Source organism: Erythranthe guttata, chromosome 11 (assembly GCF_056151865.1).
Source record: "Erythranthe guttata isolate IM_541 chromosome 11, IM_541, whole genome shotgun sequence".
Lineage (NCBI taxonomy): Eukaryota > Viridiplantae > Streptophyta > Magnoliopsida > Lamiales > Phrymaceae > Erythranthe > Erythranthe guttata.
Genome location: NC_142543.1, coordinates 4,074,735 through 4,205,523, shown reverse-complemented (window position 1 = coordinate 4,205,523; position 130,789 = coordinate 4,074,735). Strand labels below are relative to the sequence as shown.

At 33.1% G+C, this 130,789-nt stretch overlaps 13 protein-coding genes, 3 non-coding genes and 1 pseudogene across 18 annotated transcripts; 8 read left to right on the top strand and 9 right to left on the bottom strand.

Moving 5' to 3' along the window:
* Window positions 1-19,084: 19,084 nt before the first annotated feature.
* LOC148766817 (uncharacterized) lies at window positions 19,085-19,927 on the bottom strand. The gene has a single exon (XM_088825557.1). The coding sequence runs from the start codon at window positions 19,925-19,927 to the stop codon at window positions 19,085-19,087; it is 843 nt and encodes a 280-aa protein (XP_088681683.1).
* Window positions 19,928-21,699: 1,772 nt separating this feature from the next.
* On the bottom strand, window positions 21,700-23,062 carry LOC148766816 (uncharacterized; annotated as a pseudogene).
* Window positions 23,063-35,362: 12,300 nt separating this feature from the next.
* LOC105971007 (flavonoid 3',5'-methyltransferase-like) lies at window positions 35,363-38,533 on the bottom strand. Its single transcript, XM_088825269.1, has 5 exons — window positions 38,206-38,533; window positions 37,403-37,488; window positions 37,143-37,287; window positions 36,905-37,036; window positions 35,363-35,890 (listed from the first exon to the last, which is right to left on the bottom strand). Exons 1-5 carry the CDS (start codon window positions 38,254-38,256, stop codon window positions 35,591-35,593), a joined length of 714 nt encoding a protein of 237 aa, XP_088681395.1. The 5' UTR covers window positions 38,257-38,533; the 3' UTR covers window positions 35,363-35,590.
* A 10,367-nt stretch (window positions 38,534-48,900) lies between these two features.
* Window positions 48,901-52,450, bottom strand: LOC105970842 (Exostosin family protein). Its single transcript, XM_088825500.1, has 4 exons — window positions 51,739-52,450; window positions 49,856-50,155; window positions 49,628-49,723; window positions 48,901-49,524 (listed from the first exon to the last, which is right to left on the bottom strand). Exons 1-4 carry the CDS (start codon window positions 52,222-52,224, stop codon window positions 49,108-49,110), a joined length of 1,299 nt encoding a protein of 432 aa, XP_088681626.1. The 5' UTR covers window positions 52,225-52,450; the 3' UTR covers window positions 48,901-49,107.
* Window positions 52,451-59,943: 7,493 nt separating this feature from the next.
* LOC105970843 (non-specific lipid transfer protein GPI-anchored 14) lies at window positions 59,944-61,372 on the top strand. Its single transcript, XM_012995666.2, has 2 exons — window positions 59,944-60,381; window positions 61,044-61,372. The coding sequence occupies exons 1-2, from the start codon at window positions 60,039-60,041 to the stop codon at window positions 61,304-61,306; spliced, it is 606 nt and encodes a 201-aa protein (XP_012851120.2). The 5' UTR covers window positions 59,944-60,038; the 3' UTR covers window positions 61,307-61,372.
* A 5,483-nt stretch (window positions 61,373-66,855) lies between these two features.
* LOC105970893 (large ribosomal subunit protein uL22y) lies at window positions 66,856-69,191 on the top strand. The gene is made up of 7 exons (XM_088825037.1): window positions 66,856-66,985; window positions 67,113-67,149; window positions 67,239-67,279; window positions 68,271-68,501; window positions 68,595-68,697; window positions 68,804-68,871; window positions 68,965-69,191. Exons 1-7 carry the CDS (start codon window positions 66,983-66,985, stop codon window positions 69,013-69,015), a joined length of 534 nt encoding a protein of 177 aa, XP_088681163.1. The 5' UTR covers window positions 66,856-66,982; the 3' UTR covers window positions 69,016-69,191.
* LOC148766815 (small nucleolar RNA snoR74) lies at window positions 67,503-67,634 on the top strand. The gene has a single exon (XR_016034591.1). It is a non-coding gene; the product is annotated as a small nucleolar RNA snoR74 (small nucleolar RNA).
* Window positions 69,192-71,013: 1,822 nt separating the features above from the next.
* On the top strand, window positions 71,014-73,111 carry LOC105970892 (signal peptidase complex subunit 1). Its single transcript, XM_012995709.2, has 2 exons — window positions 71,014-71,154; window positions 72,596-73,111. The coding sequence occupies exon 2, from the start codon at window positions 72,624-72,626 to the stop codon at window positions 72,903-72,905; it is 282 nt and encodes a 93-aa protein (XP_012851163.1). The 5' UTR covers window positions 71,014-71,154; window positions 72,596-72,623; the 3' UTR covers window positions 72,906-73,111.
* A 6,922-nt stretch (window positions 73,112-80,033) lies between these two features.
* Window positions 80,034-83,383, top strand: LOC105970890 (Galactose oxidase/kelch repeat superfamily protein). Its single transcript, XM_088825314.1, has 4 exons — window positions 80,034-80,258; window positions 81,079-81,142; window positions 81,252-82,121; window positions 82,438-83,383. Exons 3-4 carry the CDS (start codon window positions 81,544-81,546, stop codon window positions 83,066-83,068), a joined length of 1,209 nt encoding a protein of 402 aa, XP_088681440.1. The 5' UTR covers window positions 80,034-80,258; window positions 81,079-81,142; window positions 81,252-81,543; the 3' UTR covers window positions 83,069-83,383.
* Window positions 83,384-85,550: 2,167 nt separating this feature from the next.
* LOC105970891 (nuclear pore complex protein) lies at window positions 85,551-89,178 on the top strand. The gene is made up of 7 exons (XM_012995708.2): window positions 85,551-86,119; window positions 86,220-86,273; window positions 87,011-87,070; window positions 87,191-87,301; window positions 88,298-88,552; window positions 88,646-88,789; window positions 88,943-89,178. Exons 1-7 carry the CDS (start codon window positions 85,766-85,768, stop codon window positions 89,051-89,053), a joined length of 1,089 nt encoding a protein of 362 aa, XP_012851162.2. The 5' UTR covers window positions 85,551-85,765; the 3' UTR covers window positions 89,054-89,178.
* A 217-nt stretch (window positions 89,179-89,395) lies between these two features.
* GCS1 (glucosidase 1) lies at window positions 89,396-97,605 on the bottom strand. 2 transcript variants are annotated; one of them, XM_088825312.1, is made up of 22 exons: window positions 97,075-97,605; window positions 96,887-96,960; window positions 96,290-96,541; window positions 95,829-95,997; window positions 95,435-95,521; window positions 95,226-95,294; window positions 95,020-95,116; window positions 94,172-94,254; window positions 93,665-93,772; window positions 92,832-92,953; window positions 92,605-92,712; window positions 92,444-92,517; window positions 91,842-91,967; window positions 91,568-91,635; window positions 91,203-91,349; window positions 91,071-91,121; window positions 90,845-90,901; window positions 90,379-90,528; window positions 90,190-90,281; window positions 89,966-90,075; window positions 89,813-89,876; window positions 89,396-89,732 (listed from the first exon to the last, which is right to left on the bottom strand). In XM_088825312.1, the coding sequence occupies exons 1-22, from the start codon at window positions 97,348-97,350 to the stop codon at window positions 89,588-89,590; spliced, it is 2,529 nt and encodes an 842-aa protein (XP_088681438.1). In that variant the 5' UTR covers window positions 97,351-97,605; the 3' UTR covers window positions 89,396-89,587. The 2 variants fall into 2 exon arrangements, with proteins under 2 accessions (XP_088681438.1, XP_088681439.1); XM_088825313.1 differs by having other exon boundaries at window positions 95,829-95,926; window positions 97,075-97,510.
* Window positions 97,606-98,983: 1,378 nt separating this feature from the next.
* Window positions 98,984-101,166, bottom strand: LOC105970844 (small ribosomal subunit protein uS2-like). The gene is made up of 5 exons (XM_088825311.1): window positions 100,798-101,166; window positions 99,983-100,245; window positions 99,689-99,886; window positions 99,385-99,586; window positions 98,984-99,264 (listed from the first exon to the last, which is right to left on the bottom strand). The coding sequence occupies exons 1-5, from the start codon at window positions 100,925-100,927 to the stop codon at window positions 99,164-99,166; spliced, it is 894 nt and encodes a 297-aa protein (XP_088681437.1). The 5' UTR covers window positions 100,928-101,166; the 3' UTR covers window positions 98,984-99,163.
* A 7,193-nt stretch (window positions 101,167-108,359) lies between these two features.
* Window positions 108,360-108,442, bottom strand: TRNAL-UAA (transfer RNA leucine (anticodon UAA)). The gene has a single exon. It is a non-coding gene; the product is annotated as a tRNA-Leu (tRNA).
* Window positions 108,443-116,620: 8,178 nt separating this feature from the next.
* On the top strand, window positions 116,621-121,413 carry LOC105970955 (U-box domain-containing protein 6). The gene is made up of 6 exons (XM_012995792.2): window positions 116,621-116,897; window positions 117,529-117,629; window positions 117,724-117,909; window positions 118,307-118,414; window positions 118,835-120,024; window positions 120,392-121,413. Exons 2-6 carry the CDS (start codon window positions 117,579-117,581, stop codon window positions 121,191-121,193), a joined length of 2,337 nt encoding a protein of 778 aa, XP_012851246.2. The 5' UTR covers window positions 116,621-116,897; window positions 117,529-117,578; the 3' UTR covers window positions 121,194-121,413.
* Window positions 121,414-121,767: 354 nt separating this feature from the next.
* On the top strand, window positions 121,768-121,840 carry TRNAK-CUU (transfer RNA lysine (anticodon CUU)). Its single transcript has one exon. It is a non-coding gene; the product is annotated as a tRNA-Lys (tRNA).
* Window positions 121,841-122,425: 585 nt separating this feature from the next.
* On the bottom strand, window positions 122,426-123,690 carry LOC105970885 (uncharacterized). Its single transcript, XM_088825317.1, has 2 exons — window positions 123,459-123,690; window positions 122,426-123,363 (listed from the first exon to the last, which is right to left on the bottom strand). The coding sequence occupies exons 1-2, from the start codon at window positions 123,528-123,530 to the stop codon at window positions 122,476-122,478; spliced, it is 960 nt and encodes a 319-aa protein (XP_088681443.1). The 5' UTR covers window positions 123,531-123,690; the 3' UTR covers window positions 122,426-122,475.
* Window positions 123,691-125,215: 1,525 nt separating this feature from the next.
* Window positions 125,216-129,499, bottom strand: LOC105970845 (uncharacterized). Of its 2 annotated transcripts, XM_088825648.1 has the most exons (9): window positions 129,380-129,499; window positions 128,404-129,057; window positions 127,263-128,248; window positions 126,967-127,174; window positions 126,632-126,859; window positions 126,372-126,545; window positions 126,099-126,293; window positions 125,894-126,007; window positions 125,216-125,816 (listed from the first exon to the last, which is right to left on the bottom strand). In XM_088825648.1, exons 2-9 carry the CDS (start codon window positions 129,049-129,051, stop codon window positions 125,484-125,486), a joined length of 2,886 nt encoding a protein of 961 aa, XP_088681774.1. In that variant the 5' UTR covers window positions 129,052-129,057; window positions 129,380-129,499; the 3' UTR covers window positions 125,216-125,483. The 2 variants fall into 2 exon arrangements, with proteins under 2 accessions (XP_088681774.1, XP_088681775.1); XM_088825649.1 differs by lacking the exon at window positions 129,380-129,499 and having other exon boundaries at window positions 128,404-129,164.
* Between the last annotated feature and the right edge of the window lie 1,290 nt (window positions 129,500-130,789).

Genomic DNA, 130,789 nt, shown 5'->3' with positions numbered 1-130,789 from the left:
GTCATGTTTAACAACTTAGTTATATTTGTTTTTTTTTTTTTTTGTGGTGCTGCATATGTTCAACAGTGTAGTCATATTTAACAGAGAAGATCAAACGGAAGATTAAGTGCAGTCGGTGCAACCGAGTTGGATACCGCAACAAAAAAACATGTTCGATGGCCATTGTTGAAGGATCACATTAGTTATTTTCGTTTTTTCATAGTCATTTTTTTTCTTTTTGCAATGTATTTTGCTGTTAATATTGCAAGTTTTTTCAAGGGCTGATTACTTGTAGTCACATTACGCAGTTGCTAGTCACATAATAGTCATATTCCCACTATCATGTTCAGTATGTTATACAAACTGTAGTCACATAATAGTCATATTCATGTTTCTACTGTCTGTTAATTATAATGTTTTACAAAGCACAGTCACATTCACATAGTAGTCATATTCTTACTGTTATATTAATAATTATGCTTCTACAATATGTTAATTACAATATTATACACAACGTAGTCACATAATAGCCATATTCAACTATAGTCATATTCGGAGTTGTAAATCTGTCGAGAAAAAAAAAAATCAAATTTTTGTTTAAAAAAAATTAAAAAAATATTAAAAAATAATAAATAATAAAAAAGTGGCTATAAAATCCGAAAATAATACAAAAAAAAAAATCCTATTTTTTGATAATTGGTAGCAAATTTTTTGAAATTTGGAAGTAGATTTTTAGGAATTAGATTATTGTTATGGAAAGAGTGAAAAAAGGAATAATTGAGACTAATTATGTTAATTGACATAAGGGTAGAATTGGAAATACAAATTCTAGGGGGTTATCACAAAGAAAGATTTAAGGGTTGGAAATATCACCATTTATTATCTATACGAGGGGTTTATTGCTAATGACCCCTAAATTAAAATTGCAGTATAAATTAGTAATTGAAGATCATGACATTTTTTTTTAATTTGCAAAACGGACCTTTTTGGCCGGTCAGATTTTGGTCACCGAGCTTTTTCCGTAATAGTTAGGTGGTGTTTGTAATAGTTTTTTGAAAGTGATTATGAGTTTTTTTTTGCTCATAATTTGTTTTCAGGTGTTTGCAAAATAAACTTTTGTTTTTGCTTCTCTTAAAATAATCTGCTTTAAACTATTTTTTTTAAAGCACCTATAACCCTGCTTTTTCTATTTAAGTTCATTTTCCGAAATAATTGCAAACACGCCAAACTTTTAGAAATAAGCACTTAAAATTAACTTAACTCACAATTACTAACTTCTGCTTTTAAATAATCATTTGCAAACACCACCTTAAGCTTCGTGTTATCTTACTAATGAATGATCGGACATCATACCAAGAAAACGGATGCTAAGCTTGCATGGGTATAACTCAACTGGTTTCGGAGATGGTAAGTTGGTGAAATGTCCTATGATCGAATCCTGGCAGCCGCAGTCTGAGAATTTCAACTCTAATGAAGATTGGTTACTTGTGGGCACCAGGTCCGAGTTCGCACCAAGGAATAGAGGACCTTGGGTCGATGGATTTCACATTTAAGATAACAGATGCTAATCTTTATGACACGTGCAAAAGTTTAATAAATATAACATTTATAAAGCTATTTGTTTCGCGGGTCCCATTGTATCATATGGCTTACGTATGTGGCGCCAACTATTTTTTTTCCCACCAACTACTATTTCATTTTACCAAAATAAAACGCATCCAGTAATTTTAAATCATAAATCTGTACAAATGGTAAAATGCACGAGTAATTTTAAATCATAGATCTGTACAAAATAATCGTGTGTGTGTGTATATATATATATAAAGGTGACTAATTATATTGATATACGTTTAAAATCACCCAACATACTTTATGCATGTAAGTACTTGATAGACCCTTTTTTTCGTTTCTAATTATTTCGTTGCCACCAACTATTACTCTCGTTTACATTGAATGCTTATACCCAACTACCCAAACCCTCCATTTTATTAATTATTTTTTTTTTTTCATTTTTATATTATTATCTGATTACATTATTAATTTCGAATATTGGTGGAGATACGTTGCGGCGCCACAATTACATCGTGGAATTAATGAATAATATGGAGTTATATATATATATATATATATATATATATATATATATATATATATATATATATATATATATATATATATATATATATATATATATATATATATATATATATATATACACTGTAACTGTGCTGAGTTGGATATTCTCAACTCTCAATATATTATTACAGGTTCTAAATTGGAAAACTTAATGTAGAAAATTTAAACATATCCATTCTTATAAGCTCAACCACAATTTATTATTACATATATAAAATTCTACAATCAATTCGGGAATACAATCCTATGACCTCCAACCCAAACAATTTCAATTATTAACGAAGGTTTTTTCTCACGGACGCATTCTGTCACAACTCCGTCACAATAGCCGCTGAGGCGGAAATTTTTTTTCTTTTTAATTTAGTGGCATAATGTCCGTCCCAAAAGGCCTTTTTTTTTTTTTTAATCACCGTGTCTTTATACTATTACATATATATTAAGTTTATAACTTAATTAACGTCGGCGGCTTTATAATTATCTTAAGTTTAATTTCTCAAGTCGACATCAATCACGTTTAATAAACTGCTTCTATTGATATATCTACTAATATTTATTTTACAATAAAGTTAAAAGGATGATAATATAAATTAGTAATAATGGTGCTGTCCATTTAGAAATTATATATATATATATATATATATATATATATATATATATATATATATATATATATATATATATATATATATATATATATATATATATATATATATTGCACAAGGGAAGCAAGATTGCCCTTATCTCTATACGGAGGGTTTTGAGGTCATTATGAAGTTCAATGCATTATTTCTTAATTTTCATCGATAATTATAAGCGGAGTCAGATTTTAAGTTCAAGGGGTCCAAATACATTAAAACAAATTCTACGAACACCGATAATGCTATTATATACAATTTTCTTTATATATCTAAATAAAATAATAAAAAATTGAGAAATGTTGGAAGGGCGGTGACCCCCTTAATCCTATACTGGTTCCGTCATCGCAGTATAAAGTTTAAACCATATGTCATGTTTGGTGAGTTTGATTAACACTCACATTTTTTAACCCAACTTTTGCCTTAGTATATTTAGTTGCACAATGTTTATGTAATAAAATAGCATGATTGATTAATATTTGGATCAAAGTGGGAATATATGAGTGGGGACGAATATTTAAGACAATAATAAATAAATAAAAGAAAGTGAAAAATGACACTTCTTAATTTGTGGATAAGCCTTATCATTCAAGACATTTGAGTTGCTAGCCTAAAAGTATGATTAAGAATGTTTGTTGGCCAAATTGTGGAGAAAACAAATTGATTATGGGTGGCTATAATTTTCATTTTAATTGAAAATTCATGACCATACACTTTAGTGGATATTGATTGTATCTTAAGGAAATAAATATTTAAAATATATTAATTAAGATGAACTTTAGGGGTAGGTGGTTATAAGAATGCCAAAATGGTCAACGTTAGCTTGACTTTTAGTGGAAGTTGTTGGTATAATTATAAATAAAAATCTCCGTAAACGGAAAATACTTGCTTGTTTGTCGAAAAGAGGAGTTGTTAAGAAATACAGAACGATCGAGTCTTGCCAAAGCAATTCCCTTAAGACAATATTTCCGGGCTGTCAACGGTGCACAGTCTCCGGTAGTCTTCCAAGGTACAACGATCGGTTGTCAAATATTTGCATGAATATTCGACCCACAGCGAACTTGAACAACGAACGAAACTTTGACGAAGAAAATGAAGAACTATCTCTTAATTGCCGATTAAATTCAGTACAGAATTGACCAGATCCCGCCTTTATTTATAGGTGGTAGAGATCTATTCATGGAGGGTTGCAATGGTTGGAAGAAGAAGCAGAAAGTTGTGTCTGTTCTTTTCACCGAGTTCAAGCATAGGAAAATTAATTGGTCATGGGCCAATTAATTAATTAAATTGGTTTGGGCCAAATATTTTATTATTTGGATTTTGGGTCAAATAATTTGACTAACTACTAAATGTCCCCAAAAGTAATATTTGGGGACTCCTAAACCCAAACTAGTCCTATCACTCGATCACATCGAGTGCACATCTTTTGAACTCTAACCATTTACTCAAGACAATTTTCATTCACTTTACTTCATGATTATGATCAAGTAAACAAATGAACTTAATCTTTTCATAATTTAATTATATTACTCAATATTAATTATTGGAAATCATAAAAATTCCAACATAAGTTAGGTCATCCTGCGAAAACTTTAAGAATTATGCTAAAATTTGATGATGAATGTATACTTTAATTTTTATTCATTTTTTTAATAGATTTCATGAAACAAATAAGCATCGTCGTTTCATTAGTTATTTTTTCTTTTTCGAAATAAATTTTGTGATATGTATAATAACTCCTTTTTTTTACAAGATTAAGATACGAAGAAGGAGATGCATACTCCTCAATTACTTAATTAAAATAGAGAGATCGGTGTTAAAATTTAAATGTATATGCAAATGAAATTGATTACATGTTAGTTGGATAATTCCTGATTTATGCAAAAAAAAAAAAAAAAAAAAAAGAGTGAGATTTGAAATTACATATAACATTTACAGTTACACATTCATTATCATTCATGATTTAGGATTTGCTTATACAACAAGTTAGGGATATATGTAACTGCAGGTGAAATTGCTTATTATTCATGTTTGATGGGAAAATAGAAAATAAAGAAATTATAAGGATATTTGCAATTGCAAGTAAAATTGATTATATATTATAGTTAGATAATTCTTGATTTATGCCAAAAACAAAAGGAGTGAGATTTGCTTAATTAGTACAACAATATGAGGATATTTTACAAGTACAAGTAACATTTATTATCATGCATTTTAGTTCCTTATTTATGCCAAAAAAATGTACTAGGGTTTGCTTATACAACAAGTTAGGCATATTTGCAATTGCAATGAAATTGCTAATTATGCATATTTGATGAGAACATAAAAAATAAAGATATTATAAAGATATTTGCAATTGCAAGTGAAATTGATTATATGTTAGTTGGATAGTTTCTGAATTATGCCAAAAACAAAAGGAATGAGAAGATATGTACACGGTTTGTTTGATACTACACCGGTTGAAATAGTTTGGGTGATTATTAAACGTAGATCTGCACACAATTATCCACACTCATGCGTATATGTGTTTATTGGAAAGTTATTTCACCATATCAACAATTAGTAATTGTCCAATGTATTTCATCAAATATAGCATCTCAAAGACCGTATGCATAATTGTACAACTATATAATTTGGTGTGTGTGTGTGTTTGTTTTTTGGGGGTTGGTTGGGTTATTGACAATTGCAATTTACAAGTAACAATTACTATCATGCATGTTAGTGGGACCTTCTTTATTTATCCAAAATATATTTATTAAAAAAGGACTATGATTTGCTTATGCAAAAAGTTAGGGATATTTGCAATAGAAGATGAAATTGCTTATTATGCATGTTTGTTGGGAAATTAGTAAAGAAAGAAAAAATAATAATAATTTTATTTATTTAAAAATATATATAAATCAATATAGATTAGTCACTTAATAAAATATAAAATATAAAAATAAAAAATAACTCTTTTAAATTTTATTCAAATTATTTTAATTTTAAATAAACAAAATGGAAAAGAAAAAAATATATTAAAAGATTTTTTTCCATATCATCCACTCACAAGGTGAAGAATGTTTTTTCCTTATTCGGACCATATCTTTGTTGGGGATCGGGCACGTGTGCGCAGCTGAAAATAAAAATTTTATGCGAATTAAATGAGTTTAAATCATATGCCCGATATATATTAAACAATTAATTGCATACCTTTGCGCTTTCAGGGAAATTTAAGAACAAACATACATGCGAATTATTTAATCGAAATTAAATCAACTAGCATGCTCACATTAAATCAAATAATCATGCTCGCAGTAAATAATGAATTTCGTGTAATCACATAATATACATAAAATCATACAACATACTTACTAAACAAACATGCATATTTAATTTAAATAAAAACTAATCGAATAAATACGGATTCGAATCTTTACCTCTTGAAGCGTGAGGTAAGCGCACGAGTCAAAGCAAGATTTCCACGGAAACCAATCCGTGTAATCCGAGAGCGGCGGCGGCGAGCGGCGGCGTGAGCAACGACGGCGGCGGCAGCAACGGCGTGGGGCAGCTCCTCGATTCTTTGATCTTTCTCCTCTCGAATTTCACCTCGTATACCTCGATCTACTAAAACGTGGCACTAGACACGCAGTAGTTAGAATAAACAAAGAAAAGAACTACCACGATTAATCGGCCAAGGAAGGCCGATTTCCAGCGAGTGGACGGCGGCGGCGGCGGCGACGGGAGCCGGGGGAGAGTTCGGCCGAGAGAGAGAGGGGGAGCGGCTAGGGTTTTTTCGATTAGGGTTATGTTCTCTTGTCTTGTGTGCAAGACCTATAAATCAAGTTTTATAGTGTCTTGCATAAAAGCCCTAACGGGCTTAAGTTGCATCGGGCCCAACAACTTAAGTTCGTTAGTTCTTTTACTCGTTCGTCTCTCTCAATTCGATGATCGAAAAATTGTAACAATTACATTTTCGGAATCATTATAATATCCTCATCATCACGAGTGCCAATTCTCAATTTCTAACTTTCCAAAAGTGGAAACCCTAATTCACTGCACTTTCTAAATTTGGAAACTTCCCGATTCAGAAAGTACACTAAGATGTTCGCCTATTCTTTTCCTTTTCTTATTCTCATTCATAATTCCAAATTACGAATGTTGGACTCAATCATATTGACTTCCAATTATGCAAGGATAAAACACTTTTACCTTTGACTGTTCATTCAAAGATCTCATGTGCACGAACAGTGTGACCCTCGATGGTTCAGGTGTAAGCTAGCCGTGGGCCCACAACCCTTTGTGGTCAAAACTCGTGCCTTAGAGTTACGATTAAGATGAAGCTCATTTCACCTTAATCACCCAACGAATCAAGATTGGTGTCTAGCAACTACGCGTCATGATTCCCTAGATACGAATGAAGTGTCTGCAAGAACCTTTTGATATAGTTAGCGTACAAATCCATTCGATTCATATGTCCCGATTGAACTAGAGGCATTGGTTCATCGAGACCTCCTTAGTAGTTCAATGACTGTGCGATCATTCTAAGTGTTGTAATCGTTACGTGCATGACTTAGAGAATCGAATTCTCTAATCATCACTTAGTCAGCTCTGGCCAGAGACTTAGAGATTACAAACTATGAGAACACACAGGACATCCAAGACTATTCTAGCGATCGAATCCCCGACTACAATGCACATACCTCCCACTAGGTTTTGGACTGCACGAAAACTGGCCCTTGGGGTGGTCCTCGGTGGAACTCAGGGACATGTCACGATACAGCTGGTCCTCTAGTGAAGTCACGGTGATATCTAGGTCATAAGTACTAATGGTGTACAACTATACCATATATATCTCTACTCGATTATTGAGAACCACTTAGAGATTTCTAGGGTGAGGGAGTTCAGTGAACTCGTCAACTTACGAGCACCCACTTATGCATGCCGATATCACAATACCGTTTACTGATGAGATGCAGTACACATACACTAAGTGCTAGTCTCTTAATGGGAAAGGCCGATATCCTCATTGGTGGCGTAACCTTTTGACTTGGAACACGTTTAACAGTTATAATACTAGTACTTGTAATAAATGTAAGGACTATATCTATGCTTGTGACAAAGGGACACAGATATAAAATGTCAATGTGTTTTATCATTAATACGAAAAAGGTTTGTTTATTACAATAATAAATGGAAAGACCACAGCCACAAGTTGGCTTGTTGGTCACCTACTCTAACAATCTTGGGGCGTTATTTGCATTGAAGACATTTTATTTTGAATGTTAATTTAACTCTGTGATGGACATTATATTAGTCCACTTGTTTGCTACCTAGATAAATTTTGTGTATTATGGCCGATTATATGTCGTAAATTTTCTGTTAGTTTGGAGCTACTATGCCTAAATGGAAATCTGAAAAAATATTATGTTATTTTGGAGCTACCTGTCAATTTTAAACAGGTTAATGGGTTGTGTAATATTCCAAAAAATTTTGTCAATATGCATGTATTGTTATATTCACACTACAATAAATAAGAGTTGCACGTTTTTTTTTTGTTTTTGTTTTTATCTTTCACGTCACTTTTGAAGTTAACAATTCAATGGTACAAAAGAAATATGTGTAGGGGTGCGTGAGCTGTATGTTACCAATATTGTTGGTGGTGGGCCGATGAAATAATGTAGCTTTGGGTTTTTTGTGTTCAGTGCCGTTCCTGAAAATTCGGGAGCCCTAGTCGAGATTTAAAGAATAATTTATATTGGGGGTTCTATTTGACAAAATAATTTGTTTATAATGATGTTCGAAATTAAATATACTAAAAGAATATAAATAATATTTCATGAAAATGATGAACTAAGAGATTATGGGGGTTCGGGGGCAGTACCCCCGTTTTTTTCTTTTGAAATGTATAAATATAAAATAACTAAAAATAAGATTTTTTTTTTAAATTAACCGAATGGTTTGCTGGTTCACTTCCTACTGTAACATATAATCTTTATAGCAAATAAACTTCATAAATATTTTATAAAAAGAAACTTGAATAAACAAATGAATATTGATTCAAATTTTAGGAATAAAATTAAGTAATTAAGACATTATAAATTTAATATTTAGGGGCCCCAAGGTTAAGAAAATTATAAAAATATCTAGTTGATCATTAATTTTAAATGTATTTTAGAATTGATGTTCCAAAATATTATATATAATAAATTTAAAAAATAAGTACCGATATATAAAGTGTATATTAAAATATTTGGGGGCCCTAAATTTTCGTAAAAATTCGAGGGCCCTAGGCGACCGCCTACTTCGCCTCCCCTCAGAACCGGCTGCTGTTTGTGTTTTCCTTATGTTGCATGTGCAGCTTTGAATTGGTTATGGCAATAATTTTTCAAGGTGTGGTCAATTATGTAAATAAATTTTAATTTGTACAAGACAAACTAGTGGAAGACAAAATTGTATCTTGACCCAACAAACTATGTTTTACAATTACGGTGGTATATAACTGTATTTACAAAATGACCCAAAAAATATAACACTTTGTATTTGTTGCATGGACCGTTGTACAATTCTTGGAAAAAAAAAAAGAGAGATGTAATAACCATCTCATGCAACTAACACAAATATTTGTCTATAAAATTTACTATATTACTCATTAGTAGAAGCAAGTACACTTCAAACAGGCATAGTTGTTTTTTTATTGTCACTTTCACGTGTGTGTAGGGGTGGAAATCGGAGCGAATTTTCCGATTTCCGCCGATTCCGATCCGAATATTTTCGATTTTGGAGCAATTTTTTGTGGTCCGATTTCCGAATCGAATATTTCCGATTTTTTCCAAAATTTTCCAATTTTTTATATTAAAAAATTATTATATATATATATTGGGTCACTACAATTTCTATTTTGGGTTGGGCCATATTGTTTTTAATTTAAAAATATTATTTAGACCCATGTAGTATTGAGCCCATTTTACATACACAAATACACAACTACACGTTTAAACCTATTATTTTATTGGGGAAATTTGCTATAGGTCCCTCTATATTATAATTTATGTGTGTAAATCCAAGTCAAAATTTAATATTTTAATAAATTAATAATATTTATTATAGCAAAAATACCCAATTAAATCAAATCAAATCCCAAAAAATCTCTCTATCAAAACAAATTCCCAAACATATCTCTTTCAAATATTAACTAAAATAAATAAATTAATTCATAATAAAAATATACAATTTATTTTACAAACTCATACTCTAAAAACGCCACCGCAGCCCCACCACCGCCTATGATTCGGGAACTGCGACGTCTCTGACTCCGCGAACTGCAAATAGCAAACTGAAAATTATATTGTATATTATTGAATTACAAACAACAAAGTACTTATGATTTCGCCAAATGCAAACAGCAAACCGAAAAAACAAAATCCATAATTTGTATTACTTAATATACAAACAAAAAATTACCTATGACTTCGCCAAATGCAAAACAACAAACTGAATAAAAACATTCAGCAAAACTTGCATTATGGAATTGCAAGCAATAAACTACCTATATGACTTGGTCAAATGCAAACAGCAAAATGAAAAAATATAAAAAACAAAATCAGCATCATTAAAAACAGTAACCAAAAAATTGTTTATGAAACGATTTGCAAACATCAAAAACATTAAACAAAATGTTTGTAAAATGTAACTTAAGATATACCTTTCAAATTGTAAACCAGAGAAATCGAATCTCAACATCAAACGCAAATCTTAAAACAACAACGAAGTTAAACCAACTTGGAAACGGAAATTGCTAACAACAAAACGATAGGAAGGTTCTACGTACGGGAGACACAGTGTGAATTTCGGCTATGATTTTGGATTTCTGATTTTTTCTTTGGGAGGGGATGTTTGCTGTCCTCTTTAATTATTTCACCAAGAAATCATCTCATAATCTAAAAAGATCCTTGTTTTTTCCTTCTCTAGAATATTTCTTCATTAAAAAAAGAAAAAGAAAAAAAAGAAAAAAGAGAAGCACGAGACACATAGAGAGGCGTGAGAATGGAGATGCAGAAGAATAGATAGATGATGCATTAAATATATGGGAGATTAACGTGAGATTGGAGAGAGAGGATATATAAGATTTGTTTTCTTATTAATTGAGGGTATTTATGTATATATACTAATTATTTTAATTTATTTATATTAATTTATTGGGTCAAAGGATCTATGCCTATATTCATCTGACGAGTAGGATCTCTACCTATATATGTACAAAATAAGGGGTGTTTAGCAAATTTCCCCTATTTTATTTCTGTTGCTTGCCTTCTTCTTTCTTCTTTCTTTCAAAATTAGTATTTTTTTGATGAGAATGGAAATCATTGATTGTCTTGCACTTTGTGGAGAATCGTTTGTTGCTGAGTATAGCTTGTTTATACGGTGTTCTTGATTTTTTTTCTTTTTCTTCCTTTTTTTCCGAAAATTTCCGAACTTCCGAAAAATCGGAATCGGAATCAGTTTAAGATTCCGAAAAAATCGGAATTGGAATCAGAACTGATTTTGCACTTTCGAAAAAATCGGAAAGTTTCCGAAAAGCTTATATCCGATCCGATCCGTCCGATTTCTACCCCTTCGTGTGTGTAAAGCCGGAAAGGTTTGAATTATAATTACGACAAAATATTTCCTACAATGTATTTTATTGGGTTTAATATTTTTATTCTATTAACTAGCCATATTTTTTATTTGTCAAAAGCCAATAATGCCGAAGACTCGCAATCAATTAATGGCGAATTTGCTCAACGGTAATTTATGGCTCATTGAGTACGACGATTTTATTATGGCGCAATTGGATCGACGCACCAACCCCGTCACGTTACACTCAACGATCCAATGGTCTTTAACTCTATCCTCGATGAAATTGCCGCCGAAATGCGAACTCGCTACTGTGAAACGTGCTCCAATTATAATTTACACATTTCTTCCTTTACTCCTCTCTTTACTCCTCTCTGCAAGCTCTGTTAGAGGGAAAAGTGTTGCAATTATATTATTCTTATTTTGAATGAAGACAAGCTTCAAGGCCTTCCAAGGGGTGGTGCAAGCAGTATTTTAAATTTGGTCATGTGTATAATATAATAATAAAAAGGGCTTGCAAGGGGTGGAATTGTAATTATCAAAAAATGTTAGGGTTGATTTTATAATTAAAAAAAATGGGAGGAAAGAATGAGTGCAACAAATTAATATTTTACAAAGTGTGAGGTGTATAATATAATAATAAGAAGGGGTTGCAAGGGTTGTAAATGTAATTATCCGAAAATGTTAGCGCTGATTTTGTAATTAAAGGAAAATGGGAGGAAAGAATGGGTGCAACAAAGCAATATCTTACAAAGTGTCAGGTGTATATTATAATAAAAAGGGCTTGCAAGGGGGTGGAAATGTAACTATCTGAAAATGTGAGGCTGATTTTATAATTACAGTAAAATTGGAGGTAAGAATGGGTGGTGCAAACAGTATTTTTAATATTGCCAGGTGTATAATATAATAATAAAAAGGGCTTGCAAGGGGTGAAAATGTAATTATACGAAAATGTTAGGGTTGATTTTGTAATTAAAAGAGAATGGGAGGAAAAGAATGGGTGCAATAAGCAATATTTTAAAAAATACTTGGGTAATATAATAATAAAAAAGGATTATGAGGGGTGGAAATGTAATTACTGAAAATGTTAAGGCTGATTTTATAATTACAGGAAAATGACAGGAAAGAATGGTTGCAGTTCGCAATAATTTAAAAATTCACAGATGTATAAACTAATAATAAAAATGCCTTCCAATGGTGGTAATGTAATTAACAAAATTATCCCACCCAATCCCCTCAACCATTCATGAGTTTGGCTCATTCGGATTTAATCCCACAGATCCGTATCCAACCAGCCAAACCTAAGATATCATCCATAATAAAATACATAACATTAAAACATTAATCAAACATTGCATCAAAGAAAAGAGAAAAAGAACAACAAAAAAACAAACTCAAACAACCATCCCAATATCCCATGGGGAATTGCTTTTTGCGGTTTGAAAATTGTTATTTGCGTTTCTAACAAAACCCCCCAAAAAAACACTTTATTTCACTAAAACCCCAAAACTTTCCAAAAAAACCCAAAACCACCCCCCAAAACGCGTAAACGCTCAACTTGGGCGTGCAAGCTGCATTTGGGCGCCCGAGTTGGGCGTCCAATGCAAAAACTTTTTTTTTTTTTTTTAAATGTTCGAACGCCCAAGATGGGCGCCCAAGGCGTGTACGAACGCCCGGAACGGGCGTTCGTACACGCCTTGGGCGCCCATCTTGGGCGTTCGAACATTTTTTTGCGAAAAAGAAAAGCCCTACAAATTGATTTGTAGAGCTTTTTAACATGAAATTGGTTCCGTAATCGACCTACCCAATGCATGTTACACATAAAAGAGTCAAAATTACATCAAAAAATCGAAGCCCAACCCTTCTTCAAGCTTGATTTCGAATTTTCGATTTTTTTTTTTTTTTGCTATTTGCAGTTTTGGGGGGTTTTGTTATAAACCGCGAATAGCAATTTTGTGACCGCAAATAGCATTTTTGTATCCCATGATAGCACGCTTAGTTAGAAACACAAATATAAATAGTATAATAAAAGAAAAAAAACAATTTGTATAATATTAATTAATGATTAATATTAATTTATTTAATGCGCCGGCCAACAGAGTGTGAGCCCATCGCTGATGGAAAGGTGAGCCAACTTAATACGAGAATCGGCGGCTAAGAAAGTGTTCAAATTCCTGAGATTTATCCGATGTTCCCCTATACGATCGATCCACTCCTGGCTCAACTCTTCGTCGACCAATGCCACGGTGCCGGACCACAGGGTGTTGTCGTAGGCTATAATTCCTCCAACCTTGACCAGCTTCAAGAGTTGCTCGTGGTAGTTGACGTAGTTCTCTTTGTCAGCATCCACGAATGCAAAATCAAATGTCCCTTCTTCTCCCTATTTATATATTTATAAGATGAACTTTAGGGGTAGGTGGTTATAAGATGCCAAAATGGTCAATGTTGATTGACTTTAGTGGAAGTTAGGTCTCGTGTGAAAACTTTTAGAATTATGCTAAAATTTGATGATGAATGTATACTTTAATTTTTATTCATTTTTTAATAGATTTCATGAAACAAATAAGCATCATTTCATTAGTTATCTCTTCTTTTTCAAAATAAATTTTGTGATACGTATAATAACTCCTTTTTTTTACAAGATTAAGATACGAAGCAGGAGATGCGTACTCCTCGATTAGTTAATTAAAATAGAGAGTTCCGTGTTAAAATTTAAATTTATATGCAAATGAAATTGATTACATGTTAGTTGGATAGTTCCTGATTTATGCAAAAACAAAAAAAGTAGTGCGATTTGAAATTACATATAACATTTACAATTACAAGTAACATTCATTATCATTCATGATTTAGGATTTGCTTATACAACAAGTTAGGGATATATGTTCCTGTTTGAGGCGGGTTTTTTTTTTTTTTTTTTTAATAATTCAGTGACATAATTGTCCGTCACAAAATGCCATTTTGTTATGTTAATCACCATATCATTATACTATTACATATATTAAGTTTACAACTTAATTAACGTCGGCGGATTTATTATCTTAAGTTTAATTTCTCAAGTCGATATCAATCACGTTTAATGAATTGCTTCTATTGATATATCTAGTAATATTAAGTTTACAATAAAGTTAAAAGGATGATAAGATAAATTAATAATAATGGTGCTAAGCTATCTGAAGGAGTCGAAAGTTCGCACCTTCAAGATTCCAACCGGAACCCTAGTTATGGATCCTCTAGTGGAAATTCTAGTGTATTGATAATGATAACTTAGTTTTTAATATATTACTACTTTTTATTTTATTATTGTGTTGATGTCCTTCAAGATGGTTGTTACAAAGGTTTTTATAGGCTAATTGTTTCCCGACAATCAAGGGAACAAATTACGTCCATCATTCCCGCCCTTTAATTTCGCATGATTTGCCCGATCTTGATCTCAGATCGTATATAGAAGATCTGATTTCCTCTTAATCTTAATCTCATGCAGAGATCGCGCAGTCCCCCTAATGTCCGCGATTCTTCCAATCCTAATTATGATAACTTTAGTCACTCATTAGTTCGCTTGGGCCGTTGTTTCTTGCCGACGTCCAATTCTACTAGGCCTCGTTTGAGTGTATTGGAGGAAAACCCAATAAAGGATATATGTTATTCTCTGGGCCGAGCTTTGTTCGATAGGTCCGTTGGGCTTAGTTACCATAAAATCCGGCCCGCTTGGCCCAATCTCACTGTGGAGTGTTCCCTTTGCTTCCTGGCCCATCTCAAATGGCCGGGTTGACAAACTGGACCCTATCATCTAGCCCCCCCTATTCTCAGGTGAACCTGTAAAATTGGTTCGCTGGAGAATACGCTTCGTGTGGGGGGGCATCGAAGAAAGAGAAAAACATGGAAAACCGGGAAAAATGAGGTGAATTTTACACCTTTAATGTGCGAGCTTTTCTCCACCACGTCTTTATTTCTGAATATATGCGCCCCTTCCCAATACTTCATCATCATTGCCCGGCGCCTCGAGTCCCGCGCACGTGGGAGACCTATCATCTTCTCATGATCTCTTCAGCAGTTGTCACCGCACCCCTCCCCTATATCCAATCGTGATAGGACACCTGCTTAGGATTTCTGCCCGTTACACCTATCCGGGCCTCGTGTCTCAATCTCCGCCTTCCATCAACGTTTGATCCGACGGTCTTTTTTATGGGGTCGCTTCATCTTACTTTTTCATTCTCCTATATATACCTTCTCCTTCATTTCATTTGTTTCTTTTACCAAACTTATTATTCCGTCTCGCCCTTTCACTTCTCGCTCTTTTATTCAAGTTCGCACACCTCTCGTCCGCGCATACCATCATTGCGCGTCTCCTTAGCCTCATTTTTTAATATATCAGGTACTTCTCTTTTCTCTGCCTCATTTTCTTTGTTCTTTAATACGTCTATAAAACCCCCTTTTTGTTTTGTAATTCTCGAATCATTGTATTATGACTTTCGACCCTTCATCTTCGTCCCTTCATCCTCTTCTTTCTGCCGAGCGTTTGCGAGTTAACCCGCCTACTTGCGATCCTACCTCTTCCTCGCCCGCTAGGGCTTCCGTCGCGCGTAAATTGCCTCTGAATGAGGACCCTTCCTCAGCTATAAGGTCATCCTCGTCTTCTAGTTCATCCTCTTCTGACTCTTCCTCCTCTTCTGACACGCTCTCTGACACATCTCGTCCCATTATAAACCTTGGACCTCGGCCGGTGACCCAAAAGGTTAGAAAAAGCGCTAAGTCAGGGGAAGTGGGGATTTCAGAAAGTTCCCTTGTAACACTCCGCCATATAGAGCTATTTATGCGCGATGTGGGCCTTCCTTCGGGTTTGTAACTCTTCCCGTTTCCAAATTTTTCTGGTCGGAAGGGATTCGGGTCGCACAGGCTGAGATTGATGCTTCGGGGTTCTCGCTGAAGCTAGATGAAAAGGAGATGTCCAAAAAGGCCAGCCAGAACATTCCTGGGGGGGGGGGGGGGGGGGGGGGGGGGGATCCATCCGAGCCTGCGAACTTAACATGGTGGACATCCATTTTTTCTTCGGTTGCCAACCGGATATGCCCTCGTCCTCCCGAACAAGTCGGTCCTTCGATTGCGGCGATTGTCGGAGGAGAGGTTGAAGAAGATGCTCTGGGGGATGCCGCCCATAATCCTGCCGATGATGATGGTGATGCGACTCCTGATGATCTCGCTGAAGGATCTCATGCGTAGACTCTGGGTTGTATTCCCTAAAATCTGTTGAAGTTAAACATAGGATGTTTTCTCTCTTTTTTTTTTTTTTTTTTTTTCGACTCGCTGTTCTGGACTATTATTCTATTTATGTTATTTTTACCGACTTGTAGAGTGTGTTTTCATACCTTGTGATTAATTTTGCTTTGTTAATATTGCTCGCCATTTTGCTTGCTTTTGGGCTAGCTCGTACGAAATGGTTGGTTTCTCCGGTTCCTGGGGGATCTCTTTGCGAGCTCTTAGTCTTAGCTTTCCCCACCGAGGTCTTGGGGATGTTCCCTGTCATCCTACGACCTTGCGATTTGATTTTTGAGCTGCAGCCTTAGGGATTTTCCAACCCCTTTTTCATTTTCATGACTACCTTTTGGGCCGAAGCCACGGGATCTTCCAACCCTTTCTATATGTTCGTTACTACCTTTTGGGCAAAAAGTCACGAGGATTTTCCAATCCTTTTTGCACGTTAGCGACTACCTTTTGGGCCACAGCCACGGGGATCTTCCAACTCTTTCTATATGTTCGCAACTACCTTTTGTGCTATAAGCCACGGGGATCTTCCAACCCTTTCTATATGTTCGCAATTACCTTTTGGGCTATAAGCCACGGGGATCTTCCAACCCTTTTTCAAATACCTGCGACCATTCCTGCGACTACCCCTTTCTCTCTGTTTTTTTTTTTTACGATAAATAAAGAGGATACACATAGGGGTGGAGATTGGAACGGAATTTCTGATTTCCGCCGAATCCGATCCGATTATTTCCGATTTTGGAATTATTTTTTATAGTCCGATTTTCGAAATTCCGATTTTCGAATTTTCCGAAAAAAAATCGGATCGGAATCGGAATTTGATATAGAACCTCCGGAATATCCGAATTCCGATCCGAAAATAATTCCGAAAATTTCCGAATTATTCCGAAATTTTAATACATTTAAAATGTATTACATAATTATATATTTTCATACTAATAAAACTGAGGTTTTGTTTGGGCTGGACTATAAATTGATTGTTTTATTCTTATTTTTTATTCTTGCCCATGTACTAGTGGCCCAATTTAGAAACCAAAATACCTAACATATCTCCTCTCAAACCTAATCCAACTTTCACTTTGTCTGCGCCGTCTTGCTCTTCTCCTCACCTTCATACCTAATCGTCCGATTCTTCTTTCTTCTTCGCAGAGAGCTGCTTTGGCTATTCTTCATTTTCGTTACATTATTGAGTTAATCTTTATACTTGTTACTTCTTCGAGTTGCTCGCTTCATCAATGCACCGATCAATTTCAATCATGTATTGATAACATTATTCTTTTTTTCTTTGTTTTGTAGCTTCAGTAGTTGGTTGGTTGTTTTAGGAATTATTAATGTGTAATACTTGATTTGTTCATGTAATATGAAGAAAATAGAATTTCTGTTTGTTTTACACTCGCCATTGATTTTGCTGCTGAGTTTTGGGTTTTTTTTTTTTTTTTTTTTAATGTTGTTTTCGATTTGTTTTTCCTATTTCTCTACTCTTTCTGAAATTTTCCGAAATTCCGAAATTTCCGATTTTTTCGGAATCGGAATCCATTTAAGAATCCGAAATAATCGGAATCGGAATCGGAAGGCTATAATGATTTCCGAAAAAAATCAGAAATTTTCCGAAAGGCCCAGGTCCGATCCGATCTGTCCGATTTTCACCCCTAGATACACACGAAAGATTTTTTTTACGTGGAAACCTCCCGAAATGAGAGGAAAAACCACAGGGCCGGGGGCCATGTGCGAAAAGAATTCACTTATTCAGGGGAATTACAATTCTTTTTTTTTTTTTTTTACTAACCTCTCGTAGCGATCTACTATGCATAGAATTTTCTAAGATGGCACACATTCCATGTTCTTGGTATTTTCCTCCCTTTCTGGTCTTGTAGCTCGTAGGCGCCCCTCGCTGCGACCTTTGTCACTGTGTAAGGACCTTCCCAATTAGCCTCCAGTTTGCCTGTGGATTTCAATGCATCGGCTCGCCGTAATACGAGATCGCCTACTTGAAAACTTGTCGGATTGATTTTTCGATCGTAGCTGGCTTTGATGCGATTTTTGCTATCTCTCATCTTTAGATCTGCTGCTTCTCTCTTTTCGTAGCAAAGGTCTAAATGTTCTCACATCATTTCTTCATTCTCTCTATCGTCATATTCGCGAATTCTTAATGATTCCATGCCTATCTCTGCAGGCACGATCGCTTCCATCCCACAAACTAAACTGAAAGGTGTTTCTCCGGTAGCCCTTTTAGGTGATGTTCGATAAGACCATAGGACTGAATCTAATTCTTCTACCCAGCCACCGCCCGCGCTTTCCATGTGTTTTCTTATACCATCCACCAAGATCCTGTTGATTACTTCGACTTGCCCGTTTGCCTGTGGGTGTGCTACGGATGTGAAACGTTGGGTGACCTTCATTTCTGTACACCATGCTGTTATTTTTTTACCATTGAATTACATGCCGTTATCTGATATAATAATTATCGGGATTCCAAATCAGCAGCAAATATTTTTCCAAATAAATTTCATCACCTCATCTTCAGTAATTCGTGATAACGCCTCAGCTTCCACCCATTTTGTAAAATAATCTACGGCTACGATTAGATACCTCTTTCTACGAACCGCCATGGTAAATGGGCCTACTAGATCGATCCCCCACTGCGCGAAAGGGCATGGTGATGATATGATCTTCATGGGCTCTCCTGGCTGACGTGCTATGATGGCGTGTGCTTGACAATTAGGGCATCGTCTTACATATTGCGTGGCTTCTGCCTTCATCGTGGGCCTGTAATACCCTGCCCTTAATAGCTTTCGTACTATCGTGCGCGCTCCTTCTTGATTGCTACACCATCCTTCATGTACTTCTTTCAGCACATATTCAGCCTCACTACTTCCCAAACATCTCGCGTCTACATGCGAATACAACTTTTTAAACAAAGTTTCCCCTATTAAGTAGAAATGTTGAGCCTTGTATTCCACTCGTTCTCGAATGCGACGGTCCAAGATTTTGTTGCCTTTGAGATAATTAATGATTGGCGTTCGCCAATCCTCCTGGTCCTCCACACTCGATACAAGTCTCTCGCCATTAATTTCCAAGAACCGACCGTCCGTAGATAATATTGTTATCTTCTGCTCGCTGCAATCCACAGATGAACTTCCGATTTTGGATAAGAAATCGGCTTGTGTGTTCGATTCTCGCGGGATCTGGATGATTTCGCATTTCTCAAAACTCTCGACCAACGTTTTGATAGCATTCACATATACCTCCATTCGCTCTTCTTTAACTTCATACTCTCCTGCTAATTGTTGCACGACCAATTGAGAATCTGAGTGAACCATGGCCCTTTTTATTCCAATTTTTTGTGCTATCTACAGTCCCTGTGCCAAGGCTTCATACTCGACTTCATTATTTGATGCTTTCATCCTAAATCTTATAGCGAAGTGGAACTCTTCCTTGTTAGGTTTTATAAGTAATACACCTGCTCCCGCGCCTTGATTCATGGAAGATCCGTCGACGTATATTTCCCACGGTTGCGAATTCTCAATGCGCGTAGTTTCTTGTAGAAAATCCACCAATGCTTGTCCTTTTATTGCGGTTCGAGGCTCGTATTCGACATTGTACTGGCCTAATCCCACAGCCCATTTGACCATGCGCCCGGATGCTTCGGCGTTCCCTAATGTCTGTCGTAGGGGATAGCTAGTCCTTACTATTATGGTATGTGATAGGAAGTACGGCCTTAATCACCTCGCCGTTGTGATGAGGGCAAGACCAATTTTTTCGACTTCGGGATAGCGAAGCTCTGCACCCTCTAGGATTTTACTCACATAGTACACAGGCAGCTGCTTTTTATCCTTCTCTCTGAACAACACTGAACTGATGGACTCGTTCCTGGCAGCTAAATACATGCAGAGAGTCTCTCTTTCTTCTGGGGGAGACAATGAAGGGAGTCTTGAAATGACCTGTTTTAGATTCTCGAAAGAGGTTTGGCACTCCTCTGTCCATGCGAACTCTTTTCCCTTTCGCAATGCTCGGAAAATTGGAAAGCTATGTTCGGCAAGCCGTGACACGAACCGACTGAGTGCCACAACTTTCCCTGCCAACGTTTGTACTTCTTTGATTGTCCTTGGGGCGGTCATTGCGGTGATCGCCTTCACCTTCTCCGGGTTAACTTCTATGCCTTGTTTGGTGACTATATATCCCAGGAATTTTCCCGTGCGGACACCGAAAGAGCATTTAGCCGGGTTCAACTTCATGCCATATCGCCGAAGAGTTAATAATGTCTCCGTGAGGTCGGCTATATGGGATGTGGCCTTGCGGCTTTTCACTAACATGTCATCCACGTACACCTCAAGATTTCGACCTAACTGCCCGGCGAATACCTTGTCTACTAGCCGTTGATATGTCGCACCCGCATTTTTTAAGCCAAACGGCATAACTTGATAACAGTAAGTGCCTCCGAGGTGATGAAACTAACCTTAGGTTGATCTATGACGTCCAGTCTGACTTGGTGATATCCTTGTGATGCATCCATCATGCTTAATAGTTCGCATCCTGTTGTCACGTCTACCAGCTGGTCTATTCTGGGAAGTGGATAATGATCTTTAGGACATGCGGCGTTGAGATCGCGAAAGTCTATGCACATGCGCCATTTATTGCCTGGCTTGGATACCAGCACAGCGTTTGAGAGCCATTCGGGAAACTGGATCTCTCGTATGTGTCCAATTTGTAGGAGCTTGTCCACTTCTTCCTTAATGATGGCGTCTTTGATCGCTCCAAAATGCCTTTTCTTTTGCTTCACCGGTCGCACCTTTGTATTAATGTGCAGCTTATGAACCATGACACTTGGGTCTATCCCGGTGAGGTCTTCCGATCTCCATGCGAATACATCTGAATTGTCTCGCAACAAACCGATTAATTGTTCCTTCATTTCTCCCTCCAGATTTGACCCTATAAGTTCTTCGCTGGTACTAGTGCGAGCAAAAGTTGCTTCTGTTGTGTCGATTCGCGTTCTCTTCCCATCTATGGTTCCGCCTTGTGGTTCCATGCCCCTTTTTCTCTTCTCACCCTGACGAACTGATTCCACATAACACGATCGAGAGCTCGGTTGGTCTCATATGACTTCCCCAACTTCATTCCCTACGGGAAACTTCAGCTTCATGTGATACGTTGAGGGTATCGCTCGGAAGGTATTGATCATAGGCCTTCCGAAAATCATATTATATGAAGACTCAGGTGCATCTACTATCATAAAATTCATTGTTTTAATTTTCACGAGCGGGGCCGTTCCTAGGGACACTATGAGCTTCACTTGGCCCATTGGACGAACTGATCCTCCATTGAAACCGTATAACATGGTGGATACCGGTACAATGTCCACTTCAAGGTCCATGCACTGTAGACAATCATAGAATAGAACATTTACCGAACTGCCGTTATCCACAAAGATCCTTGAGACGTCGTAACTGGCGACGTTAGATGTTATCACTAGGGCATCTGCGTGTGGCGTGTCTAGGGCGCAGCAATCTTGAGGTCCAAAGGAGATAACGGGGGGCCTTGACGCTAATCTGATTTACTTCGACTTTCCGGATGGTTTGAAGGTGGTAACGCCGTGCTCGGTTTGAGTCTCCGTCCGTGGGGCCGCCAATGATCATACTGATGAACCCCCTTTTTCTATAGGTTCCGCCTCCTCTTCTTCGCTTCTTCGCCTTTTCTCGCTATCTCTTCCTCTTTTAGAATTCTCTTCCATGACGTATTCTGACAGGGCTCCTAACCGCACCAATCTTTCCAACTCATCCCGTAATGTGAAGCACTCATTGGTCTCATGACCATAATCATTGTGGAAATGACAATACCCGCTTGCGATTGCAGTTCCCCGTGGTGGTTCACCATGTCCTCTTGGCCACCGTAGCTTGGGATGCTTAGCTATACGTTCGAGAATAGTAGATTTGGGTAAATTGAGCTCCGTATACCTATCAAACCGAGGATCTCTTATTTTAAATTTGGGACCTCCTGATGTATGGAACTGGTTGCTTCTCCTCGTACTAGGGGAGCAATGTGTCTCTGGCTGCTCTTTTTGTATCTCCATCAATGAGCGGGCATTAGATCGATATTGTTCGCAACTTCTATGCAGAAATCAGACGATATTTCCTGCACGCTTCTCGATATTTCCCATATCTCTAGAACATTCTCCTTCTTTTATCTTGCGACATTCTTCTAAATTGATGTATTTTTCTGCGCGTTCTAACAGTTCCGCGAAGGTTGATGCGTTTCTCTTGGCCAATGATCGGAAGAAATCACCATCTTGTAGTCCTTGGAAGAAGGCGCTAACTAGGATTTCGGGAGGTGTCACAGGGATCTCCAATTTTTCCGCTGAAAAACGCTTCACATATTCGCGCAAATCTTCTCCTTCCTTTTGCCTTAGTCTAAATAAGACCATCGCGGTTTTCTGCTGTTTCCTTGAACTTGAAAAGTTGCGCAGAAATTTCGTGCTAAAATCTTAGAAAGACGTGATGGATTCTCTGGGCAAACTGTTGAACCAGAGTTGAGCATTCTTCACAAGCGTGGTAGTAAATACGCGGCATTTTATTCCATCTGTATACAGGTGCAGCGTTGCTATGCTTTTGAATCGATACAAGTGGTCCAAGGGATCACCTATTCCATCATAGAAAAAACCTACAGGGCTGAATGTAGATGGCAACGGGTCTTGTAAAATGTTCCACGCAAACGGTCCGACTTCCACGGTATTAGTCGATCGACCAACATGGGGCTGCCTCACTTCTCTAGCATTTCTTGCTTCCTTAACTGCATCATCCTGATCCATGGAACTAAACTATCTCCTCTTCCTTCCGAATGATATGCATGTATTCGCACATCTCTCGGCATAATAGATGGATGTTCCCCCGGGCAAGTGTTTTCCGTTCTCGCAATTGAGCGAGTTCTTTTTTCATATCTTCCATTCGTAGAACGCCATTTTCGCGTTCTTGTTCGAGCTTCCGGATATTCTCTTTTTGGGCGGCGATATGGATCAAATATTCTTCTTCCCTTATGTTTTTTTCCGCGGCTGACGCTTCTTTCTTCTCGTATTCTCGAGCTTCTTTTAATTCGCCTTCGAGTTTATGAGCTTCTTCTTTGTGCATTGCCAGTCTCCGTTGTTCTATACCCAGAGCGATCTGCTGATCTAGCAGATCCATGAGACCTTGAGCAGTCTCTTTGGTTTTATCCCCGTGAACCTCCTTGTTATTTAGCTTATTCCGATCGGGCATCTCGCTCAAAGGTGCATTGTTCGGGAGGATCTCTTGCGGGGATATGTCCATTATTTCTCTCGATTTTTTTGTGGGAGGGGTTTTTGTTCCCAATTCGATTTCCAATCGCTTTGTGATGCCTTCTCCCTTCATGGTGTTACTCAACGCCTTAACTCTGACTCGTGTTTCCCACAGACGGCGCCACTTGAAGGAGTCGAAAGTTCGCACCTTCAAGATTCCCACCGGAACCCTAGTTATGGGTCCTCTAGTGGAAATTCTAGTGTATTGATAATGATAACTTACTTTTTAATATGTTACTGCTTTTTATTTTATTATTGTGTTGATCTCCTTCAAGATGGTTGTTACAAAGGTTTTTATAGGCTAATTGTTTCCCGGCAATCAAGGGAACAGATTACGTCCATCATTCCCGCCCTTTTCGCATGATTTGCCCGATCTTGATCTCAGGCCGTATATAGAAGATCTGATTTCCTCTTAATCTTAATCTCATGCAGAGATCGCGCAGTCCCCCTAATGTCCGCGATTCTTCCAATCCTAATTATGATAACTTTAGTCACTCATTAGTTCGCTTGGGCCGTTGTTTCTTGCCGACGTCCAATTCTACTGGGCCTCGTTTGAGTGTATTGGAAGAAAACCCAATAAAGGATATATGTTATTCTCTGGGCCGAGCTTTGTTCGATGTCCGTTGGGCTTAGTTACCATAAAATCCGGCCCGCTTGGCCCATTCTCACTGTGGAGTGTTCCCTTTGCTTCCTGGCCCATCTCAAATGGTCGGGTTGACAAACTGGACCCTATCACTATCTATTTAGAAATTAAATATATATAGTGCAAAGATTGCCCTTATCTCTTTACGTAGGGTTTTGATGTCACTATGAAGTTCAATGAATTATTTCCTAGTTTTCATCGATACTTATACGCGAAGTCAGAATTTTAAGTTTGGGGTCCGATTGTATTAAAAATAATTCTACGAACACCATAAATGCTATTATATATGATTTTTTTATATATATTTCTAAATAAAATAATAAAATTTTGAGAAATATTGGAGGGGCGGAGACCCCCTTAGTCCTATACTGATTCCGTCATCGCAGCATAAAGTTTAAACTATGTGTTAAGTTTGGTGCGTTTGATAACACTCGTATTCATTTTTAACCAAACTTTTTCCTTAGTATATTTAGTTGCTCAATGTTTATGTAATAAAATAACATGATTGATTAATATTTGGATCAAAGTGGGAATATATGAGTGGGGAAGAAAATTTAAAACAATAAATAAATAAGTGAAAAAGGACAGTTCTTAATTTGTGGATAAGCCTTATCATTCAAGACATTTGAGTTGCTAAAAGTATGATTAAGAATGTTTGTTGGCCAAATTGTGGAGAAAACAAATTGATTATGGGTGGTTATAATTTTCTTTTTAATTGAAAATTCATGACCATACCATACACTTTGGGTGGATATTGATTGTATTTTTAAGGAAATAAATATTAAAAAATATTTATTAGATGAACTTTAGGGGTAGGTGGTTATATATAAGAATGCCAAAATGGTCAATGTTGATTGACTTCAGTGGAAGTTAGGTCATCATGTGAAAACTTTTAGAATTATGCTAAAATTTGATGATGACTGTATACTTTAATTTTTATTCTTTTTTTTAATAGATTTCATGAAATTAAACAAATAAGCATCATTTCATTAGTTATCTCTTCTTTTTCAAAATAAGTTTTGTGATATGTATAATAACTCCTTTTTTTTACAAGATTAAGATACGAAGAAGGAGATGCGTACTCCTCGATTACTTAATTAAAATAAAGAGTTCCGTGTTAAAATTTAAATGTATATGCAAATGAAATTGATTGCATGTTAGTTAGATAGTTCCTGATTTATGCAAAAACAAAATAAGTGTTCGATTTGAAATTACATATAACATTTACAATTACAAGTAACATTCATTATCATTCAGGTGAAATTGCTTATTATTCATGTTTGATGGGAAAAATAGAAAATAAAGAAATTATAAGGATATTTGCAATTGCAAGTAAAATTGATTATATATGTTATAGTTGGATAATTCTTGATTTATGCCAAAAACAAAAGGAGTGAGATTTGCTTAATTAGTACAACAATATGAGGATATTTTACAAGTACAAGTAACATTTATTATCAGCATTTTAGTTCCTTATTTATGCCAAAAAAAAATGTACCAGGGTTTGCTTATACAACAAGTTAGGCATATTTGCAATTGCAATGAAATTGCTAATTATGCATATTTGATGGGAACATAAAAAATAATGATACTATAAAGATATTTGCAATTGCAAGTGAAATTGGTTATATGTTAGTTCGATAGTTTCTGAATTATGCCAAAAACATAAGGAATGAGAAGACATGTACATGGTTTATTTGATGCTACATCAGGTGAAATATTTCGGGTGATTAGTAATCGTAGATTTGCATATAAATGCACACACTCATGTGTATGTGTGTTTACTGGAAAATTATTTCACCACATCAACGATTAATAATTGTCCGATACATTTCATTAGGTGTAGCATCTCAAATACCATATATATAATTATACAACAATATAATGTGGTGTGTGCGTGTTGCGGGTTGGGTGGGTCATTGACAATTACAATTTACAAGTAACAATTACTATCATGCATGTTAGTGGGACATTCTTTATTTATGCCAAAATATATTTATTAAAAAAGGACTATGATTTGCTTATGCAACAAGTTGGGGATATTTGCAATTGTAGATGAAATTGCTTATTATGCATGTTTGTTTGGAAATTAGAAAAGAAGGAAAGAATAATAATAATAATAATTTTATTTATTTAAAAATATATATAAATCAATATAGATTAGTCACTTAATAAAATATAAAAATATAAAAAAAAAATAACTCTTTTAACTTTTATTATTCAAATCATTTTAATTTTAAATAAACAAAATGGAAAAGAAAAAATATGTTAAAAGATTTTTTTTACACAAGAGTGGTTGTTGAAAAAGCCTTATGTGTCTACATATCACATCAATTAGAACATGTTTTTTTTTGTAGAGAAATCACATCACTTAGTTGCCCCTCTAGAATATGTAATCCACAAAATAGGACTTACTTAGCAATTAGCCAATTACTTATCTATTATTGGGACAAGTCATGAATTAAAAATTAAGTTTGCTACTTGTCTTTTTTCTTTTCTTTTCTTTTTTTTTTCTTTTTTCTTTTAATTAAAAGAAAGGTTTGTTACTTGTCTTAATCAATGATGATATATGAACCAAAACAAATGAAAGTATTCCTCTAAAAATGATTAATTTAGTTAATATATATTGAAATTTATAACATTATTCCTTGAACACTCCAACAACTTTGTCCAAAGACAAAACAAGACGAAAAAAAAAATTATTCGTTATTAGAAATTCGAAGAAAACACATTAAATTAATCTTGACCATGTCTATAATTGATTGGGGGTCGATTTGGCAAACTATCGGCTCGTATAAACATTTGGGTTTGAGTCCATTGGTAGACCGGGGTCTAAAAATATCTTATATATTAAAGAAAGAAACGCTAGGACAACCCTAAGAAACCCTAATGTCATATTTGTAATTAATATTATTTTAAATATTATTTTCGAATTTTATCATATTTATATCCCCTAAATATTATTTTAAATATTATTTTTTATTTTTATCAGATTTTTGTCTCCTAAATATTATTTTTTATTTTTATCAAATTTTTATCTCCTAAATATTATTATAAATAATATTTTTTTTTATTTTATCAAATTTATATCTCCTAACTATAATTTTAAATATAATTTTCAACTTTTAGCAGATTTTTATCTCCTAAATATTATTTTCGAATTTTATCAAATATATATATCTCCTAAATAATATTTTAAATATTTTTTTCGAGTTTTATCATGTTTTTATAAGTTTTTTATCTCCTAAATATTAATTTTGTTTTTTATCAGATTATTTTCTCCTAAATATTATTTTCGATTTTTATCAAATTTTTATCTTCTAAATATTATTTTAAATAATAGTTTTGATTTTAATCATATTTTATGTCCTAAATATTATTCTAATTATTATTTTTGTATTTTATCAACTTTTATCTCATTAACATTATTTGAAATATTATTTTCGATTTTTATCAAATTTTTATTTCCTAATTATTATTTTAAATTTTATTTTCGATTTTTATCAGATTTTTATCTCATAAATATTTTTTTTTTATTTTTTATCAAATTTTTATCTCCTAAATATTATTTTCGTTTTTTATCAAATTATTGTCTCCTAAATATTATTTTCGATTTTTATCAAATTTTTATCTCCAAAATATTATTTTAAATAATAATTTTGATTTTAATAATATTTTATCTCCTAAATATTATTCTAATTATTATTTTCATATTTTATCAACTTTTTATTTCCTAACTATTATTTTAAATTTTATTTTCGATTTTTATCAGATTTTTATCTCCTAAATATTATTTTTTGATTTTTTATCAAATTTTTATCTCCTAAATATTATTTTAAATATTATTATCGATTTTCATCAATTTTTTATCTCCTAGATATCTTATATATCTTATATATAAAAGAAAGAAACGCTAGCGCAACCCTAAGAAAACCTAATGTCATATTTGTAATTTTTTTTTAATTTTTATCAAATTTTTATCTCCTTAATATTATTTTAAATATTATTTTCGAATTTTATCGTATTTGTATCCCCTAAATATTATTTTAAATATTATTTTTTTATTTTTATCAGATTTTTGTCTCCTAAATATTATTTTTATTTTTATCAAATTTTTATCTCCTAAATATTATTATAAATAGTATTTTTTTTAATTTTATCAAATTTATATCTCCTAACTATAATTTTAAATATAATTTTCAACTTTTAGCAGATTTTTATCTCCTAAATATTATTTTCGAATTTTATCAAATTTATATCTCCTAAATAATATTTTAAATATTTTTTTCGAGTTTTATCATGTTTTTATTAGTTTTTTATCTCCTAAATATTAATTTTGTTTTTTATCAGATTATTGTCTCCTAAATATTATTTTCGATTTTTATCAAATTTTTATCTCCTAAATATTATTTTAAATAATAATTTTGATTTTAATCATATTTTATCTCCTAAATATTATTCTAATTATTATTTTCGTATTTTTATCAACTTTTATCTCATTAACATTATTTGAAATATTATTTTCGATTTTTATCAAATTTTTATTTCCTAACTATTATTTTAAGTTTTATTTTCGATTTTTATCAGATTTTTATCTCCTAAATATTATTTTTTGATTTTTTATCAAATTTTTATCTCCTAAATATTATTTTAAATATTATTATCGATTTTCATCAATTTTTTATCTCCTAGATATCTTATATATAGAAGAAAGAAACGCTAGGGCAACACTAAGAAACCCTAATGTCATATTTCTAATTTTTTTTCAATTTTTATCAAATTTTTATCTCCTTAATATTATTTTAAATATTATTTTCGAATTTTATCATATTTGTATCCACTAAATATTTTTTTAAATATTATTTTTTATTTTTATCAGATTTTTATTTCCTTAATATTATTTTTTATTTTTATCAAATTTTTATCTCCTAAATATTATTATAAATCATATTTTCTTTAATTTTATCAAATTTATATCTCCTAACTATAATTTTAAATATAATTTTCAACTTTTTTCTGAGACACCTAACTTAATCAAACTATTAATTGGAAAGGATCTTATATGCGCTAAAGATTATTTATGTAGAAACATACCTAAACATCTTTATAATACAATTCATCAGTTTGGTCAATATACGCTTGAAGCAATCAAGGAAACCTATATGGTTCAATATAATACCGAGGAGTGGTATGAATGTGGAATTGGAGTTATTACGGAATGATTTTAATCATATTTTATCTCCTAAATATTATTCTAATTATTATTTTCATATTTTATCAACTTTTATCTCATTAACATTATTTGAAATATTATTTTCGATTTTTTATCAAATTTTTATCTCCTAACTATTATTTTAAATTTTATTTTCGATTTTTATCAGATTTTTATTATTTTAAATATTATTATCGATTTTCATCAATTTCTCCTAGATATTATTTATAATAATCTGATTTTCAATTTTTACAGAAAATGGTAAATAAATCTAATTTTCATCCCTAGCGGATTTTGTGACATCGTTTTACAGAATGTCTGCAACATTTGAATTTTATTTCTTCCCTACCTAAGGCATCTTCTTTTGGTAACCCGAGTTTAGATTTTGTTTCTTATCTTCTTCTTCATCCTATTGACTGTCTGGCAATTAGTTTACATCTTTTTCCATCATGGCTTATAGGTAATTTCATTTTGTTAAAGTATGTGTTTCATTAATTTATACCAAAGTTTTCAAATTTTATGTATAAATTATTTCATTTTATATGTTATTGGACATGTTATTAAAAGGGATGATTTGAGAAAATTAACCAAAAATGGGCGGAGCCACAAGCTATTGGAAGTCGACCTTCAAGACTTATTGTTTGTATGTGATATTTAATTTATTGTTTGAATTTATTTTTGTTTCTTAATTTTCCAATTGTTAATTCCAGTGGCAAAACAGCCTTAAAATGAGGCAGTGGAGAAGGGCTTAGTTCCGATGCAAGATGTATAGATGGCCTTTTACGATGGTATGTTGTCGATAGTTCAGTTTTGATTATGTTAACTTAGTTCTTAAATCTAATTACTTTTAAGCTCAACATGAAAGACATAATTGATGATTTTTTTCCTGGTTTAAATTTTCAATCTACTGGTATTAGCTGATTCAATTCATTTAGAAAATTATTCAACAGTAAAGTTATGTCCTTTTTTTTGTGTGTAGTATACTTAATAATGTTCCAGTATAATAGAATTTTGATCATATTCTTACAACATCAAAACAATGCAATTTGTTGTCCCGTGCATCGCACGGGTACAATTACTAGTTATGCTTAATGGGTACATAATTAGGTCAACCCTTAAAGATATGTATGACTTATAAATACATCACATTCTCCTCCATAAGAGGTACGTTTTATTTACACACAATACACACTCCTACACACTGAATCACGTGATCAAATCACAAATCTCACATCATTTTTCTTATTATTTTACTCTTTCTTGAGCTATTTCCCCAATTAACTTGAGCGTCGGAGAGTCTCCCCGGGACTCAAGCTCCAGAATTTCAGGTGAACGGAGCAATTTGCCGACGAGATTGGGGAAGGTGTTCGAGAAGAGCCGATGTTGGTGGTGGTTAATTTTGACCTCCATCGGTCTTTATTTATAGCTTAACCCTTATCAACTTAGTTTTCTTGTAATTTATGCATCAAGTGAGGGAAATTTCGTACTTTCCCGATTGTGCATCAACTATGAATTACACAGTCTCGCCTACGTAAGTGGGACAATTAATATTATGTTATTTTGGAGCTACCGGTCAATTTCAAACAGATTCACGGGTTGTGTAATATTCATAAGATATTTGTCAATATGCATTTGTTGTTATATTCACACTACAACAGATAAGAGTTGCATGGTACAAAAGAAAAATGTGTATTGGTGTTATGTTACCAATATTGTTGGTGGTGGGCCCATTGAATAATGTAGCTTTGGGTTTTTTTGTTTTTTCCTTATGTTGCATGTGCAGCTTTAAATTGGTTATGGCAATAATTTTTTTAAGGTGTGGTCAATTATGTAAATAAATTTTAATATGTACAAGACAAACTAGTGGAAGACAAAATTGTACCTTGACCCAACAAACTATGTTTTACAATTGCGGTGGTATATAATTGTATTTACAAAATGACCCAAAAAATATAACATTTGTATTTGTTGCATGGAATCCCGTCACGTTTCACTCAACGATCCAACAGTCTTTAACTCTATCCTCGATGAAATCGCCGCCAAAATGCCAACTCGCTACGTTGAAAAGTGATGTAATTATAATTTACACATTTCTTCTTTTACTCCTCTCTGCAAGCTCTGTTAGAGGTAAAACTGCTGCAATTATATTATTCTTTTTTTGAATGAAGACACGCTTCAAGGGCTTGAAAGGGGTGGTGCAAGCAGTATTTTAAATATTGTCATGTGTATAATATAATAATAAAAAGGGCTTGCGAGGGGTGGAAATGTAATTATCAAAAAATGTTAAGGCTGGTTTTGTAATTAAAAGAAAATGGGAGGAAAGAATGAGTGCAGCAAAGAAATATTTTACAAAGTGTCAGGTGTATAATATAATAATAAGAAGGGGTTGCAAGGGGTGGAAATGTAATTATTCGAAAATGTTGGCACATATTTTGTAATATGAGGAAAATGGGAGGAAAGAATGGGTGCAGCAAAGCAATATCTTACAAAGTGTCAGGTGTATATTATAATATAAAGGGCTTGCAAGGGGGTGGAAATGTAATTATCTGAAAATGTGAGGGCTGATTTTATAATTACAGTAAAATGGAAGGAAATAATGGGTGGTGCAAGCAGCATGTTAAATATTGTCATGTGTATAATATAATAATAAAAAGGGCTTGTAAGGGGTGGAAATGTAATTATCAAAAACTATTTGGGTTGATTTGTAATTAGAAGTAAATGGGACGAAAGAATGGGTGATGCAAAGAAATATTTTACAAAGTATCAGGTGTATTATATAATAATATAAAGGGGTTGCAATGGATGGAAATGTAATTATCCGAAAATGTTATGGCTGATTTTATAATTACAGTAAAATGGGTGGTGCAGATAGTATTTTTAATATTGTCAGGTGTATAATGTAATAATAAAAAGGGCTTGCAAGGGGTGTAAATGTAATAATACGGAAATGTTAGGGCTGAATTTGTAATTAAAAGAGAATGGGAGGAAAAGAATGAGTGCAACAAGCAATATTTTAAAAAATACAAGGTAATATAATAATAAAAAATGATTATGAGGGGTGGAAATGTGATTATCTGAAAATGTTAAGGCTGATTTTATAATTACAGGAAAATGAGAGAAAAGAATGGGTGCAGTTGGCAATGATTTAAAAATTCACAGATGTCTAGACTAATAAAAAAAATGCCTTCCAAGGGTGGTAATGTAATTTAAAAAACAAAAAAAAAAAAAAAAAAAAAACAAAAAAAAAACCAAATTTATACATGAAAAATCAATTGGGTGTTTCTACCATGAGATCCTGTTTTCTAAAATTTTAAGAGATACCCCTTCAAATTGCGACACGTGTCCCAGCAAAAAAACCTATTTTTTCTTCATTTATGTATTGTAGCAAATACCCTTTGTATAATTATTATTTTAAAAAAATCGGCCATTATACATTATTAATGAAATGTCAATTTTACCCTCTCTATTTTAATGCAATTTTAAAACTATATCATTATTCATAAAAATTAAACCACCCATTCTATATTGCATCAACCTGAATTCGAACTTGTGACCATCTAAAAATATACAAGAATACTTACCATTAAGACACAACACATAATTGACAACAAATTAACAATACGGATATATATCACAAAACTACAATTTATAATAGTTATAAAACTTATATAAATAATGTTAAATAAATTATTAATTCTCATATAATTATTATTATATATTAAAATATTCCATACTAACAAATCTTTATATAATATAATTTAAAAATCTAAGAAAATGTTGATCAACTCGTGTAATTAAAAAATGAAATCGAAATAATTTGAAGTTTGAATTGAATCGTAAATTGTAAGATTTAATTAAATCGTAATATTTGAATCAATTAAACTCATGTGCTTTCAATTCAGAAATAATATTCAAAGATTTGATCGATTAAGCTCAACACATTTCTTCGTAGACAATATTCAAATATTTGAATCGGTTAAACTCAATAATTTATAAACTATGTATAGTTAAAGTTTAGTATCTTTTTTTTATTGAATTTTATCATAAAAAATAATAAAATTTAATTCGTAAAAATCGTAAGATTTAATCGGTTCATGGTTAGATTAAATCTTACGATTTACGATTTGATTCTTTCAATTTTACGAATTAAATTATTATTATTTGGTTAAAATTGAATTAAAAGGATAGTAGACTTTAATGATAAATAGTTAACTCGATTAATACGTTCTTGTCAGTGGTTGAACTTAATCGATTCAAATTTTTGAATAATATTTACAAATTAAAAGGATTTGCGCTTAATTGATTCAAGTCATACGCTTTAATTAATCTTATGATTTGATTCTTACGTAATTTAGGAATTATTTTTTATGATAAAATTGAATTAAAAATGTATTACACTTTAATTAATAATAGTTAATTTGATTAAGACGTTCTTGTCAATAGTTGAGCGCGCTAATTAATCGATTCAAATATTTGAATAATGTTTACGAATTGAAAGGACATGAGCTTAATTGGTTCAAATATTACGCTTTGATAAAATATTACGATTTACGATTAGGTTCTTACATGTGTTAGGAATTAAATTTATTATTTTTTATGACAAAACTGAATTAAAAAGATATTAGACATTACTTATAAATAGTTAAATCAATTATGTAACACGTTATATCAATAGTTAAGCAACCGATTCAAATATTTGAATAATGTTTATTAATTGAAAGGATTTGAACTTAATCGATTCAAATCTTACTATTTGATTAAATTAAATATTAAAAGAAAATTCACAATATATTATTTGTAGTATATAATTTTATTTTAAAGTAAGAAAACTACTAATTGGAATGAGTTAAGATTTTTTCTTCTTCTAATAAACATATTATTTTATTTTTTATTTGGATTTGTCACACTATCGATTTAATAACATAAGTGAGTTTGAATTAAGTTGTGCATTTTTTTATATTTAATTGAGCATTCTTTATATTTTTAAATGGTGGAGTTTATTAATAATTCTAATAATATATAGTTAATGATAGATGTTTGGCGTATTGAACTGCAATTCTTTATATTTTTCAAACTTCATTATATTAAATTTGTTAATAATTTATTTAATATCATTTAATAATAATGAATGTTGCTATTAATATTTTAATTAACATTATTTATACAATTATGGTAAAATATATCATAATAAGATGTCACAAGTTCTATCCCTAATGAATTCATTTTTTTCGATTATTTATCAAATAAAACTCGGTCACAATGAATTTACATTAATTATTTAATTAAAATATAGTAGGGGGTAAATTAGACAATTCAATGTTAATCAATTTTATATTAATTCAATAAAAAAATAATCGAATGATAATTTGGTAAAGTACTTCATTTTTTAGAACATAAGTCATGTTATTTTCATATAATCTTAAAAAGTTAATAGTAATTAATACATATCTCATATAAGTTTAGAACACAGGTGATCTCACCCTAGAAAGACCCAAATCAATTTGCTAAAAAATAATAACAATAGTATATGAGTGTGCATAGCAATATTGTTCTTCAAATAGAGAATGCAATTAATTATGGAGCAAAGAAAAACATAATAACTCAGAAATTAAATTCATTGAATCAAAGTAATCCCATAATAAAATACAGTAACATTAAAACTTTAATCAACATTGCATCAAAGAAAAAAGAAAAAAAAGAACAAAGAAAACTCAAACAACCATCCCAATATCCCATGAGAGCACGCTTATTTAGAAACACAAATATAAATAGTATAATAAAAGAAAAACAATTTTGTATAATATTAATTAATGATTAATATTAATTTATTTAACGCGCCTGCAGAGTGTGAGCCCATCGCCGATGGAAAGGTGAGCCAACTCAATACGAGAATCGGCGGCCAAGAAAGTGTTCAACTTCCTGAGATTTATGCGATGCTCCCCAATACGATCGATCCACTCCTGGCTCAACTCTTCGTCGACCAATGCCACGGTGCCGGACCACAGGGTGTTGTCGTAGGCTATAATTCCTCCAAGCTTGACCAGCTTCAAGAGTTGCTCGTGGTAGTTGACGTAGTTCTCTTTGTCAGCATCCACGAATGCAAAATCAAATGTCCCTTCTTCTCCCTATACATTTATTTATTTCACAATATCAATTTTATATATCATTAAGATTTGCTAGCCTTAAAAATAAGTAATTAAATAATTAATTGCTCGTATTTATTTATTTTCATAAATATCATGTTTAGGGCAAAGCCGATTCTTAATGTAAGCGAATTGGCTAAATAATTACAATTGCCCCTATATAATGTCTATTTACAAAAAAATATATTTTTTTTCATAATTACATTCAATCCTTGAAAATTTTCAATTTCTTACATTAACATCTTTTTTTAGGGTGTTGGGTGCAAAAATATTACAAACTTCAGATGACTCGATGTAATTTCTAAAAAAAAATAATGATTGTTTTCTTGTATTTGACTTGACTTCAGGAAGGTAGTTGTAATTTACATTTTTTTAGTAAAACAGACACGGTACTCATAATTTAAGAAAATAAATTTTTTTTTTCTAAGAGGGAGAAATTGACTAATTATACATCGTAAATAAATATATTTTGATTTGTCAATGTTATTTCTATATTATATATTAACTTAAATAAATATAATAAAACGACTTACGTCTCTAATTAAATAAATAGATACATACATATACATTAACTTTTTTGAATTAAAATTCAACATAGAATGATGGCTCCCTCGATCCTACACCCGATGAAAAATACCGGGTGGGTCTTCTGCTGCCACGTATCCCTTTTTTTATTTTTCTAAAACCCCTCAAGGTAAACCCTAGCGGGGAATGTATTATAAAATACAAAAAAGTGACACATGGCAGCAGAAGACCCACCCGGTGTTTATCACCGGGTGTAGGGTCGAACAAATCATAGAATGATAGTTCTATGTTGAGTAAAAATATGGCAAAGGCGACGTGTCCGCAACCACAACCACAACCTAATGACATCAATAATTTTTATTTATTTATTTATTTAATCAACAACACTAACATCATTGATTATTTTATTATGAACAAAACACGATTAAATATATAATTAAAAAATAAGTAATAAAATAAGAGGGAACTCACATTATCAATGAAACCATTCATAGCTGTTTTGGCATCTGAATCAATGAACTGTATTTTATGTGCCACACCTGCCTTCTCAATGTACGGCAACCCAGTCTCGTATGCCTCTCTGTCTGGGTCAATGGCCACTATCTAAAATAATTAAAAAAATAAATTAAATTAAAATTAAAAAATAAAATTATTTTATTTAAAAATAAATTTAATTAATTAATTAAAATATATAAAAAAAAAATATTACTTTGGCATCATGAGGGAGAGCAAGGGCAGTGACCAAAAGTGAGTAGCCAGTGAAAACTCCAACTTCAATTGTTTTCTTTGCATTCATTACTTTCAATAGTAATGAAATAAATTGGCCTTCATCTGCTGGCACGTTCATCGCACTCCTATAAATATTATAAAAAAAATAATTAATCTTTTTTTATAATATTGAAATTTAATTTTTTTTTATTGAATTTATATATTATTGAATTTTTTTAGTAAATTAAATAGTATACATACAGCTGTTGGTATTTCTCAGCACTGGCGTTCCTGAGTTCTTTGAGTGTTTCATGCTCTCTTGGGTAGGCGCTTGTTTCCAAAAGATACTGCAATTTACAATTCATTATTATTAATCAATAAAAATAAAATTATGTTAATAAAATACCCGTAATTAAACAAGAAAATAAATTTTTGATTTATAATTTGGCGAGATAATAAAAACATAAAAAATTAGGTTTTGATAGTTTAATTTTATATTTTTTATTTTTATTTGGTAATGAAGAAATTTGCAACCAGGAGGAATATTCAGAATAGAAGGAAAATATTATCAATTTTTCTTCTTTTAAGTCTTTTCAAAAAAGGTCACACTGCATTCAAATGTATAAAGTGCGGTTCCAAGTCAACTCTCCACTAGTTAACTATAATTCAAAAATATGAATAATTACAAACACCTTTTTGGATGGTTTTTTTTTTTTTTTTTTTTTTTTGGTGAAATTCAATTTATAAATTTAATTAATTAATTAAATTAATTTATCCTTTATTTGTGAAACAAATAATTCAAGTCCAACAAAATCCTTAAAAAACACAATACTTTAAAAAAAATATAATTTGTAAAAAAAAATTAAAGAAACTATTTGGTGGTGGCTGAACAAATAGTTTCTTTAAAAAAAATCCGGCAGCCGTAGGCGGCCGCGGTAATCTCCTCCCTACAACCCCTAATCAAACTTTTTTCGTGTTCATGTATATATATATATATATATATAAATGAAATGAATTTATGAAAAAAATAAAAATAATTAAGCAAACAAGAGAAGAAAAGAAACCTTAGTGAGAGCTGCGCTCTGGAGAATGGTGCATGAGAATTTGTCTTTCATCTTCGGAAGAGAAAAGAGAATGAATATTCAAACAAGTATAAAAGCTCTAAATCTTGGAAAAAGTGCAGAGAAGAATTAAAGAATTTCTTGCTTCTCAAAATAGCTTCAGCTTATGGCTTATTTATAGAATTCTTGTAGCAGCTTATTATTGAAAGTAAACTTTTTTTTTTTATTTAGAAAAAAAAAGAAAAAAGAAAAAAGAAAATTGATCATGCAGAATATTGCATGGTTAGGTAGTGGGGGTAGGTTGATTTGTTGTCCTTTTCTTCCTTCACCCCCACTGCACGTTCAGGAAAGTTCTTATTTCTAATGACCTACTTGATGTTATTTATTTTTATTTACCAATTTAATTATCAATGGATTTATTATTAATCATAAAAAGTGCTTGTTAATTAATTGCCTTTATTATTATAAAAAAAAATTAAAAATTTCGGCTGATATCCGCAATTTTTTATAATATACTTTTTAATAGGGGTAAGAACGTCATTTTTATACCGATTGCGGATATCTTGTACCAAAAGGCAAAAGTGAAAAACCCCTCACCCCTGGGCTCCCATCCCTTAGCCCGACAAGTATTTGACGGAGGAATGTAAATCACGGTGACTCAACGGCCCGTTAGGATAGCGGACCCGAACTTGGTGCCTACAAGGAAACCAACCCTTATTGGAGTTGAAATTTCCTGTACTGCGGCTTCTAGGATTCGATACTAGAACTTTGTACCAACTTATCGCCCCCGGAACCAGTTAAGCTATACCCAAAGGGCCTGATTGTTGATATCTAATTGTACTTTCATTGGTGTGATGGAGCTATAGCTTCTTTGGCGGGCTAAGGGGATGAGGGTGAAAATTAAAATGGAATTGCCGGTTCAGATTCGAAATTTTCTGTTAGGGAATCAAAAAGTTCATTATGAATTTCAAATATTTGATTTTCGATTCTTTGTGGATTGGTTTTGGAATATAGATGAGATTACAATTTTCTGATCTGATTTTGATTTTCAAAATTCTATTTTTTTTTCTTCTGAATATTAAACTTATAATATCAAGTTCAATATGTATCATATATTTTAGGTGATTAGAAAATGGAAATTTCCTAGTCCCGCGGATTCCAATCTGAAATTTTTAATAAGTTTTTTGTTCCAATTTTTGAAATTCTAATTTTCGACTTTTCAATTGGGAACATAATTGAAATTATTTTTCACTTTCGCAAAATAGGACTTTTCCAGCGATCCATTCGATTTTCACCCCCTGGTGATTGTATAAACTTCCTTCAAAGTAGAATCGCCAACTGATTTGGGCCTAGTCAAAGCCCGATAGGTTGATTCGAATCGAGCCTAGTTAATTGCGAGTCTAATAAAGATTGAGTCATTCTATTAATCATGAAAAAGTTTATTTTATTCAAGTTTGAACTTACTATGGTTCAATCCTAAGTAATTGTTTATGTCGCTTTGAATCATTTCAAATATTTCTTTTATTTCGAAAAACATTAAAATTCCCGCATAATTTTCTTATCTAATTTTTACGATATCTTACAAACATTTTAAATTTTAATTATTTTTTGCAAACACCATTTAAATATTGAAATGCTATCCCGTGCATCGCACGAGGAAAAATGCTAGTACTTATAAGGGTTAAGGGCAAAAAACTTTGTTATTACATTTAAATAAAATAAAATTAAAAAAATAAATAAATAAATAAAGACAAAGTAAAATTGGTATCTATAATTGTGAATCGGTGTCTTATTCCAAATTAATTGAAGTCCTTTAATAGTGTTTAAGATTCATATTCTTGTCCAAAATTTATCTGTCTCTTTCACATTGACCAAACTCCTTCACTCTTCCACAATCCACAGTTTGTTTAATAATATGTATCCAATGATATATATATACAGATTCTGCATTATTTTATTTTTTTAATTTTGTTCGGTTAATTAAATATATAAATATATGAAAAAAGAAAATATATGCATAACATGCATGCCAGCTTCCTTATGTTGATTCTCCTATCAACTATTTGTAAGTCAATTGTTTTATATTCAATGAATATTGTTTAATTTAGAAAATGGTGAATAACTCCAAAATAAATAATTAAATAAAAACAACCGATTTGTGGTATGGAAGATTCTGCAAAGCGTCCAATAACTAAGGTACAAGTCAGTGTAAAAAGTCAACAACCCAAGGTTTTTTTTTAGCAACTAATTAATTAGCAATCAATTATTTTTTTTTTAGTTGTTGGGTATTCTTTAATTTGCTAACATTGGTGAAAATAAGAAAATTAGGAAATTTTAGAGTAATATATTACAATTGGAGTAGTAGCATTAGCTTAATCTATCGTGCACTAACAAATATTAGACTAAATCTCCCTTTTAGTGTGTAATTACATTTAATTATACCATTGAGTTTTATTTATGATAATTAATTACGATCAGTGACGGAGCCATAACAGGGCGGCCGGGGAACATTTACTATAATAAATTGAATTTATGTAGACATTACGTTAGTGACGGGATCATAACAGGGCGGCTGGGGAACGTTTACTTATAATAAATCGAATTTATATAGATGTCTTTGTAATAATTTTAATACACGGGGTATATATACTAAACATACATTTTCTGATACACCACAATTTGATATATACAAGCTAAAAAATACATGTTATGATCATCTTGCTTCAAAATGTAGAGGTCGAATGGGATAAAACGAGTACAAAAATGATAATATTCCATATAATCTCGAAGATTTCACTAAATTTGAGACCGCAAGGGTGAGCGTGTAAAAAGATTTGACGGATGGATGTAATTACTCAAACGGGATGGGATTTTCGTAATTTGACCATACATCTGGATGGTGGTTGTAATTTACCGATATATAAATACAGGGGTAGAAAAAAATTGCCACTTACCGAATACTATCATACTATGGCATACTAATCGAAGATTATCGATAAAATCCCAAAGTATGGTTACCAAATTCGTTGGATACAATATTGGTATTGTAGCGCAAATGGCTGGTATTGTAATCGTATTTCACTCTCAATACCATGGTAATGCCGTATCTAACATGCCTACTATTATAGTTTTTTTTTTTTTTACCTTTATTTTCTATAACTTCATTCAAAAAAATATTTCTAAATACTTTATTTTATTACATGTATTTTTTCTTATATTTTTTTTTCAAATTAAATGTAATTATATATATTTATATTTATTTTTTTAACAATAACCAAACATGTATGTAATTAAATTTGCGTTACGTAGCGTCATAAAATTAATGTGTAATGTTTATTAGCTCAATAAAAATATACATACATTCAAATTCATAGGTTGTTATACTTCACAAGATTTTTTCACAAACTTAGCGTAATACAAGATAATGATAGAGTACCATGTACCATGGTACTGTACCAAAAGTAACGATATATCAAAAAAAAAAAAAAAAAAATTGTATACAAATTCTTTTGGTACGTAATGATATGAAAAATGTCATTACCATAAGTTACGATCGATACACAGTAATTGTCAAAAACTTCAATATCTGAAACAGAAATTGAGTTCACATTGTCATCCAAATTTTTCTTACCAGATACATTTGAATCTTGCACAATAGGACCAATGAAGACCGAGTAGTACATTTGTCATAAGTGGATCACACATCATTTGAATGATATTCCATTTTTATAATCAATTATAAATTAATCATTTGATTTTGTACATGTGTTTAACTTAGGTTTTTCCCACTTGGTACTTTTTCAAAGAGTTGGGCCAACAAATCAACCCACTTGGAAAATTATTTTATTCAACATATCATTATCAACAAATTAACTAAAATTTAATTAAATTAAATTAACATAACATTAATGATTAATATATATTTTAATTTCCTAAAAGATTAGTGCCACACCAACAACTCTTGAATTAGTTTAATATTTGAATAAGCATTTTAAATGAGTAGTCGACCTAAGTAAGTAAAGCAACCTATTACCTACCCATGAAATGGCAAACTCTTAATTTGGACACTTCAAGTGGAAAATAAAGATGTAATGGTTGGTAAGAGTAAGGTAGGGTTGGAAAACAAATGGATTATATATTTTTACTTTTTCGAAAAGCTTAAAATTTTCGAGATATTTTGGAAAATTTAAATCCGAGTAGCAATTGGATTTTTTGGTAATTTTATATGCACTTTGGATTCCGACCCAAAATCCAAAGCAAATCATAATGGAGTCAATTACATTTAAATATGTAATATTTGGATCGAAATCGATGAGATTAAGAAACTCTTTTTAGATTTCGATGATTTTGTGATTCATGGATAAAATATTAGGAAAATATGAAATTTATAATCTGATTTTAAAATATTAGTTTGCTCAAATTTTGTCAGCCCTCCTGTTTAAGGGTCCGTTTGACTAAACTTATTTGAATACATCTTATAAGCTCTTACATCAGATAAGATATTTTAGAAGTTGATAAGCTCTTAGATCTTATTTTAAAGATTGAATTTAACGTGTTTGGATTAGAGCTTTTAAGTTAGATGAGTGTAATATTGTATTTTAAATATTTTAGTAAATGAACACATAAGATCTTATTTAGAAATCGGTGGAAATCGGTGGAGTGGATGTACTCTTTTTTTAAAAAACGGCTTAAAAGTTCCCTAATAGTTTTTTTTTTCTTTAATAAGATATTTTGAATAAATTTACCAAAGGCGTTTTACTAACATATAAGCTTATAAAAGCTTAGTCAAACAGGCTCTAAATCTGTTTCAGGGCAAAACTTTTTATTGAAATTGTCAAATTTGGTACACTACTTGAGAGGTGGACTTTGGTCATTTTATAAGCGTGAAATAAAAATAAGTCTATGTTATTTCATCATGTAAATCAATGTTGATACGCGGTTTGGATTTTGGATCAAGTGACAAGTTACAATCTTGATTATTAGATAATATATATTATTTTTTTTTTTAATTAATCAATTAATTAATTTTTAACCGAAAATAAGGAGACGTCTGGGAATTGTCTATAGCCACTTTCATGATTTTGATTGCCAGCTGGCACTTAATTTCATATGTTTGATGTCAAATTAATAATAATTTTAATTCGTGACCATATTTAACAACAAGTGGTTACAATTAGTTTAGTGTATAGATGGGGTTGGACCAAGCAGATTCCTTAATTGTGCGTTAATTAGGTTATTAATTACAACTAGTGATGTGTATAGCATGTTCACCACTATGTTGTTACGTATAATTAGGAGTATGTTAATTATTCAATTTACAACCAATAATGTAAATTACGAACTAATAAGGTTGGCACTACTTCTAATTGCCTTCTAGAGTTGTGGTCTAAAGGAATCTTACAGAATACAAATTATTCAAGTTTGTTCAAATTTATAACAAAACTTTGACTTGTATTCTTATTTTAGTTATAACATTATTTTACTTGTAAGTTTTTTTTTTTTCTTTTTTTTTTTATGTTACATGAATATTGACAGCATATATAATTTTTTTTTCTAACAACGTTGTCTTCTAATCAAGACTAATAATTATTTAAAAATTATTAAAAATGATTATTATAAGCATTATCATAATAATAATAAAATAAATTATTCACTACTTATATTTTATGTGTATATATAAAACTTCAATTTTCTTTTTATCTCAATAATTAATTATATTTATTGGCAAAAATAAGAATTGTTTGCTATATTAATATACAAACAGGGTTAAAGATTAAAAAACTTTGATCAACTGTTACAAAATATTTTTTTAATAGTCAAATATCAAATCAAATAAAATAAAATAAAAACATCTTTTTTATTTTAACTAATATATAGTTTTATATTAAAAAAAAAAAAAGGATAATTTGACAAACACCCCTCATTAGACTCCTTCAATTACGATAGATCCAATTTTTTTTCTTATTTTTAAGTTAAATCCAAAGCATTTAAAATTAATAAAAGTTAATATAGTTTGACAATTATAACCTTTTCTCTTATCACATTTCTTAATATTTTATATTTTATACTCAGTTCTTCTCTGTTTCTCTATTATGTCCCACACTCAAACCCTAGATTTGCCGCTCTACATATCTATTTTCTTCCTTTTCTACAAACAACACCCACGCTGCCCCGCCACCAACCCCACCATCACCACGGCAAACAATGGTCGGTGAAACAAGTGATTAAATCCAATTTCTCGGAGGCTTTGCCGGAAATCAAAGCCTGCATATTCAATTCCGATTTCGTAGCGGTTTCATTGCAGAAAACCATTGCGATATTACGAGAGTTCATCTTGTTGAGATGTTCCAATTGGGCAACAGCGGCCATAAGATTTATTGCCCAATCCAATAAAGTTGATTCTGTTTGCGGAAGTAGAGTCACGAGACGAGTGCAGTCGTCTTCTGATTGGGCCTGCAATACCTGCTCCTACGTGAGATAATCTAATATCCCTCTTGGAAGTTCTATAAACCAGGCCTGGAAATTAAAATATTAAAAAAATAATAATAATAATAATAATAATAATAATAATAATAATAATAATAAATCAATTTTGAGTTATGTACTAAGTCGAAGCAAAATGATTCATCTGCCTCGACTCGATGTGAATATTTGTAAAGATTCATTTTTCTTAACCCATACAAATAAACAAACAAGTCTGGGAATTTGCAATTATACAGTGGTTTTCGTTAATTACAGAGTGGTTTTTATTAATTACATAGTGGTTTTTGTTAATTGATAGATTTTTAGTGAATTTTTGTAATGAAATTTGTTAACTACATAGTGATTTTCGTTAATTACAGAGTGGTGATTATATAGTGAATTATGTTAATATTAATGTGGATTATGCTTATTTTATAGAAATTTTTACTTTAATTGCATAGTGGTTTTTATTTTATAGTAATTTTTACTTTAATTTCATAGTGATTTTCGATGTGTATATAGTTTATTTTTTTTAAATATGAACCATTTAAAAAAGTAAAATAAAAAAAACCAATTTTTGTTTTAAATTGATATAAAAAAAGTTATTTTAAAAATTAAAAATAAATGTTAAAACTTAAACCTTTTTTTTTTTTTTTTTTGAGAAAGATAAAACTTAAACTGAAATTGCGTAATTGCGTGATAGGAGGGAAGATAATAGAGGGATTGTGTAGAGAAAATAGGGGGATTCGCATATCTACCAAAAAAATAATGGATTTTTCAAAATAAGATAATATGGTAATTTTTTGTAATATTAAATAGGGGCATTTTGGATAATTCCACTTAACTGGGTTTATAACAAATATTTTTGTCTCTGATTTGAGAGATGGGAAGTTGGAGAAGATGGTCGGGTAAATTATTTTCGTTCTCTTTTTTTTTTTTTCTAGAAACCAATTGGCAAAATTGTCCCTTCATTCTCACGTGTGTATCGCATATGTGCAACTCCGGAAGTTTTTTAGCCAAAAAATGGACTTTTAAGTAATCGGTGCAACGAATTAGGCAGTCCAGGTATGATCGTGCAATTTTTTATTTTATTTTTTTGAAGGCAAAGTGCAAAACGGGTCAAAGTATGGGGGTGCAAAGTGCACTTAACCGTTGTTTATATAGAACGAAAATACTGTCGTTTTATTTAAAATACTTAGAATTGACTTTTTAGTAAGGGATATTACGTAAGGGACTCAAGAACTTGCATACAAACCTAAACCACACACAAATCTAAGTTTAACCTCAATTTCACCAATTTCTTAGTTTTGCCAACAATTCAGTTTCGACATCGCTTTTGGTCGCCGCTGTAGTACAGCCGATCAACAGCGTTGATTTTTTAATTTTATTTTTTCACTCTGTTGTTATGCCTATATAATAATAATATTCTATTACACAATAATATTAATATACTTTTTGTTTATCGCTCAATGCAGTAATATTGTTGTCTAACAGAATGATATCACTGTGTTACATAATAGCATTTTTTAAACTTAATATTCTTTTTCTGCGTTGATCATATCGCTCAACACAGTATTATTACTGTGTAACACAATAAAATTATTCTATTTATTATTTTCATAAAGAAGAAGTTGTGTTGACCGGTCAATACAATCAAAGTAAATATTTATTATACTATGCTAAGCAATACTATTAGGGTCCTTTTGGTTGGGTGGGTTAGATAGATAGGTATGGATGGGATATGTAGTATTGGGCTTAAACTGCTGATTCACAATACTGAGTATGTCTTTTGGTTGGTTGTATTGGGCTGAGACTAATAATCCCATGATGAACAACACCGTGTTTTGTATAGCTGATAAACCAGTTTAATGTGGGATTATTTTCAAAATGACTATAATGCCCCTGAAATGCAATATTTACTAGCCATACGCCTCCTTCATTTTTCAGCCCCTTTCACTCCTAAACCCTAAGTTTTTCCTTCGATAATTGAAGAAAAAATCCCGACTATTGTATTCCGTTTTACAATTGTTTTCCCGTATGAGCGCCGGTAACAATACTTCGCGTAGGAGTTCGAGCAGCAACGAGTATGATGCATTCTATTCAAATGGCCAGCAACAACAATTTTGTTATTGTGGTTTACAACTCGCCTTACAAACTTCTTGAACCCCTGCCAACCCAGATCGCCGGTTCTTGACTTGCGCAAAATGGGTACGAAACCATGTCTACATCATATACAAGTGAAGCCTAATTGTTTGGAATTTGAACTGTTTTGTATCTCCATATTTAATATGTGTGGTCTTTCAAACTCGTTATCCCACATGTACATATTAATTTGGTCATTGTGTATAATTAATTTGGTCATGCATTAACATTATTTTTTAATGATCTTCATTTCTCCGATATTTTTGTAGTAATTCAATATGATATACATGAGGGTATATTTGCACAAATCTGTGTTTGCAAAATTAGTTGAACTAATTTGAGTATTTTTTTTCCGTTTAGATGTTCATGCATTTTTTGTGTAATTAATCGTGAGTTTGATGTGATAATTAGTATAATAATCAAATAGCTATCACAATACAATTTAATGGTGAGTTTAGTATTTATATGTAACTAGCATTTATCGCACAAGATATCATTTTAAATAAAAATAATGATTAGTTTAATAAATGATAATAGCAATTATAATAAAATTTCAATTTGGCTCAGACCTTGATGCTGCCACTCAGGCATTACTCAATAGAGGGGCAAGGCTGACAGAAATACTCAAACCACAATATACTCCATTGCCAATTGAAAAACAAATTCTAGTCATTTACGCAGCGGTCAATGGATTCTGCGATGGAATGCAATTAGACAAAATTGCTCAATTTGAAAAAATGCTTCTATCTACCTGAATTACTAGAATCCTTAAAAGGTAGCTTAATTAAAGAAAAAAAGCTAGAAATAGATACATTCTTAAAAGAATGTGCTTTATCATGAAAATGAAAAAAATGAAAAGAAAAATAAAAAATAAGATAAAAAAAAATAAGATAAAAATTCCTTTTATTAGTGATATCGGTAACAACATTAACATTTATACAAATTTAATAATAAAAACTCAAAAAACTTAATTTTCATAATATGAAATTGATCATTAAATAAATGAAGCAATTTTTTAGAGAAAATAGGCTGGGAAATAGGAGATAAAATAATAACAATAATAATTAAAAAAAAATATAGATATAGTAGATAATGATTGTGCTAGCCAAGATTTAGTGTTAAAGTAATTAGAAAAAAAAATGGTTGCAAAATAGGAGATAAAAAAAATTATATATAAATATAAATTAATTTAGTTTTTTATAAATTTGTAATTTTCGTATGATGTAAGGTATTTTCGAAAATTCACATGGGTGTAATGGTGGGATAATTGAAGGGATAAATTGTCAAGCCAAAATTGGCTTGATAACTAATAAATCAAATGGGTGATTAAATCAGTGGGGCCGGATATCAAGGATAACAAAACATGTGAACCAAATATTGTATTATGGGGTACAACATATCCCATCATGCCTAATAATGCAAACCAAAAGGGCCCTTACTATGTAACCAGTCACATACTGAAATATTACTATAATGGCTCGTTCGGTTACCTATATTGGATTAGATTGAATTACATGAGATTGTATTAACTCTACAGACTAATTAATTATTTAGTTAGTAGCATGTTCGGTTTCTTAGATTAAATTTTCTGTTAAATTTGTTAAAATCAGTTATTATATATGAATTGTCTATAAAACCACTTAGTCTACAATAATAAAATATAATTTGAAGGATAAAATTGTATTTTTCCTTTTTAGTCGCCCCCTATTAAATTAATCTCAGTGGGAGGGGTGCTACTAATTTAATGAAATTATTAAATTAATCTCAGTGGGAGGGGTGCTACTAATTTAATGAAATTGTAGCATTTAATAGCGGGCTTTGATTTTAGTAGCGGGTTTGAAAAAGTGTGAATCTTACCAACCGGACATGTTATTAACCTTTATTATTTAGTCAGCATCACCTTATAGCGGTAACCAAACGAGCCGGTCAGCATAATTTTTGTCTTTGATAGATCTTTAGGCAAAAGAAAATCATATTTCCACTCCCCTTAGGATAAAGAAGTTTTTTTGTCTGGGCCTATTTGTTAATAAGTAGTCAACTAGGGGCCTATTGGTAATTTCACATTAATTTTAAGAAACTAAACAACTCGTGCTGTATGGCGGAAATTTAAATGTCAACAACATCAATCTATATACTTGTATTGTACAAAGTACAAAACTCCTGGCAGGAGAGAGTTTATCAACTATACAATTCAGTACACTGTAACTATCTATAGCATCTTATTCAAATTTAAGAGGGGCTGTCCAAAAGAATCGAACGTAGAAAAACGTATAAACTCGCTGTAACAAAAACATCGGTATATTACCTCCACCAATCGGGTATTTTCAGCCTCCTACTCCGGTGTACAGCAAGCTTAACCGCGGGTACCTTGTGCTTCACCTGTCTCCAAATCATATTGACTGCATCTTCATCCTTCGGGGGATATTGGAACTCGAAATGGTGGGTAATGCTTTTAACTCGCGACCACATTTTGAGCCATTGATCTTCCGAAACTGCCCTCAGCTTGTCGATCAAGTAGCCAGGTTGAAGTGCTTCGTTGACCGAGAAGAACATCGAGAATTCTTTGTAGTCTATTTCGCTCTCGAACGGTAGCTCTAATCTGTCGCTCACGATAACGGGTATGCACTGGCTCACTATAGCATCGAACAGACGACAAGATGATGGAGTGTCGCCTGCTGGATGGAGACAGAACTTTGACGAACGCATTTGTTCGGCAGACTAAGTATACGAAAAAAAACAAAAAAAATTAGAGCCTAATTGCGCAATTATCTTATCATTATTGACTAATTAATAATTTCATCTTCGAGTCTGAAATACTTACAGCTTTAAAGCCTTCTTCCGATGCAGCACCCTCCTCGTATATGACATCTTTCGTGTCATTTAACATTTTATGTAGCTGAGCACGGATTTTGCCCTCCTGCCAGATCAGCATGTGAGAAACATGTGCTTCAGTAGATTAATTAAGTATATAAAAAATTAAAAATACACGAAAAAAAAAGTATTTTATTATTTTGATGAATATGAAAAGGTTGTGTTTCGGTTGGCTTACATCTTTCCTCTTAGTCCTCCCTCGGAAGACAAGAAGCGTCTGACGAGACTTGTAAGGGTCCACATGGTTTTCTTCTTCAGCGATATATGACTCTACCATGTGAGGGTAAGGGGCAACTACGTCTTTTGCCAATTTGGAAATGTTCATTATTCGGCCAAAGTCAGCAACGATGAATATGGAGGCGTTAACTTCATCTCGGTAATGTCTGAAAGCATTTGGATGGTGCATGGGAATTACATGGTCTCGTCCTCCAGACTTTTTCCAATAATCCGATGCTTTTAATATATTTATCATCTCTAGCTGTATAGTTAGAAGCAATGATTATCAGCTCCATAAAATGACAGCAAGGGTTGAAATTTTAAGCGATAAACATAAAATAATTTAATAGTTGGTAATTAAATCAAATACAGATGGGAAAGGGAGCTCAAGAAAACAAGAATTTGTAGATAAATACAAATATTCATTTACAATGCGGCAAATGAAACATGTAAAAGTTTTTACAATGCATGAGTAGCAAAGGTACCGGCAAACATAGCTCATCACCACTGTGGTTTATAGACAAATAAAGCAGTGCATAAAACAAGATCAATTCACTCAGTGCTCAATCTTATGTTTCAAAATAATCCTATAAAAATGTATCATGTGCGTATCATGTTTCAGGTTAAGAGTTGACAGGTAGAGAAATCCGGTTTCAGAAGATTCACCCATTAACAAACCAAACGACAACAAAGTAATTAAAACATCTGAACCAGTCCAACCGAATGTCTAGTAAGATGTTCACTAAGCTCCTAAGAGAAAACCGAATTAGTTACAACAACTCGATATACCAAATTAAATCATCAAAATTACCAGGAATCTTGTGCTAGTTAGAATCCCTGCGTAAAAGTTCAATTTTCAAACAGATACAATAAATATAATTCAATCATGAAAGAAAAGTTTACTTCCAAAAAGCCCATACACAGATATCTCCATTAGGGAAAAGTGGCAACAAATGAGTTAAGTTCACAACAATGAAATGTTCTATTTCTTCAGTTCCCGTTACCAAATCCTTAGACCTTAAACAAAGGGGAAGGACTCCGTTTCCAAATAATTCAAAACGACAAACTTATTAAAAGCTGAAACAATTTCCCTGCATCTATCAGCCCCAGAAAGATAAATGATCGAATTGAGTCATTATTCATGTCCTTAAACATTCTCGACACAATTTGAACGATTCTGAGCTAACTTAATTTTTCTTTGTTTTCAAGAAAACCACAAAATATGAAAGAAAGATTGTCTGATATTGCTGGTCCGAAATTTCAAGCGTCATCTCCGGATTATGTTATTACCAACAAGTGAATTTGAGAGCCCAAAAGTGACTTTAGATGTGCCGAAATTCATCACCAATGGAATAAACTTCATAACATACCCCTCCCTCGTTGAACGTTGATATATTAATTCAAGAAAATTTAAGACTTGGTAAAACTGCAACCTCTAAACCAATACAGATCATCTAATGTAGTTTTATTTGTATCTTAAAATGTGTGGGATTGACACCTATTATATATATGAAACACCAGATTCGAACAGAGCTAAACCGAGCTGCCTACGTACTAAACGGAAATTGAAAAGGGGAAGAAAATCAACCCTACAAACATTACTAATAAGCATATAAAGATTCACCACTGATAAACGAAACGTATCTTAAACTGGCATCATGACTGAGTCTCGTTAATAATATAAAATTCAATTTAACAAATGCTGCAATCACAACCACAATCACAATTTCAAACACTATCTAAGAGAAGAAAAAGTGTCAACAGAACGAACAATTCGGTATATTCATAAATTAACCTTGACGAAAGAAAAAAATATTTAACAAAAAAAAAAAAGTAAAACCGCACCTGCAACTTCTCGTCAACGGTATTCAACTCCGCCATATTCCGAACGTGAACATTGAAACTAAGCGACGAAAAGAACGGGACGAAAAAAACCTCCGCCGAATCCGGATCCGTAACTCGAACGGCCTCCCGAGTCAGACCGGAACCGTTCCCCTCGTGCAGAAGCGACGCCATCATCCAGTACTCAACGCTGTGCTGCTTCCGGAGGCCGTCGTTCCACCTCCAGGTCGGAATATTCGCGGCGGTGACCGGAGTGTTGTCGGGAAAATCGGGGTCCATCAATCCGACATTGAAACGCGGCGGCAAATCGTACATGTAGACGCGGAGGGGCGGCGATCGGGTCAGGCAGGGCGGAGCATTGGTGAGCTGGGGGATGAAGGAGAGAAATTGGGATCTGTAATCTAGGGTTCCGGCGAGGAGGAGTGAGCCTAAGAGTAGAGGAATGCATAACGAGAAGCAAATGAGAGTCCTGTTTATCGATTTCTTCATTCAATTGTGACTTGTGAGGGTTTTGTCACTGTGTGTGTGTGTGTGTGTGTGTGTGTGTGTGAGAGAGAGAGAGAGAGAGAGAGAGAGAGAGAGAGGAGAGAGAGAGAATTGGGAAAAATGGAAGGAGAAGAGTGGATCCGGAGGAAAAGGGCAGTGTACTGTAGAGTGTAAAATTGCTCTTGTTTCTGGATTTTGGAATTTTGAATTTATATAGGTTTTGTTTAATACCAAACTAGCATTTTCCCCCGTGCGATGCACGGGATAGCATTTCAAATGAAAATGATAATTAGTTTAATACATGATAATTACCATTATAATAAAATTTATTAGTGATATCAAAAACAACATCAACATTTATACGGATTTAATAATATAAACTCGTTAAAAAAAACTATAAAATCTTAAATGTCAATCTTAAATAAATGAAGCATATTTTTTATTAGAAAAATAGGCTGGAAAATAATAATAATAATAATAATAATAATAATAATAATAATAATTAAAAAAAATATAGATGTAGTTGATTATAATTGTGCTAGCCGAGATTTGGTGTTAAAATAATTAGAAAAAAAATAGCTGCAAAATAGGAGATAAAATAAATATATTTACACATAAATTAATTTATTTTTACAAATATGCCATTAGGGTTTCTTAGGTTACCCTAGCGTTTCTTTCTTTTATATATAAGATTATTATGTCTAAATTGTTATTAGTACATTGATTAGTGTTTATCGAGTGATATTTCAATTTACAATTTAATCATGATTTACTAATCTAATGTTGGTTTAAAAATTAGTGTTTTACCAATGATTTCGAAGACCCTCGATCGGTCGTCCGATCGGTTTAGCGGTGAACCTAAAATTAGGCCGGTCAAGTCAGGTCCAATGCATATCGACTTTTTATCGAGCTCCCTTATTGCGTAATTTAATCATACCAACTTGCACTGATTTTTTTTTTTTTTCCCTATCGAATGGTAGTAAATTACTGTATCGTAATGTACCATACCGAAAAGTTTTAATTCCATTAAATACTTGTAAAAATACAAGGGAACCTCGTTAAAACGTGTAAGCCTACACAAGGAAAATAGTACCAATACAAACGAAAGGAATAAAAATGGGATAGTCAAATTCCTATAGAATCTATTACAGTCAGGCCCAAAAAAAAGGGCTAAAAAAGAAAGAAACAAAGGCCCAAAAAAAAGGGCTAAAAAATAAAGAAACAAAATCTAATATGCCTAAGAAGGTAAGTCTTCGAAAATTGCTGAAGGACCCCGGGTGGGGGTGAAAGTGCAAATACACACAAGAACCATACGCAGACTGTTGCCCCTTCTCAACAATTCGAAAATTGCAGCATAATTAATTGAGAAAACAAACACCAAATCAACAGTAGAGTCATGGGCGAACATTAGCAATCCCCACCCGGAGACTACTTTCGGTAAAATATTCTTGACTTGATTGGTGATTATACGCCCAATTAGCTAAACGCGATCCGCCACCGTATTCTTTGGACGAACTACTTGAATTGAAAAGAATAATTCACTTCCTGCAAACAAAGCCGATGAACGTATTCCAACTTCCATGCAACGACCTTGGATTTAATTGCATTAATAGCCAACAACGAATCACTCTCCACCGTAAGATGAAGGATCCCCAAATGCCGACACATTCTTAGGCCATAAACTATAGCAAAAAATTCAGCAAAGTTGTTTGTGCCAGCCATGCCCAAAGAACAAAGAATACCCAGCAACAATATTCCCCCTCGAATCTCTAATAATACTGCCCGCCTCTCGAACAAATCCTACCCTTTTTCGAACCATCTGTATTAAGAGTATAAATTCCTGCCGGAGCAAATTCCCATTTGTGCCATGTCTCCCGTTTATGAGGCGGTTGCACCATCGGAAGGCCAGCGGCCTGAATACGAAGGCTTTGGATCTTGGTAGAAGATTGCCTGGGACGATACAAAGCCACCAAGTTCTGCATATGATTTTAAATATTAGTAATGATATCAGCACTTGACATACCACCAACAGTATATACCCCCCGACACCGATTCCAAATTTCACAAAAAACGTGACATACCACCGAATTCCTAATCATCGCATAAAGAGAGATCCGACGGTTGCGGAACCCAAAAGTACAATGCATGTTTGGCCGACTCAAACCGATCTTGCACTTGGAAAATGGAGCCAAAATGCTTCAAAACTTGTACCGCGACCTCTGAGTGCAAAAATAGGTGAGCAATATCTTCCTAGCGAGGAGATTGGCGGCAGACACATCTCGAAGCCAGTGGAATACCCCTAGAAATTATTCTTTGATTACCCGCAATGCATGAAAATTAACTTTCATAAAAATTCACTAGTCCGATGTGGTAAGTAAGGCTGCCAAATACGAGTTGTCCACGTGACGCGCCCACATGGTACGTTAATGTGGCGTCAATATTCCTTGCTCGATAATTCATCACATTGAGTGAGGGTAAAAATCAAACAATCCAGTTTATTCACATCCAAAGTAATCATCTTCATTTTTTCATACCATTCTTGTGGAATAATTTGCAGCAGGTGCGCAAGTTGGAGCCAGGCTTCCTCCATCGTCAGATTATTATCGCTTGGCAACGGCCCGACTAATACCTCTCCAAGACAATTATCCGTTCAAAATTTAAATATTTTTTTGATTTATCCATAGTATGCATATTTTTTTAAAAATAAAAATAAGGTGTCATTTACTAAGGGTTACTCATATATATATATATATATAATATATTGAATCTACTATCAACAACGGTAATGGTCAAATAGGTTGACTGTTAAATTAAGAGGGTAAGTTTATATATTTTTCAAGTACGGGAGGTAAGTATTACATAAAGCATAGTATAAGGGGTAAAGTGTATTTTTCCAAAAATATTTCGAATGTGTTCATTCGGGAAGATCTAATTTGTGTTATGAATTTATATTATAAAATTATATTTATAAATATTTATATTACATAAATTAATAACATATATAAGAACATTAATGTCTTAAAAACTATTTATTAACATTTGAAAAATACTTATTCTTTGATTTACTATGAAAAAAAAAATTGGTGACACTAATTATAGTAATAACAATAAATTGGTAATAATCATTACCACATCGTACCATACCAAATTTTGTATACATAAACTTTTGACGAATCAATGATAATGATTTTACAATATCAAAATTCCAGTAATAGTAATGATATCTGGGTTTGGTAGTCCAATCGCACCAATCCACCCATACCATAGGCGCGTATGTTGTTTACGGTGTATAAAAATGGAAAGTGAATATAACACAATCGTTCAACAAATTAGCTTGTGAAAATACGATGAATACAGTGAACTCTTTCCTTAAGATGATATTGACCCGCTATGGTACTTGCGGTTATTTGACAATTGTCTCCCAACATACAACGACTACAACTCGGAACATAAGTGCTCAGATTCCGAGTACATCAAACATCACCATTGAATTTTTGTAAATATATGCATAATATTACATTTGCTAGTTACTTAAAATTTTGTTGAATCAACGAGTGGTCAATTTTTGTTGTTCTCGTTGCATCATTTGAAATTATTTTTCAGTTAAATTATAGTAGCGATACTGTTGAGTGTAGATTTTACACTCAATACGTTTACTTTACGTGGATCTTTTGTTTAGATTTGATTATATTTGTTCTTTAATTGATTGATTTTGTGTTTTATAGATGAAAAACGAGAATTAGGTGTCCATGAAGTAAAAAATATAAAAAAGAAAGGAAAAAGTTGCAAATAAGGAAATAAATCAAATTGGAATAAAGCAATTTCGCCACAGCTTTGGAAGTGTCCACCATTTCAAGCATATCTCTCTCATACGAACTCCAAATCAGCTGATTTTGGCGGCATTAGAAAGCTAATTTCAAGGGCTACAATTCTTATGCACGCAACATTCCAAGATTCGGACTCTAACATGGCCAAAATCGAAGAACAAATCTTGATAGGGGAAAGTAGCGGAAATTGATTCCTATTAGGTTTCCACTACTTCCTTATCAAGAAAAGCCTATAAAAGTAACATGTCTCTACACCATAAGCACAAAATTTTACACCACATAACGCGAGGAACGAAGATCAACGAAGACTCAAGCATAGTTTTTCTTATTTATTTTATTTATTCTATTTTGTTTATCATAAGAATTACGAGTAACTAAACTTTTAATCTAGGATTTTGTTGGAACCCTATGTGGTGATTCAAACCTATTTTTCTAATATTATGCAAGTTTAAATTCCATGATTATTTCTTCTATTTGATCTTACTTAGCGCATGAACCTAGCTAATTTATGTTGCTATATGTTATTGTTAGAATTGATTGACAGATCGTTTTAATAATTAGAACAAGGATAGAAGAGTCTTCGAGTAGTTTTCACCGGATGAGTGTGTCAGTTGCACCCCTAATCGTAGATATACATATAATACCTTAGGTAGCCGTTTACGAGACTTGTTAGTTAATGCTTTATTCATAATTGGTTTGCATATACATATAGTGAATCGGTTATAAATAATAGACTCATAATACACGCGACAGCGGGTTATGAGTAATTGAGTGTCTCGGGTTAATAATCGGGAATCGTAACTTGCATGATAGAGGTTTAATTGGGTATTGAATTATCGCATAGGGGGAAGATAAAATTCTAGACCCGTTTTAATTGATATTTTATCGTGTTTATTTGCTTTTATAATTAGTTTAATTATTTAGTTGATTAAATTTGTCAACCTTGCGTAGGCTGGATAAAAATCATAATTGTTAGAATTTGGTACTTAGGATTAGGTAATTTGAGTATTCCCTGTGGGATCGACATCCAACTCTCACGAGTCCCCTTTTACTACTTGTTTACGATACGTACACTTGCGTGTTAGGTATTTAGCCCAACGTACAGATACCAAGACTAGGGGTGAGAACGGTTCGGTTCGGTACGGATTTAGCCACAAACCGGAACCGGAACCGAAGTGTTCGGTTCCTACGGAACCGAAAACCAAACCGATCGGTTTCTTGCGGTTCGGTTCCTTCTCGGTTTCGGTTCGGTTTCGGTTCGGTTTCGGTTCCTTTTCGGTTCATAAAATTCTGGGTTCGGTTTCAATAATGGTTCGGTTTTGAGCTCATTTTAGCCCGAAAGTCAGCCCAAAAACCAGCCCAAACGGAGGCCCAAAAATCAATTTAAATTTATTCAAGTAAAAAAAAAAAGAAAAAAAAAAAAAAAATATATATATATATATATATATATATATATATATATATATATATATATATATATATATATATATATATATATATATATATATATATATATATATATATATATATATTTCGGTTCGGTTCCTCGGTTCAGTTTACTACTTGAAAAACCGAGTACGAACCGAAATTTTCGGTTCACAAAAAATTGAAAACCGAGTATGTGGTGCATACTTCGGTTCGGTGCAATTCGATTCGGTTTTTTCGGTTTTTGGTTCGGTTCCTCGGTTCCTCGGTTTTTTTTTCGGTTCCTCGGTTTTTTTTCTCACCCCTTACCAAGACTGTTAAAGGAAAAACCAAAAGCAATATAGAATGGTAAGACAAATATAGCTAACTAATATATCACTCGTGCACGCATGGATGGCAAATTTAAAATTAAAATGTCATTCAACTAAAATTGATAGTATAAAACTATAATTGAAGATATTGGAACAAAAAATATTGATCTATGCAAAACTATAAAAGGAAAGAAAACTGAATTAAAAGAAATTAGAAAAGTGTGCGGTGAAAATGAGAGATGGAAACTTCAATTGTCTATCTTCGCTTTATATATTATATACATTAATAATGATATATATACATTAATAATGATATATACATTAATAATGATATATAATCCGCAGTAATGTATTAACACAATTAACCGCATATTTAAATAAATGGATATTTAGTACTCCTTCCGTTCCCTATTAAGTGTCGTTTTTGGCTTTGCACAAGGATTAAGAAGCTCAATAAATGTGTCTTGATTTTAGGTAAAATATATTAGAAAGACTAAAATAACCTTGATTATTTAATCATGTGATAAGAGAGAATTAATACTTATAATTGAATTAATAAGGTTAAAACAGGAAAAAATGCATTTAATGCAGTATTGGAAATCTAAAGTGACAGATAATATGGAACAAAAATATTTTTAAAAATGGACAGTTATTATGGAACAGAGGAGTAGTTTTTAATTTTATTTTAACAAGTATGCTAATTGCTAAACCAAGGGAGTAATTAAAATAAAAAAAATTAAGAAAGAAATGAGGATGGGGCTCCTTGAGAAGATGAATTATCTCATCAATCCTTGGAAGATGGAATTGCATTTCTCAAAGCAAAATATATATTCAATACTCATCTTTTTTATCAACATGCATTTATTTGATTCAACATCTCCATTATTTGCCAAGCTTTTCCTATGTGCATTTATTGTGTGTATGCATCCTCGATTATTAATTTTCTTTGTTTTTTTTTTTTTTCTATTAAAATTATTTTAGTAAAAGTAAACATATGATTTAATGAGTTTAAATTATATTTCTAGTTAAAATTTAACATTAAGGGAAATTTTTTTAATATTTTTTTTTTTTGAAATACGATGGGTCTATATATAATTATACCTAACCTAAACAGAAGATAATTAATTTATTCAACGGTCAAATGTGTTACGTGTTCGGACACTGCTTAACTTCACATTGAAAACTATTTCTGCGCACAAATTCTTCTTCGAAAATAGTTTTCTCTGATATCTCAAAACATGGTTTGACACTGAAACTGTATTTACAAACTTTTTCAATAAAAAGTAGGAATTGACGACAATCTGATTAAGGCTAAAATAATAATTTATGAAAGTTGAGGTTGTTTGCAAATATTTCAAACAATCAACTATATAAAGTATAAACACATTTTATAAGCTAATGTGTTTAAAATGCATGCAAGTTTTGTTTTGTATTCCCTTGAAATAGGTTTATTTTGAACTTTAATTCCAAAACACTTGTAATAGTTCACAAAAAAAATAAACTGAAAATTATTCATTACAACTTCTTTTGCTAACATATATCAACCTCACAAGCGAAGTCAAAATTTTAAGTTCGCAGGGATCGAATGCATTAAAAAAATTATGAGGGGAGCTGATAATGCTAAGTATATGCGATTTTTTTTAAAATCTTTACATAAAAAATAAGGATTTGAGAATTGTACGGGGGTCATGGCCCCCTCTAACCCTATACTGACTCTGCCACTGATCAACCTATAAAAAAATACTTAAAGTTGAATTTTCATGACATTTATAAATATATACCTCCCATCTCCACTCAAAATACAAATAATTATATAATACTTCACTCTTATATTTAATCAATACACCTATATGATTGGCTGCTAACTTCTTCATTTAAAGTAAAAAAATATATATATATATATATATATATATATATATATATATATATATATATATATATATATATATATATATACTTCACTCTTAAAATAATAAAACAATAAATCTCTGGTTTCATACATATATAGTGTCATGGTTAAGAATCCAAACCCCACATATTAATTAGTGCAAGTATGGGGACAACAAATTAATTATTAAAAATTAAACCTCAGCAATCCCTACTTTGGTCATTAAATATCAGGTATGGAAATACAATAAATACCCAAAAAAACCAATCTCTATAAATACCCTTCTAAAAAAACCATCTCAACAATATCTCACCACAAATACATATCTAAAAAAATAAAAATAAATAACAATAATAATTAAAAAAAATGGAAAAAATCACAAGAAAGCATCTATCAGCAATCTGCATTGCACTTGTTGTGATGTGGACAATAACGTCTGCGGTGGGGTCCATGGAGGACGACGAGAAGGACTGCGCGGAGGAGCTGACGAACCTGGCGGCATGCATTCCGTTCGTTAGCGGCACCGCCAAACAGCCGACGAAAGATTGCTGCGATAACACAAACAAAGTGAGGGCCGCTAAGCCGAAATGCTTGTGTGTGCTCATTATAGAGAGCACTGATCCATCCATAGGCCTCCCTATCAACACCACCCTGGCTCTGCAAATGCCGACCGCCTGCAAAATCGAGGCTAAAGTCTCCGATTGTCCATGTAATGTATTCTTATTCGTTTTCGTTAATTTATTCTCGATCGTAATTTTTTTTTTTAATTTGACATATATTTTTATTTACTCTTTTATAACGTCGTAAAATCAACTATATATATAGTAATGTAGATGCTGTACCGACAACATATTACCGTTAATTTACGCACGCATTATGTCGCGTTTTTAGTTCATTCGGAGCATACTAAAACCATAAAAAATGGGCTAGTTATTATAGGTATATATAGGTACAGTAGAACCTCAATAAATTAATACTCGGTAATGTAATAACTCAGTTTAAATAATAAGTTTTCTCGGTCCGGACTCGTTGACAATGTGTTCAATTATTAATTCCGTAATTTAATATTTCACTAAATTAATAGATTTTTAATAGTCCCAACTGTATTAATTTATAGAGATTTAACTGTACTTTTCTAGTTATACTAAAGTTCAATAAATCTAAAGTTTCAATAAATCTATGCATTTCATTCATTAGAATCAAACAAAAAAAATCTATCAAAAATATCTTAATATACTAATGAACTCAAATAGGGTTTTCATTCTTACAAAATTACCTACAAATTAATATTTCACTTTTTTTTTCGAGGTTAAATTTGATTGTTAATTAATACCGATCACACTAATTACATCAAATTTATTTTATTTTCAGCTTTACTGAAGCTGGCAGCAGATTCACCGAATGCGAAGATTTTCAACGTAGCAAACGCAGATTCAAGCACAGCCGCCACAACGACGAACTCTCCCAACAATTCCGATTCTACGGCCACTCCAAAATCTCCTTCATCTTCGGATAGTGCTAAAACAACTTCGTCAACGAGCAGCAACACCAACAGCAGCAGCAGTGCGGCCAAAATTGCTACTAGCTTCTTCCTTCTGATGAGCTTCGCTTCAATTTCCTTATTTTTCCTCTAATTTCGAGCTCTCGATTTTTTTGTTATTAATTAAATAAATATTGAGGGGTTTCGACAAATTGCGAGTCTAGCTAATAGTACTGCGTAACGTGCCATTAATATGCGATTATTTCTTTGTACTAGTAGCTATTTAGCTTATAATTTCCGAAGGTTACGTTGCATTTTTATTTTTGGTTTTTCGGTTGCTTCGTGTTTCCAATGCATTAGTAGTAATAAACTTGATTGTTTTGATGTTTCAATGAAGTTGCTTGTGTTTTGGCCAAGATTTTACTAAGATCAGGTGCCCCAATTTTTATTTTTTTTTAAATTTTATTTTTTTATTTTATTTATTGATCTTATATTTAGTTATCTAACTGAAACCTTAATTAGATCTGCTAATACTCCTTGTAACAAATTCTTTAACTTTAGAGACTAGAGTAATAGTAGTGAATATCTAATCATTTTCTCTTAGGAAAAGAACTTGATTATTTGTTTTTTTTCTTATACCCCATGGTCTTGTTTTCATCATTAAATTATATGTGGAATTTTTTTCTTAAAATTGATTTTGACTTGAATCTCACATGTATCCTTTTTAAACTATGGTTCACTTTGTTACTGTTGGAACCACGGCTGTAATTTGACGATTGATCACGAAACTTGTGGATTGAGGCTTGGACTCCATTTGTTCTCCAATTTTATAGGTAACAAGTTTCTGCAATAAAAACCACGATAATATGGAGATAGGCAAGGTGAGGCGCGGACTAGATCGCTCTCTTAAGACGAATTTCACGACCCCTTCTCTAATGAGGTGCAAAAAGGTTCCGATCGTGTCGCCTATGGGATACAACAGCCTAGCCTATCTCTCCGCTGTAACTTCACCGAAATTGCACGTTCGAGTGAAGTAGAAGCTTACACCCGACACACAACAAGAGCTCACAATATATGTATATAGTATAGATGAATAGTGTTTATTTTTCTCTTCACACACCACCATGTAAAGCCACAATATCCCCTTTATATAATATATAATATAGCCCCCATAAAACCTCAATTTAATATAGGAATTATGGTATTTTATGTAGGAAAATAATGACTTTGAAGGTTTCAAAATAGTGGTCTAATGACCCTCATAAAAGTGGTCAAAGTCATTATTATAATTTATAATAAAATATATTGTTTTTATTAAAATAATCCAACAATCCCCCACTTATTTTAAAAATAAAAATAAGAATATAAATATACTTGAGCTCTTGCGGAATATTATGCATAATGAAAGTGAGCAATGCTTTGAAACCTTCACTTAGTACAATATGTTTCCCGTACTAGAATCAAAGTGGACTTAGCCTTGAAACAGTGACCCTTGGGGCACGTAGAATCATATTGCACACATAATACTCAAAGTGTCCCGATCGAAGCTTCTAAAGCCTGCACATTAACGGCCATGTGCTTTACCCCATTTCTCGTGAGAGCTCTAGAGAATAGCCTATAATTCTCATAGGAAGCGGCCCCACTTCCACACTCACAAGGTGAATTCTATCAAGGATGTTTACGTAACTCCAACACCCCACCCATTCGGGCTATAGAAATCATTAAGAGATCGAAGTCTCAACCTCACAATTCGTTACGAGCTTTATTAGTGCACACGCACCATAGGGATGGATAATAAAAGTATGCACTTTTATCACTATCAAGTTGCTTTCAGATTCGTTTTTCTTCGCCTAGTTCGTAGGATCTCTAGCCCCTAGGCGGTAGTATCCTCATCAACAACTTTACAAAATATATTAGGCTATAATCCAATCCCCTCGATGCATTTCAGATAATTTCTGAAATAATGTGAAATATAATTTCACAAATTTTAGTAGTGCTTATCCGACATTTAGTCTCGAAAACTCAATGGTTTATTAACCATTCTCAAATAATTTTACATGTAATATCTCATAGATTTTCACGTGAATATTCACATAGATTCACAGTACTGTATTTTCTTTTAATGGTTCCGGATTCCATTAAAAGATTCTCGCAATATGCCAACTGCAAATTTTCAATCTCATTTATCAAAGCACAAAGCAATTGATTTTTCTCAATCATATTTATCAAAGCACAAAGCATTTGATTTATTCTCAATCATATTTATCAAAGCACAAAGCATTTGATTTATCCCACATTAGGATTTTATATACCACATTCGGTATCAACCGGCCTCCTCACAGGCTAATGTCAAAATAATCAATTAAAATTGATATAAGTTTTGACTTTTAAATTATAAACAAATAGTCATTCGCACAATGTGATAAATCTAATCAAATAGGAATTAATTCCTCTTATTTAGATTTTCAATAATCAACAATATTGAAACTTTCAAAAAAACGTTTCACTTCACAACTCACAATTTTATTTTCGCAAATTAATATCTGCTCTTAGGCCTTTCTAAATTATACCAATGTCACGTATATGTAAAATTAGGCCTTTAATAACTACTTGCATATTCAAGATTGCAAATAAAGCATAATTTATCACACTATCACTATGAACAATATGCAATCATAAAATGAGCAATATAAACAAAGTCCACGTCAAAACCAATTATAACATGCTCATATAGGTAGACACTAAGACCCCCACTATTTCTCAATATTGAATCAATACATAAAATATTTAATCATATAATCATGCTCTCTAAGACTCCCACTATATCAAATATTCAAACACATGCATCATGAATTAAATTCAAAATATAATATATCATGCTCATTTTCACGGTTAGGGAAAACTATAATACCCCCACTATTTCTCAATCTAAATAAATTATTTATTTAATAATTTATCAGAGTTGTTCTCTGATTATAAAATATTTTATCTTCATGGAAATCAATTTGTAGTAATTGAACAATAGTATATAAATGGTTTAACACATAACGGTTAAAACATGCATAACATTTCAATTGCAATTTGATCAATTGTCAAAATTCAAATATATCATCATAAACGTCAAATAACACCGTTTCTTCATAAACATTTCACCCTCTATCTGATCAATTTTCAATAGCAAATTCTCATGCCATTACTTTCAATATAAATAGCACTTTAACATGCACAAACGGCAAAATATTAAAAAGTCTAGAGATCACGCTATTAAGTACACATTAATGAATTCATTAATAATGAATTATGCTACACTAACTATTCAAATGTAACGACTCGCCTTGTATTTTGATTTTTTTAATCTGAATTCTAAATGCCAATTACATATTTTCTCTCCACTTCAACATGCAAGAAAAAGAAAATGTACATGCACATATTCAGGAAAGTTTTGCAACTCGATATATAATTGTAACAGCTTTATACATATAGTAATGCAATCAGTTCCATTTTACAAATGGTCTGCTTTCATATAATCTTTTTCACAACTTCCATGCATTAATTTTTGCCACACAAATAGTCAATAGATTTATATAACTAACCAAATAAAATAACATGCTCAAAGAAATATCATTTTTTATGCAATTATTCTTCACACAACTATCACAAACTTATTATTGTATTGCAAGGAATCATAATTAATGTGGAAACGAAGAACATACCAGATTCGATGATTTTTAATTAAAAATCTTTCGATACCTAAAAAACGCACGCAATTGACAGCTCTGGCAGTACTTAGTATTTGGAGCATATCTCTCTCGTTCGATGTCCGATTTCAGTGATTCAAGATGTTTCGTATAGCCAAAAGAAATTCCTACAACTTTCGTGTTTAACACATTCTCAAATTATGATTATGTAAGGTCGGAAATTTGACTCAAAGTCTGCACTCATGAATTGTACGAAAATTCACCTACAACAAAATAAGATCATTAATTTTATTTCGTCAACACAAGATAGTAATAAAATTAAATGAATTATTTCCCTTTTCATCATCAATGGTTGCTCTTTTAGATCATCGTCAAGGCTCATCTTCACGGGATTGAAATTCGTCTTAAATTGTTGGAACCACGGCTGTAATTTGACGATTGATCACGAAACTTGTGGATTGAGGCTTGGACTCCATTTGTTCTCCAATTTTATAGGTAACAAGTTTCTGCAATAAAAACCACGATAATATGGAGATAGGCAAGGTGAGGCGCGGACTAGGTCGCTCTCTTAAGACGAATTTCACGACCCCTTCTCTAATGAGGTGCAAAAAGGTTCCGATCGTGTCGCCTATGGGATACAACAACCCAGCCTATCTCTCCGCTGTAACTTCACCGAAATTGCACGTTCGAGTGAAGTAGAAGCTTACACCCGACACACAACAAGAGCTCACAATATATGTATATAGTATAGATGAATAGTGTTTATTTTTCTCTTCACACACCACCATGTAAAGCCACAATATCCCCTTTATATAATATATAATATAGCCCCCATAAAACCTCAATTTAATATAGGAATTATGGTATTTTATATAGGAAAATAATGACTTTGAAGGTTTCAAAATAATGGTCTAATGACCCTCATAAAAGTGGTCAAAGTCATTATTATAATTTATAATAAAATATATTGTTTTTATTAAAATAATCCAACAGTTACTGTCAAATTAATTTTTGCAAGTGAATTCACAGTCATTTGAAGTGTTGTGGTCATACCCCACGCTCCTTCGTGCAACAATACGTAAATCAAACGAGATTATACACGTTTTTTGCTAGTCCCGCAGCAGTTGGCGCAAGTGAGTCTGTGTTAATGGACCCAAGTTCGAATTTGATAGCCAACGGTTGCTAAGTCAAGTTTGTCACACATAGTTAGCCTAATGTAAATTACGTCTCTTGTATGGTTTGCAAACTATTATACAAGAATGTAGATTTAACCAGTGCACCTATATGGTTGATTGCGGGTTCTTTCATTACAAAAAAAAATAAAAAAATATGAGGAGTCATAAATGAATACATTGACTTGCTCCTAGGGATGTGCACGAGCCGAGCTTGCTTGTTTTGGTCTCGAGGTCATTGAGTATTTTTTTTTTTTTTGAGCTTGAGAACAAGCTCATCTTGATTTTTTTTATTATTAAAACTATTTATATTATAAGAAAAATATTACAAAATAAATAATGAACTGTAAACAAATATTTTATTTATATAAATAAGTTTTTATGTGTTCTTCTTACGTTATTATTATTATAATATTTTATTTATTATTTATTATTTAAGTCAAATATAATATATAAAAATAAATAAATAAATAAAAAGAAGGCAAGAGCCGGCTCGTGAGTTCACGATCTAAGAAAATGCTCAACTTTGATTCATTAAAGCTCGAGCTCAAAAAACTCGAGTTCGATCTTTTTCAAACTATCTCATTGAACTCACGATTCGGCTCAGCTCGTTTACCACCCATACTTGCTCCTATTCTTATTTCTCAGTTTTTTTTTTTATTGTCCAATAATAATAACCTTTATATATTATGTTAAAAATAAAAGCTATATTTTCTAATTAGATTTTAAGCTATTTCCTTTTTTGGGCAACCCAACCCATAAACTATCAAGCCCAAAAGCCCAGCCCGGAACAAAACCAGCCCATATTATTATCCACTAAAAATGTTTTTTTAGGGTTTTGTTTGACTACATATATATTTATAAAAGCCGGCAAAACATTTCAGTGAATCTCTGCTGCTTAAATCGAAAACCCTAACCGGAGACCAGTTTCTCCGCCGCGCCGCCGAAGCAGCTGCGACAATGGTAATTCATTCGTCTCCCTCTTTTTTTTTTCTCTATCCCGCCCACGAAAATCGGATGTAGATACATGTGAACTGTATGTATATTATCATAATTTAAATATTCAATTTTTTGTTTATTTTTTAACCAGGTAAAATACTCAAGAGAGCCCGACAATATCACCAAATGTAATTCACTCTTCTTCTTAATCAGTTACATTTTATTTATTTTTTGAAGAATTTTTATGCTCACTGTAAAATTATTATATTTTTTGCAGCCTGCAAGGCTCAGGGATCCGATCTTAGGGTTCATTTCAAGGTACACTTTTTTTTTTAATTTTTTTCATTTATTTTATTTTGCAGTAGCATTTTTATTTGTTTTCGGTGTAATTTCTTATCTTATTGCTGGTTTTGAGTATCTAATTATGTGCAAAGATTTGTCTTTTTGTGAAATTTGTGATTTGATTGATATTTCGATGCGTTTTTTTATATGATGAAGTTGTTTTAGGGTTATTTATGTATGTATTATATAACCTGGTGTAGAAAAAGCAGGGATCTGTTGCCGTTTGTGAACAGTTCTCTCGTAAACGTCAGGGATATTAAATGGCAATGTTATTGGGTGAACCTATTGAGTTTTTTCGATGATTGATGGTTCAGTAAACAATGCAACATTTTTACGTAAATTAGTTAGTTAGTTTGTATTTCAATTGAGCTAGTTACAACATTAGAGCAAAATGTGATTTAGCGACAATCCGATTCATTCTGTGATTTCGATTAAACTAAGCATTTTGCTTCGTTTCAACCCCCCCCCCCCCCCCCCCCCCACAATCTTTAGAAATGTGGCAATTTGGACTTTAAACCCGATTCTTGAAATTAATCAATGGTGTTGGTTTTTTTATGAAATTGTTTAGAAAATCACTTTGGGTGAACCGATTGAGTTTATTCGATAACTAATTGGTGGTTTGGTTAACAAGCCACCATTATTACTATTTAGTTGATAAAACTGTTCTTGTGATGAAAATTTTCAATTAACTGATTAAATTGCAATCCCATTCTGTGATTTAGATTGAATTAAGCATGTAATCTTTGTTTTAAACCACCCTTGAATCTTGTCAAATGTCACAAATTTAAACTTTATACCCAATTCTTGAAACTGATCAATAGTGTTGGTTTTGATATACAAGATTCGTTAGAAATTCAGTTTATCGTGCGCGCACCCGTTTTTATCTTATAATTACTGTATTTGTGATGTTGATGGACGTAATACAGAAATAATAATTATAAAATTCGCTGCGTAAACATTTATACAGAACACTAGAGAAACAGCGCACGCAATCCGAAAGCTGCCCCTAGTGAAGGCCAAGAGGTACTTGGAAGATGTGCTTGTCCACAAGCAAGCCATTCCCTTCACTCGTTTCTGCAGAGGTGTCGGCCGAACCGCACAGGCGAAGAACCGACACTCAAATGGGCAGGGTCGTTGGCCCGTCAAGTCCGCCAAGTTCATCTTGGATTTGCTTAAGAATGCCGAGAGCAACGCCGAGGTAAAAATCAATTCCGACCCTTCTACTTATTTATATTTTAGTTAAAAAAATAAAAATTAAATATGTTAGTTGTTGATGAATTTTAATTTGCAGGTGAAAGGATTGGATGTCGATGCTCTCTACATTTCTCACATTCAGGTCAATCAGGCCCAAAAGCAAAGACGAAGAACTTACCGTGCCCACGGAAGAATCAATCGTACGTTCGACATTTTTGTTTCTTTTACTTTCTAAAAAAAAAGAAAATGATAATAGTCGAACCATTCAAATTTAATATTATGTAACATTTGGATTTTTTATTGCAGCCTATATGTCGTCACCGTGTCACATTGAGTTGATCCTATCTGAAAAGGAAGAATCTGTCAAAAAGGAGGTAATGTTAAATTGAAATTTACCTGTTTATATTTTTTTGTTTGTTTTCTGATATATTATTCGTATTAATTGATTTTATTTTTTTCTTTTGCAGCCGGAGGCTCAGCTGGCTGCAAACAATTCCGAAAGACGAAGGAAGGCATGATTAGCCTGTAATGTGTTTCCAGATTATATAGTTGAATCAACAAGTTTTGAGAAAGAAAAAAGAACTTTAACCTATGTCTTGTTTTCCTTTTCGAGAAATTTTCTTGTTTATTTCGTATCTTGTTGGATTGTTGAATTTTTTCAAATGTTATGAGCATGACTTTATTTTGGTACCTATGATGTGAATTCATTATTGCTTTCGATTATTCGAGTTTATCGACTACATTAAATCACATCTTATTTTCTTCGAATGAATGTAATTGTTTATTTATATGGTCTTGCAAATTGTTTTGTTTATACGTATGCTGAATACTCTTATTTATTCTGTTGTAGCACGAATTAGATCTTAACTTTTACTACCGAAAGTTTTAAGGATTGGAGCATTTTTATAGAAAACAGTGGTGCAATTTTTCTTCAAAGGATCTCAATTCACCAACAAAGTTTATAAAATGTCATGAATACCCCTCAAATTTATAATACACCACCATTTCCTCGTGTTCTGTATTCACTTAATCCTCATCTCTTGTAAGTTATTTATATTCTTCTTTTTCTTTTTTGCAATGAAATATTTATTGCAAGATATTTAAACTTACATTATCTGAAATTCAAGGAAGAGTTCTATAGGCAAATTTTGGTAAAATTTTGATAACCGTTGGGGTAACTTTGTAGTTTCGGAAATTTGGCTTCATCCCTACTATTGCTAAGTCACAACTATTGTTGTTTTTTGTTATTCATTTTCCCCCCCTCTAACCTCCCATGTTTATTTTTGGTTTTCATTTGAATGATTCAAGATGTTCCGTTCAGTCAACAGAAAGTCCTACAACGTTTGTATTTTACACCTTAAATTCGGACATCATAACTCATAAGGTCCGAAATCGAACTCAAAGTTTGACCTCATGAATCGGCTATGGTTGAGATGTTTGTCTCCTTGGGTCATCGTCAAAGCTAATCTCCATAAGTATTTTCGGAATAAAAGAATAAACTACATAGATTCTAGTGTGAGTCATCACTAATTTCATGGCTTAATCATCTCAAAAAAAAAAAATATAGAGCAAACTCGTGCTGAAAAATTAGTAAAGAAGCAACAAAGCGATAGTGAACAAGAAATAAATATGTATTTCTATTATTCATAAAGGTGTGTCCAGGTACATTACATAGTACGTAACGCTATACATAGTATAAAAAAGACTATTAAAAGGTCATAAATTACAAAAAAAATTAATGGACTTGAAACTCTTTTAACGAACACACTAAATGTAATGGTGTCTCTTCATTTGAACATTCATATAAATATTTAATGAATCACTATTTAGTTAAAAATAAATAACTATTTGATTTATCTCCATAATTTATGATATTAAGGTGTTGTTTGCAAAAGCTTTTAGAAATAAATTTTAAATTTGTTTTAGCTTATAATCTCTTTTTAGGTGTTTGCAAAATCTCTTTTTGAAAAATAAGTTGTTTTAGCTTATTTTTAGCTCATTATTTCTCTAAAAATAAGCTGTTTTTAAAAGCACCCTTAGATCAGCGCTTCTATATACCATCATATTTAGGTGGTGTTTGCAAAAGCTTTTAGAAATAGATAATTAACATTTTTTTCTCACATAATCTGTTTTTAGCTGTTGCAAAAATAACATTTACTTTTGCTTATCCTAAAATAAGCAGTTTTAACCTATAATTTGTTAAGCACCCATGACCCTACTTTTTCTATTGAAGTTAATTTTCCAGTAAATTTACAAGCAACCCAACTTTTAAAAATAAGCATTTAAAATCAACTTAACTCACAATCCATAAGTTCTGCTTTTAAATAAGCTTTTGCAAACACCACCTTACAAATACATCCAACTTTTACAAATAAGCATTTAAAATCAACTTAACTCACAATCCATAAGTTCTGCTTTTAAATAAGCTTTTGCAAACACCACCTTTATACAATAGTCAATCCATACTAATTAGTATGTTATAGAGGCCCAAAATAAATTAATTAGTTTTGATTTTCATTTTCCGAAATGGTTAATTTAACTGGCCCATTTTAGAAGAGTATAAATATTAATTAACGGTTACCGATTTATCTGAACGCCCTAAAAACCCCCCCAAATTCTTCCGACCAAGATCTTCTCTGCTGTTCGTTGCTTCTCCGGTGAGTTCAATTTCCTTTTTCCTGGATACGCATCTTTCAATTTCATTTCTAGGGTTTCTTTTGGGGGTTTTTGTGATTTGGATTTTTTTCTAAATTAAAAAATAAATCACCCCTTTTTTGAAAATGAATGTAGATAAATAATTGAATTTCGTGGCTGTTCGAGATGTAGTGTTTGATGAAATTGAATCGGCTAATTGAGATTATCTTCGTGATTTTGTGTGTGGGTGTGTTTGGAAATGTTTAATTCAGAATTTCTAGATCTAATGTACTTAGACACTTGATAATTTTTTTTTTCATTTTCCATTTTATTTTTATTTTAATTTTTTTAAGCTGTGTAGATGTTTGACTGTTTATTCGGCAAAATTTCTCTCGAAAAGTATGTTTTTTTATAATTCACGCGCTGTATCTGATCGGCGAAGTCTTTCGGAATTAAGTGATGAAAAAAATCAATTGATTTGGGGTTTTTATGAATTTTTGTTTACATTATGATTTCACAGCAAGGATGACTGTGTATCGAAATGGAATTATTATTGCATTAGACATTTTATCAAGCAATCGAGAAACGTCACTCAAATTCACTTGTGGTTGAAAGTCTTTTGGTCGATTCTATGCCTTGAAGATTGGAATCGCAAAATATTTAATAAGTTTTGAAAACTTTTGTTTGTTTTTTAGCATCACCTTATTCTTAATATTTAGGCCGTCTCGACTAGTAGAAATAAAATCCCGTCAACTTCTTTGTGACTATACATTTATTAATAGGGGTAGAAATCGGAACATTTCCATTTCTTCCGACTCTGATCTGAATATTTCCGATTTTGCAACCAATTTTTGTATCCCAATTTCCAAAATTCCGAATTTTTCGAAAAAAAAGTTTGTATCAAAATCGGAATTGTATATTAGATATGCGGAATTTCCGAACAAACAGTTTTGTCTAAGACAAAAAATCCTTGTTTTTCTGCTCAATTTTCTTCCGAAGCTTGTCTGTGCTTTCCACCCTCATCAATCTCGCATTTTATTTCTCGATTTCAAGTTTTCAGCAATTGTTAGTTTTTCTATTTGGTGACTAGAGTAGATTTCTTGTTATCCTTGTAATATCCCTCATATTCGGAGAATCTCGCATTCTTTTTCATGTATTATTAAAAAAATAAAAAAATAAAAAAATAAAAAAAAACCCGAAACTTCCGGAAAAATAAAAACCCGCATATTTACATTCCAAATCGGAGCCGGAACCTATAAATCACTTCCGAAAAAATCGGAAATTTTCCGAAAAAGGCTATTTCCAATCCGATCCGTCCAATTGCATATAGATAACTGCAAATCGGGATTTTTGTACTCGTCTGAGAAAAAAAAAAACAAACCAAGTGTTTCGATTATTTCTCAACTTGTGATATTGTATACTAATATATGCTTTCTTGTTTATCCCTACATTGTGTTTTGGTAGGTTACGAGCAAGTCGTTTCTCAGTGAAGATGGATTGGCAAGGGCAAAAGCTGGCAGAGCATCTGATGCAGCTAATGTTGGTCTTTTTTGCGGTAGTCGCGTTTATTACAGGCTACGTTTTGGGGTCGTTTCAGACAATGCTGCTTATATATGCAGCTGGGGTCGTATTAACTTCTCTTATTACCATTCCAAATTGGCCGTTCTTCAACCGTAACCCTATCAATTGGTTGGACTCGAGCGAGGCTGAAAAGCATCCCAAGCCACAACCTGCTCCTATTTCTGGTCCGAAGAAGAAAGTCTCCAAAAAATAGATCGTCTTTTTTCGCGATTTCTTCAAAGGTGTAAGATACGATTTAGTGAACTTTTGGGGGGGTTTGATTAATATTGGTTTATGTGACTGTAGCTGCATAATTTAGTTTTGGTATAATTAGTATTGTCGTATTGAGATTCGGTGCCGTTACGTACTTTAAAACCCCATTCTCGGAAAACTTCTATGAAATATATGAAAATGACTGCATATGCATTATAGTTTTTTTTTTTTTTTTTTTTTTTTTTTTTGCTCTCTTTCTTTTTCGGTTGTGTACTTTTTTCGTTATAGGTAATGAATAGGTTATATGATGAAGCTGGAATAATATGTGATGGCAGGGTTTTGTTAGCATAGAATGATAGCTTCGGGTTTTCGGGTTTCCATTTCTGGGTTTTTGGGTTTTCGGGTTTCGGTTCTGTTTTTGGGGTTTCAGGTTTGAGTTGTGAGTTTCTTTTATGCTCTTGTTTGCCTGAGTTATGAAAGAAAGAAAGAAAGAAAGAAAGTGAGAAATTTCATAAATATTAAACAAACATAATTTGTATTATTTTTATATTTATAAAAATATATTTGAACATATAATATTATTGGAACACCAGAAGCCAATGTGTATTAGGTAGCCCCTAAAATTGTTGAAAGCTTTAATTAACTAACTAATTAATTAATTAATTAGCACCGGGGAAGTTGCTATGAAAAACCCTATTAAAATCAACACACTTATTTTATATTATCTATGTTTAGGAGTTCAAGTTCCTTCATTACATCCCTAAATAGAGGTTGACTTAGATATTGGATAATATTTTGTTATTAACATGTTGCATAGCCTAATAAATGCTTCATGACTAGATGTAGTGAAATGTGGTTTGGTGAATGTTTTTTTTTACACAAGGAAGAACATTTTACCCTAAAATGTTCTTCCTTTATGTATAAGTATCTATCAATTTCGAATTTTTTTAACTATGTTTATTTTTCATATTAGGCTGGCTCTTGTTTATTCTATATTAGGTATGGATGGAGTGATTGTACTTTGTTCTCAGTTTATTTGAAGTTGTCTGTTTGCTGCACAACGTCACATTTTTTGCAGTTGTTACATTTGTTTCGCCCATCTTTTGTGGAATTGTAAGTGGTCTTGACTATTATGGTGAGGTGAATGGATTCCCTCGATTTTTCCAGGCTTTATGTGATCATTTTCATTTCTATGTCTTATCTTTAATTTGAGTTGCCTGTTTTGCCCGTGTTATTCTATTTTTAATACGTTTTATTTTTCGGCAGTTAATATTTTTAGCTACTTTTCAGATTGTAGCATATCTCTGAAACTCTTTATGTACTTGTTTATTTTTAATCTATAGAAAAGTTGGGGGTCCAGCCCAATCCCCACCCTTATTGGATGTCGCTTATATATATATATATATATATATATATATATATATATATATATATATATATATATATATATATATATATATATATATATATATATATATATATATATATATATATATATATATATATATTCAACTATGGATTCCATAATGTTAATCATTTGACTAACCCACTATCACCATTTATAACATTATCAATTAATAAAAGTCAAATTTTTATTCCAACAATAGTTGGTTGAGTTTGTCACATATAATTATGTATAATTTATTTTACATTTCTTATATATAATATATTTTACGTTTTTTGTAGAATTTGCAAGTTATTATACTTTGAAGGAATGTTACTATAACCTTAATTGTCAGTGATAAAAACATCACTTCATATTGGATTATTAGTTATGATTGAAAACATACCTACTCGTTTAAATAAGATTATAGTTAATTTTTTTTCTTTTTTGTGTAAATTTGGATTAAATAAAATAACTTAAAGTAAAATTCCAAATTAATAAGTTCATTGCATTTGTCCGGATTGATTCGTTGCTAATTATTTTCTGAATTATTATTGTTCGATTAAAAAGCTATATAATTTATAATCATTTAAAAAAAAAAAAATCTCCATCCAAAATTAAATCCCGATTTCTACTTTCTCATTTTCTTTTTAAATCGAACATGCCAATTACTATCCGATTTATTTAACTTTTTGACCCATAATCTCAACTAATGTTTTTTTAGTGGTTTAAATTGGTCTTTCTCTTTCTCCAAAAGTCATTTTCTAAAAGATGAAAATAATTAATAGGTACATACAGGGGCGAGTCCACCCAAGGGCTAGGGTGGACTCAAGCCCCCCCTCACTTCCCAAATTTTTACTATTATATATATATATATATATATATATATATATATATATATATATATATATATATATATATATATATATATTCTATTTAATTTTTTAGTCAATTCAATTATATTATGGGTAAATTACAAACACCCCCCTGAGGTATGGTCAAATTACAAAAACACCCCTCTTGTTTGGATAATTACAACCAACCCCTCAACTCCTCAAATTTAGTGGAATCTTCGAGATTATATGGAATATTATCACTTTTGTACTCGTTTTATCCCATTCGAACTCTACATTTTGAAGCAAGATGATCATAATATGTGATTTTTAGCTTGTATATATCAGTTTGTGGTGTATCGGAAACTGTATTTTTACACAAAACGAGTACAAACTAGAGCACATTTTACGGAACCTAGATGATTATGTTGAATTTGGCACCATAAGGGTGGAGGTGTAAGAAAAAAATCATAGTTGAGGGGGTAGATGTAATTATCCAAACAAGAAGGGGATTTTTGTAATTTGACCATACCTCAGGGGGGTGTTTGTAATTTACCCTTATATTATTTAAGCCCACTTATTTTTAGTCCACTTATTCAAAGCCCCCCATGTATATTCTATTTATTTTTTTAGTCTATTTAATTAATCCTATATATATATATATATATCCTATTTTTCTTTTAGTCTGCTCAATTATATTTTATATATATATACATATATACTCTATTTAATTTTTAGTCTATTTAATTATATTATTTAAGCCCACTTATTTTTAGACCACTTACTCAAAACCCTCCATCACCTCATGTATGACTTGCTCTCATCTTCTATTTCTCAAGTTCATTACGTTTCTTGAAAAATAAAAACTTTGTTCTCTCTCACAGTCACACTAATAGCGGTTAAATTGCCATCCACCGACGATCATTTTAGCATTTGACAACTTCTCTGTGTCAATTTGATAATCGACTTGATATTCATGTTTCTTAAATTTTCATAGCAATTTAGCTTTCGCGGTTTTGGTATTATCTTCTGAAAGTGAAGGAAAAAAAATTCATATCGAATTTTCATCTCAAATTTCTTTCGTAGCAAAATTTTTTTCGGGGGCGCTGCCCCCGAACCCCCGTGTGTTTAAGCCCCCCCTCACTAAACTTTCTGGCCTCGCCACTGGGTACATAATATGATGCTACATATTATTGACTTTTATTTATGTATAACTAAAATAAGATCGCGGTTGCATATCATCGTTCGCATGTTTTAAAAAATTATCGCACCGACAAAAACCAAATAAATAAAATTGAAAATGTCCATTATAAATTGTTTCAACCAATCAAGATAAAGAAAAGAAATAAGAAAAGGGAAAGGGAAATCACAATTCTAATGTACCAAGGTAAAAATAATAAGCTACAACTAACTTTTTATAATAAATTGATTAGATTTCGGGAAAATTATTAGTAACTATTTAGGTGGTTTTTGCAAAAAAATTTAAGAAAAAATTTTGAGTTTTTTTTTTTTTGCTTATAATTAATCTGTATTTAGGTGTTTACAAAATCAATTTTTGTTTTTATTTCTTTTAAAATAAATTGTTTTAAAGTATTTTTTTAAAAGGACCCTTAGATCTGTTTTTTCTATTTAAGCTCATTATATTTTCTAAAATATTTTAAGTTTTAACTCACAATCTCTAACTTATTATATTTTCTTTTTTTTTGGGAAGCCCAGTGGAATAAAATTAATTGTTCTAACTATTTAGACGAATAATTTATTAAATAATTATTATTAGTAATATGTGTGTAGGAGAATCTTTTCTTTTTGGGTGGGGGTTGATTTGTGGAATCAAATTTGGAGGCATGCAATTGAAGGAGAAAATTGGTTCGTATATGATGGATTAATAGCTAGTAGCCACACAGTTGACGTTACGTTTTGTGCCCTTAAATATTCCAATAATTTTATTAAATTAGGACCAATTTTGGATGTTGTAGGTTTCACAAAAATGGAATATAAGAACCACCCAATTTCTTTTTGTGGACAATAATAATAAGATGGTCACAAATTAATTTTGAAAATTTTGAAAAATAGTAACTATCACAAGTCTTTCTCAACTAGTTGTCCAATCATAGTGGACTTCGAAAATCGGAGTGCGCAATTATGATAAAGACATGAATCGGCAAATAAATCCTGACGGGAATAACTCAACTAGTTTTCATGTGGTAAGTTGGTGCGAGGTTCTAGAATTTGAGTACAGACAATTATTGCGTGATGGTTAATTTCTTATGAGCAACAAATCTAGGTCCGTTATCCTAATGAACCGTTGAGTCAATTTAATTTGGGGTTATTGGTCAATTTAACAGCTAATTTACAGTTAATTGCCAATAATCCTCAATGACAAAAAGTATCTTATTGGTCCATAGTGAATAGTATTGGCATAACTTTAAGTCATTACTATTAGCCATTTTTCATTAGTCCTATATATGGATTGTAATTTGTCCCGCCTCGATGGATTCCAGCCATATCCTGACGCGAAATTCTCGAATTACATATCATAAATATATTAATACATGTACTTATATTTGACATATATATTAAACAAATGAACATCCGTATTATCTTAATAATAAAATGGGGAGGGCTCGTATTCTCTGCGAGCTGGATCAGTTCAAATAGGGAGGGCTCGTGGCTGTTATCACCTCTTTTAAATGTCAAGCGGGCTTTTTCCCGATCCATATCACATTGCAAGCTTCCCAACTCTCTTTAATCACATCCGTCACCTATGACTGCCCTGCATTGGCCAGTGGTTGGTTTAGTAGGTTACGCGAGAGTGAGTTTGGGTTTTATTTATAGGATCTTATTGTTTTAACTTTTGAGGCAATCCAATATGTATCAGCGATTACTAGTGTGCATGTAAACGACATCAGATCAATCGAAACCTGACCAAAGGATACCAAATTTTCTATTTTACCAACTTAGGAGAATCAATATTTATTTTTTTAATCTATAATAGGGTGTTGGACTACTTAAAAATCTTTTAGATGTACTGCAAAAAATCAAAATAATACTAATCTTCTAAAATGGACACTTCTAAATATATTCTTGATGATTCACTTTTGGTTATATAATGGTAAGAATTCAGACCGCATTTCAAGAAAGATTCTCCTTAGCCTTAAAGTTTCCGCTAAGGCACACAAAACTAGGAGAAAGAAGATCTTTTTGTCTCCCATAATATATGATTCTTTTTAATATAATTAAATTTTATATTCATGCAATAGTTAAACAAACAATACGAGGAATATAAACCACGTTATATGTCTGATATAAATTTATGAATCTCAAAAATGTTAAACATATGACTACAATTTTTCGGGTTCGCTCTAATTTTATTGAATTCTAACCGAATCGAATGATAATTTCAATTAAAGATCAACCTCTACTTTCGAGAATAAGGGTACGTAGGTGAATCATATACTTCGAAAATTCGATTTGTACCAAATTTTGAACTGGAAATTCAATTTCGTATTTGGTATATATTTTTTTGAAATTTCAGTTTACGTTATTGATGCCTGATATACCGAACCGTGCCGAACACCGAACTATTTAATAAATATTTTTTTTATTTTTCTTTTGTTTTAAAGTTTTCAACGTTATAACAAATTATAAATACTTTTAGATTGATTTTTTTTTCTTATATTACTTAAAAATTAGCCTCAATTGATCATCACCTTTTTTTTAAGGTCAATTATTGAAATTTGAATGTTAAATTCAAGAATTAATTAATTTAAATGTATTATATTTTTTTGCTTTTTTAAAATATAAAATATATTTTTGGTTTTACCGAAAAAAAAACCGAATTAATTGGGTAAAAAACCGTATAGAACCAAATAATTATGTTCGATAAACCATACAAATTTTCGAAGTACTGAAATTTTAACTTTTACAAAATTTCGATCGGTATCATCGAATCGGCACCCCTATATCTACATCTTCCAACTACCTCATTTAAATTTCGTTCAATTAATAATTATCCTAAAAAGTAGGATAACTTTTGTTTTTTGGGGAATGTTTAATTATGCTTTTTTCTATTTTAATATAAAGTATGTCATCATATAGATATAAATATATTGACATTGCTTACAAAAAGTAAATTATATTAGTAGTTACATATAATCTATCTTTTACTGTATGTGGTTTTACATTGAGGAGGTGTTTTAAAATAAGGGTAAATGACACTTAACTCCTCTTGTGATTTGAGTTTCCTCCACCCGATCTTCTTGTACTTTTAATATAAGTACATGCCCCCTGTAATTTGAACTTTGTATACATGATCTTCTTGTATTTTTAATATAAACACATAATCCTTTATGATATTCAATTTGATAAATAATCTTGCTCATTAGAAATATAATCTTTTTAAAAGTGCAAGGGTTTATGTGATTATATTAAAATATACGGGCAACATGTATTATATTAAAAATAAAAAGGGGTTATGCGCAAAATATTCAAATCAAAGAAGAGTAAGTTCTATTTACCGTTAAAGATAAACAATAAATTATTTATGATTAAAATGGAATTTACATCCAAATGCAATCGAAAATCACATTTTATAAGAAGAATTTGCAAAATAAGTAACATTTAATTATTATACAGTGAATACATTTTTTTACTATCTGAAATCGAATAATGTTCGGTGGAGATATATAAACTATTGATCTTTTTATTTTATTTTTTGAAAATTAACCAACAATAAATTTTATTTTAATAAAATAATGGGAACAAAATCAAAATCGTTACCAAACTTGCCTAATGTAAATTTACAGTAAAAAAAACTAAAAATACAACTAAAATCAATGTCCGAAAACCTGTTAATCTGGTCAACGGTCAACACCTTCTCATGATATATAGATACAAAAAAAAATATATATATATGCATACACATTACACACACACCATTCCCATCCATCCCCTATTCATTCATTCCTCAGTCCATAATTTATTCAGTTATTATTCTTTCTTACTCATTCCTATTTTTTCGCAGATTTTTCTCAATCCTTATCCAATTTTCAAACCCTCCCCCTTCCTTTATATATAATTCCCCATCTCAAGCGGTTTCAATTGCAGGTTGGGGCACCTGAAAATTCATTTTTTGCAGGTATTAATTTCACAATTTTTTTCTTCGATTTCTGATTTTTGAATTTCTGTATTCTGTTGCTGTTTATGGTTTTGGCAGCATTAGATCTGTTTAACAATTCGTATACGTTGTTCTGAGTTTCTGAGTTCCCCCAATTTTTTTCTTTTTTTTTTTTGCGGGAATCAATTTTCGTGAAGTTTCGAATCGTACGCTGCAAATGTTTATTGAGTTAGATCTAATTGATATGTGTGATTACCTTCCGGTAACCATGGTTTAATGTCTGAGTTTTTTTTTAATTGTTTTATCGCAGTAGCAGTGACTAAATATTGCATCTTTTCCCGCTCGGAATTGCATTTTTCATTTAATTAATACCTTTTTCTTCATTGTTCAAAATTTACCCGAATTGCTCAAAAATGGGGGTGCATAATGTAGTGGGTGTTCTTTATTTTGGTGGGTGGGTAGGTGAGCTCGATGGTCGAATATTTGAAATCGTAGTGTGAACGCGATATCTCGTTTCTTGGGGTTAGTGGGTAGCTTGTGGTGCTGTAGTTTGGTTGGTAGGTGAGTTCAACGGGTTACATCTTTGAAGGCTTAGTATAAACATGCTGTCTCGTTTTATCGGCGTCTTCCATTTGTTTTTAATAAAGCATCAACATCAAGGTAGTCACCACTTGACATTAAATTATCAACTCCTTCTCAACTTGGGTGATTTAATTTATTTTGATTTTCTTTACATGTGATTTTTTTATCGGTCGTATTCAAGTAGATCCCGTTTCTATTTCCGCAAATTTGGTAGTTCGAAACAATTGATATATTTGATTTTTTTCGTTACTTATTACAGACAATTGTACTGCAAAGAGATGGAAGTCACGGGAGGTTAACGCTCATTTTTATGGACTTTTCAGGTATTGCTTTGTTCAAGTTCACTTTGCGTTCCTGCTTTTTGATTGGCTATTTGTTTTCTTCTTATTTCGTCGCATTGATTTTGTTTTAATGGATTTCTGAAAATAATAGGTACTTGGGAAATGTGTGAGGGTAAAAACACTTCAAGAAAATCGAAATCGAACATAAGCCTGGTCTGGGCCAAGAAGCCGAACTCTAATAGAATTAGTGAAAGTGGTATGGAATTTGAATCTTATTGGATGAAGCACAGAAAATCGTCGGCCTTTGCAGCACAAGACATCCACTTTGCGACATCGTTTATGCCTTGGTCTTGTAGAATCCCCATCGGCGAAGGATTTCACGAATTTCTTTAATCAAACCTCTTCCCAAAATTATTCCAAAAATTTATTTGATTATTTTCATAATGACGACTGTGGTACAAACTTCTGTGATCAGCGACTTTAGAAGAATGCCAGCCCCATTTTCCGCGAAAAGAATTAAAGAATCAGAAACCCCATCTCAAAAAACCGGTTCAATCTTATTTTCTGAAGTTGCTGATTCTAAAAGTGATGCAATATTGTTTGCTAAAATTGCCGAAGATTACCACAGTTCGATCCTGCCCGGACTGCCCGATGATGTGTCGAAGCAATGCCTCTCTCTAGTTCCTCGTTCCAATTTTCCCGCCATGGGTGCAGTGTCCAAACGGTGGAGGTCATATATCAAGAGCAAAGAGTTTGTGACTGTTAGGAAACTAGGTGGAGTGGTTGAGGAATGGCTGTACGTACTGACGGTGGATGATGAAGGAAAAGAAAGCCACTGGGAGGTTCTAGATTGTTCTGGAAACAAACGCTGTCGGCTTTTGCCTATGCCTGGACCTGTTAAAGCCGGGTTTGGCGTTGTTGTTCTCAATGGGAAGCTACTGGTTATTGCTGGATATTCTATTGTTGATGGAACTGGTTCCGTTTCGGCCGATGTTTACCAATACGATCCTTGCCTCAACAGGTTTTTATTTACTCTCTCGATTCTCCTTACTTGTTAGCTCTCGTGCATATATCAGTTGTCGAGACAGTCGAATAATCTAATTACTTTGAATTCCCTCGATTACCATCCGGAAAATTTCGATTTTAGAACGAGTTTTTTCATTCTGATTTCCATTTTTCCGATTTTTTTTAGAACTGAATTCGACTAAGTTTTTCGATTTTGATTTTAGTTTTTAATTTTTTTCCGATTTTCCACACCCTACTTTTTTTTTTTAATAGCTCTTAATATGCTTGTGATTTATTCTATTATAACAAAAAGTACCTCCTATTGTATGCAGCTGGAGCAAATTAGCCAGCATGAATGTGGCCCGCTACGACTTTGCATGCGCTGAGGTGGACGGCATGGTCTACGCAGTCGGAGGATGTGGGGCCGACGGAGAATCCCTGTCGTGCGCCGAGGTGTACGACCCAGATTCCGACAGGTGGACGGCGATCGAGAGCCTCCGCCGCCCGAGGTGGGGCTGCTTCGCCTGCAGCTTCCAGGGGAAGCTCTACGTAATGGGCGGTAGGTCGACCTTCAGCATCGGCAACTCCCGTTTCGTGGACGTGTACAGCCCGAAGAGCCGGTCGTGGGCCCCCCAGATGAAGAACGGCTGCGTCATGGTTACCGCCCACGCGGTGGTCGGCGGCCGGCTCTGCTGCATGGAGTGGAAGAACGAGCGGAGGCTGGCAATTTTCAATCCGTCGGATAATTCTTGGAAGATGGTGCCGATCCCGGTTAACGGGAGCTCGAGTATCGGGTTTCGGTTTGGAATATTGAAGGGGAAGCTTCTGCTGTTCTCAGTGCAGGCGGACCCCAGTTATCGAACTCTGGTTTACGATCCGGAAGCTGCACCTGGATCCGAGTGGGGGGTTTCGGATATAAAGCCTTCGGGTTCGTTTTTGTGCAGTGTCACAATTGCGGCATGATTGGACATTTTCATCTGATCTGACTGTGTGTGTATTTGTTGTTGTTGTTCCTGTTTTGTGTGTGTGCTCATTTAATTTATGAAAGGATTCAATGTCTGAATAATGGGGAAAATGTTGTACTTTGTTGTGTTTATGGGATATATCTGTTTATACATATGTGTTTGTGGGAATATAGATTTGGATTTAGGCCATGAGTTTGTACAGCTGTCCCACACTTTGGCTCTCAATTTGTACAAAATCATCTTCCATCAAATGGTGGGACTGTAAATAAAATAGTGGGCCTGTAAATAAATGTCTTTGTTCCAGTTATCTGCATATTTGAGTTTCAATCTTGTCTTTTAATTTAGTGTTAATTTCATTTACCTCCCCCATACTAATGGAAAAACATCACTTACCTCCCTTGTTACCATCAAAACCTTGATTCACCCCCTTGAATTATATGTTGTATCAGTTATACCATTTTTTTAATATAAATCTCTCCCTATTTATTTTCAATAATAATTTTCTTCTACTTTCATTTTTTTACATACTCATTTAATTATTATTATTTTTATTATTTTTATAGGAAAACTATTTTTCTCTTAAAAGTAAATTTTAAGAAGAAACCATAATAGAAATATATTTATTCTCTTTATGATAAACTTGAACATGTAAATTAATTTAAAGTTTCAATCTAACTAATTTCAAGTGTGGGCATCTTATTTTTTTTATAACATAATTTATGAAATAGTTCATTATTAGTATTAAATTTAATTATTTAGAATTGCTTAATCAAAATAATACCTAATGATAAATTTATATCCCTAAAAATATAAAATTTAAGATGTATAGTAAAGTTTAAATGATAAATATCATTGTAACGATTTTTGAATACATAATAAAAAAAACTATTGAGTAAAAAATATTTTTACTCTGATTCTTATGATATTTATATTTTATTTATCTTTAGAATAATTATCATTTAAATGAAAACTATGATTAGAGAGTTCAATGCAAGTAAATATTAAAGAAAAACGAGCAAAATTTAACAAATAAAAAAAAATGAGTATAAATTATAAATATTAAAATATTTTTTACCATGAAACTGAATATATTTAAATTTGTAAAAAAATGAAAGAGGGAGGCTTGTCTTAAAAAAAACTAAGGAAAAATGGTACAATTGGTATAACATGTAATCTAGGGGGTATAGTTGAAGATTTTTATAGTACAGGGATGTAGGTGAAGGTTTCTATTTACTGCTGGGAGGTAAGTGAAATTAACCCTTTAATTTATATTATTATTGGGGTGCACATTAATGAAATAGTATTATAATGTATATACTTTCATTTAAACTGTAAAACGGAAGACCAACTATATATATTAGAGAATTCAAGTCGAGTTGTTTGATGTTACTCTCTTTGTTTACTTTAGGGAAATTTTTTTTTTGGTGTGGCAGACAAATCCATATCGAATTTCGCATGATGTTGCATCTCGACGTGCCTTTTCTATGAAACGTAACCAACTCCTTGTTTTTAGATATAAGTGCATTGGTAAACTCCACTCTCGTACAGTTGCCACATATCACCACGAGACCTAAAAACTGTCGACAAGGATGATTGAACTCAAATCAGTATTTTTTTTAGTTTTCTTACTTCATCTACGAAACCATCGTTGCGTGCTACTCATCTCTATTTTAGTTGTTGGACAATTAATTGTATTGTGTTGAATAGTCAACACAACAACATTGTCTTTCGAATATAAATTGAAAATAGAAGGAAAACAAAAGTCGAATCATCAGTCAAACGAACAATAGATAAAATTGGGGTTTAAGGAAGTTAGAGCAAAATTTGAATTTGAAAGTATTATTGCCATTAATACATGTTTGGACTATGAAAAAGAGAATTTTGTCTGAACCTGAGAGGTGGTCCTCACGGGTTGGTAGTATGTTACACCGAGATTAATACATTGAGTAGATTTTGATGTTCGTATACACACAAACATACATGTTAAATTGTGATTATAATTGATGTAATAACACCTAATCGACTAGAGGTTAAAGTGCATGGAGTATGCACATGCAGTTGTGCATGTGAGGAGCACATGGATGTTGTTATCTGCAGCTGCAGCTCGTGACTTGGAGGAAAAACAGTTAATCTTATTGGCTGACAGATATGTAGTGCACATGGAATCATGGGTTATGGTTTTCTGGTAGATTATTGGTTGGTTTTGAGCTCATAATAATTTGTAATTTCTAAATCTAGTGGATTGGAGTGAGTCTCATTGAGTTCAAATCTCGTAAAGCTTGTTGTGTTCTTTATCTTTTTCGTTTTCAGTGTGGTTTTAATGTGTGTATTTGCTATGCTTATTGCGTGTGTGTGTGTGTGTGTGTTTGCGAGCTTGATTCGACGAAGTATAATCACTATTGATTCATAGGTGCAATAATGTATAACTCGAACATGTGACCAAATAGATCTTAAGTGCAAGGTGCGTCTCTACCAAAACAAACAAACTATCTCATCTTGTCTAATAGCCGGGCTTTGCCATAGAGAAATTTACCCAAATTTTAAAGCCAGAATTATAAAAAAGCAAAACTAGAGCCCCTCCGGAGAGAAATTATATAAAGCAAAATTAGAGCCCGAGAGAAATTGGCGGCAACCATCAATTCCCCACTCCAGAAAAATCCCCAAAAATCTAAATCTAGGGTTCCACCGCCCAACAATGTTCGGAGCTCAGTCGTCCTCCGCCGCTTTCGGCACCCCCTCCTCCACACCCGCCTTCGGCACTCCCTCAACTCCGGCGTTCAACACTTCGCTCTTTTCCACACCATTTTCTCAGCCATCCCAACCCCAGCAGCAGCAGCAAACGCCGTCGATATTTCAGACTCCTCAGCCTCAACAACAACAGCAGCAGAGCGCGTTCGGATTTACAACGCCGTTTAACGCTACCCCACAAACGCAACCAACTCCGTTTAACAATGCTTCTCCTGCCATGAATTTTATGAATTCGCAGCTGACTACTCAGATGGCCCCAGTTGCTCCTCTCCCGTTTTCTCTCGCCGATCGCGATATTCAAGTGATTTTTTTTTTTATTTTTTTTCCTTTTATTTTTTAATTGCTTTAGCTGTTTTGCGAATAGGGCACTTTAATTTGAACACTTCATCTTGTTTGTGTAGACGATTGTCGATGCGTATAAGGAGGAGCCGGGGAACCTTAAGTATGCATTTAAGGTTCGATTTTCAACAATTGTTCCCTTACTACTTGAAGATATTTCAATTCATCTGCAATGGGATTAAACCGGTTGTGTTTAATTGTGTTGTGTAATCGGAAAATATATGTAGTGTTTACCAAACTTTACGCTTGAATTGAATGTCAATACAGTTGTGTTGAGCTTAGTGACGTTCTACCCAAGCTTATGGAACCCGAAACTGAATTGTTTATTGTTTTAGTTGTTAAAAGAACTAAACTTCAATATTTTTTTAATTGAGCTGATAAAAGAACTAAACTTCGGTGAACTTTTATATAAGCTGAGCGTGACTTTACCGAGAGTGTTTTTATATATTTTCTTTTGTAACTTACCAATTTAAACTAAATTGTCACAATAGGGCTTCTAGGGTAGGCTTGTTTCGTCAACAAATGGAGCTCACCGAGTTTCTAATAGTTATCATGCTGAATTTTAAGTCGTGCGGCTAGACTTTTAGATCTAGTTTGAGAAAAGCTCTTCTTAGAAATTGAGGATGCTCATTGTTGGAAGACTGCATTTGATTCCATTGCCCGAAACTGGGCTGTATGCGGGCTTAATTAGCTTAGTTAGAAATCATGCGCTTTTTGGTTTTTGCGGAAATACTTATTGCTTTGAAGTTGGAACTATAAGAAGTGCTATTGATTTTTCTCCAAACTGCACCGACTTGTTGTGTGCATATATTCTCAATTGGATGTTCATCAAGATTTTTTGTTGGTTTTGCAGAATCTGTTATTTAGTGTGACTGAACCTCAGTACAGGACAAAGCCTGCTGGTGTATCAGATGTGAGTTTAGTGTATTCATTTTGACTTTGTATTGTATATCAGTATTGCAACAGTTTCAATTATAGATTTACTTGTGGATAAGATTCGGTTAGTCTGGTAAAAAATAGTTTATATTTCCAGATCATGTGGGCAGAGGCAATAGCAAAGCTAGAAGGTATGGAAAGTTCCCATAGAGAGCGCTTGTGGCCACAACTTGTGCACGGGTTTAAAGATCTTTCCCAACGTCTCAAGGTAAGTGAAAATGTGATTAGTTTCATTTTTATCTTATTTGGAAAGGAACTTTTCGACAGTCTGGACTCTGTAATTTGGGAGTCAGCACAAATTGCAACTTTTTTTTTCTTCATATCTGTCTGTCTACACAATCGATGTTCATAACATTGTTATACAAACTATTCTAGGTGATATTTCCATTGGCATTCACGATCGAATCCTTTCTACCATTATGTGATATTGCACCAGCTCTCTGAATTCGGTGATGAGATTTTGTGAGTGAGTTGTATATAACATGCAATAATTAACATCTTGGGAAGTAGATAAAAGGATGATAGTATAGACACGTAGTTTGGTATAAGTGGAGGAATGCAATTGGTAAAAGTACATCTGTATACTATAAAAGCTTGCATTGGAGAAAAGCGTATAGATATTTGTATCATTACAGTGGAGTAAGAAGTTGTGAGCTTAGTACACCCAAATCCTGAAATAAATGTAGTTATATCAGAATATTTTGTTGTTGGAAAGCTTAGTGAATTCCTAAGTGGCCGGATTACGAAAAAGAACTCAGTTACTATAATAAAATGACCACTCATGTTTAATTTTGTTATGAAGCTGACATGTGAATATTATCTTGTGATGAGGTGTACACTTCAATTTGGAATTCCTCTTTTCATGTGTATCAGCTCTCTGTCAGAGGCTGCGGGAATGTATTAACATTATTTATTTATATTTATTTATTTATGTATAATCTATAGGGAGGTGAATGTGTTCCTTATTAAAATTTGAACTTCGAAAGAAAATACCAAAAAAATGTGATTGTGTGCTCTCTAGCCTCCTTCACAATCCCGTCTTTACATGGACTCATGACGTTTCTATTGATACCATCAATTTAAGAATTGAGTAAATACACATTATGACGATTTTGTCCCTCATCTTGCTGCTCTTTGAACTATCATGTTTTGCTTATAATTTGTGAAAAGTTTCTGACGATGTCTTTAATATGGGTTTGTACAGCTTCAAGATGAAGTTCGACTCTCAGATTCTGAGAGATTGAAGATGACTCAGAGTTACGTGAAGCAGCTCCAAAGGCATTTCCAAGCTGACACACTCCCTTGGATTCAAAAGATGCAACAAAAAGAGCAAGGGCTTCAAAGGCGCCTTTTGAGGGTAACGAGAATAATAGAGGCACTTGAAGGTAGAGGCAGTCGATTACCTCTGATGAAAGGAGAAGTAGAATTAGCAGAGAAATTAGCTGCAATCACAAGACAGGTTTGAGTTTTTTCTTTTTTTTAATTACCTAATTTTATCTGTTTTGACACGTCAGCGAGGAGCATGAACAATAAATATAAAATGAACTTGCAGTTGAAAGGTGGTGCGGAACTTTATAGACGGGTTCAGAATCTGCTGACACTATCTCGCCTGCAAACAGATGGACCAACTGGTGGCTCTATTTATCTTCCAGGATCAACCAAAATTCATCAACAAAGCCTAGCTCAAATGCAGGAGGTACAAGAATGCAAATTGATTTTTATGTTCTTACGATTATCTTTTTTTTTTTTTTTTTTTTTTTTGTGAATTCTCTCAAATTGAATCCCCTTGTGCTGATAGTTTGTGTTTATCTGGAAATTTTATTTTTTATTTTCTCTGTTTGCGAAATAGGTCTTACAAAGGCAAACGGAGGCTATCGCTAGACTTGGAAACGTGCTCAAACGAGACGCACGAGACATGGAAATTATAATGGCTGAAGATACAGAAATGATTGAAGACTAGTAGAAGAAGCCTGCATAGTTTGCCCATATCTCTTTCTTGATCGATCTTCTCTTTAATTTCTCAGTGTACCTTTTCATTATAACCAAGAATGCTGAAATTCAAATATTATATGTATTATGAACATTTGCCCCAGTAAAAGCTTTTTGCATTAACCGAAAAAAACAGTAAAAAACTCGATTTTTATTGCAATGTAAAATTGTTTGGTTAAGTTGTAGAAATGTTGATCTTACATTTTCAATTTCAATAATATGCAAAAATGTTAATTATTATTACCTTAAGGTGTGGGAAATAAATTATTTTTAATTGAATAAATTTTGAATTAACTCTTCAAAATTTAAATACTTTGTTGCACAAAATCAGACGGTAAAATTAAACTTGAGCCCTTTCAGGATAGTTACAACTATTACATGCATATTGCACTGTAGTCAATGAGTTCTCTTTGCCCTCAATTTTCAAAATTTGATAGTAAACTAAAAATGGTGTACGCCTAATGTAAATCATCTTTTAACCTAACCATGGTTCAATTTGTAAGTACTAACTGTCACTGTATACTTCAGACATGATCAACACTATAAGTGATGTCCAACCAGTAAAAGCTCGAGCGCCTTTTCCCTTCCCTTTCTTCTGATCGTATTGTTCCCATATGAAGCCAGTCTCGTTATAGTTCCGTACAACATTTCTGCCACAACAAATGTTAAAAGTTACTACAATTGATCTTAAAGTACACATGTAAACGTAAATTATCCAGGTGGCAGATACCTTATCAAATTATTCCTCAGGTCGTTGTAAATGATCTTCGCTCGATCTCTATACGGCCCATCCACTGCGATAAATAGAGTACATTATCACGAGTCAAAGAGGAGAAGTCTTAAGATGGAAAAGAATTTGCCCGGTAAATAATTTATGTATTACCTTCAGAATAATAGTGAAGAGCTGAAAGAATCATATAGTTCATGTTCATCCAAACTGGCCCTCTCCAATACGGTGGGTCGTGCTCAGTGTTGCGTTGCATGTAAATCGAGCTGGTACACATCCCATAAATGTGTGAGAATACTTACATTTAGAAGTGTACTAAAATGTTCGCAAACAGAGAATCTTCTCAGTTCAGAGCCTCAAAATATACCAATTTAACTTACCTTGTTCTGGCAAGAGATCTGAGTCCATACTTAGTCCATAGCGTACTCGTGTTTGAGATGAGATCAAGCTGTTTCTCTAATATCCACGATTCCTACATTGCGTGGTGTATGGCGAAGATATAAGACAGTCTTCAACAAATAATGCAAATACGAACCAAATAAGAATGAAGAAATCACTGTATAACTCACAGGTGGTATAAGCCTATCCATAAAGGGGAAAAGACTGACGTAGCCAATATGAGGAACCAGTCTCAGTGTAGGTTTCTGTAGAACCTCCCGTACAAATTCACGAGTAGGATAACTGCCAGCTGCTTCTACCACCCGCCAACTGAGGCGAACCTGAACGGAAGAAGAAATGTCACTTCAAGAATGAGCTATAATAAACTAGAATATTTTAATTTGTCAAAATCTTTTTTTTTTTTTGCCCCTATATAAGCTGCACTTCAATTCTATGAAGATTGCACCCACTTTTAAATAGCTCCAAACCTTTTTAGTTTACAATGTTAATTCCAGAGTAGAACCAGAGACGTTGAGTTTTTTAAGGATATGGAAGATAGATAGTGCTTAATCATCAAAATGGTGAGAGCGTAGTTCCTACAAACTGGAATTTAAGCGAGAAAGGTTGCAGAATACAAAGTCCAGGAAGCAAATATACCTTCTCCGTATGATATCCGTAGTCAAAATAAGCTCCACTTTCATAATCAAAATGCATCTGAAAATCCAAAAAAGCACACGAGATTGGCAGAGAGAAAAAAATTATTGCATACATGGAATAAACCAAATGAGCTATATAATCATGGCGAATGTATATAAGATCCATATAACGGATGAAGAATGCTTTAGAGAAACAACAAAAGGAAACAAGGGAAACTAGAAATTACCTGATTTAAAAGCTCGAAATCCGAGAGCAACTTTGCTGTCAAGCCATACTCCTGCATAATTTTATACAACATAGAAAATCAAATCAAACCAGTATCTGGCAACTCATTTTGTCTAATGTTTACCGGTTATACCTTTCCGACGTGTCTGTCCTCGAGTAATTCTGAAATTGAACTCATGCAATCTGCAGCAAGATGCATCCAACATCTAAGATCCACGTGGCGTTCATCTTCGCTGGGATGTGATGCACGTGGATAATCATCCAGTCCAGAAGAGAGCGACTACAAATGCAAAAATACTATTTTGGTAAATCTGACAGTTATAGATTACCTTTCATTTAGTCATTTTGAAAGTTAAGAAAGCTATATAGCTCCAACAGTATGAATTGATTTCAATCTTCAAACGACAAAAATGATAAATGGGGACGACAAAATAATTTTTTATTTGGTGGGAGGGGCTACATTGTTTTAACATGCATATAAAGATAGTGGATAAGAACCTTAGGATTCAGTTCACGTGTGGTCACATTGTCTCTTCCATGCCAAAAATAGGTCCCCACATCTTTTCCTGTGAATAGAACATCGAATTTCCAATTAAAATAAACCAATTTAACTTCCTATCTAACAAAACGCCTTCTTAGGTTGTATTTCAGTAACTTATACATGAGATATTTTTATTACAAATGAGGTGTCAATGCTGGCACACAGTTTCTATGAGGAAGCAACCAGCATGTGTTCAATATGTAGACTTTATAAGATTCCTGCCATACTCACCTGATTGAGTGGTGTTAAACCACTTAAGCCACGCATCAAGACGCACAAATGCTCGACGCAAGAAGATGGTAATCTCATTTGTTTCTGAAGCTGTAAATTTGTTTTTCTTAATGCCAGAAACCAAATCTGCAAAAGGCAACTCTTATCACCATTGTATTACAACCACAGTACATACAAAAATATCCCCCACCGAACAAATCAATATGCGAAGTGCAACAATTCAGAGATGCACCTTTTGCCAATTAGCTATAAGCAAAATGATCGCACAACTCAAGGCAAGAACAGACAATCAGATTTACCAGATGGCATTCTATAGCTATCTAGTGTCAGAACCTTGCAGCCTATTCAATTTCCACCACCTCTCATTCATTTCCTCTTTTAGGTGAGACGAGTTGGTGAATTGAGCAGAACTACGTCTAGATACTTTTAACAATGGACTATATAGCCTCTCTTAATAGATTGTGTCAGCTTATTGGGGTCTTCAACTCTTAAACAATAGGATTTCAAATGTTACAGTAGGTCATACAGCAGGAAGTGTACATATCACGGTACACCAAAACATGATATTTAACCAGAGGACAGAAACTGCAGTAAGATCAAACCTCGTAAAACCAAAAACAATGTCGGTGGATTTCCATTTGTTGGATACTGAAGGACAAACTCTGATGGTACCTTACTGCCAATAGAGAACAAAGAAAAAAAAATTCGAAGGTTTTTAGTACCATGAAGCTGAGTAGTTATACTAAAAGAATTCAACAGTCACCTTAAAGCTTCAGCACCCAAAATTTGTTCACGTGGAATCCATCCATCAGCATTCATCAGATCTAACCAATGCCCGATAATATCCAAAGAAATTTTAACATCCCAACGCCTTTTCATGTAAACATTGAAAAAAAAGATTTATTGCCATTAGAAAAAGGTAAAACCAGCTGTTAATAGCAAAAAAACTCCAGAAAAAAGAGAGGATCTGCATGACTACAAGCAACTTACCAGATCAATAGTTGGTGAAAACCTTCATCCCAGAGAAACCCCCGAGGAAAGAAGGGACGACTCGGCACTGCTGTGTATAGCTCAGCTGGCCAATATGAAATATAATTATCACCAGATACAAGCTGCATAAGATAATAGCCCACTGCATAACTTTGTCAGGCGTCCAAATGACACAAATCATGTGAGACGAGATAGCAATGTGGTTCTGTTGATTTACGCGGACATAGTTCACAGATGAGGAGAAAAAGTTGTCAACAAAATTCCAATACAAAGCAGCATATGTTCTCACCAAGTTCAAACAAGAACTAGTTCGTAGGTAATGCATATCGCAACATCATTAGCATAACCACTAACTTTCAAGATATGAACAACGAGAAATAGTTACTGTTAATGATAGAATTGGGTAACACAAATTGAGTTTCTTTCCGGGAGCAATTTATTAATCCTGAGACTTTGTAAAATTTACCCTCCATAAAAAAATTAGAGTTATTCTAGTAATGCTTGGTGCACCAGGTCGTATTATTATTTCAATGGGGCATTATTAATGTGATATTATAAAATTTGTTATATAAATTGTATGGTAAACAGAACAGCTTGAAAATTTTATATGCCACAATGAAATCATTGACAGGTGTAAAATTTAATGGTTCCACCCAATGTAGGAATAATTCCACTAATATCAATGTAGAAAACAGGTGAGTAAGCCGTTGAGCCTAATATAAACTGCACTTAGTTTATCAACTTCAGACATAATTCACAATTCTAAAACAGGGAGAGGGCAATTCGCATCATATCACCATGTCTAGAAAGAGTAGGGATATGAAACAACTTACATTTGAGGATGATGGAAGTGAAATTTTTGATTGGCCGTAAAAGTAGCCAATCCCACCCAACAAATTCCCAAGAGTTGCTTTACCTACTGTTATGGCTTCAGCGTTGAGCTGAAAAAACATCATTGGATTTCAATTCAAGAACCTTTAAATACTAAAAAAGCCCAACAGATATATAAAGATAAACAAAATCAGTGTAAGAGAGGAAAGGTAGATTCAATATAGCAACACAAACAACAATAGTGAGCTGCAACAAAGGTGATTCAAATTATGCAATGATTCGGACATCTATTTTTATTTGCAAGATCTTGCATTCCGGAGACATTACCAAATGTGACAATCATATGCAAACGCGATGAAATCTCGCAATAAACATCAAAATCATGTGTGATCGTCTTATTGGACACCTTAGAGCAAATGTTCTAATTTTTAGTAAACCTTTGAATTCATTATTCAAAATTATAGAACTCAAGGATGAATCAGAAGAATAGAAACATCTCTAATAGGTACCTCATCAGGCATATTAAAACATCTTTGATATTTGTCGTCGAACTGCTTCTGCTTCTGCTCTAGAAGACTAGTTAAAGAGTCCCCTGGGATGACGAAAAATATTTTAAATGTGAAATGAGGGACAAAGGTTCGCAGACGAGTGAAAGATTAATTAGTACAAGAAAAAACTGAAAGACTGAAAATATTAAGGGTAAATTACAAATAACACCTGAGGTATATTTATATTACGAAACTACCCGTCTTGTTTGCGAAATCTAAAAGGTGAAGTCTTTCTATTGATCAGTCATATATGCCCGGACATCCAATTGCTTTGCTTTGAATATTTCTAATATTTCCTCCCTTACAGAGAGAACACTAACGAAATCTTCCGATTTCAGATGTTACTATCCTCGTAGGTGTGATCGTAAGATTTTTCATTCAAGAGGGGGTTAAATGTAAAATTTTCAAGTAATGTAGAATTTGACATACTTTATTGTTGGTGCTAGCTTATTGATATTGCATTTTTTTTCACTTCATATAGTGAAGAAAGGCAAAAGACCGAGAACGCTTTTGCCAGGACAAACCATCTCTATTTTCTTCTATTATGACAGAAGGATATAACCACCGTTTCAAAAGCACCTGACACTTCATAGTGATTCTTTTCTCTGTTACAAATTCAAATAAGAACCTATCTCGGAATAAAAAATCATTGCGCTTAAGTGGTAAGTAGAAAGATAGGGGTTGGCAATAAAAGAAAACAGCCATTTCATTGTTGACATCGTCAAAAAAAAAAAAAAAAAAAGAAAGGCAATCAATCAGAATGAAGAAAAAAAATGGAAAATGTCCTATAAAAACAAGTGTAGCGATACCTGTAAGGACTTTGACACGTTCTACGGTTCTAGAAGTAGAATCGCTCGATTTTGATATAAAAGCAATATCTGCTTTGAAAGGAAGTTTTGCAGAAATCTGAATGAAATTTAAGAAGATGCTTAGATTTGTAAAATGAGAAGCAAAACATAAAACTAAACTTAGCTTCCTCAAAAGGTGAGACATGAACAATTCATCAAGCACACACCTGGAAAACTAGAATATTTGGAGCATAATCGGCTGTATCTGAAAGCTGTAACCGGCCAAGATTCCTAGCCTAAACAAAATTTAGAAAACTGGATGAAGGTGACATGAAGATTCAGTTACGATCGTATAGCAAGAGACTGAAAGCCACCGGCTGAACTTGATAAAAAAAACAATAATTGACAATGAACTCAACTATTAGATCCTACACACCTGAATTCCAAGATTTGTTTGGACAAGATCCGATAAATTGTGAATGTGCTGCGTCTTGAAACCAGCGTAATGGAACTCAAAGACATCCTTCAAAATTTCATTCATGCGTCGCATTGTTAGTTCATTTGATGGTAACATATTAGGTGCTAAATATAAATTATTCTTTTCAAATAGAAAGGTCTTGCTTCCATGCAACAGAATCAAGAACACAAACAGAGCTAGTTTGTTTTACTCGATATTATCTGCTGAAACACATATTTGTAAAAAAAATCTATTAAAATGTATTACAAATAACTAAGGCAGACAAGTCAAAAAAAAAATTATGCTTATACTGGAAAACGTTGAAATACCATTTCTCAGTATAAATAGTCCTTATTTATAATTGAAAAGGTACCTTTGATTCTAAATGAAGCTGCCAACTACCAAGATCATCACGTGACCCAAATGCCAGGGTGTGGTCATCGGTAATGTCTGAAATGCCCCTACCCAGACCTAGAGCAGTTCCACCTTCATCAGCCATATAAAAGAAAAGGTGCACAATTTCTGCCTTTTCCTTATTAACTCTATATCAGTCAAAGAAAATCAAGACTTCAGATTAGCAAATGACAAGCATTTTTTTAATTAACTCCGCGAGGCAAGAACTGTTTGCAGGAACCCGCAAATTTTAAGTGATAAAATGATTATTAGAAATAAAAAAATAATTACTTGAATATTAGTAGCAAAAAAAAAGAGCAAAATTTAATAGCATTCATTAGTAGATATTTAAAAAAAAAAAAAAAAAAAAAAAAAAAACAGTATCTGTAGTTAGCTCAACTGAACTTGAAAACAAGAATCGTAAAAGGTCTAGAAATTTACTCTTCAGTATCTGCTTCAAGTCGAACCGCCCAGTCCCCTCCATAACCACTCTCTATCTCCTTCGATTTCAGAAAACTTGTTGTCAATGTCAATCTTTGGTCGACAAATACTTGGCGTCCATAATCCCGTGCATTATGATGTGTCCAGCCGTATTTCTTGAGTCCATCAGAATCTTGACATACATGTCGCATGGAATACCTCCCATCCGTAACACCAATCCACATCAAACCAGCAACCAGAGATTGTGGAGTCCTAGTAATTCCAACTTCTCGTTACGCATATTCAACAAATAAGCAATAACGAAAAATGAAAAAAAAACATCAGAGAATGCAGCAATATAAAAATGTCACACTTCAGGGATTACATTAGTTCAAACTTGAAATAAACAAGAGCCAATTTAAAGAATAAAATGAAATTATCTTGACATTTCAAGATAAAATAAAATGAATCATTTGGATCATCAAACAAACACTTCGATTATCAACGAATGCCGTGGGATAATTGATAATCACTTCGATTCTATACTTCGAATTATTACGATTCCAAAGCTACAAAGAATCGAAAAACTGCAGCAAAATGCAACATAAAAGAACTTACCTTGCACGAATTCCGAAATAAACATGGGGTCTATATGTTCCCCAGTACAAACTCTCCTTGTGCTCCCCTTGAAACTACCAATCAAATTATAAATAAATAAATTAAAAAAAAAAAAGGCAAAATCATTATTTCTGAATATTACAATTGATCATCAAATTAGGTCAAAAATCAGAACAAATTGCATTTACCATTGGAAGATCCATGAGCTTGGGAGCAGGTAATGGAGTAACAAACCTGGGTTTTACAGTCTTCTTCATAGGGTTTATATAATAATTATTGAAAAATAATCCAATTGCGACGAGAAGAAGTCCGCAGAGAAATAAAGTTAGGATCCGACTGAATTTACGGTTCCGGCGAGCGGGCATTCGGGTTTTCGGATTCGGATTTTGGTTAATTGGCGGTTGATCGCCATTTGAAGAGGATTCGGTTTTGCGTTGAGTGTTTCTTCGGGAGGGTCGGGTCATCTCGGGTAAAGTTTCGGATCCGGGCTTCTCCCTCTGAATTTTCTGGCAATGGCATATATATATATATATATACACACACACACAGATATAGACTGAGGAAAGAGCAGCGGAGGGAGAGTGGAGAGAAAAGGAGTTGTGGTACGGTTACGTTCGTGCGGATAACTCAAGTGTACACTAAAGTTGCTAGTGAAAACAAAACAATAGGAACATAAACTAAAGTTGCTACTGCTAATGCTTTGGAATTTGAGTTAACGGGTATTTGAGACATACTTCTAAATCAGTGTTGTGGGCATGTATAAAGTATAAACTAACAACTCAAAAATTCTCTCATTTAAAAAAAAAATAGGTCATAAGTTCTAATAAATTTGCAAAATATTTAAATTGCTCATGTATAAACAAAACAAAACATAAAAAAAAAAAAAAAAAAAAAAACAGAAAAGCTAGAATATCTTAACATTGATTTGTCTATTATATCTAGGGGTATAAATGAGTTGAGCTGGTTCGTGAGCTCGATGAATCGGCTCTACAAAAGCTCGATTTCGAACTCGAATTCGCACGTACGAGCTTTTTTACGAGCAGAGCTTGAGGTTTTTCTTAGTTGTTTATAAATTCACAAGTCGTTTTTGCGAGCTTTCTATTATTTTATTTTTCTTTGAATCCTTCAACGTTAACCCTATACGTCATGTACCTCAAAAATGTTCGGCGGCGGCGTCCCGCGTTAGCACTCAAACTCTTCAAAGAGTTATACACAAATATCGTTGAGATAAAAGTATGAGATAAATAGTGGTAGCTCTTAGGTCATTAACTCGTTGGAGAGCTCAACTCGTCAGGGAGCTCTCTAGGCCTTCAGAGAGCACTCTAGGTCTTCAAGCTCGTCGGAGAGCTCAGCTCGTCAGGGAGCTCTCTAGATCTTCAGCTCGTGAGAGTTCTCTCTGAGTCTTCAGCTCATCGGAGAACTCAGCTCGTCAGAAAGCTCCCTAGGTCTTCAACTCGTCGGAGGCTCGTGAGAGTTCTCTCTAAGTCTTCAGCTCATCGGATAGTTCAGCTCAGAGCTCCCTATGTCTTCAACTCGTCGGAGAGCTCTATAACAAAGAGCACTCTAGGTCGACTGCTCCTTAGAGAGCTCTTATGGCTATTTTTAGTCTTATGCTTGATATTAGTGAAGCCCGAACTGGACAAACAATACCGTATCGAACATTGTTTGCAAAATCACTTGGTAATTCGAATAAGGTGACCTAGGTGGCGGATATTTTTCACAAAATACCGGTTTAGCAATGCACTTCAAGTAGCCTCATTTCACTATCAATCTACTATATACACACATATATAATAGTAGATATACATGTTCGTGCATTATTCTTCCTCACATTTTATTAATTACCTTGGCGACAACGATAATTGAAACTCCTAAATATTGAGTGTCGAATTCTCCATTAGATTCCACAACATTTTCATCTTCAAATAGGATACGACCAATCACTAGTTAATTTTCTCAGAAAATAAATTAATTTCAAAAACCCTAACATAATAAAAAAACCACAGATTCATCTCAATCGAAAACAAAAAAAGGCATTCATGTGAAAAATTCAATTGAACCTATTCCAGAAGCATAATTATAGCAAAACACTCTGCAAAATTAAACCATTAAACTTGATTTAAACCAAGGGTCTCTACACTAACAAAAATTTCCGATAGTCAAAAAAGAAAACCAAGTATGCGAATATCAATACATAATAGCACTTTCAAAAGGACCATAAATTAAAAAAAAAAGTTCAGCAAACATGATCGTAAGCGGAAAAGAAAAAAGACTAGATTATTCCCAGCCGGTAGGAGCAACACCCGGTACAACATCAACAGCTGCAGCAACTGCCATTGGTGGTGGAGCAGCGGCATCCCATCCATCAGAAACTACGCCTACAATCGAATACAAATCAATCAGACTCGTTCAAATTATAAAAAAAAAATTTAGCAGATACATGAGGAAATTTGCAGACTACATAATTCATCAATAACTTTACGAAATCAAATAAATACCTGCTTCGGCAGTCCAACCACTTGCAACCGGTGCAACTGCACCAGCCATATCGGGAGTCCACTGCGAGTCGGGGATTTGGCCACTCGACCAATCACCGCCGATTGCGGCACCGGTGTAATCAGCATAGTCTGGAAGCGCCGGAACTTCCTCCTCTTGTTGTTCCTTGGTCTCCTCAGGCTCCCTGTAGAAAAACAGATCAACCTGCCACAAACAAACGAAAAAAAGAATTCAAGAAATTAGACATCACTTCATACAATTCACTAGTTCGATTATCGGAAGAACTAAAATATCAGGACAATTTACCATGATCTCCCATTTGTGTCCGGGAGCAGCCAGGCCACGCATCTGCAGCACCATCCTAGCTAAGAGCCAGAAAAGGCAACCGATGCTGTGCTTCCCCTTGTTGTTGGCAGGAATGCCGATATCAACGTAGCGCATCGGGGAGTCAGTGTCGCAGAAGGCGATGATGGGGATGTTCGAAAGAGCAGACTCTTTAATAGGCTGCACAGATACAAAAACAGAGCATCAGAATCATTACAGAAGTGCAAAAAAACACAACCCAGAAAAACGCAACACAATAAATATCTTATAAATGACCTGGTGGTCGGTCCTTGGGTCAGTCAGGATGAGAAGCCTCGGCTCGCTGAAAGAGGTCTGCAGCTGATTGGTGAATGTTCCGGGAGTGTGACGCCCGGCAATTGCGTGCGCACCAGTGTACTGTGCAAACTTCAGGACAGCCCTCTGACCATAGGGACGGGCAGACTGGACAATGATGTCCTGTGGGTTCTCAATTCCAACGATAACCCTAGCAGCCATCTGCAGCTTCTCCCACGTCTTTCCAAGGTTAATGATGTAAATTCCTGACGATATAAGCATAAAAAATTAACAATTGAATATAAATAACAACAGCCCAAACACAAAAACTTAACTACTAATAAGGCCTTAAAACTGTTATATTAAATAAATACTATTTAACCAAGTCATCAATTACAATTAAGTGAGCTGGATTCACAGAAACCCTAATCATGAAATTATCAGCATATTAGGGCAAATCAAGATGAATACGGCAGATAATTAAGAATATTAACACCTAGGTCAAAATTAAAATCAAATGAGTCACTTTACACACACAAGTAAAACAACAGGCTGCATAGATCTTACCAAAAAAGCTAATAAATCACCATTTGATTAACAAAAACGAAGCAAATTCATCAAAAATGAAATCTTTATCATATAGTACTGTAAATTCCAACAGGAAAACACGAGATGTATTCCAATTGATTCATCAATCAAACGAAAGCAAAATAGAACATAAAACCAGATCTCGTTGCTAAAAAAAACAAAAATAAACGCCTGTTTCAACAATAACGAAAAAAAAAAACACAAATTGAAGCAAGAAAAACAGAAATTACCATCATTGCGGCGCTTGAAGACGTAGCGCTCCATCTGAAAATTGCAGTTTTTGGTGCCGAGGTGGACTTCGGCGGCCAACATCATTTGAATATCGGCCTCTTTGGTGGAGAGAATCTTCTGAGCCGCCATGATTGGAGGTGTTGGAGATTCGATTCACGCAGGGTTTAGGTTTTCGTTCGCTCGAGAGAAAAAAAATGTAGCCTCCGAAGTGTTGAGGGAAGAAATGTAACAAGTGAATTTTATAGGTTGGTTAAACCCTAATTGGCAGAGCGACTGGGCCGGGCCGTATGAAATTAAATTTTCTATCGGCCTGGATTTTAATCTTGAATACTTAATAGTCTGAATTTAGGGTAAATTTCACTTTTCCCCCTTGTACTTTGGTTCCATATCATTTACCCCCTTCTACTTTTAATTTCATTGATTTGCCCCCTTTTACTTTGGTTCGATATCATTTTACCCCCTTCTTCTCTCAATTACATTGATTTGCCCCCTTGTACTTTGGCTCGATATCAATTTACCTCATTCTACTCAATTGCATCGATTTGCCCTCATGTACTTGAAAAATTGTCTCAATGTGGCCATCGTCGTTCGTTTTCACATCTATGACTTTAACACCGTTTGATTTAAGTTTGAAAATTACAAAAAAGCCACCCCGCCCAGTATAAATAATTATTAAAAAATAAAAATAAATAAATAAAAATTGTGGTTGGCTTCGTGTACTATGTTTTTCCGTTGTCTTGAATTTTTTATTATTATTATTTTTTTTGTACTTTTTAATAATTTTTTAAACTGGGATGGGTGATTTTTTAGTAAATTTCAACTTAAATCAAACGGTGTTAAGGTCAAAGGTCTGAAAACTAACAACGAGGGCCACATTGAGACAATTTTTCAAGTATATGGTAGCAAATCGATGCAATTATAAGTACAAGAAGGTAAAGTAATATCGAGCCAAAGTACAAAAGGAGAAATGGAATTTACCCTGAATTTATATACGGTAGAGGGAGCCAATTTTAATACTACTTTCGTTTCATATAAATAAAGTATATTTATATATATATATATATATATATATATATATATATATATATATATATATATATATATATATATATATATATATATATATATAAACTTATTCAGTGTCACTTTATAATTTTAAAGTACGACAATTCTTTTTTTTTCCAACATTACTCCAATATTAATGAAGTTTTCTTGAAAAGATGAAGAGATACAAATGGGTAATTTTGTCAAAATAGGAAATTTCATCCCAAAATCAAGACTATTTCATAACTTTCTTAGTTAGTAGTGTGCAACAATCTTAAATGCCACTTAAATGAAACGGATGCGGTAATACACAACTATCTCACTTTTATTGAGTAGTTGTCGGTTCTATTTTTAATCTTGTTAATAATGAAATAGAAAAAAAATCACTATTATAAACTCATTTGCAGAGTGTCTTCTTTAATATGTCGCCGTCAAAAGTTTCATTTCTACTCGAAAATGTGGGGGCTTATTGGAGTATCTTTAGATATATGGTTGGGTTATAAACATCACCAACGGGATTGAAATAATTGAACGAATAATAGAATGTAAAAAGAGTGGCCTCGTTTCAGTATGTGGAAGGACCGGTCTCATTTCGATATGTAGAAGGACCGACCACATCTTTATGTGATACATTTTCTTTTTTTGATAAGTATATGGTACATGAGTTGTAGACCTTTAAGTGCATCTATGAGTCTTCATAATTTAATAGCTAATTTTTTTGGTAAAAAAAAAAAAAAAAAAAAAAAAAAAAAAAAAAAACTCTACGTATTATTTTGCAAACGGCAAAAAATTATATATCTAACAAATATGTATATTTCATTAACAAAAATAGTCATCTAACACATGCAATTTTAACTTAAAAATTGATTATCTAACAAACATAGTTTTTATGATCAAATTCATAATTTACAAAAAACAAATTACGTCAAATTGGGTGGTTTTACTTCAACCCACCAGATCTGCAATCATAAACTATTAAGCTAAAGTAAATATCATATTATATATAAAAAAAAAAAAAAAAAAAAAAAAAAATCTTGCAACTAAATATAAGTAAGGATTTTTGGTGCATATGTCCATGACCAGTTATCTTTATTATTCTAGGATCAAGGGTTATATTTTTTCGCCAATAGGTGCATCCCTTTAATATTTATTATAAATAAATGAAATATTAATATATACGATAAAATTACTCCCAATCCTTTAAACACAATTCGCAATTGTAACTCCAACTTAACTTAAATTTAATCAATTTTGACCACAATTTTTTTAAACGTTTTTTTTAAAATATTTTTTCCCTCTGATTTCCGGCGTTGATTTTTTTCAATTTTTTTTTTTTCTGTATGCATTTCCTGCCGCCGGTTTCCGGCATTGATTTTTTTTAGTGTTTTCTTTTCCCTAAAACTTTTATCCATCTTTTTTAAGCGTGTCGCTGAACGTTGACTGCAATTTTATTTAAAACCTTCTAGTTGGATTGAATTTTGAAGTTTTAAGATGAAAATATATATGTAAAACTAAACATTCACATTCATGCAAAAGGCAAATCCCCTTTGACAAGTTCATTAGTACACAATTTGATCACAAATATTGCAAGACTTTGCAAGTGGCTGACAATATCGCCTTTTGTCTCATTTATTGGCTTGAGGTTCTTCCATATAACCTATGTAACTATAAAATCTAAAAATATCTCCAACATAATTCATTACAAATGATAATTATGTATATACACTAATTTACCAGAAGAAAAAGAAAAAAAAAACAAATAATTAGCATAAACATAGGAAAAAAAAAATTACTAATCATGAGATGAGACGAAAATTGGTGAAAGTAAATTGGAAGACTTGCAATGAGAAACACTTAAGAAAATCAGGTTTTGCTCATGTATGCTCCAAACAAAATCTGGTTTCGTTCGTGTTAAAAAAAAAAAAAACAAAAAAGAAAAAACAAAATTGAGACACACGAGCAATATGCAGTATCAAAATTTAACTCCTCAACTTTCACAAGATCAAAGAGGAGAAACAAAAATTATTCCGAGGAGAAACCTCCCTAGTTGATGATAAGATTGATTTGAAATTGCAGTTGAGAATGATCGTATAGAGCATTTTGATATTCTAGTTACTTTCTAGAAGTTAAGTATAAAAGAGAGGTTTTCAGAGAGCTCTTTGAAATCTTTACAACTTGATGGTAAGTTTTTACCTAAAAGTTTTTACTTAGGCCTTTTAGACCATTTTGTTTAGCTCAAACGAGCACTTCTTTGGCCGAATACCATAACATTTGATCCAAGATAGGCGAACCGTGACATCTCGTCCTTCTTTGTTACTTGAAGTTATTAATTAATACTACGTTTTTGACAAACACCGTATTAATTTTATTAAACTAACAATGTTACTTTAAAACAACTAAAATAGTAATGCATATGTTTTTTCGGACTTTGTGAGAGATTTCATGACATATATATCGTTATATTTATGAATGATAATACAATATGTCTAAATCTCCGTTATAATATTATTTAAAATATCATTCTTGTGAAAAAATTCTAAAAATAATAAATTAGATAAAATGTACTTTTGTGAAAGAGAGAATTTGTTTGAATGTTACTTATGTTTCCAAAACTAAAATCGGAGTTTGACGAATTTTCTGAGAATTTAAATAATTATTAGAATTGTATGTAAGTATATAAACTATAAATTTTATCGGGGTCTTTTAGTTTGAGAGCTCTAAGTGCCCGCATGTGCGGCTTGCCATTAAAAGTATAAAACCATATTTGCACATTATCTTAAACGTGGGGTAGTCAAGACGACGTAACGCTCCATCCGAAAGTTGGTGCCGAGGTGAACTTCAGCGGCCAACATCATTTGAATTTCGATCTCCTTCGTCGACAAAATCTTATGAGTAGTCTGTCACGGGCAACCCATTTTTCATGGAGCCAAGCCAAGTGGCTTAAGGTTGATAAACTAAAACAAGTCTAATGGATTCTAGAAGATCTTCTATAATCCTCCTCTTAATGTAGATATATATATATACTTAGAAAATATTCATTTGTATGTATTTGGTAGGATATCATAGGGATATCATCTGGATGTCGGCCTCCTTCGTCGATAAGATCTTTTGAGCCGTCGTCATTATTCGCTTACACAAGTACAAATTTCTTTATTTTCGCAAATCGCCTAGAAATTTGTCGCTTTGCCAAAAGTGAGAGGGTAGAGAGAGAGAGTGTGAGTGAGTGATTTATATATCTTTCATAAACCCTAGAATGCCCGGAAATATTGTTTACTGGGTCGGGCCTGTTTGCGTTTGTGATATTGTACTTGAAAAACATCTCGACAGAGCGAAAACCTCCATCGATCCCGTCAAAATCACGGCGACGGATCTCGCCGAAGGGATTGCATTTCAAGATTCGGAATCCGCAAAAGTCAATGCCGGTGGCGAAACATTCATAGTCCTGGTTGAACGAGACGTGGAGAAGCTAGATTGGGCCATGGTTTGAATTAGGGTTCGATGGCGGTGGAACTGATGTTGGCAGAAGTGTGAGAATCACGGCTTTCGTTCACGGAAATGGCGGTTCCATCATCCGGCGCCGGATCTTGTTGACACCGCTGCTGCTGCTGCTCGATGTCGGATTGGTGCATGATGAGCTGCGGCTCTAAGAAAACTTGAAATGTCGTCACAGAAATCCAATCGAACCAGACGAATCTACCAAGACGATGGATGCCACTCCGCTTTCTTATTCAACAGTGATTGATATAGTGATGAAGAGTAAAATTAAAACTCTATTTATATTTTGTGCTTTCTTATTCACCAGTGATTGGTATAGTGATGAAGAGTTTTAAACAATTAAAACTATATTTATATTTAGTTAATTAGAGTGAGTTAGAGTTTTTTTGTTATATTTAGAGTTAACTAGAGTTAGTTAGAGTTTTTTTATTATATTTAGAGTTAATTAGAGTTAGTTAGAGTTTTTTTTAGGGTAAATTCCACTTTACCCCCTCGTACTCTGCCCAAGAACCACTTTACCCCCTCGTACTCTTAATTTCGTCGATTTACCTTTTTGTACTTGTACAATTTCCCAATACAACCCTCTTCGTCAACTTTTTTCGATTTTGACTTTGACGCCATTTGGTCAAGAGTCAAAATATTGACGTAAACATTGATTTTTTTTTTATTTTGACTCTCGAGATTAGAAAAGAGAAAGTTACACACATTCATATATTTTTTTCTTTGCACTGGGTGAAATCGATCAATTCTTTGGTCTTGATTTTTACTAAGTTAGGGGTTCAATTTGGGGATATCTTGGAAGGGAAAGTGGTGGGAGAAGAAGAAATGACAATATTGACGGAGGAAAAACAATGCATTATAGGCAGTGGCAATTTTGTAATTTAGAGAGTTGACCAAACGGTATCAAAGTCAAAATTGACAAAAGTTGAAGGAAAGGGTTGTATTGGGAAATTGTACAAGCACAAGGGGGTAAATCGATGAAATTGAGAGTACAAGGGGGTAAAGTGTTTCTCAGGCAAAGTACGAGGGGGTAAAGTGGAATTTACCCTTTTTTTTATATTTAGAGCTAATTAGAGTTAGTTAGAGTTTTCTTTTGTTATATTTAGAGTTAATTAGAGTTAGTTAGAGTTTTTTTTGTTATATTTAGAGTTAGTTAGATTTAGTTGGAGTCTTTTTGTTATATTTAGAGTTAATTAGATTTAGTTAGAGTTAGTTATATTTAAAAAAAAATACTGAAATGAATACATTTTGAGTAAATGAAAATTTAAACAAAATTAATAAACGTGTATCACGTGTTAAAAAAAGCAATAGAACAACGGAAATATATAAATTAATCATAAATTATATATGTTTATTTTAACAATAAAACTTAATACACATATGTCTATAAATCGGAAGAAAATAAGCAAAAGAAGATTTGACTTAATATTTTATGTGGCAGTACAATTTCGACAATAGACTGTCAATCCTATAATGGAAAACACAAAAGGGATGAATGAATTTATAAAAGAAGAGTGGATTTTCGTAATGTGATACATGAAGTGCAAATCACATGACAGCAAAAGGTTTGAATTCTTCGAGGTTGTCTTTCGTCAAACTAGACTACGGTGTGGATTACTTTGAGAATGATTTCACTCTTCCGACAAAGGGGCAGATTGAGAACTGAATAATCTGAAATTGCATGACGGCGTCCTTAACCTTCACATAAGCCGTCTCCGCCGTATCGATGGGGAGGATCCTTTGCCACGGCGCGGAGTGGCTGTTGGTTTTCTGCAACGAAACCGCTACGCAAGCGGAATTGAATATGCAGGCTTTGATTTCTGGCAAAGCTTCCGAGAAGTTGGATTTCGCCACTTGCTTCACCGACCAATGTTTGCCGTGGTAGTGGTGGTGGTGGCGGCGGGGCAGCGTGGGTGTGGTTTGTGTAGAAAATGAAGAAAATAGATAGGAAGAGCGGCAAATCTAAGGTTTGGGTGTGGGATATAACAGAGAAATAGAGAAGAACTGAGTATAAAATATTAAATATAAAGAAACATGATAAGAGAAAATGTTATAATTGTCATACTATATTATTTTTTATTAATTTTAATGCTTTGGATTTAACTTAAAAATAAGAAAAAAAATTGGACTCATTGTAATTGAAGGAGTCTAATGAGGGGGGTTTGTCAAATTATCCCTTATATAAATTATAAAACTCCATTATTGAAAAATATAAAGAATACTCAAATACATATAATAAATACATGCCTTAATCCAAGCTCACTTAGGTTAATAAATAGATAGTGTTACAAACTCGAATAAAAATAAAATAAGATGTTTATTTAGAAGAAAAAATAGATTATAACTCATTCCAATTAGTTTTCTTACTTTAAAATAAAACTATATACTCAAAATATTATATTGTGATTTTGCTTTTAATATTTAGTTTAATCAAATAGTAAGATTTGACTGATTAATCTCAAATTCTTTCAGTTAGTAAACGTTAATCAAAGATTTGGATCAATGAAGCTTAGTAATTGACAAGAGCATATTAATTGAAGTAACTATTTATAAATAAAATCTAATATCTTTTAAATTCAATCTTATAATAGAAAATAATAAATTTAATTCCTAACATACGTAAGAATTAAATCGTAAGACTTGAATCGATTAAGCTCAAGTCCGTTCAATCTGTAATTATGTTTCAAAGATTTGAATCGATTAAGTTCAACCATTGACAATAACTTATTAATCGAGTTAACTATTTACTCGAGTTTAAACGAAACAAAATATTTTCTATGGAGGACAAACTAGTTATTTCGTTTTTTTTTTAACAATAATAATTCGAGTTTGAATCTCTTAGACGGGTGATAAGTTTTCTGAGTTTGATAATGTGACATGAATTAATGTTAGCACAGCACCTTTTGAAAATTGAATAATGATGCATTTCCACTTAAATTGTATAGATAATTAAGTGGATTCTATGATGAAAAACTAATTAAGTAAACAAAAAAAAAAATAACAGCAATGATATTAAAAAGGATGCTGGCTATGGGGTTCGAACCCATGCGCACTTATGTGCAGAAGATCTTAAGTCTTCCCCCTTAACCTCTCGGGCAAACCAGCTGATGAATGTAAACGTTGATATTAAAATATGTATTCATATATAACAATTGCTAATCATATTTTCGTGCACACTCAAAAAAGAAATTGGTACTAACATTTTTTTTTCTTATATATAACTACTAATAGTATAAAAGCATACCATGTTTCAAAAAAATAAATAAAAAATAATCTAATAATTTAATACACTAATTTTTTATTTTTTTTTAAATTCCACTTTCATGAAATTCAAATTAACATCCTTGCAATTACACCTAAAATAATATATATATATATATATATATATAAAGAGAGAGAGAGAGAGAGAGAGAGAGAGAGAGAGAGAGAGAGAGAGAGAGATAATCATGGAAAGAAGGTGCATGCAACCTACTTTAGAAGGATGTTGAATTGTCACATGCATCAAATGAATGTACAATAACTAATGAATGGCTATGGATCAATCATTTGTCCCCACAGCTATTAATTTGTTAGGGCCAGCCCAACTCTTTTTTGGGCGGTTGTCCCATGATTCAAATATTTATTTCCCTCCATTTTTTATTTTTTTTTTATTTTTACTTTATTTTAGAATATTCCCTCCATTTTATATTACAATTAAGTATTTTTCAACATTTGAACTTTAAACATTGTACGGACAGCTCCAATTAATTGGCCTTTGATTTAACAATTAATATCATAAAATTGAAATTTTAATGTAAAGAATATTTTTTGGTCTCAGTGAAATTGAAAATTTGTTTTATCAAGAGATCGAGCCAAATGTATCAAGAATTTATTTAAACTCATGAAAGAAAATATGTAGAACGATATCGTGAGAACTTCACGTCATATTCATTGATATATATAGAATGAGAAATAACATGAGACTGTCCTAAATTTAATACATCTTCTTTGATAAAATGAGATGTTGAATTTCGTCCAGCGAACTGACACGCATGACTTCGGGGGACAAAATTCAATATCTAATTTCTTCATAAATTCAAACACACACACACACACACACACACACACATATTTATTAAAATCAATAATTCAGTTTTAGTTTAATTTAGTCCCCCAAGAGATGACCTAGCGGTTGGAGCAAGTAAACATGTGTCGATCAATTGACACAGGTTCCAATCTATTGCCAACGATCGCTAGGTAGAATTTGTCACACACAGTTAACCTTGTATGGTTTACGTCCATCGTATGATTTGCAAGCTATTATTACGTATCTCATATGGTTCGTTCATTAGGGAAAAGAAATGACATCAATCATTTTCATGAATCTAAGTTTGAAAAACAAAAGCAACAAAAATCTAATCTAATTTATATAAATATGTATATATTAAAAATACGGGCACACACTAAATGCAAATATAATTATAGTCAAAGATGGTCAATATAAAAAGGGCCCCAAACTTTAACTTATGCAATATCAAGATTTCATGGTTGTGGAGATATGAGGGCCTATGAATATGCATTGCCTTTTGGAAATATGGTGCCCATTAATTATATTAATTTGATTCACATGAGATATTGTCACACTTTTATGTGGCTTTGACTATTTCAAAAAAAGAAAAATTAAGTGATGGTTAGGGGTTTATTACATACCCAATTAGAGCATAATTACCAACTAAACTATTTGACTAGTATACTTTGGGTTTAGTGGAATATGCAACATGAACCGCCGACCAAACCAATCTAAATTAATTAAATTATTTACCTATCTTCTAAGTTTTGCATGTGGGGAACATAATGAAATACAAATCTCAACCTATAACTAGTTAATTATTTTGTCACTAATTAATTATTTAGCGACACGATTACAGCCCTAACATGATGATTAATTTTATTAAACCATGTACCAAAATCAAAGATTTTTATCTTTTCTCTAAACTATATATACTGCGGTGTTTTACTTATATCTCACAAATTTAGGATTTAGCTAAAAGGGAATATTTCTTCACTATTATTGATTGTTCGATTTTCTCTAGTCCAATAAAAGCATTAGTGGAGTCAGGATTTTTAGTATGAGGGGCCGAATGAATTAAAAAAATTATAAAGGGGGCAGTTAATAGAGATTTGAGAAATGCTAGGGGGGCATGACCCCTTGATCTTATGCTGATTCAGCCACTAAAAAAAATTAATAAAAAAAATGGTTAATAGCAAAAAAAAAAAAAAAAAAATTGAATTACTAATTTCCTATTATAACAAACATCATTGTCATATATAGTTTGTCCACAATGCGTGCTAGAACACATAATTAAGAAGAAAAAGATACATGATCTTTTAATAATTAATACTGGTAAAATTGTTTCGGTCTCAATCAATTAGGATTAATAGTATTATAGGTTGTGGCGCCTTTGTTAATAAATGAAAAAAAAAAAAGGTAAATAGCACTTAAACCCCTGTAGTATAAACTTTGTGCACACAACTCCCTTGTATTTTCAATATAGCACGTCACCCCATTATATTTTATTATAAGCACATAATACCCTTGTACTTTAAAAGAAAATCTCTTCTAAATGAGAATGATTATTTACCGTAAGGAGAGTCATGTGGTTATATTAAAAGTATAAGAGTGCCATGTGCACAAAGTTCAAACTACAGGGGTTTAAGTGTTATTTACCTTAAAAAATAACCCCACATTGCTTGATATATTTTGGAAGTTATTCAATATTTTCTATAATTAGTTATGGATGGGAATCCCTAAAAAAATTATAATTGTTTATAGTCAATACTTCTGCCATTTAAAATAAATAATCATAGTGGACTCAGATATACAAGATAAAAACAATTTCAATATACAAAATTAAAAATATTCGTGCAGTACAAATTATTAGAACTTCACGCTGATTAATGATATTTAACTTAATTTTATTAAAGTTTGATAAATACTAGTATTAGATTTGCAATGCAATGCCACTTGGTCTCTGGGGAGCCGACCAAGCCGGCCACTGTCGGCTCTAGCTAGACACGAGCCCTATAAAACACGGTTGTATTGCATCACACACATAATTCTTGCAAAAATAAATTTCTCTAAAAAATTATCAAAAAAGAAAAAAAAAATGAAGTATACATATACTCCATCTCTTCCACAATAACTGTCTCTTTTTAAAATTATTTTTATTTCATATTATCTGTCACTGTACATTTACAATACTGCATTAATTGTGTAACTATCAATTTTACCCTTATTAACTATCTTCAACACTCTCTCACATTAAGTATTGGCAATGGCATATTAGTATAAGAACATATATTTTTCTAAAACTAAGCAACATTTATTGAGATCATTGATCCTTGTGCACAAGCTGAAAACGACAATTATATAGAAACGGAGGGAGTAATACATACAACATCATGGATATTGATAAATTGTGAAATGAATGTTGCAGTGCCAATAAATTCTTTTGGCTGACTATTTATTCAAAACACAGATTCTTGTCACTCGTAATTTTAAATGGTAAACTATGCGTCGAATGAGTAACCTAATTGATGAAATAAGGAGCGCGGTGTGATTTAGTTAGAGTTTGTACCATTTTTCGCAACACTTTCAAGATTAATTTCTTCATACATGATTAATTTAAAATGGTTTAGATCTATCTAAATTACGATTTTGAAGCAGCTGAACAAGAGTAGAAGTTACCCAACACGTTTTCAGTGACGGTCGGTTTTCTTATCAATGAAAAGATGCCGAAAATATATTAGTTAATGCATGTACTTTTAATTTATAAATTGATAGGAGGCGAGTTCTTATTGTGCGGTGCGGGATAATTTGGTATTTAGAAAAGACGAGTTGATTGTGGATTAAATTCATGACATCATGAAAAACTCATACTTTAAGGCTTCATTTAATTGGCAAGATAAGATTACCCAAAATAAGATTAAATAATCTAATGAAATACAATATTTTATCTCAGCTCGTGACGTTCAATAAAAAAAAGTTCACTAGAAAGCAAGATAAACCATGATAACATAATTTTGACGGGTCGACCCGACAATTTATTGGGGATACCAAACATCAAATTGAATCCAACTATTTTGTTAATCATGACTTATCATGACAATGAAACGAGGCTAGTTAATAGTATAATATAGTCCAAGCCAGGTAATCCAATCACTCGTGCAAACCAATGAACCAAACATGACCACAATCAATATAAAGTTTAAGATAATAATTAGTATATCCGAATTTGCTAAACACGTTCGAATACAAAATTCATAGTTTCAGTATACAGTCGAACCTCGATAAATTAATAACTTCTTTTAAATAATAATTTATTCTGATCCCTATTAGGTAAAAATATACTAAATTATTAGTTCGATAATTTAATACTTATTTTGCTATATTAATAGAATTGTGTTAGTTATCAGCTGTATTATAGAGGTTTAAATGTAGATTAAGTTATTTAATATCTAGGGGAGTATTAAAATATTGTAGAAAATGTAAATAACTTAACCTAACGAAATAATTATTTCAGCCTTTACTCAAAGCTGTCATGCATTCGTGATTTGACCCAAAAATCATGCTTCGATGTCGACAAAGAGAAGAACACTATAAGGAAAGTTTGACCCATAAAAGCTCTTCAACAATATTTTGTCACCACCTCAAAAATACTTATAGGAAAACGTGTTTTCAGGTTCAACGCTTTCTGATTAAATAGACAAAATTAATGCTGCGGTTAAATCTCTATAAATTACTTCATTTATTCCAATATAATTAACGTTTTCGGTTATTGCGCACGTATTAAGAAAATTAATAAATATGTGTTGAATTTTAGGAAAATACATATAATATGACTAAAATACCTCTATAATTGATTATATCTCAACTAGTTAAGAGTCATAATTAATAAGGATATAATTGAGAAAATAGTAATTAGTGCATCATTGGAATTATAAAGTAACAGAGCAATATGGAACAAGAAAAACTTCCCAAAGTGACGGTTAATTTGATACGGAGGGTGTAATACAATTGAAACTAACAAAATTCTATTAATTTAGGGGAATATTAAATTCTCGAGGTTTTGTTGTATTGAGAATCTATTTGGATAAACTTATTTAAAATGTATGATATGATATGATAAGATGTTAAATGAAGAATAAGATCTTAAATAAAAAAATATGAGGTGTGTGTATTTTTTAAAACTAATTTAATAAGTTCTCTAACAATTTATTTAAAAAAAATTGAATGAATTTTTTTACCAAACATCTTTTAATAGTTTATAAGTTCTTACACATCTATAAAATATTTTTTAAGAGCTTATAGACCATAGAAAAAAAACTCGAAGTCATTTAATTAAAATGATACAAACACAATATATAAGGTCGTTAGTTTATAGATTTTTTTCATTTATTTCACGTAACAACAGACACTCGTGTGTTCATGGGATTGTAGCATATCACAATTCTTAACGCGTGCTATACAACCGATAGTTCGATTAAATATTCGTTTTTTAGTTTCTAAAATTTCATACGTGTTAATACCAAAATATTGTTACTTTATACATACATAATATTAGTTTCTACATTACACTAGTGTAATTTATTTGGATAATGAAAATTATAAAATTAAATAAAATTGCATTTACATATATAATATCTCGATTCTTGATGATCAGCATCAGCTGCAGCTCAAAGTACAAATACTATTATTTTATTTTCATTGCAAACATTTTATAGTACAGTGTCAATTTAATTTTTACAGATCGTATGAGAAAAATAACAAGGGCAATAATTTTTAAAAAAATTGGTCCCCAAGTGGTTAGTTAATTGCATTTAAATCCAATGACGTACGAGAGAAAAATTAAATAATCCCTATAATTCAGGAATTAATTGTGAACATAATTAAATTACTATTCTATATATACCGAAATACATAACGATATTAAAATTTGAGAAGAGTGTTTTATAATATAAGAAACATAGCAATGATTTCCAAATAGATGGAGTAATTTTTATGTTTTCTTTCTTTTTCCAATTTAATTCACGACCATAGATTGATTACTTTGGCGTGTCACGTTTCACACGTGCGAAGTGTGATATTTTTATGGTCCATCTTTGACACAAATGGAGGGAAGCTGCAGGGGGGCTCCGAGAATTACGGATCTTGGCAGGGGCTTTCGGATAAATTGAAATACTTTCGGGGGTGAAAAATTAATAATTCAAAAATGGTGAAATTCAAGGTCACGTGGACTGGTAGTGAGCATAGGCTTGTGCACTAATCCGTACCCCCGGGCGGGAGTGTGGAAACTTAATTGTCATTGACCAAATTACCCCTTGATTTCCCTTTGTGTAAAATCAAATAATTTTTAGGGTTTCTATTTGTAGGGAAGATGAAGCAATTATTAAGGTGGTGCTTTTATAAAAGCTTATTTAAGCAGAAGTCAATGGTTATGAGTTAAGTTGATTTTAAATTATATTTTTTAAAGGTTAGGGTTTTTATAATTATATTGGAAAATCAACTTAAATTGAAAAAGCAGATCCATAAGTGATTTTTAAATTATAAGTCAAAACAATTTATTTTAAAAAAAGTAAAAGCAAAAACAAAAACTAATTTTGCAAACACTTAAAAATAAATTATCGAACTCAAAATAATCATGTAAATAGGGATGCAATCGTAAGTTAATACATATTAAGAGCTGATTATTGGAGTCAAAATAATCAAGAGGACTTACCGACATCGAGATTAAATTTACCATAAAAGATTATTGATCTTATAGGATTTATGAGTAGCATCTAATGAACACCAAAGATATAATATAGAATGTAGTGAAAAGTTGAACAAGTATAATAAAAATTGGAAGTTTTAACACAAATAATCAACAAATCTAGTCGTAAGTATGAGACATTTATGTATGCGGGGAATCAATAGAGGTGGAAATTGGAACGAAATTTTCGATTTCTGCCGATTCCGTTCTGAAAGATTTCGGTTTTGGAACAATATTTTTCATTTCAAATTTCAAAAATCAAATTCTATTTTTTTTGGGTCAGAATTGGAATATATATGAGATTTCGATTTTCGATCCGATTTCAAGTTAAAAAATAATTCAGAAAATTCCATTTTTTCCTGAAAACTACACTTATAATATCAATATTATTACACATTTTACTCAGCCGATTCCGATCGAATATTTATGATTTTGGGACGACTTTTTTCATTCCAAAATTTGATATTCCGATTTACAATTTTTTCCATTTTTTTGGAACGAAATTGAGATGGATTTTTCACTTCCGAAAAAAAAATAGAATTTTTCTGAAAGTGCTTATTCTGATCCGATCCGATCCGTCCGATTTCCATTCCTACGAATTAAGGAAAGGGTTAGAAACTGAAACATTGCAAAAACAAGTTACATGATTTATGTTTTCAAGTCCCTCTTATACTATTTATTTGCTACGATGATTAAATCCAATCATCAACAACACTAGGGATTTATTTCACTCATCATTCTTTTGAATTCAAACATAACAGCACATCACATAATAATAACAATAAATTAATAATTACTTGATTTCAAATTTTGTTTCTTTATGTCGATGCTGTTTATCCGACAAGACAAACATGATTAATTAATTTCCACAACGTGGGACATTTAAAAAAAAATACTAGTGTAGCTAAATAAGATAATTATTTTTCAGTTTACTGATGTGCATTATTTTTTTATTTTTAATATTTTATAGTGTAAATTTATATAGAATACTTTTGGTACCACAAATAATGTTTGTAATTAACGCTTGATAAGTCATTAATATCAATTTTATTTTTATTTTTAGTTTTCCTCTATTATATACAACATGAAATAAACAAACAAATAAATAAACGAATCAATCTACAGTTAAACCTTTATAAATTAATATAGTCTGGACCAACCAAATTCTATTAATTTAACAATATATTATTCAACACGATGTCCACAAGTTGCGACCGAAAAAAAATAAATTTATCGAAGCTCTACTGTATATACTCTGGTACCGGTGGACGTTTAATAAGTAAATAATAAATAAATAATAATAATACGAGATAAAAGAAAAAGGAAAAACTAAAAGCTACTTGTCGAAGGTTAAAAGTGTCATTTTCCACATTTGTGGTAGATCTGCAAGCCGACAAACTAGGGGGTCGGCAAATGTCGGCCAGTGAGCCGGGGAGACAATCTCGGGTTTTAAATTTCATTTTAACCCCTCCTTATTTTATTTTTACTAAATACCCCCCCAATTATATAAATTAACCCCTCATTATTTTATTTTTCTCTCCTCAATAAAATATTAATTCTAATATTCCATTGCAAAATATAACCCTTCGCCCCCTTTATTCTCTTTCTTTCTCTCTCAACTCATCTCTCCTCTTTCTCTCACTAAAACCCGTTTGATCCGAAGAAGAATATCTATTGGTTTTCCGGATATATTTTGAGCTTTCCGCATTATTTGCTTTCGCGTTTGTTCGTTTGATGAAGCCTCCTTGGACCATTTTCGGTTGATTCCGGTATGTTTTTTTTTTTAATTTTTTTTTTGCAATCTGATAACATTTTATAAAATATTTGATTTTTTTCTTCAAAAAAAATGCTGTATGTTGTATTAGGAAATAATTCATTCGGTAATGTTTAGCTGTTTATTTATTTTCCAATTTTTGATTGATTTGCAGCTGAGGCCATATGCCATCTGGATGTGATGTTTCATTTTCCATTTTGCATTTCCATTCATTTTTTTTCAATGCACATTTTATACCAGCTGTCAGGGTTAAATTAATTTTTAAATTGAAGTTATTTGATTTTTGGCTGCGGATGTTTAATTTTTGCCTGCAATGTGGATTGTTTTCGTGTTCGTAATTCTGCTTGTTTGTCTGTTGTTAGGAGAAGATTTTGCCAATAATTATTTGTTTTCTATAGATGGCTAATTATTGTTTGTTATTATTTGTTAATGAGTTCCTTGATTAGGTCGATGAGACGAGACTAAATGATGAGGGTAGTAATCATTGGTTTGCTAATTTTGAATAATCAGTCAGTTAAAAGAAAAAAAGATTAATTTGAAATTTACTTTTTCTGTTAGGTTAAATTAATAGTTCATTTTTCCTAATGATGATTTTGTATTAAATTTGATGTTCGTTATGTTTTCAGGGTTTTCGTGAAAATTCTGTAGTAGTCGCAGCCTTGTTTCCACGCTGAACATGGACACTTCCGAGATTGAAGAAAACTTACTCGCTATTGGTGAGCCAAAGGTATAGTGGCTAGCTTTTTTATTTTTTCATATATTTTTTTTTTGAATTTTGTTGGTTTTTGAGTAATTGACATAATATATGGTTTTTGGTGCAGTTACATGGGGAGATGTGCAAAAGCCTATGTTCAGTGTATGTTAAAGTGTTGGCAATATTTCCTGACCTAGAAGCAGCTCGGCCGAGGAGCACATCCGGCATTCAGGCACTATGTGCTCTGCATATTGCACTTGAGAAGACCAAGAATATTCTTCAGCACTGTGCAGAATGTAGTAAACTTTACTTGGTAAGACATTCTTTTGGTTTGCATATTCTGTTTTAGTGTTAATCCACTACTTAATTTCCTTATCATAAAGGCCAGCAACGTTAGTTGTTAATTGCTGCCTTCTAATCTCCGCTTACAAAGTAGTTGGAAGAAAAAATACACCCTTTTCGACTTCCACAATTGTGATTAGGATTCTCGATTCTTGGTATATCTCTCATTGACTTTCTTGGTTTGAACAAGTTAACATGCTTCTGAAAATGTTAAATTATAATTGCAATTTAACATAGATTTAAGTATCATTTGGCTGTACGGTTAGTTTGTGATTTGGAGTGTCCGTAACAGAGATTTAATGCAACTATCTTCCTCTATGTGTTTCTCTGACACCTTCTACTTACATTATTGCTTCTCGTGTCATCAGGCAATAACTGGGGATTCTGTTGTTCTGAAATTTGAGAGGGCAAGAAGTGCTCTAGAAGATAGTTTAAAGCGTGTCGAAGATATCGTTCCACAAGCCATTCGTATACAGGTACTGTATCATACGTCATTAATTTGATTTTTTAATTTATTTTTTAAATCTGAAGTGGGTTTTGGTAGTGGAAGTTTCTGGCTGCTCTTTTTTCTCGACTAAGTTAACAATAGGACGGCACCAAAAGAGATCCACTTAGAATTTGTGGAACAAGACTGAATGAAAAGGAATGGAAATCACAGTATGATAAAGGGGTTTCTGATTGGCTAAAATGCTCAAGAACTAGCCCATTCCTTTTGTTATCTGCTTTTAGGGGCTAATTAATGTTTAACGTTTCATTGTGGTAGTTTCCCTGCATTATGATTAAATAAAATATATTCAAACCTTTTCAAGTTATTCTGTAGTGTTTCTTTCCCAAGTTTAAATGCAGCATTTGTTTTCTTAGAATGTTATTCTGACTTGAGTAGTGCTTCTTTCCAGATTGATGGAGTTCTAGCCGAACTTGTAACGATAGAGTTCTCACTCGACCCAGAGGAGAAGCAAATTGGCGACGACATCATTGAACTTCTCCAACAAGGTAGAAACTTCAACAACACTTCTAACGACAACAACGAGCTCGAATCTTTTCATCAAGCTGCTTGTAAACTGGGAATCACCTCTATAAGAGCAGCACTTAGAGAGAGAAGGTCTTTGAAGAAGCTAATAGATAGAGCCCGTGCTGAAGAAGACAAAAGAAAAGAGTCGATCGTTGCCTATCTTCTGCATCTCATAAGAAAGTACTCGAAGCTTTTCAGGAGCGAATTCTCCGACGACAATGACTCGCAAGGGTCAACACCTTGCTCGCCCACAGTAAACGGATCGTCATTGGAAGATGGTATTATGCTAGGGCGAAACGGCTGTGCGTTTGACCGCCAGCTGTCGAAACTCAGTTCGTTCAATTTTAAGCCGAATTTCAGGAGATCAGACCAAATGTCTGTCCCTCCTGAAGAATTAAGGTGCCCAATTTCATTGCAGCTCATGTACGACCCCGTAATTATAGCATCTGGTCAAACGTACGAAAGGGTTTGCATTGAGAAATGGTTTGGTGATGGCCATAATACTTGTCCTAAAACTCAGCAGCAGCTCCCTCATCTTTCTTTGACTCCCAATTATTGTGTCAAGGGTTTGGTTGCTAGTTGGTGCGAACATAACGGTATTCCTGTTCCCGATGGACCACCGGAATCGCTCGATCTCAATTACTGGAGGCTAGTGTTGTCTGAAAGTGACTCGGCGAATTCAAAGTCGTTAGAAAGTATCGGTTCGTGCAAGTTCAAAGGTGTTAAGGTTGTACCTTTGAACGACAGTGTGACCATCGAGGAGGCTGAAGGAAATGAAGAGGAAGATGTTTCTGTTTCTGCACACGAGGATGATTGCGAAGTTCACGCCTTTGAGAACTACGAGGATCTTTTGAAAATATTAGCGGAGGAGGATGACCTGATGAAGAAATGCAAAGCGGCAGAGCAAATAAGGCACTTGCTAAAGGACGACGAAGAAGCCAGGATTTATATGGGGGCTAATGGCTTTACGGAAGCCTTGCTTCGGTTTTTGGAGTCTGCCGTCTCTGCCAGAAACGTGATGGCTCAGGAAATCGGAGCAATGGCTCTCTTCAACCTTGCTGTAAATAATAACAGGTACGTAATCTATTCGTATAAGTTCGTTTGATTCTTTGCTTTGACGCCTAAACGCATATATAGATTCCCTCTATTTCATATTGAATGATCCTAGTTCTCTTATTCGGCGATGTCTAATGTAATTGGTATTTCTAGGCCTAGTTTGGTTGGGGGGATTAGCCATGATTAACTAAATAATTGGACTTCATTTGATGTACAGTAAACCCAATAATTTTTCCGGGTCGACACGGAAATATTATCTTGCCGGACCTACCAAGGTCCAATAATACAATTGGGTTTCCATTAGATTATTTAATCTTTATCTTGGCTAATATTTTTTTTGGAACCAAACGAGGCCTAACATGATTATATATTCTTTGCTTTTCAGAAACAAAGAATTGATGCTGGCATCTGGAGTACTTCCAATACTGCAGGAAATGATAGCCAACAGCGATTCAGTCGCAGCGTCGACAGCCCTTTACCTAAACCTCTCATGTCTCGAAGAGGCCAAGCCCATAATTGGAACAACCGAGGCAGTCCCTTTCTTGATATGGGTCCTCAAAAACGAAACCGACGAGCAATGCAAGCTCGACGCTCTCCACACGCTCTACAACATCTCGAACCAACCCACAAACATCCCTCACCTTCTCTCAGCTGGCATAATCGACGGCCTACAAGCCCTCATCACACAACCGAACGAACAAGCGTGGACCGAGAAATGCATCGCCGTTTTAATTTACTTAGCTTCGAGCAAAACCGCACGAGACGAGATTATAACGACACCAGGTCTAGTGGGGGCTTTGGCCTCCGTTCTTGATTTGGGAGAGCCAATCGAGCAGGAGCAGGCGGCGGCTTGCCTTTTGATTCTGTGCAATGCGAGCGAGAAGTGCAGCCAGATGGTGCTTCAAGAAGGGGTGATACCTTCGTTGGTTTCGATTTCGGTTAACGGGACTGTGAGGGGGAAGCAGAAGGCGCAGAAGCTTCTGATGCTGTTTAGGGAGCAGAGGCAGCGGGATCCGTCGCCGAGCCCCAGTCCTGCCGCTAGGCCGAGGTTTGAGAGCGGTGATGTGGCGGTTTTGATTGGAGATCAGGATTCGAAGCCGCTGTCGAAGTCGGTTTCGAGGAGGAAAGTGGGGAAGGCGTGGAGCTTTTGGAGGAAGAACAAGAGTTTTTCGGTGTACCAGTGTTGAGACGAAATCGGGTAGTTTGTTGTATTTGGTAGTATGAAGTAACACACTAGAAGATCTATTATATATCTTTTTCTATATTTTATTATTACTATTTTTTTTAAATGGAAAATGGTAGACAAGTATAGGTGTGAATAGTTTGTAAATTGTTGGATTCAGCTTTTGGGAGATGAGTAACGTTTTGGTTATAAAGTTGATATATCTATCATGAATCAGCTCCTAATTTGGTGTGTTCTCTCTGCATAAGGCAGTTCTTTTCGTGTACTAAATAACACGTAAAATGTTGATTTGTTACGGAAGTTTTTCAAATCGTTTTCACACGCCGTTGGTTTTCAGATGTGTCGGTAACGGTTTCGATTTTTCGTATAATTTTTGCGCCTACAGGCTACAGTAGCTATCTGAACTTGTCTGCATTCTATTTTTTTGGGCACCAAAATCTGACTGCCTTGTCCTGTCCCAACTAAAATTAGGATTTTTAAAACAAAACAAAAGGAAAGAGAGGAACTTTAAGAATAGAAAATGCAGTTGACGATTATAAATTTGTTATATATATTAAGAGGCTCTCTCTTGCAAATAAGCCCGTCTAGCTCAGTTGGTAGAGCGCAAGGCTCTTAACCTTGTGGTCGTGGGTTCGAGCCCCACGGTGGGCGATTTTTTTTTTCCAAATTTTTTATTTATTTATAATTTTGTCCAAATTGTAATTTTTAAACTCACAAAATATATTTTTGCTTAGATTGTTTCACTACAATTGGTGTGGAAAAGTAAATGTTGTAATTCATAAAATTATTAGCTACTCTACCTCCTATGTTTAATTGTATAGGTTGCTATTAAAAAATAAATACGATTTTATCCCCAAAATGAAACAATTTATGATATGATTTGTTGTTTAAAATAAGGATATTATTGGAAAATCACATTAGATCCCAAGTTTCCAATACAATCCAGTCCATATCAATCTTACATATATGTAAATGAGCAAGACCTATAAACATATATAACCAATGTTTTTCATGAAAAAAAGAAAAAAAAATCGAGCTCCGACCTTTTACTAGACGGGTTATTTCTATGCTATACCCAGTGAATGATACACCGAAATGGTTTGTGCGCTTATGAATAGTAAAGATCTATCACGTGAAACTAGACACTAGTCATCAAGCTCTTATAGTACTATTATCGAACTTGTTATAATGAAGTACAAACATGAATAATTAATGTCTCTCAATTCTTTATAATAACCACAAAATCTACGCCATCGTAACTTAAAAACACAAATAAAAGTACATTATTACATAGTATGATCAATATCGGTCGTCGAGTTATCCTCTACCGTATCCTCGTCTTCCTTCTTCCCCTTCTCGAGCACCTCCTTGTAAGAGCAGTTCATCGAATCGGGTCGGCCCGTTTGGCTAAACGGGTACGTCTCGAATTGCGTGTAGTCGGAGACCGGAGAAGAGTTTGCGGACTGGTACGAGGAGTACATCGGAGAGTTATCCGCATCACGAAAGGCATCTGGATCGAGCGACGCCCTAAGCCTCTTCTTCAAAGAATCCAACCTCGTCACCGGTTTTTGTACGAGCACTTCGCATGATTTCAAACTCGATTTTTCGTCTTCCACAATTTCTTCCGATTTGGTATAAATATTTTTGTTGTTACTATTTTCGTTGGAGTTCATTACATCAATCTTGATCTCCTTTTCCCTAGTGTCGCCCGTCGATCTCGATCCAAAATGTGTTAGAATCGAGAGAAGACAATTCAATCGTGAGATGAGATGAACGAGGATCCAATCAAGAAAAGGGAATTTGTTGTGAATCATCGTGGGGAATTTTTTTATGATATTATCGAGGTTTTCGGGTAGGGTTTCCGCGGAGCAAAGTAGGGAGTCGATTTTGTCGAAAAGAGGCGTGCATGGGGGGAGAACGATCTCGGCCATTCGTTCGAAGATGAGGATTTGATCGTCTATGAAAGATAGCATGGAGAGCCATTGACGGAGCATTCCGTAAATTAACGGGGTGAAAAAAGTTGCGAATGCAATCGCTCTTTTGGCCGTTGTTCCAAATGGTCCGTCGAGATCTTGTGCTTTTGTGCATGCTTTGTGGGCCATGGCCAAACACGTGGACCCGCACGTGTGGAGTGGCCTCCTTCTTGGATTTTTCGTCTCTGCATTTCTCAATTCCTGAAAAAAAAATTCCCAAGAAATCGGATAGTACATTTACCATAAAAAAATCAAGAAAAAAGAAAGATGCAAATTAATATTCATAATATTCATACCAAATTCAAAAGGGAAACACCAGATTTCATGACCTTTAAAGGAATCCACCACATGAAGTTGAGAACTCTCATTTTTTTTTCTTTTTCTTTTTTTTTTTATTATTTAATTTTTATATTTTTTAACCTTTGTGCAAAATAAATTTTGAAAAGTAAAAGTATAGCATTTCAATTTAGAACATGGTTAAATCCATGAGAATATATGGCTCTCATTAATCCTAGCTGTTGTGTGTGTGTAAAAGTACACACATAGTGTGGGTGTATTTAATTTTAACTGAAAAATTAAATATCAATGGTTTTCCTTCTTTTTGCCAATGATTATAACACAATAGTCAATCTCAAAGCATACTAACTATAGTTAATCCATCTTAAATTTTCTGCAACCGATGAAATACATCGGGTGATCCTGCACCATTGATCTACACATAATAACACACACCCATGTGTATGTGTATGTGTGCTTAGAGGATAATTATTTGTAGGGTAAATTACAAAACCCCCGAACTTAGGCTAAGTGACGAAAAACACCCCCATCTATTTGCAGGCCCGGTTCTGAGGGAAGACGAGAAAGGCGGGGGTCGCCTTGGGCCCCCGATTTTAGAAAAATAGTCCTTATACATTAGTATTTATTGATAATATATATATATATATATATATATATATATATATATATATAAAATAAAAGTACATACATTCATAAAAGAGAAATAAAAGAAGAACTATGATGAAAATTCGTCAAGTCTTTGTCTTCGATTCTCCGTTATCTCGTTCTTCTTGTTCTAAGATTGCGTAGAAAAAGTCCAGTTTTTCGTCTTTAAGGTTATCTTATATAGGTGTAATGAAGACTTGGTAAATATATAGGAGTTTCCTAGTGCAATCGAAATTCCTATAATTCCACAAAAATCCTCAAAAGAAAATATAAATTGAGTGTAAAACTTACACTCATCCCCTCTAAAAAAAATCGGGGGCGATGCCCCTGTACCCCCAAGTTTTTTAACCTACTATGTTATATTACTTCGAACAAAAAAAAAAAAAGGCAATGTTGCCCCTAGTTGGGGCCCCCGTTTCAAAGATCTACATAGTTCGCCTTGGGCCCCCGAATTCCTAGGAACGGGCCTGTCTATTCGTAATTATGGAAATCCCCTTACGTTTGATGTGACTATTCACAAGAGATCGGTTCCCCAAACCCCGTATGGTGTGACTATTCACAAAATCTTCTTGATTGGAGGGAATATTCGCAAAACAATGTCGATTCTACCTTCTACATAAATTTCTCGAAGATATCATTAATGAAGTTGTTCATAAAATTCATGGCCTTGCTCGAGATCCCGATGTAGACTTTACATATTTCAGATTTTTTCCTTTTATTTTTCACGTATTTAACCGAAGGGTTTAATTGACTTTACACATTTTCTATTCAAAAACTCGGTCAATAGTTAGTCAGAAGGGGTTTTTAGTAATTATGGATAAGTGAGGGTGTCTTTTTTTCATTATCTTGCCTAAGTTTAGGGGGTTTTCTGTAATTTACCCTTATTTGTATAGACCTATGGAACAAAACCACGCCCGATACTTTTCACCAGATGTAGCATCTCATAGACCAGTATATAGAGCTCCAAAATATATCCGAGTTTGCCTATGATTAGAACAAAATAGTATAATGTTTAAGTATACTAACTATGGTTAGGCCATCTAGCAAAAATAACTAAATATTTTTTAAATTGGAATTGAAAGTGTTTTGTACTTCCGAAAAAACCCGGAAATTTTATAAAGAGGTCGATTTCTGATTTATTCCATCCGACTTTCAGACCTACTCATTCTAAAGAAAATAGAATGCTCACTCACCATCTCATATAAGAATCTATCGAAAAGTTTGTTCTAAAATAATCGAAGGAAATTAGCCAAAAATGAACTACAGCAATTTGAGTCCATAAATTTGTTTCCATTGCATGAAGAAAAAATACACTAAACATTGTATATATATATACGAAAAGAGCGTGTGTATATATATATATATATATATAAAAGTTGCTACTCGTCGTCTTTCCATATCTCCCTTAGCAACTGATATCGAACAACGTTTCGACTACCCTTCTCCTTAGTCATCAAACCGAGCCTTGTCAATGCAGAAGAACTCTGGTAGCTATCCGGAATAATCGAAGTCAACGGCGAATCGAGCTCGTCCAGCTCATCATCACTAGTGTACGATTTCGTCAGTGTCGATAATCGGCCACTCCTAATCACTTTATTCCCAACTTCTCCCACACTCGTAAGTAAAGCTGCACAAGGAGCCGTATATTTTGTCGGAGTTGCATTGCATGGAAATGTCGTAATTATTTGATCCCCCGAAGAATCCGAAATCTCCTATATATCAAGAAAATTTCAACAAATTAACAAAAAAGAGTACATATATATTTAAATATATTTTAATAATATATAACCTCGGAATTGATTGCGTTGATTATGTGACGTGGAATAGGATGGGGGCTGAATTCGTCGGGGACGAAATTTTTGAGAACTCTTTTGATTATTGAAGGACCGAACATCGGGCAAACCTTTTGAAAACCGAAGAAAAATTAGAAACAATTATAACTATATGTAATAATTTGTTATTATTATGCGTTCGAAATTAGAGTGTAGTAAAACCTCTTTTCGGGTCGAAATATCGGCGAGCATTCCAAACGGAAGCATCATTAGATCACTTAACGCGTGGAGGAGTCGAAATGCCTTGAAAGATTTCGGTCTATTTATATTACTAGTGTTGTTTTCAAGATTAGTAAAATTGTCGTTGTCGTCTTCTAATCCGAAGAGATCGGTTAGCCACCGGGACCAGTTTCCAATCTACAAGAGAATTATTTAGAAAACAAAAGAAAAAACAGAATTTAACAACCTTAACTGAAATACTTGTGCAGTACTTACGACATTTTTCAACTGTGCACCGGCAGTGAAGCTCGATTTGCCAGCTGGCACCGGGAGGACTTTAGAATCACTAATGGGATCTGAAACAGGGTCCGTCGGCATTTCTTGAGCAGATTCACGTAGAATCGCGTTGAACATCGCCACGTCCAGCCGATTAACTAACTGCCCCATCACCTAAAAGAAAATATCCGTTTTTTTTTTTTTTTTTTCCGATTCGGTTAAGAATGTTGTGTTAGAAAGTCAATGATATGAACATGTACCAGTATAATGAGCACAGACAAGCAGCCGCACTCGTGTCCGCCTGCTCGAATAGGACAAAGCCTTTCACACGCATCTCTAAACGCTTTCTTCCATAACTCGATCGAGTATTTCGCCTGCTCTAGATTTCCCAAACTATTTTTTCGTCCGCTACTCGTTTTCTTTGCACTCGACCCTTTGTCTCTGCTACCACCTTTCGCAACCGTCGGCTGCATATGTGGCGTGAAAGTCTAAATTACAAAAAAAAAAAAAAAAAACATAATTAGACATGATAATCGAAGAACATCGTAAATCAAACAAGAAAATAATCAAAAAAAAGAAAAAAAGAAAAACCAACCTGCCACCATACGGACTCGACAATCCGCGAAAACAGCCAAGATTCGATTTTCTCGAGCGCCATAATGAATGTCAAGATGTCCTCACAGTCGTCGGATTCTTCGGTTGACTTTGACTGCTGCCCCTCGATTTTCAAACCAGGCAATTCTGTAGCAATTTGGCTCACGATCGACCTCAACATTATCGAATTCGATAACCAAAACGTCAGCCTATATATAAAAAAAAAAGATGATTTAAGTTTTCATTTAGTGAAATTTTACTACAAAAATGTACGAGGATTACTAGAATTTGCAATACCTCGTAACGTCATTCCCACACGTTTTAGAAACGAGAACCAATCCCGAGACAGCAGCTCGTGCAGCACTAGCCCGTTTGGCTCGACAATTTAACCCACAGGCATTTTTGTAAAATCTTGAAATTCGACGAGCTGGCGCGTGTACTTTATTTACCGAACTAGAATGTTCCGGAACTACCGAATATAAACCAACCTCAACAGCTGCCGCTTCCCTCAATTCCTCCTCGAGCATCTCAGCTCGTATTTTCCAATCCTTTTGACCCTCGTAAATATCAATTTTCTTCGAATCTTTTCTCTCGATAACCGCACTAATTTTACCCGATTTCTTTTGTGGTGGTGTATCTACTAAATCCGATTTCGCCGAACCAATTATATTTTCGGACTTTGCATGCTTCAACCGAGCTTTGTTCGACAAAGGAACTGCCGGTATTTTCCTATTCGGAACTAAAGAGTCGCTCCTCGTCGGAACTTGATTTTTACTAACGTTTTCCGATAATTTCGGAGTCGATCTTTTCTCCATAGAATTCTTCATGGTCTCTTCCATAATCTTTTCTTGCTTCGACTGTTTCTCTTCGAAGAAGTTGGAGTTATTACCAACGCTATTTTTCTTGAAATGATCGACCGGGGTAGCTTCCTGCGCAAGTTTCTCGAGGAATCTATCCTCCGCAGTTTGTTGAGCATTGTCGTGGTGTTGGTTCCCACCTATCGCGTCGCGTGAAATGCTTTCGAGCAGGGAATTCGGTATGACGTTGTTGAACCTTCCGCTCGTGTCACTAAAACTCGTGGACAATATCGGAGCGGAGATAATTAGAGGGGGTTCCGATTTCTTCTTCATTAACGTCATGCTTCGTTCGGAGAATTTGGACAAAGAAACATAGTCCTTCACTTTGTTCCATGTACCGGCCGATGCCTGATCGGTCGACGGTGGACCCCACAAATTCTTGCTCCGGTCTCTCGTAAGGTCGATTCCGGCGTATCCATATCCACTCTACATTTTTTTTAATAAGTTCAAGTTATTGCAATATGATTTAAGTTATTCTAACATGGTGTCAGAGCAAATTCAAATTTTCCTGATCGAAAATATAAGCGAAAATATTACCAAGAAAAATTAGAAAAAAATAAAATAAAATAAAATAGCCAAACCTTCTCGCTTAGAGACGGTGAAGCGATTGCGAGCTCAAAAGTCGAAGATCCGGCGGTCCTCGACGAATGAGAAGAAGCATCATCGTCGGTGTAAGAGGTGATTTCGGAATCCTCGTCATCGTTGTCCAAAGACGCCTCGTGCGATAAACGCGACGAGTCGTTGGAACTATCCTTTTCAACGAGCTCCAAACTAATAGCCAAAAATGACTGCACCGAGCAATTAGGAATATTCTTCTTGAAGACTAGTGGAGCGCTAATGGTTAACACATCTTCGACTAATAGTCCGTAATCCGCGAGATTAATCGACGCGGTACCGAGGGGTTGCGGTTTGGTCTTGTTGTCCTTACGAGGCTCGGATAAGGTGAACTCTAGGTAAGTCTTCTTGAATTTTTCGGGGACTTTTTTTCGTCGGTAAAGAGTTAAGGGGAGCATGAAAGACTCGTTGAACACGATGTTGGATTCTCCGGCGACGGAGATGAAGGAACCGGAGTTTTCGTCGGTGTTTTCCCATTGGAGTAAAACGGTTTGTACGGATTTGAGGGATTCGGAGGGGGGCCACGGTTTGATCTCTTGTACATGGACGATGTAATCGAGTTTAATCGACGGTCCCTTCTTTTTGTGCTTCGATGATTTCACACCAAGAACCATTATAACCTAATCAAGAAATCGAAATTTTTTATTAGTTTTAATTTTTTTTTCCCTTCTTTTTTCATGAAGATCATTGTTATCATTAGCATGAACAAAAACATTTATTCATATAATCTCTCTCTCTCTCTCTCTCTCTCTCTCTCTCTCACACACACACACACACACACACACACACACACACACACAAAAGCAGGGCAAAATTTATGTGACAATTAAATGCATTGATAAATGATGAAACACAGAATTGGAAATGAAATCAACATGAAATCATCAAATTCATACAACGTAATTAAGATTAAGAAGAAGAAGAAGAAGAAGTTGTTCTTACACTATGTGAAGAAAGGTTAAATGCTGTCGGAATGAGAAAAAAATTGAATGAAATGTCAATAAAATATAGGAATTTATGGGAATTGACCAATGTATATATATGTATGGAGATATGGAATACAAAATTGGGAAATGAGTTGTTGATGGAATTTGTAACGTGACTGCGTGACATAGACAAAGGCACAATTATGAAATATAAAATTGGAATATTCGGTTAACTCCAATGAAATCATTTTTACACTCGGACATCATAATGGAATTTTTGAATTCCGTCGATTCCGATCTGAAAATATCAGAATTTGGAACTGTATTTTTCATTCCAATTTTCGATTTTTCGGATTTATTTGGAAAGTAATTGGAATTGTATATAAATTTACCGGGAATTACGATTTCCGATATGATTTTAGTTCCGAATATTTCGATTGTTTTTTGAAATATATAATATAATGTTATGATATATTTTGTAATTTCATAATAATACTTATATCATATTTTATATGAAAAATATAAATACAAAATATCAAGTAAAATAAAACCTTGGAAAAGATTAATTAGTGTATCAGAAACTCTATGCTGTATTTTTTTTAATCAGAAAATTTATGTTTGAATTTGTTGTTGTTCCTATATGTGGTTTGATTTATTGTGTTTTTGCCGAACTCTCTTTTAGATTTTCTTTCATTGTCCTACAAAATTTTGGAAAAGATAGAAAAATATTGCGAAAATTCTCATTATATATCCGAATTTGGAACAATAGATTATAAACTTCCGCCGATCCGAGTCATTCCGAAAACGGAATGAACTTTCGCATTTCGATTTTTTTGGAACGGAAATTGAAACCCATTTTTTACATTCGAATTTTTTGGAAGTTTTCCGAAAAAGTCATTTTCGATCGATTCCGTCCGATTTCTGCCCCTAGTTACTACCATGAGTAGAAATTGGAGCAGAATTTATGAGTTTCGATCCAAAATATTTCAAGGTTGAAACAATATTTTTCATCCCAAATTTTAAAAGTTCCAATTTTCTAAATTTGTTTTAACGGAATTTAGGATTGTGTATTGCGTGTAAATAAAATGTGAAAAAACTCTGAGGTGTATTCACATATAGTATTGATGAAACTTATGAGCAAACTATTTATCAATTAAAAATGTTGGATAAATTACCCAAAAATCCTTTGAGCCAAAAGCCTAATTACCCAAAAATTCCTAAAGTAATTCATAATTATAAAGAACCCCATCTAATTAATGGTTGACCAAATTTCTTAACAAAAAAATGTAATTGCTATGATGTCCTTAAGTTTAATCAAATTGAAAAATAAATTACAACTCATGGAAAAATCCCCGAGGTATGGTCAAATTACCAAAAACCCCTAAAGTATCAATAATTACTAAGAAAACCCCCAAGATTTGTTCCA

Coding starts and splice junctions, on each gene's coding strand:
- LOC105970885 (XM_088825317.1), bottom strand. CDS start 123,530: ATGAGAGTTCTCAACTTCATGTGGTGGATTCCTTTAAAGGTCATGAAA. Junction 123,364..123,458: donor GTGTTTCCCTTTTGAATTTG/GTATGAATATTA, acceptor TTTTTTTTTCAG/GAATTGAGAAATGCAGAGAC.
- LOC105971007 (XM_088825269.1), bottom strand. CDS start 38,256: ATGAAAGACAAATTCTCATGCACCATTCTCCAGAGCGCAGCTCTCACT. Junction 37,288..37,402: donor GCTGAGAAATACCAACAGCT/GTATGTATACTA, acceptor TAATATTTATAG/GAGTGCGATGAACGTGCCAG. Junction 35,891..36,904: donor TGAATGGTTTCATTGATAAT/GTGAGTTCCCTC, acceptor ATAAATGTATAG/GGAGAAGAAGGGACATTTGA.
- LOC105970845 (XM_088825648.1), bottom strand. CDS start 129,051: ATGGTTCTTGGTGTGAAATCATCGAAGCACAAAAAGAAGGGACCGTCG. Junction 127,175..127,262: donor TGTGGGAATGACGTTACGAG/GTATTGCAAATT, acceptor TTTTATATATAG/GCTGACGTTTTGGTTATCGA. Junction 126,294..126,371: donor GTGCACAGTTGAAAAATGTC/GTAAGTACTGCA, acceptor ATTCTCTTGTAG/ATTGGAAACTGGTCCCGGTG.
- LOC105970890 (XM_088825314.1), top strand. CDS start 81,544: ATGACGACTGTGGTACAAACTTCTGTGATCAGCGACTTTAGAAGAATG. Junction 82,122..82,437: donor TACGATCCTTGCCTCAACAG/GTTTTTATTTAC, acceptor TATTGTATGCAG/CTGGAGCAAATTAGCCAGCA.
- LOC105970893 (XM_088825037.1), top strand. Junction 67,280..68,270: donor ATCTTAGGGTTCATTTCAAG/GTACACTTTTTT, acceptor ACATTTATACAG/AACACTAGAGAAACAGCGCA. Junction 68,698..68,803: donor TGCCCACGGAAGAATCAATC/GTACGTTCGACA, acceptor TTTTTATTGCAG/CCTATATGTCGTCACCGTGT.
- GCS1 (XM_088825312.1), bottom strand. CDS start 97,350: ATGACCCGACCCTCCCGAAGAAACACTCAACGCAAAACCGAATCCTCT. Junction 90,529..90,844: donor ACGGATATCATACGGAGAAG/GTATATTTGCTT, acceptor TCTTCCGTTCAG/GTTCGCCTCAGTTGGCGGGT. Junction 90,076..90,189: donor AGATCTCTTGCCAGAACAAG/GTAAGTTAAATT, acceptor GATGTGTACCAG/CTCGATTTACATGCAACGCA.
- LOC105970891 (XM_012995708.2), top strand. CDS start 85,766: ATGTTCGGAGCTCAGTCGTCCTCCGCCGCTTTCGGCACCCCCTCCTCC. Junction 87,071..87,190: donor AGCCTGCTGGTGTATCAGAT/GTGAGTTTAGTG, acceptor TTATATTTCCAG/ATCATGTGGGCAGAGGCAAT. Junction 88,553..88,645: donor TAGCTGCAATCACAAGACAG/GTTTGAGTTTTT, acceptor ATGAACTTGCAG/TTGAAAGGTGGTGCGGAACT.
- LOC105970892 (XM_012995709.2), top strand. CDS start 72,624: ATGGATTGGCAAGGGCAAAAGCTGGCAGAGCATCTGATGCAGCTAATG.
- LOC105970842 (XM_088825500.1), bottom strand. CDS start 52,224: ATGAAGAAATCGATAAACAGGACTCTCATTTGCTTCTCGTTATGCATT. Junction 50,156..51,738: donor CCGTTGACGAGAAGTTGCAG/GTGCGGTTTTAC, acceptor CTAACTATACAG/CTAGAGATGATAAATATATT. Junction 49,724..49,855: donor GGAGGACTAAGAGGAAAGAT/GTAAGCCAACCG, acceptor CTGATCTGGCAG/GAGGGCAAAATCCGTGCTCA.
- LOC105970955 (XM_012995792.2), top strand. CDS start 117,579: ATGGACACTTCCGAGATTGAAGAAAACTTACTCGCTATTGGTGAGCCA. Junction 117,910..118,306: donor AATGTAGTAAACTTTACTTG/GTAAGACATTCT, acceptor TCGTGTCATCAG/GCAATAACTGGGGATTCTGT. Junction 118,415..118,834: donor CACAAGCCATTCGTATACAG/GTACTGTATCAT, acceptor GCTTCTTTCCAG/ATTGATGGAGTTCTAGCCGA.
- LOC148766817 (XM_088825557.1), bottom strand. CDS start 19,927: ATGGTTCACTCAGATTCTCAATTGGTCGTGCAACAATTAGCAGGAGAG.
- LOC105970844 (XM_088825311.1), bottom strand. CDS start 100,927: ATGGCGGCTCAGAAGATTCTCTCCACCAAAGAGGCCGATATTCAAATG. Junction 99,887..99,982: donor ACCCAAGGACCGACCACCAG/GTCATTTATAAG, acceptor GTATCTGTGCAG/CCTATTAAAGAGTCTGCTCT. Junction 99,587..99,688: donor GACACAAATGGGAGATCATG/GTAAATTGTCCT, acceptor TGTTTGTGGCAG/GTTGATCTGTTTTTCTACAG.
- LOC105970843 (XM_012995666.2), top strand. CDS start 60,039: ATGGAAAAAATCACAAGAAAGCATCTATCAGCAATCTGCATTGCACTT. Junction 60,382..61,043: donor TAAAGTCTCCGATTGTCCAT/GTAATGTATTCT, acceptor TTTTATTTTCAG/CTTTACTGAAGCTGGCAGCA.